Consider the following 144,179-nt stretch of genomic DNA (forward strand, 5'->3'; position numbering starts at 1 on the left):
CAGGCAACTGAACCAAATTATGTGTATCCATTGGACCCATGCGAAATGGAGAGCTATTTATGGGATGCTATTTTTTCGGGGGGACAGGTGCCCATTTTTTTTTATGATGAAAGTGGAATGTTGGTGAAGGGACATAGGTATGTGTGGGGAGGTAAGTCAGGTAGGTGAGGATGCATTTGCAAACAGACAAGAGAGACAAGACACCAGATGGGTGGTGTGTCACACATGACGGGGGTTAACACATTTGATGGAGATGGGGTTGTGGAACCCAAGTCCCATGTGCCTCCAAATGGCAGCAGCATGAATCACATCCCCATCCATGGGACCATTGACATTGCTCCTTCACTGCCCTGATGGTGGCTGTGCTGGAGGCTGGACAACAGGGCAATGCTGCCTCAACAGATCAGCCAGCATGCCCTCAGTCTGATGCAGGCATTGGTCATAGCCACGGTGGACTATCCTGCACACCAGGACTGGTAGCTCATCACAGGTGACCACTCTTCTTCTGCCACTGCTTCCAGAGGGGGACTGGGCCTCGTCCCCTGGGGCAGTACTACCCAGCACCACAAGTAGTGCAGGGGCAGCAGAGGGAACACAACTGGTCTAGGTCCCAAACGTGCTGGGACCTGATGCCACGGTCAGTTAAGGTATGGTAACAGCATGCAAGTGTGAAGTAAACCATATAGCCAACAAAACAGTTAGTTTAGCAAAATGTTGATATTGAATCATAATAAAACATAACAATAATCATCCACATTTTCCAAAATATAGTTAGTTTATCAAAATATGTTAATATTAAATCATAAAAAACATTACAATAATGAATAAATTAAGATAAGGGGTGGGGAGAGAGTGAAAAACATTTCATTAATGACATTGCAGATGATATTCTTTGACAACATTGGTCATACATACTTCTACAGGTGTGTACTGGCAGTTGTGATTGCATTGACTACAATTCTAATATAGCTGTTGTAGCACATACATACCACTCAAGCTGAGAGCATGAGACAATAAGGGCCAAGCACTAACAAATGCAGGTACAGAACTACTCAGAACAGTTTCACATAATGTGGAATTATATAACTACCAGGATGTTCTGTACATGGATTTGGTAATACATTGCATTCCAGGTATTACATTGTTGGGTAAACATGTGACAGACAGATTATTTAGTTCTAATTACATCACGAGAAATTGTGACACTTAAGAGACATGTCTGTGTACAGGAATTAAACTAGACATCCATCATGGCTTAGTTGGCAGGCATGGGAGTAGAACCCACTAGCTGTAACTTCAGGCGACATCTGCAAATAATTTAATAATTAACTGCAGCAGCATAGTATGGACAAGCAAGAGATACAGCCATACTGGGATTGCAAAGTTTTTATTTCTGAACCAAAAATGCTGATGCACATGTTCTTGCTATTGAGTGTAACATTCTGTGAGATCTAAACACAATATCTGCACATAATATGGGCTAACTCACCCATCACATGTTTGTGTTCTTGGGGAGAGATAAATTGTGAGAATTACATGACTGATACTGAAAATATAGTGTTACATAGCACTGGATTCGAACCCAGGACTGTGTGTGTGGCAAAATATATAGTTTACAAGGAATTTAACAGACTGAGCTACTGAGGCATAGAGGACTACAAGGTGACTGATGACTACGTGGAAACATAATATGAATTATGCAATATAGGTTACAGGGCTTTCCTGTACCATTCTTGTACTGTTACAGTGTTTTACTAGGTTGCAGTGCTAGTAAAATACATATGCATGGCATATCGCCATACTGCATATATTACTATAGCTTTATTTCACTTTCAGTAATACAGGTGAACACATATTATTGTTATTGGTTTGGAATATATGCGAAGTCCACAAACATAATATCTGGTTGTGGAGTGGGCTACCTCACCCATATACCTTTATTACCTATCTATGGAAGACAGAGCATTATGTGACTGCTATTGGCCTAGAAAAAGCCTTGAACAGTGCTATGAGTTAAGCAATACAGTTTGCAGGCATTACATTTGCATTCTACAGCTATTACAGTGTTGTAATTGACTGCAGCAACCTCACCTTACAGACTCAATGCATACAGCTCTACTGCAATGGTTATGACAAGACAATTCTGATGTTCACCACTCTCCTTGCTGTTATTGGTATTGTTTCTTGTTTTTATTGCACTACAGTTATTATTCATTTATTGCACTACAGCTCTAATTCCTATTTTATTGCACTGCAGCTCTAATTCCACCTTTATTGCACTACATGCTTTATTGTATTACTTTATTGCAGTTAACACGTTATTCTTGCTTGATTATTGCAGTACAGTTGGCATAATACAGCCATACTCACCACGCTCACAGTGCAACCTGGGTAGGTGCCCAGCCCAAGACTCGGCATTGCGAGCCCTCTCAGCTGAAGCTGTTGGGCGAGAAGCATACCATTATGCATGACAATTTTATAGACATTCAGATTACGTATTGGTAAAACAGAGGAAAAAGTACTTACATACTTGTGGGGCAATCCCTGCCCTCACTTCTTGAACCCAGGTGTCCAAGGTTCCCCTCTTTCATCTTTTTGGGTCATCATAGTGATGGCAACACTACTCCCTTGTGCAGGGGTACCAGTAACACTGATGAGTTCTCTGGCCAGCTAGTCCCAGGCCTCTGCCTTATACTCTGAGCCCTGGAAACCACCCTCCAGCAGCCTATCATGTTTTTTTACAAGGAGCCCAATCATAACCCTAGACTCCTGAATGCTCTACCTGGAAGCACACACCTTCTGCAACACCACCAGCCATATCAACAGATGATAGATTCCAATGGATTCTACAGAATTTCCACCTAGTGCGCTTTATATAGGCTGTTTTCCCACCCTTACACATCATTGAGTAACATTCAAAAAGCACTTTGTTGCTTAACAGTACACAAACCAGTCAAGCAGAGGTGAGCAGTGTGCAAATAAGCACAATTGTGGGTTTAGTGAAGCTGAGCACCGCGCAAACATTGACAGCCATTACCATGTTTATGTGCTGCTTACCAGTTTTGATCACAGTTGCACAGAGTGCAGTAGAGTTATTTTTTTTTAATTTTGTCCATAACATGTGCAAAAAAATACAGACAGCTTCTGATTTCCATGTATTTGAACCCTGGACCTACTACATATACATCTGTAACTACCCATTAAGCTACATGAATTATAAGAAATCTGGTATACCTTCACATATAACACTGAGCTACCTGTTAGCAGTGCTGAGCACCGCACCTCACCCTGTAAACACAGTTAAACACACCAATAAATAAATAATTAATTACACCCAGTTTCTATTTTTAGATGTCAAGAAGGTGTCTGCCATATCTCTATCAGCTCCACTTAGCTTAGCTGTGCCCCACACCATGCCGCTCAAACGCCAAATAAAAACAATACACATAAAATGTCATTATGCTTATTAATTACATCTGGCTGGCATTGCTGCGCTCAGTGCTGTGCCATGCAAACATGCATTTTAAAAAAAAACAGACAACACTGATTTAATATCCATGTTCCTCGGCTCTCCCTTGGCAGCGTGTCATAATTAATATGCATTTCGTGCTGCCACGGGGGAACCGTGGCTGTGTACACGGATATATTCCGTGTAGGCTCTACACAGTGCCTACACAGAGTTTATAAAATCCTGGGATAAGAGAAGTTTTATTTAATAAAAGATGCACTTTTTTGGACATTTTGGAAAGGATAAGATTTTGTTTGTGTGAAAAGGGTGACGATAATGATTAATTTAAATTAGTTTTGTATTATGGTAGACTGAGAAGTTATGTCACTGTACACGTATATTGTATATATTCAAAATATAAATATTTAAAATATTATAAATGTTGTAAATGTCATATAAATATTGAAATGTTTGTAAACTAGCATAAAGTTGCATAAATAGCATTGTGTGGATTATATAAATAAAAAAAAATCTCTTATTAATAGTTATCGTGGACTTTTTCACATCTGCCTGAGCTAACAGCTAATCAACCAGAATAGACTTCAGCTTAATGTCTAATCAGAAGGATGGCACACTCAGGAGTACAGCACCCTCCTTATGCTGCACTACAGTGCCAGCAATTTAAACATTAATCCAATCTTCTGGAATGGGAATAGAACCCACAACCTTCAGAGCTTCTAGCAGCAAAGGTGAATGTGCCACCTGTTGAACCTCTGACTGGTTGATAACATTACCTGTTGAACCTCTGACTGTTTGATAACATTACCTAGGTATGTATTGTTTTTAGGAGGTTGGAATACTTTAGAAAAAAATGTTACAGTTAAGCAGACAATTTCAAATCAGACATTTCAATAAATACAGTAATTATCAGCACACTAGTCATATTGAAACTGCAACATAATAATTTTTGTTAGACAACATCCTGTGAAATGGAAGACACACTACTAGAGTATGGAAATATCCTTGCAACTTCATACTTGTTTGTACTGAGCATGAATAAACTATAATGAATAACAAGGGTCCAGATGGAACCCTTATGAATAATTAATTATTGCTGTGCCTCTTGTAAAGTGCTGCCACCACTAGCAATCTGTCACTGCAGGAAATTCAGGTAGAGGCAGGGCCATCTGAAGAGATGCAAATGACTGAGTAAGAATGTTTTCACAAAAATGGCTGTAGTCAAAAATGACAGCTACAACAGTAGAACTTCAAATGGACGTACACACAGTCATTGTAAACAAAATGTTGCTGTTCATTGGGAATTCTAGCATACAGTGCTAAGCCATGCAACAGTTTAACATTTGAGAATTTCAATTTTTGTCATTCAGGTGTTTTGCCCAAAGCTGGTGATAAGCACTACTTAAAATGTTTATTTATAACAACCACTTTTAAATGTATGCCATCTGGCAGTCACTATTATTAATATATTCCATCTTGGTTCTTATCACAAGTATAATATTGTAGTTGCATGCTCTTACACAATGGAAAAATGATGGTCTCATTTTAATAATACTCTGTTCTGAAATTCACTGTAAGAAAAATATGATTTTTCCTGGGCGCATGTTGACTGTGCTATCATACCCATAGCTGGCCTTAGGGATAGGCCAACTAGGCGGCTGCCTAAGGGGCCACTCTAGGAGGGGCACTTTTCCAGTATTTATTTGGTGTAGGTAGACCAAGATGGGGGCATTGGGTGGTGTGGCAAGGGCGCCATGGAGCCCTTTTGCCTAGGGCACCAGTTGACCTAATGCCACTCCTGATCTTACCCCTGCTAACTATATCTGCTTTTTCTTAGGGAGGTAAGCAGTTTTGTGTTTGACAAGGTGGCAAGAACTATTAAGTCTGTCTACTTAAAGTTGTGTACTGTCAGGGATTTTATCCATCCCATGGTCATTTGCTTTTGTTTCTAAGCTCTTATAAATTTGCTGTACACGAGAAGAAGGGAAAATACCACATCCTGAGAAATGGTATATAATCCTCCAGATTTTCCATTTATAACATTGACATTCCTAAAATTGCAGGTGAGATCTTCAGGCATGTAATTGGTACCATCCCCATTTATATTTCCTTGTGTATAGGAACAACTAGCTCTCACAGCATCAGCAAAATGTTCTTAATTCCTTTTTTAATCCATGTATTCGTTTGGTTAATGTCAGCCGCAGTGGTGCAGTGGTAGCATTGTCACCTCACATCAAGAAGTTCTCCCGTTCAATTCTCTGCTGGAGCACCTTCTATGTAGAGTCTGCATGTCCTCCCGATGGTCGAGTGGTGTTTGAAAGAAGTTGGGCGTCGAGCTGGCACCTTGGCACCATAAAAATCTACTGCCAATCATTAGTGGACTGGAGTTCTGCTGTGGCAACCCCTAACCGGGAAAAGCCAAAAGAAGAGCAACATATTCTTGTGGTTAATGCCTTCAGATTTTTAGCATGTCACTTGATCTCCACATACTTTGTACTTTTTTTTCAGTTGACTGAAAAGAAACTAAACTGAAAACTACTTTTTTAGAAATATAATTTCTGATACTTTCACTTTTATTTTTATGTTCTTAATAACACCTTTGTTGAGAAGGTTTTATTGGTTTCAGTTTTTCAAGTAGGCATTTCAAAATCTACTAGTAATTTCTACAGTTCACTTGAAATTAAAATACATTACCAAACAAATTTGTGATAACAAACCTACTGATTTGGTCTCAATGACTATTTTCCTTTAATTGTGTCATTGATTGTTTTCATGTAATGCTTTTGTGATTGTTTTATCATATGGGGTGAGTCTAATGCATGCTCAGAAAGTGCATTATTGAAATGCTTGCTACTGCAACAGCCTATAGTACATGTTGCAATCATTAACACCTAATTTATATATATTTGTGTATATGTAAAATATAAATGCACTTATGTATGTGTGTGTATATATCTATCTATATACAGCCATACCATATATGGTAGTCATTCATCTGGTAGAAAAAACATTTGTGAGAATCACAAATGAATGATCATAAAAGAGTGAACAGACAAATGAGTGCCTGCAAATTTGTGAGAATCACTTTTGGTTAATTTCAAACATAATACAGTGAAGGTATATAATAATCAACAAGTAAAGAAATAGTTTACTGGAAAGGGGCTGGTTTTAAAAATATGGAAGCCTGCATTATAGCAAGTAATATGAATGTACAAGTGTTTGTGGGTTTGGGTTAGGTAAGGTGATAGAGTCAGTGTTGTGCCTGATTGGTGTTGTGTTGTGGATATTCTCTGTCATTTTATCTTGATTAGTGGTACTGTTAGGGAAAGAGTATTTAGTAAGATAATGTGCAGGGTTAAGGTTAGGAGTAGAGGTAGGGATAGGGTTAGAGTTAGTGTGAGCACAGCCGCCTTGCACCACCTTACTAATGTGTGCTAACACTAACCTTGCCCCTAACATTAACCTACACATTATGTTACTAAAAAACATTTCCCTAACAGTACCACTATTCAGGTGATGCCTAATTTGAATTTTGCAGCATCAAAAGCACACCCCTAAGAGTAGACTCAGAGGTGAGCTTTTTTTATTTATTTAACATTTGTTTACTGAGATAGTTCAATTGGTTGATAGCCCATTTTCAATAAAACAAATAGGACCACCACCAAGGTAAACCGTCTTTGGAGGGCAACTGTAAGTAGTAAAAATAAAAAAAAACTTCAAAGTAATGCAGACACGCGAAGTGTAAAAAAGTTTATTAAACTCACAATCACAATGCTTTCGGGTAAAAAACCCTTCTTCAGTGTGTACTCCATTCAACAGTTTTAGCATTTATATACTCAATAATAACCACCTGACACAACCAACAATTAATCAATCAGAACAGAACAGTTAACTATTTAAGGTATATTAAAACCAATACCCATGTATATCTTAGAAAATATACTCATATAACCTCACACTAGAAAATTCATAAAATCATACACATATAAAAAATTATTTGTATACACACACACACATATATATATATATATGTATACACATACATATATATGTGTGTGTGTGTGTGTTCAAATCATTTTTTATATGTGTATGATTTTATGAATTTTCTAGTGTCACTTTATAATCTCGAAATACTGAAATATCGAATTTCAGTATCTTGAGACTATAAAGTGGAAAGTACAGAACCATGAATCTACAAAAGAGTGAACCGACAACACCGAATACACCGCGGTTATAACAACATTGAACCGCCTAAAGTGCCACAACACAAAACCACACTTTATTTACTCACAAAAGGGAAGACATTGCAGGAAACCCAAATGAAGACAGTGCAGGAAACCCAACATGAAGAAAGTGCAGTATATCCCGTTCCGAAAGTAAGTCCAAGTGCAAAACATATCCACAGTACTGTAAAACACCTTCACAACATGCCCATAGTCCTGTATTATACTAACGGTCCTCAATATTCCAAACTCCCATGGCGACTGCTCCTCTCCACCAGCCCATAGTGGCAGCCGCATACATACATAGCAACAGAGTATTGCAGCGGTGTGCGAATGTGCACATTCCACTACATCTGTAAAAGCCTGGTAATCACCAGCAGGAAGTCCTTCATGGTGTATGTCTCTTGATGCTGCAGGACCTTCTTAAACTGACAGTGCCTCTTCAGGATCAGCCGGCATTTAGGGGAAGGGGGTGCACCACAACTCATCCAGACATGCAACTCCTCCACCCTGTCCTGTTCCCATGCCAACACATTCAAGAGCACCCTGAGGTCTGTTGCTCTGTGACCGAGTATGGATTTCAACTGCCTGTGCCAGGCTTCCACACTGTTTTGTGTCCGCTGCAGGAACAGCATGTTCAGCTCGTTGACATTCCAGCAGGAGACTGGGTACAGCGGAGGGCACCTACTGAATCTACTGGTACATATGCAGAACTTCCTCAGTTGCCATGTATGCACCAGTCACCAAAATACCTGAGTGGCTCCCTCCCTTCTGATAGGAAATCCTCCTTTAAGGCATGGAACACTGAGGGGACCTCTGTCTCGGACAGGAATGCCAGGGCTACAAGACATTTAACCTTGATCTGGAAGGCCATATCCATATTGTAGGTGTGTGCAAGCCCCAGTTGCTGGACCTTTCACCAGACATTCTGGCCAAAATGAAAAAGGCACCCTGTTGCCTGCAGATTGAGTGCAACACTACATTTGGCCACAATTTCAAAATCGCTCAGTATGTACCTTACATAGAGCTCAAACCCCTCGTCATCCAACAGCTGCAGGACACAGCTCCACATGTAGTTGTATGCTTTCAGCGATTTCTTGGACATCAAATTGTAGAGCAGCAGCACACTTTTGTGACAGCCACAGTGCTTCACCAAGCCATGGATGCTATAGAGCTGGCAACACAGAATACCCTTGTAGAAGAAAGTCCTGTCAACAAGCCATATTGTGGCACTGCTGAGGTCTAGCAGGTTTTGGTGAGTACTAAATACTATCACAGTAGTTTTAGTACTACTATCTGACATCAGTTTAGTAGTGAATACACCGGACTTGGTGGGGAAGTCAGCCATGTCCACATCCTGCAGTGCGAGTATACTCTCCAAGGCAGACTTCGTCTCTTGTCTGCGGACCCTGCCTACTTGCTGGACAAGTGCCTTCTGTGCAGGTAAGCTAGAGGTTACAGTGGACAATGTGGAGGCCAGTACATCATCCATGAGCACACAGGGGTTATCCCTGGACACTCTGGCCTTCACCTTTAGGTCTGCACACATTCTGTACCTCTCCACTTCTGCTGGGTCACCACTGTGGTCATGAGGAAATGGACTTGAGCAGCCGTTCACCATCAGGCACAAATACAGTAATAGCCCTGCCTTTGCATTTCTCAGTATGCTTCCCTTTGCAGCACCTGTAGGTCCTTTCATTCCTCACCTTCTCTTGGTTGAGCATGTAGACATCTAACAGTAACACCTTCCCTCCTTTCTGTGATGTGGAGGTCTTGTACATGGCCCCTAGTGTACCTGGAGCAATGATACCATTGTCCACCATGGCTGTGTCCCACACCGGGAAGTTTCCTCCCTGTTTACAGTTGTGTTTTGAATTTTCTGGTTTTCGGCTGCTGTTTGCATTTGCATTTTCAAAACTCGTGGTTTTCAGCTTGCGATGTTCTGGGCATGCCACTTTATAGCCTCAACATACTGAATTTCGACATTTCAATATTTCGAGGATATAAAGTGAATCCTACCTTTCAACATTAATTGTTTCTTTCTCATTATCGGTTTTATACCTGCCTGGTCAATGTTCTACATTTAACCTTAAAATCCAGTCTAGTTCATATAATTCCAAAATGTTATTCAGATCACCGCCCTTCGATTCTTAAATTTGATGTCTATCACACAAAACTTAAATTTATGTTATATTCTCTTGTCAGTAATATGTTTTGGTAAAGCATTACTAGGCACCTCTCTCCTAATTTCTGATTTGTGCTCAGTAATTCATATACATAGGTTCCTGGAGTTCATAAACTCAAATGCTATGGAACAACTTGTCACCATTCCCACAAGCGGTGAAAATATACTAGACCTAATCATCACAAACATGGGGACAAAATGCTCCACACCAGAAGTATATCCCTCATTGGTGAGATCAGACCATAAACTAATCTCACTGGAGATCCACATCCCGCCCCCACCCCCAACAAAAAAGACCACAGTGTAGAAATTCTCAAAAGCCAACTTCACACTTCTTAAGACTGGTGTGGTATCCTTCAAGGCCCCTGAGCCATTGGAAACCACAACCCACGCTGCTGAATCCCTTACAAATGCTTTCTACGAGCACCTCCAGGATTGCATGGATCAAGCAATCCCAAATAAAATCAAGACCCTTTCCACCAAAGGCAAGCGCCCGATCTGGTGGACCCCAGCCATAAACAAACTTTACAACAAGAGGAGAAAGCTACTACAAGAAAGAGCAAAATCCCTAAAAGGGAAGACATCTCTGATCAATACTAGTAAAAAACGACGATCACTCATAAAATCATCCAAGGCCAACTTTGAGAGAAAAATCACCAAGGACTCAAAAGACAATCATAAGGCCTTCTTTAGCTATGTTAGAAATCTGGGTGGAAACTCCCAGATATGCTCAGAGTTAGTCCAAAATGATACAAAAATCACTGAACCCACAGACATTGCAAACATACTGGCAGACAGGTTCAGTGAAAATTTCTCCCTCCCCCCCCAAAAGGAGAAATATCTATCCCAGCAGAGTGTAGCCTCCCAATCATCTCAAATGCCCAGGTGAGAGCTGCTCTCTCTAAAGCTAAAAACACAGCATCAATGGGACTGGATGGTGTCCCCGGCTGTGTGCTACATGAACTCAATGAGGAACTAAACCCACACATAAGGCTGCTGTTTAATCTTAGCCTTACCACAGGATATGTACCCAAAGAGTGGCGTACGGCAACTGTGGTCCCACTCCACAAAGGCGGTGCATCTACGGACCCTGGTAATTACCGCCCCATAAGCTTAACAAGCCTGGTCTGCAAAGCTATGGAGAGGATCATAATGGAACTCATAAATAAAGACATAGGGGACCTACAGACATTGGATCCTACCCAATTCGGCTTTGTCAAGGGCAGATCATGCCTCTTGAACTTGGTCAACTTTTTTGAAACAGTCACCAAGGCCATTGATGAGGGTAAGGCAGTTCACACAGCCTACCTTGACCTTGCAAAAGCTTTCAACACAATACCCCACTCGGGTATCATAGAAAAGCTCACCAGATTAAATGTAAACCCATATGTCACAAGATGGGTTGCAAACTCGCTTAAGGACAGAACCCACAGGGTTAGAGTTGCTGGTGCCATGTCAGACTCCAAGCCGGTCACAAGTGGTGTCCCACAGGGCTCAGTCCTGGGCCCCCTCTTGTTCGGCATCTACTTTTCAGAAGTGCAGGCAAACATAGGAGGATTGTGGCTGACAACGTTTGCAGATGACTGCAAACTGGGCGCCATAGTTGAAAATCCATCAGACACAGATATCCTTCAGAGAGGTTTCATAGAAATGGATAACTGGTGCCAGAGCCATGGCCTTAAGCTAAATGCCAAAAAATGTATAGTCATACCCTTTGGTAAAAACAAGGTAACCCCAAGTTACCACATAGGTGGCAATCCATTAAGCACAGAAGAGGTTATCAGGGACCTGGGGACCCAAGTTGACAGTAACCTTTCTTTTGACACTCACATTGCCAAAGTGGTTAGGAGGACCTTCTACATTGCCCACCTGATTATGAAGGGATTCACATCCAGATCAAGGGAGGTCATTGTTCCCCTGTACTCTTCACTTATCAGACCAATGATTGAGTACAATGCTCTATTCGGAATGTATCTTACCCAACACCTGCAGCAATTGGAAAGACCCCAAAAGTTCCTCACCAAAAGGATAAAGGGGCTCAAAAATATGCCATATGCTGCCCGACTGAAGAAACTCCAGCTCTATTCAGTCGCATACCGTCTGCTCAGAGGTGACCTGTGCCTGACATACAAGGCCATGTCCAACCCGGAATTAATGGACATGCTCCAACTCAAAAAATCCAAATCCACCAGAGCCACAAGAGCAAGAGACTTAAACCTCAACACGGATATAAATAGTATGTGCTGGAGGGACAGATTCATCACCCAGAGACTCCCTATGCTGTGGAACAGAATCCCGGTCCATGTGAGACAGAGCACCTTGCTGGCTCTGTTCAAGAGGAATCTTGACCAGTGGATGGGAGATTGTAGGTTTACCCCGGGGATCATCTCTGTATCACTGCTGGACAGAGGCACGGCAAACTAATGGGTATAGTATTCTTCAACCTAAGGGGTGGTGAAAGCCACACAACTCTGGCTAGGCTTATAAATGCCCTAGGTCAGATAGCCTAGTATGAACCTATGAACCTATGAACCTATAGGCATTGGCTTTAATATACTTTAAATAGTTAATTGTTCTGTTCTGACTGATTAATTGTTGGCTGTGTCAGATGACATTACTGATTATATAAATGTTAAAGTTGTTGAATGGAGTACACACTGTGACACTGAAGAAGGGTTTTTTACCTGAAAGCTCTATGATTGTGAGTTTAATAAACTTTTTTATGCTTCACGTGTCCATATTTCTTTGGAGGTTTTTTGTTTTTTGAATGCACATTTTCAGCAGAGACCCAGGGAGAACAGCTCCAAAGACAGTTAACAATACTAACATACAACAATTAGAAATAGATACATTTTGAAATGCAAACATTTAGGAACACAGATATCCAAAAATATTTAAGAATACTAGTTTGAACGCACCATAATGACTAATAGTTGCCCACAATATAAAAAATAACATTCAGTAGGATGAATAGGGAATAATAAAGCAAGATGGATATTTGTTGAAACTAGATGAGAAATATTAGCAAAAACTGTATGGAAAGTTATACATAAATACATACATAGATAAATAAATAAGTAAATAAATAAATAAATAAATAAATATTAGCTCACACAACAGTGGGCTAAGCCACACTCTCTGCAACCTCCTACAAAGTAATGCCAAGAGAGGAGATCACATGATCATTCAATCACTTCTTTCAGCAATGCAGAAATTTGGTCTTATGAATGTGTGACCAAATGAATTCTAAAATGGAAATGAAATGTATTTCAGGTTCTATCTACACTACTGAAATACAGACTGACTCCATCAGCCCTTTGTGGTTTGTAAATGGTAAGCAATTATCTACTATTTGACCAAAGGGGTCAATTGGATTAAATATGATACCTTTGAACTTTTCTCCCCCAGACCTCCACTGAAAAAGGGCACCTGTGCCCAGTCAGATTTTCCCAGTAAACAAATGCCAATAAATAAATAAATTGATTTCTCAGAAGCCCACACAAATGTCAAGGGTCCTTGGTTAACCAAATTTGCAAATTACTACAAGTTGGGAGCAGTCAATGAATCACTCAAAGACTTAGCGATCCTCCAGGAAGACTTATCCAAAACTAATGACTGGTGTCATTGTCACATACTAAAGCTAGATGCCCAGAAGTGCATTATTGTGTACCTCGGAAAACTGACTGCTGCTGGAAACTATCACATTGATGGTGAACTCAGATGGCTTAGTGGTTAAGGCCTTCGCCTCCCAAGCACAAGGTACAAGGTTCAATCCTTACCTCTGACCAATGCGTGTTTGGAGTTTGCATGTTCTCCTTGTGTCTCTGTGGGGTTTCTCCATGTCTAGAAAACATGCTGTTTCCATCTCAAACTCAACAATGAATGGAGCTGTGGGCAGCAGCACAGCGTCTACATGGTGCCATATAAGGGAAGAGTTGTACAGACCAACCACTTTGGGCATCTTCTGTGGTGAACAGTATCCTCAAGATAGGAGAACATGGGTCACAGACTGTGCTCTGTGGCAGAGCTAGCCACTCAACAGTGTAAATATGGCTCTAGGTGATTCGGTCATGTTTACTAATGTCGCCCAAAAATGGGCATGGGTAGTTACTGGTGATAAGTGGGTTAAGGACCTGGCCTACTCTTACCCCCATGCTAACAGTGGGAGGGGGATATGTGCCCCTATTGTCCAGTGTGTGCCTGCCATAAAGGCCAGCAGTCCTGGGTCAATAAGCTAGCCAGTGTCTAATTGCCCAGCCTGGGTTACCTGAGATGGCTCTGTTGAGCGAAAGATGGATGTAAAATGAACCAACCTGCCAAACATGAACTGATAATTGCTATGTTTAATGTAGGTTCAAGATGCAGCTGGGAAGGATGACATGATGATATTGACATCCTATGTGTATCTAGATGAGATGGAAGGGCAGTGCAGCAAAACCACTTGGCCTGGGATCCAGAGTTTACTACTCAGGTGGAGGACAGGCTAGAAACAGTGTAGGAAATGTTTCACACACGCTCCACCTTAATCAGACAGCAAAGCCGAAACTGAACAGCTATAGTAGTACTCCAAATAAACTCCAAATAAACTGCTCAATACGATGCTGAAACGTTTACAAACCACGGTTTAATTCACATGTAAGCTTTAAGTGTGCAGAATACTCGTACACTTTTCGTCAGGGCTCCTGCCCCAACTTCTTCAGAAAACAGCAGCTAACATTACAAAACGCTTTTATATATATGCATATATGTAACCCCTCCCACCATCATCAGCACAATTAATCAATTAATTACATTTTATATAAAATTGTTAAACTAAAAACAATGTTATAAAATAGTTTAATTAAGCATATACATAAAACAAGTGCAACTACAATCTCAATGTGAACCTTACATATTTTTAAAAACTGTTGTATGTGTTTACTTTTATTTTATTCTTATCTGTTCTATTTCATTTGATTTAATTTAAATTCAAGTTTAATTTCTGAGACACTATGTTGCCCAAGCCTATCCTACTAAACCTTGGCACTCATTATATTAAAATTAATGTAATAGTTAAAAGTTAAATGTACTAAAAATATTTAAAATTTTAAAATTATTAAAATTGTTTGTCAATTATGCTAACTTGTTCAATGATTTCAAATAGTGTAAATAAGTAAATGTAACATATATATGGAAATATATGTGTATATGTATGTAAAATTTGGACCCAAAAAAATATAGTCTTGTTAGATTACATTACTTTTTCAAATAGGTAAATGTGAACTATGTGAATATAAATAATTTTGTGAATAATTGGGCATATAATTATTACAAATATAAACTATATATGACAATTTTGCAAGTATGGATGTTAATATTGTGAATAGTTGAAAAATTAAAAGAATAGATTAATATTATATTCACTATGTTTTTTATATTCACATAGTTCACATTTACCTATTTTTATATTCACATAGTTCACATTTACCTATTTGATTGCTGTTCGTTTTTGTTTTACAAGAGTTTGTCAGTGTAGGAAATGTGGTAAGACAGGCTTCAGAAGGCAGTAAGGATATCATCAAAATTATTGACAGACTCATGGCAGTCAGACTCCAGTGTAATGATAGGGCAGTATTCATAATCTCAGCCTATGCCCCACAGCAGGGTTGTGATATTAAGGAAAAGAGTACATTCAGACAGCAGTTACCTACTAGATAAAGCAGGACAACATGAATTGCTGTTGATAGAATGAACATATTGGGACAGATAGAACAGGATATGAGGACTGCCTGGGTCCACATGTGTGGGGCAACAGGAATAAAGAAGGAGGAGCCATTCTAGACTTCTCTCTGGCAAATGGCTTGATAGTAGCCAACACATGGTTCAGAAAGAGAGAGAGAGTCACAAGATCGCATACAAGAGCAGACAACATGCAACTCAGGTAAACAACCTCCTGGTAAGGAAAAGGCACTGGGGCAGAATCCATGATTGCAAAGTCATCCCCAGTGAAACAGTCAGCCCACAGCATAAACCACTAGTTGCCACAATCAGCTGCAAGCAGTGGTCAGAGAAGGCTCTAAGGTCAACAGAGACCAGGCTGAAGACCTGGAAGTTTACTGGAGAGAAAGTACAACAGTTCAAGGAAATACTCAGGGCTCTAGCACCCCAAGAAGTGGAGGAAATAGGTGGAGTTAAAGAATGGCAGTGCCTAAACACATCATGTGTTAGAACTACATAATGTACATAGGGAAAGCTGGTGGTGGAATGCAGAAATCCAGAAAGTCATCAAAAGAAAAAAGGAGTGCAGGAAGAAGTGGGAGCCAGAAAAGACTGACCAGGCTAGGAAGGACTACTGGTTGGCTAACAAAGAAGCTAAGAAATAAGTTGCAATAGCAAAGAATAGTACATCCGAGGCACTGTGCCAACTTCTGGAAAGTGACTCAGTAAGGGCCACAAAGAAACTATATCAGGTTGCAAGGCAAAGGCAGAAAGATAAAGAATATAATCAGACACCCTTCATAAGGGATGCCAGCAACAACCTGCTCACCAACCCAGAGGACATCAAAGGCAGATGTAAGGAGTATTTCCAGCAGCTTCGGAATGAAGAAAACCACACAGAAGTTGTACTGCCCCAGAAACAGCCTAGGATGAGAGAAGAAGAGGAGCCCACCCTAGAAGAAGGAAGAACAGCACTAAGGAAGATGAAGTCAAGGAAAGCACCAGGCTCAGATGAGGTTACAGCAGATATGATAAAGATTCTGGGTGAGTTAGGGGAGAAATGGCTCCTGAGGGTACTAATAGCAGTGTGGAGAGAAAGGTGTATCCCAGATGACTGGAGAATAAACATATTCATGCCAGTTTCCAAGAACAAAGGGGACATCCACAACTGTGGGCAGTACAGAGGCACCAAACTTCTATCACATTGCGTGAAATTTCTGGAGAGGGTGATTAATAAACAGAAACACAGAATAGTAAAGTGTAAGATGGGAGATGAGCAGTTTGGATTCAGATCAGGATGCAGCACAACTGATCCAATGTTTCCACTGAGACAGATACTTGAGAAAAAGCTAGAGATGAGGAGAGAGTCCAACTGGGCATTCCTAGACTTGGAGAAAGCATATGACAAGGTCCTGAGAAAGCTGATCTGGGCAGTACTGTGGTGGTTTGAAGTCCCAGAAACATTGGTGGAATTAGTATAAGCTATGTGTAAGGACCTAATGACTCAAGTACGAACAGTGTTTGGCCTCACAGAGGGGTTCCCAGTGGGTGTGGGTGTACATCAGGGTTCAGCTATGAGCCCACTGCTGTTCATACTGGTGATGGACTACATTAGCAACTAAGTTGGAGGGGATGGATCAACAAAGCTGCTGTATGAAAATGATGTTGCAATACAGGCAGACTCTGAGCTAGAACTTCAGCAAAGGATAGGAGAATGGAATGCAAATCTGAAGGCACATGGGATGAAACTAAGCACAGATAAGATGGTGGTAATTGCAGTAAATTGGGGAAATCAGAAGAAGCTGAGAATAGAGATAGAATGGAAGATAGTTGAACAGGTAAACAGCTTCAAGTATTTGGGAGGAGTAGTTGAGGAGAAGGGCAGTCTGAATGAAGAGGTCAAAGATAGAATCGGAGGGGCTGCAGCCAACTAGCATAGAGTATCAGGGGGTAATCTATGACAGAAGAATGCCAAAGAAGCTTAAAAGTAAGGTGTACAAGATAGTGGTGCAACCAGTACTATGGTATGGTACAGAAACCTGGGCAGTAAAGGCAAAGCTGTTGAAAAAGCTGGAGGTGATGGAAATGAAGTGCCAAGAAAGGTGATAGGATGCACATTGTGGGACAGATGAAGAAATGAGGACATAAGAGCAGAAGCCAAAGTAGATCCAATTGCAGAAATGATCAAATTGAACAGATTACGGTGATCTGGGCACATGTGTAGAAAAGCAGAAGACAATCTGGTGAGAAATATTTGGGACAGACAGGAAGAAGGTAAGAGGAAGCAAGGATGTTCACAAAGAGGTGGATGGATTGTGTGAAAGAAGATCTGCAATATTCAGGCATGAGTGTTGAAGAAGGCAGGAGTGTGACACTGAATCGAGAGAGTTGGCGACAATTAACACGGTACCCTGACCCCATATCGAAAAATGGGAAAAAGTGGGCTGATGATGATGATGATAGTGAACCCCTAATAGTAGAACCAATAGTTAGGGACTTGGGAACTTGCATAGACAGTAACCTAACATTTGGCCAACACATGTCTACTATTGTAAAGAAGTCCTTTTTATATTGCACAGCTTATAAATAAGGGGATAACATCTAGGTTCAGAGAAGGTTTTAGTCTAACTTACATATTCTGTATTAGGTCCATGATTGAGCACAATAACCCCTTTGGTATGGATCTCTTCAGGCATTTGCAGCAACTGGAGTGACCACAATGGTTCCTTACAAAGAAAATACTACAAAATCAAGCGTGGAACGCTGTGGCTTGAAAATAAACTCAAAAGTTCAGCAATTCACCAAACAATAACCACTCGAACATAAAGTCTGATGAAGCCCTACTGGGGTGAAAGCGCTTACTGATTAAAGGACGTTCTGTTCATGATTGAGCTGGAGTATCTGTCCCTATACATTATTTTTATGTTCGAGTGGTTATTGTTTGGTGAATTGCTGAACTTTTGAGTTTATTTTCAAGCCACAGCGTTCCACGCTTGATTTTGTTTTACTTGACTTTACTATTGGAACGCTGCTCTTCCTGTGAGCATTTTACATTGTAAAGAAAATACTAGCCTAGGGCACATAACTTACATGAAGCACTGCAAAGTCCTGTGGCTATACTCGCTTTCATACAGACTACTAAGAATCAACCTATGCCTGGCTTACATGGCATCCTCTGATTCAGTCCTAACGGATCTACTGCACATACACAAGTCAAACAGTACTAGGAACACCTAGTCAAGGGACCCAAACCTCTTCTGCAACATCAATAGAATGGTGTGCAGGGACAGGTACATATCCCAGAGGGTGCCACTACTCTGGAACAGACTTTCCATCCATGTAAACAAAGCTCATCCATGTCCCTCTACAAAAGTAATTTACCCTTTGACTGACCACTACCCTCCTAATAAACATAGGCAATACCTAATTGTCCTACCCATAGTAGGATTCCACTTACACTGAAGGATAGTTAATCATCAATGGAACAACATAACACATGGCTTACTGATATCAGTGTCAGCAGTGCAACAGGTAGCACACTCCCCTTTGATGTAGAAGGCTGTGGATTCTATTTTCACACCAGGTAGATTGATAGCTGACACTGCAGTACAATCTAAGAGAGGGTGTTGCATTCCTGAGTGTGTCATACTTCTGGATGAGATGTCTCATTGAGGCCCCATCTGCTTGAGCTGGTAGTAGTTTAGGTGGCTGTAAAAGATCTCATGGCACCTATCAAAAAGAGTGCAGGAAGCTCCCTGATGCCTTGCCCAAACTTCTCCAGTAGTGTAAATACCACCTTGGGTTTCCCCTGAAAAAAGAGATTAAGCTTAGTGAGACTAACCTGGTCAACAAAGGATAAATTAATAAATAATTTCTCACCAGAGGTGATAGCCTAGTATCTTTCTATGAACATAGCTGTTTTGACTAACCTTCAACTTTTCATGAAAAAGAAAGGACAAATGGAGCTAATATCAAATAGACTGGGTCATCAATGGGGGGGGGGGTCTGTCAGTGACTAGTGAAAGTCAATAGGATCATGCTTACTCATATTATCAGTCCTGCCTAAAAACTGTAGAGGCTGTTACTTTAGAAGGACCATATCAGGTAGTTTATATTACTGAAATGTGTTTGTTTGTATTATTATGACTGTTAAAACTGCTTGCATTACCAACTGAATGAGTTGCAATCTTCATTATGACTGTTAAAACTGCTTGCATTACCAACCAAATGAGTTGCAATCTTCATTAAATAACAAGCACCCATACCTCTAAACTGTCCAGATTTTTTTGCAGAATGTCCAGATTTTTGCCACATATTTTTGGTCTGTTCCTCATAAAATCTGGGTTTTCTTGAAAATGTTATTTATTTATTTTATTTATTTTACACTTGTTAACCAGGAAAGTCCAACTGGACACAGGTTCATTTTCAGCTGAGGCCCGAAGAGAAAAAGCTCCAAGCGTACATTACTAGTGTAATTACAGTGAAAATTATTACAGTGAACTATCACAAAATTGAATTTTTTAACAATGTGCATAGACAGGTACAATTTCAACTGACATACACACAGGATGGGTTGCTAGTTAGTATCCGAGAAAGAAAACAGGGATTTTTTTTAACGAAGGAAAGTGTAACAAAAGGTGATAACATACATTATATCATCTTCATTTTAAATCTTTCCAAAGGAGAGAGATTTACAAAATTGTAAGCAGGGACTGACTTCATTAAATGATGACAGATGTTTGAGTTTCAGACTCCATACCCTTCAAAACTGCATGGCAACATGAAACCTTTTATTTTAGCAAGATTCTACATTTATAAGAGCAGTACTTCAAATTTGTCCCTAATTCTGGGCCACTGTCCCCCCATTTTTTTAGGCATTGTAAAAGGTTGAGAGATATGCAACACCTGTGAAACAAGCAAGGGGGAAGAGATATTTCTGTATATGTTAAATACTATGGGATATGCAAATTACCATACTATGGAGTAGAGAGTTGTAGCTGTATACATTGCAGCAGACATATCCAAATAAGGGAAGAGGAGACTGAGGACTGAGAAATGTACAAAAAAACTAAACTTTGTCAGTGTCACTTCTGTGTTGTTGAGCTTCATTAGCAGTTTCTAGTATTGTTTTGTACTTTCTAGTATTTTATGATCCTTGTATAAAAAGTTATTATGTTTATTTCAGCTCTTGCTCTATGAAACATAAATATTTGTACATGTTATGCAGAGGATTTTCTCAAGAATCAATTATATTTTGTCCAGACATGGCTGAAATAGTCATGCTGATGTGGCAAATGATTCATATCAAAACAACTGATGGTAACAGCAGCAGATGATGGAGTATTATCTGTACAAGTGAATCAGCAACAGTAGATGCTGGAGTACTGTCAGTATTAGTGAAGGCAACAACAACAGATGACTGAGTATTGTCAGTACAAGTGTAGGTAACAGCAACAGATCATGGAGTACTGCCAGTTCAAGTGAAGGTAACTGCAACAGATGGTGGAGTACAGTCAGTGGAAATGACAATAGCAGCAGCAGATGGTGGAGTACAGTCAGTGGAAATGACAATAGCAGCAGCAGATGGTGGAGTACTGTCAGTGGAAATGACAATAGCAGCAGCAGATGGTGGAGTACTGTCAGTGGAAATGACAACAGCAGCAGCAGATGGTGGAGTACTGTCAGTGGAAATGACAATATCAGCAGCAGATGGTGGAGTACTGTCAGTGGAAATGACAATAGCAGCAGCAGATGGTGCAGTACTGTTAGTAGAATTGATATCAGCAGCTGCTGCAGTGGTTGGACTACTGTTAGTATAAGTGAAGGCAGCAGTTACAGATGGTGGAATACTGTCAGAACAAGTGAAGACAGAAGCAGCAAATGGTGGAATACTGTCAGTACAAGTGAAAGCAACAGTAGCAGTTGAAAGAGTACTGTTTGATCAAGTGAAGGTAACAGCAGCAGATGGTGGAGTACCCTCATCACAAGAGAAGGTAGCAGCTGCAGATGATGGAGTGCTGTCAGTACAAGTGAAAATAACAGCAATAGAGGATGGAGTACTGTCAGTACAAGTGAAGACAGTGGCAGCAGATGGTGGAGTACTGTTAGTACAACTGATAACAGCAGCAACTGCAGCAGCAGTTGGAGTGCTGTCAGTGTAAGTGAAGGGAACAGTTACAGATGATGGAGTGTTGTCAGAACAAGTGAAGGTAACAGCAACCGATGATGGAGTGCTGCCAGTATAAGGGAAGGTAAGAGCAACAGATGATGGAGTGCTGTCAGTTAAAGGAATGACAGTAGTAGCAGATGATGGAGTACTGTTTTTACAAGTGAAGTCACCAGCAGCTGCAGTAGCAGATGGAGTACTGTTAGTACAAGGTGAAGGTAACAGCAACAGATGATGGAGGACTGTTGGTACAAGAGACGACAGTAGCAGCACATGGTGGATTACTGTTTTCACAAGTGATGACAAGAGCAGCTGCAGTTGCAGATGGAGTACTGTCAGTACAAGTGAAGGTAACAGCAACAGATGATGGAGCACTATCAGAACAAGTGAAGGCTGCAGACAGCAGCAGCAGATGGTGAAGTACAGGTACACCAAGTGAAGGCATAATAATATCTTCCATACCCTTAAAGGGTCTCTCCTCCCAAATTTCAGATTTCTATGGGTCTACAATCTAATCTTCTTCACCTACCTGTAGCCTCACTGCTCATCAACATTTTTTCTTCTGCTATAGTTACACTTAGCTGTTGCTTCCCCAAATCAACCACCTTTGGCAAGCCCAGGTTTTTCATGAAATTATCCAATAAAATCCTATCCTGTTACATTAGAGGTATACAGAAGGCAGAATGGGGAAGAATGTATATCCACAGTGCTCTTTCTCTTTCTGTAACATTTTTTGTTTCGTGTTGCTGGATACGTTCCGACCTTTTCAGAAAAAAATGAGAGTAAAGCTCTAACGTGCGCCATTATTATGAAAGATAAAGCATTAATAATTAAAATAATTTTACAAAGATCAGAACAGAAATATGAGAAAAATCAGGGACCTTCTGCAAATCTGCAATCAGTTGACATGCATGGTTATCATACTGCTGGTAACCATTCCATTCAACTTTTCAAAGTTTTGCAGTCTGTTTCTCTTTTTCTCATATTTTTGCTGCCTTCATAAAATATGTTACAGAATGCAAGAGCAAATATCAATGGAAAGTCTGACCACTCAATTAAACTTCAATCACCAGACTTGTTTGTATTGGTATATGCTCATTTTAGAAAGTGCACTTTGATTGGACTGACAAGTCAGCATGTACACTTTTGAATACTAATATCCCTTTAAAATTGAAAAGAGCGATTTATTAGTAATGAGATTACCATGGAACCAAAGTATAAAAAAAATCGTACATATGTAAATAAAACATAAAACAAATTTATACACAACTATATTAGGTATTAAATGAGTTGATATTTTACAAGCCACTGTGGCTGATAAAAGTGTGGCAGGCATAAATGTAGCTTCGGTGAAACTTTACTTCCATTTAAAATTATCCTATAAAAAATATGTATACATTTGAAATTTAATCTGCCTTTTAATCATGGCTCTCAAGGAACCTCATAGTTAAATTTTTGACAGTGCCTATAATGCTTTCTGTCACCATGCTTCTTTCACTAAAATAAAACTTATAAGATCATATAATTAAAGTAGATGTCTCATTCCAAAATTTGAAGTTTAAGGGAAACACTGTGTGATCTCAAAAACGTGTTTATGTAAAGCAATGTTGCGTTCCATGCTTTCAGTATATATAATATTTTAAAAATGAATGTCCTAAAGTATATTTTTGGCTAGTCAGTATAAAAACAATTGCAAAAGTCACACACAGCTATACAAATAACCTCTTTTGACACACTTTCAATATAAACCCTGTTAAAATTTGTTTTTAACCAGGTCATTCATCTAAAACGCAATTTGTTTCTATATCAATAAAATAAATTCTACAGTGCTGACATTTAAAAGTACCTGTTCTGTGACTGATTTCTCATCTAAAGGCCAAAAAGTTTATGCATATTTTCCTTGATGTTTTTCCACGTTTGTAAAGTAACTTTGGACGTTGACACATAACTTCCAAAACCTCTATGTTAGACAGCAGGGCTTTCCAATTATTTTTAATGATACATTCCATGTTACTGGTTGTATTATACATAGAAATAAACTCTGGAGGTACCACAACTTAACACCAAAGTCTTCATCACCCACAGCATCTTCTACATGTTGTAAAATTTTCAGAACTAGTCGCTGTTAAATACTTCAAATCTACTGCATTTAAACAACTCTCAGGGTACACATTTTCCTTAAAATACTGATGTAATTTATTCTAAGCCACAAGATAACTAGTTGTTTCAAAAGTGCTTAAAATATTCTTTAATAGCTGTTATCTGGAATACTTCTCTGTTGACGTAAAGGATTAGAGCTTCTATAATGAATAATAAATAATTAATACTTCTAACCACTGATTTCCTAAACAGCTTGGACTTCAACCTCATGTCCCTTTTATAAAAAGTGATACTCCAAAGACAGCATACTCCTTACAGTCACTGGAGCTTTAGTCACTGTGTGCTTTTAGCAGTTTAAAAGTATACAAGTAAAATGTCTCCATTCAGCATCCTTTCCTGTTACAGCACAAAAGGCATTGTTTACAAATTTAAGATTTTTGAAACAACTATTTAAAACACAAAATGTAATGTTCATTACAAGTTAAAAATAAAAAAACTGCATGCATATATAATGATGCAACAGGACAGCCCATAGCTATAGCTTTAGCTATAGTGTAAACAGTTAAGGCATATTCTGAGTCAGTAGAAAGTTCCAAAAACAGCAAATAGATCTCTACTTATGTATTTCAAACCCATCACTCTATTTCTCTCTCTCTCTTTCTCCTGAAACTGACATCACACATTTTTAACACTAACTTTATGAAGAGTGTTATTAAATAAACCCCAAAGTGTCAAAATAACCAGTTTATCATCTGGCTACATTTTTGAAACACAGAGTCTCATTAAAAATGTTACATCCTTTTATTAGACCAGTCATATAAATTATAGTTTTCATAATGTTGTCAAGATATTAGGAAACATCTGCAAGCATAGACTTTAGGTCTAAATAGAGTGGATGGCATACTTTACCATTTTTAGAATACCAGCAGTTCCATAGACTTATAACTGATAATATCAAGCTATGAGGAAGTACTTCATTTAAATGACCACCTAAGTAGAATTACTACATTAGATTGCAATATTGCAATATTGCAATCATCTAATAAGAAAAGAAAGAAACTTCACAATATTCATCATTAATTGCAACATCATAAATACCAAACGGATAACCATTTGAATGAGCCAGACTCAAGAGTGTTGAGGTCTGTAATGTGGAGACTGGATGGCTAAGAATGTAGATTTAAATACATCAAGCCCAAGACTGCAATTTCTTGGAAAATTCCCTTTTTTCCAAGGCATGGTGATTTCTGAGTTGATATATATAAGTTTGTGGGATATGGTGGGCTTGTACCACAAGCTTAAAGGAGAACAATGTTTGATATTTGCTGTTCTGCATTTCTGATCTTTTTTTTAACATGAACATTTCAGTAGGGAAACAACGAATCTATATAATACTGAATATTTAATGTTAAAGTTAAGATTGTGTCTGCTTGAAGAAATAATATATGTTTATAATTTTAATTCACATATTCCCTGTGCTTCTTGTCTCAAAAGACTGTGTCCTCATGTGACAAGGCTGTCTATTTGGAGTGGTATGTTAGTTAGGAGTTTGCTAAATATTTAGTGGGGGGACATGCTAGTTAGAGAATGTTTACTGTTGACCTCTGTCTTATCAGAGACATGGAAGACAGACCTGGGATAAAATTTCAAACTTTCATCCAATGGTCAGGGTTATGTTTGAATAGGGTTAGGGATAGACTCTACTTCACACGTATAGGAAACATTTTCAGAGCATGGGGATTCTTTCAGACACATAACTGTCTCACCAGCATGTTCTATTTATCCTACCAGCAAAGTTTAAATCCTTAAGTCTAGTGTTTCAGGTGCTGTTGTTCATTTTGTGGATGTGCAAAAGGTCTATCAGGGCTGGAAAATCCACAATATCAAACTTAAATCAATTGATCTAAAAAGATTTAAAGTAAAAATATAAAAGAAAAAAATACATTTTTTTCAGGGGTCAAGCCCCATGTCTTAGCAAGAGGTTCTCTGGTTCGATCCTTGGCTGGGGTGCCTTCTGTGCGGCGTCTGCATGTCCTCCCTATGGTTGCATGGGTTTTCTCCAGTTGCTCCGGTTTCCTCCCACATCCCAAAGACATGCTGTAGGTGGATTGGACACACTAAATTGGCCCTAGGTGTGTGTGTGTGTGCATGTGTGTGCCTTCTGTGGAAGGTTGGGCGCCGGGCTGGCAACTCGACACTGTAAAACTCCACTGCCAATCATGAGCAAACAGTGATCCACGGTGGCAACCCCTAACTGGGAAAAGCTGAAAAAAGATGAAGAAGAAAAGCTCTAAGATCACACAACAGTGGGAAAAGGACAAAGACCCGATCTCTGTTGTGGCATGACTTCCCCATTAAGTAATTCCAGGACTTTGCAGTCATATGACTATTTAATCACTTGTGCTGGCATTAAAAATGTGTGAAATATCTGAATATTCGACCAAAGGGCTGCTTCCCATATATGAATATGTGTATAGCTGCTGTTCATCTGCTTGTGGCTCATTTGCCCAAAGTTGAATGCTTGACTATTTATTCCAATGCAAGACAAAAGAAACACATATTTTGTCTGTAAATATACTTTCCCCGAGTTTGTGTGACATTGTGGTGGTATATAGATGTAGATAAAGATATAGGTAGATAGATAGATAAATAGATAAATAGATAGATAGATAGATAGATAGATAGACAGATAGATAGATGGATAGATAGATAGATAGATAGATAGATAGATAGATAGATAGATAGATATTAGATATAGTCCAGAATGTGTTTATACAAAGAAAATTACATGATATGAAGGGTAACTGTGTAAAGATAGGGGCCAAAATGAGGATTCATACCATCAGAGAAAGGTTTATAGATTTAATTGGAAGACTGGTATTCATCTGTTTTTATTAATTGATTTTCTCTTTTAAATAATGCTTCTCATATACTGATGAATATCACAAATGAATAGTCATACCTCTCAAACTCTTAGAGTAAGAAATCTAGAAAAAGCCATAAGTAATGGGGGATAAAGGCCTAAAAATAGGGACAATGTTTAAATATTGCTCTTACAAACTTAGTTGATAGAATAAGAGGCTTGTTGGCTGTTGGTGAAGCACCCACCAAGAGGAGAAAATGCTGAGAGAAGAAAGGAGCCACTTTTGAGATTTTAAGTATTTTTCCTCTGTTTATTTGCTAAGTTTTTCTGCATAGCCACCTATTTTGAGCATTTTCTGGCTTGTTAAACTTGATTTCTGCATTAGTAACTGTATTTAGAGCACAACCTAGAGCTGTTTACTGAATTTCCTGTTTGCACTTATTTTTAAAATCTTTTTTTCTCAAAACTTGCATTTTATCTGTCTTTGGCCTAGCACTCTTGTGTAGGGTCATTTACTGCACTGTTATAACTTGTTGATACTTGTGAACCTCTGCTATCTCTGAAAAAGCAAAAAAAAAAAATCTTGCTTTTTTCCCACTTTTCTGAGATTTAAAAAAGTTCAGTTACAGGCTTGCTGTTCTTGAACTGTTTGTAAGTTTATGTGAGGCCATTTTTTGCTTGGGCTAATGGGAAGTCTCTCTGTTGATCAGTGGCAGTGAAAAACATTGAGCAGCCTGCCTGCCCCTGTGGGAGTGGTTACTGACTTGAAACTGTAGTTTTATTGGCCATTTTGGGTCAATTCCCAAACTCCTTCATCTTCCTCTCTTAAAACCTGGTTGCCTCATGGTTTTGGCGTCTTTTCAGGCTTGTTGACTGTTGGTGAAGCACACACCAAGAGGAGAAAATGCTGAGAGAAGAAAGGAGCCACTTTTGAGATTTTAAGTATTTTTCCTCTGTTTATTTGCTAAGTTTTTCTGCATAGCCACCTATTTTTGAGCATTTTCTGGCTTGTTAAACTTGATTTCTGCATTAGTAACTGTATTTAGAGCACAACCTAGAGCTGTTTACTGAATTTCCTGTTTGCACTTATTTTTAAAATCGTTTTTTCTCAAAACTTGCATTTCATCTGTCTTTGGCCTAGCACTCTTGTGTGGGGTCATTTACTGCACTGTTATAACTTGTTGATACTTGTGAACCTCTGCTATCTCTGAAAAAAAAAAAAAAAAAAAATCTTGCTTTTTTCCCACTTTTCTGAGATTTAAAAAAGTTCAGTTACAGGCTTGCTGTTCTTGAACTGTTTGTAAGTTTCTGTGAGACCATTTTTTGCTTGGGCTAAAGGGAAGTCTCTCTGTTGATCAGTGGCAGTGAAAAACATTGAGCAGCCTGCCTGCCCCTGTGGGAGTGGTTACTGACTTGAAACTGTAGTTTTATTGGCCATTTTGGGTCAATTCCAAAACTCCTTCATCTTCCTCTCTTAAAACCCTCTTTTGCGTGGTTTTGCAGGTTTTTGTGCATAGCGCAACAGCAGGCAGCGCCGCCTAATTGGGTTTAAAGTATTCCTGGCTCCACAAAGTCTGCTCTTCACTTTTTCCCTTAGAACTGCTCTATCTCTCAATTTAAACACCATATTCTCATTCTAAGGCTCTTCACTGGTCCAATTAAGTAATCCTACAAGTTAGCACTATTAAACCATAAGCACTACTTACTCTTATACTCTCTATGATTACCCTGTCCTCTATTGGTCCATCTTAAATTCAGTTTCCCTATATTACTCTAGCATGTCCAAAGGTCAGTCAATGGTTTCCTCTCCAGTCCAGCTGGTGAATCTGGGAATTTTGAGGCAATGTTACAACTGTCTCATGTACACGGACAACCCTCTCCTCCTCCAAACAGGTTCAAATATATGTGAGAGATGCAACTATTTAGCCAAACTGGAGGCTGAGCTCTCTCATCTTAAAACTGGTGTAACCAGTCAGGAGGAGAAGGTAACAGCACACAACACAATTCCAGTATCACATAGTCCCACCACATCAGCGAACCAAACACATAAATACTCAAAAACATACTTGGAGGCTCTAAATAAAAATCTACCTAAGCAACAGAGACCTCCAAAGCAGACATCCAAGCAAACGCTACCTCAAAACAAAACACACACAACACATAACCCACAAAGTCAGTGTGCCAAACAGCCACAGCCCTTAAGGCTGAATAACACACCTGATACTCTTGTAATAGGTGACTATTGTCAGACACACTGATGTCCCGCTCACCAGGCTGAATAAAGAGAGGGTCACAGTGAGCTGCCTGTCGGGTGCTAGGATCCGCCACATAACGCAAGCACTCAGGTCACTCCAAAGCAAATACAAATATGACTCAGACATTGTATATGCTGGTGTGAATGACCTGAGACGTACCTCCCTGGACTACATGAAAAGAGACATAGAGGATCTCTCTGATCATGTAGCCCAGGCTGGTATGACCCTGACCTAGAACAGCATCTTATCCTCACATAGAATGATGCCACAGTCCAAAGACAAAATGATCGATTTTAACAATTGGCTAAAATTTTGGTGTTATTCAAGGGGGATCCAGTGTCTGTCAGCCTTGGATGACATGCTCGACAAGCCACGTTGCTTCACTAGGGATGGCTTGCACCTGTCACCACTGGGCTTTCGGATATTGGCAAAGGCTCTTGCCACCCCCATAGTGCCTTTTTTAGGCAAGGCTCAAAAGTCAAACCCACCCCCATAGACAGCACAAGGAACAAGAAACTAAAGGTAATGCTGCTAAATGCCAGAAGTCTTAACCTCAAGATGCACACACTCAAAGCTCTCCTCAGTATGGAGAACATCGATATCTGTGCAGTGACAGAAACCTGGTTCAAGGCTCCAGAGAGCACCCCAGCACTACCAGGCTATACCTCATATCATGCTTTTTGGCCCCAAAACCCAGACCAAACCACAAAAGGAGGGGGAGTTTCCATATTTATCAAGGATATCCACACCTCCAGGTTAGTGGCATTGCACGAAGTATCGGAGACCATCCATGTGCAACTAACAGTGGGCAAGACTGCTTTTCAGTTTATAGCATCCTACAGACCACCCTCTCAAAGTCAAGAATCCCACTCGGCTTTCCTGAAAACATTGGAAAACATGAAGATCTCTCCAAACACCATTATATTGGGTGACTTCAACTACCCAAACATTGACTGGGAGCACTACTCAAGCCCCAGCACCTTAGCCCAAAGGTTCCTGGAAATTATAAACTCAAATGCTATGGAACAACTAATCACCACTCCCACAAGAGGGGACAACATACTAGACCTGATCATTACCAACATGGGGACTCTATGCTCCACACCAGAAGTATATCCCTCATTGGTAAGATCAGACCATAAATTAATTTCACTGGATGTCCACATCCCGACCCCACCCCCAGCCCAGAAAACCACAGTGAAAAACTTATCAAAAGCAAACTTCTCACTTCTCAAAACCGAAGTGGAATCCTTCAAGGCCCCAGGGCCAGTGGAAACTACGGCCCAAACTGCAGAATCCTATATAAACGCATTCTACGGACATCTCCAGGAATGCATGGATCATGCTATCCCAAACAAAACCAAGACCCAATCATCCAAAGGCAGGGGTCCAGTCTGGTGGACCCCTGCCATAAATAAACTGTACAACAGAAGGAGGAAGCTACTACATGATAGAGCAAAATCCCTAATAGGGAAGGCATCTCTGATCAGTACTAGCAAAAATTACGATCCTCATAAAATTCTCCAAGGCCAGCTTCGAGAGAAAAATTGCACAGGACACCAAAGACAATCATAAGGCTTTTTTCAGTTATGTTAGAAACCTGGGATGCAACTCCCAGACTTGTTCTGAGTTGATTCTAAATGACAAAAGATATACTGAACCCACAGACATCGCCAATATCCTGGCAGACAGGTTCAGTGCAAACTTCTCCACCCCCTCCCTCCCAAAAGAGCAAGTATCTATCCCAGCAGAGGGCTGCCTCCCAAACATCTCTGATGCTCAGGTGAAGGCTGTCCTCTCCAAAGCAAAAAACACTGCTTCCATGGGACCAGATGGCGTCCCATGTTGCGTCCTACATGAACTCCAAGAGGAACTAATCCCTCAAATAAAACAGCTATACAATCTCAGCCTCACTACAGGTTATGTGCCCACAGAATGGTGTATAGCAACAGTGGTCCCACTCCACAAAGGTGGAGCCTCTATGGACCCTGGAAACTATCGTCCCATAAGCCTGACTAGCTTAGTCTGCAAGGCTATGGAGAGGATCATCATGGAGCTCATAAACAAAGGCATTGGGGACCTACAGACACTAGATCCTACCCAGTTCGGCTTTGTCAAGGGTAGATCCTGCCTTTTGAACCTGGTTGACTTATTCAAAACAGTCTCCAAAGCCATAGATGAAGGGAAAGTAGTCCACACAGCCTATCTGGACCTTGCAAAGGCATTTGACACAATTCCCCACTCGGGCATCATAGATAAGCTATCCAGCATAAATATAAACCCCTATGTCACAAGATGGGTTGTAAATTGGCTCAAAGACAGAACCCACAGAGTGAGAGTTTCCAGAGCCATGTCAGACTCGAAACCGGTCACAAGTGGCGTCCCACAGGGTTCTGTCCTGGGACCACTCTTGTTCGGTATATACTTTTCCGAGGTACAGGCAAACATGGGAGGACTATGGCTCACCAAGTTCGCAGATTACTGCAAACTGGGTGCCATAATCAACTCTCCAGCTGACACAAACATCCTTCAAAAAGGTCTCACAGAGACAGATAACTGGTGCCAGCACCATGGTTTAAAGCTAAATGCCAAAATATGTATAGTCATACCCTTTGGCAAAAACAATGTGCTCACAAATTACCACATAGGCGGTAACCCATTAAGTACAGAGAAAGTTATTAGGGACTTGGGGACCCAAGTTGATAGCAATCTCTCCTTTGAAAACCACATTGCCAAAGTGGTTAGAAAGACCTTCTACATAGCCCACCTCATCACGAAGGGTTTCACATCTAGATCAAGAGATGTAATTGTGCCCCTTTATTCATCCCTCATCAGGCCCATCATAGAATACAATGCCCCTTTTGGGATGTACCTTACCCGACACCTGCAGCAATTAGAAAGACCCCAAAAGTATCTCACCAAGAGGATCAAGGGTCTCAAACAGATGCCATATGCTGCTCGGTTAAAAAAACTCCAGGTCTACTCAGTTGCATACCGCCTACTTCGAGGTGATCTATGCCTGACATACAAAGCTATGTCAAATCCAGAATTAATGGACATGCTCCACCTCAGTAAATTGAAATGCCTTAGAGCCACATGCTCGAGGGACTTGAACCTCAGCAGAGAAATAAATAGAACTTGCTGGAGGGACAGGTTCATAACCCAGAGGCTCCCTTCGCTCTGGAATAAAATTCCAGTTCATGTGAGGCAGAGCACCTCACTGAATCGCTTCAAGAAGAATCTCGATAGGTGGATGGGGGGTTGTAGGTTTGTCCCAGGGATTACTCTCGTGTCACTATTAGACAGAGGCACAGTAAACTAAACCTTAAAAAGGGCACAGTATACTCAAATCAAGGGGTGGCGTAAGCCATACAGAATCGGGCTAGGCTTATAATTGCCCCAGGGCAGATAGCCTAGTATGAACCTATGAACCTATGAACAGGTTTTACATTAGCATTAGTTTTCTGAAGGGCATGAAACCTGAAACTCAAATGTCTTTCATAATTTTCTGACATCAATCCTCAATGATTTTCCAATGATTTGCAAGAAAACAAAAATTTTATAAGGAGCAGACAAATAATACACAGCAAAATTTTAGCGATTCTGTGAAAATCTGGATAGTTGAGAGGTATGCCATTGGGGAGGTAGGACAGTTTCTTTTTTCTCCCACTTTTATGCAAGCTAAGAGTTAGTACATTTAGTGATATGGAGGTGTGAGGGATACAGGGTTTGCTTAATCCCCACAAAAATGTTGTTTTCCCCATTGGTATGGCTTATGAATGTGTTTGAATGAGTACCAATGAAAAAACAAAACTGATGTTCAAAGATATACCTATTTATTCAGAAGTATACAGTTACTGAACTAAATCACCATGGTATGAGTGACAAGGTTGATAAGCAATTGCTAGAAACAGCTATAAATTAAAATCAATATTTATAATGATTTCTTCTATAATATCCACAGACAAACTGAGGATGGAGCCTAGATGGCCAACTGAGAGCAGTGAATTTTGAGAGCTCCACAAACTAGTATAATAATATAGGACAATTTTATTATTTTGAAGTTTAAAACATCAGAAATCTATAGATAAACTACTAAACTACATAAATATCAATTTTGGTGGAGATATACAAAAATGTTCCTGTCAAGTAACTTGGAGATATATTGAGTCAGTGAATATGAACAACTCAAGGAATTCTCATCCAGATGTTGCTTGGAAAAAAATAACTGCAGTTGATATCTACCTTACAGGAACTATCTTTGAAGATGGGTGGCTTTAATAATGACTTGGAAAACCTCAAATTAAATTCTCAAAAACAGATTGATACTCATAAGGAACTATTACAGCAACACCATACAAAGATAAATATAGAGACTTCTCTAAATGACATTGAAGGGAGACTCAAAGAGGAAGAATTCCTAAAAGAATTTATGCTTAAACAGAATACATGGCTGCTTAACAAAATATATGATGCAGAAAACAGGGAAAGGAGAAACAACATAAGGATCTTTGGTCTGCCTGAAAACACTGAAGGAGAAGACATTATTTCATTCTTAACAAACTGGAATCTTGAAATTTTTAGACTTGAAAGAGCAACTTTCATTTGGAATTGAAAGGGTGCATTGAGCACTGAGGAAACCTGCTTTTAACTCAACAAGTACTCCACCTAGATCCATAGTTATAAAATTTCTTTAATTTCTGGACAAGGAACTAATATTAAAATCTGCTTGGAGAAAATCACCCTTAAAATAAAATCAATGCCTGATAAGGTTTGACAATGATTATTTTTCCAGAATACTAGAACAAATGAAAAAAGTCTGGCCAATAATAAAACTGTTGAAACAAAACAACATTAAAGTACATCTGATCTTTTCAGCCAAGATAAAAATACTTTTTGCCACTGAGATGAGAACCTTTAATGACTTAGAAGAATCTACTATATTCATCAAAAACAACAGCATAGTGTCTATCCCAGAAGAAATGGAATGGATGGCCCCTACTCTTAATAGAATAAAAGAAACAAATCCTTGGACTAATGCTAGAAGAAGAAACAAAAAAACTGATTCCAAGATAGTTGTGCCAAAAAAAAAAAAATAACACTTACAACTACATCTCTCAACAAATCAACTGATATGGTACATCACTTGTCATCTGTTTTTATTAAAAAAAGGAGGGTTTCTTAAACAACTGAAAAACAGTAATGATTTATTCAGAATGTTCAAAGAGTCCAATAATTCCTCACAAACAAAGATAGGTCAAGACGGGTTACTATTTACATTATATATAAGCCAAAACAAAGCAACATATAATATAATCATAGACATTTCTATTCCCCTACTTGAACTTAATAAATACTTATATTGTTCATTTTTCATTGATTTTTACTTATAAAAATTTAAGTAATTAATTAACTAATTCAACAAAGTACCCTCCATCAGAGTTCAAACTCAAATGTAACAAATTAATATCATATATAACTAGCAGTAACAGTAGAGTGTTTTGAAAAAAAATGCTGTCATGAAGACTAATGCCTTTTTCAGTTAAAGTATGATTAAGAAATGTCACATATATCCTGGTTAAATAATAGTAGCATACGCTTAGTACAAATCTCATTATTATTCTGTCTAAATATAGTTAATATAAATTATGGCAGGTATGACAGCTATGAGTGCTGTTTGATCAATCCTGATATGGTGTGGGTGGATGCAGCTGTATCTGGCAGCTAGTACAAATGTCATTATTCTGTCTAAACATAGTTAATATCAATTATGGCAGGTATCATAGCTTTGAGTGCAGTTTGATTAAGCCAGACATGGTGTGTGTGGATAAGCTGTGTCTGGCAGCTTTTGTATGTTGCCATTTTCAGATACAGGAAGCTGTGCATTGTGGCTTGTGATCGAGGTTTTCCAATGCTTGTGTATTAGGAAGAGACATTTGGTGTTTTAGCTTGGATCCAGGGGAACGGGGTGGATAAAACTGCGATTTGGGATATTTTGGCAGAGAATAGTTTGTTTATACATCTGCTGAGTGAGAGGTGGAAAGGCTGGAAGAATGTGTTATCTCTTGTTATGACGGCTTGTTGGGAGTTTTTTTTTTTTTTTATCTGTTTACTCTCCATTCTTTTCCTGGCTACTGCCTCACTGAATGGAAGGGAATTTAGGCTTGAAGTTGCAGTGAAGTGAAGCTTTGCTTCAGGTGCATCAGGAGCCTCTGGTATGCAGTACACAGACACACTAACAGAAACAGATGCTCCCAGGTTGCTATGGTAATGGAGACAGACAGAGTGACAATAATGCTTAACGGCTCTGAAGATTCTCCAAGATGATTCTTGGCAATGAAGTTTTTGGTTTAAAAAATATATATAATAAAATGGTTGTTTTAAACCACATGTACACATATTTATGGTCTTCCAACACTTCATTTAGTTCATTAAGTTGATTCTTGATAAAAATAAATAAAAAAATAATAAGCGCAATTCTATATTTAAAATGTTTTTTGGTCCAAACACATTAAGGACTTACATAAGAATGGAAGTCTGAGTTATTGTGAAAGACTAAGAGCACTTGGTCTGGTGCAGTACCCTTTGCAGTGGTCTGGGAGGTAAGCTTGCTCGGACGTGTTGGGCATATGGGGTTAGCTGATTCTAGGGATGTTTGGTGTTGCTGGGAAGTGCTAGAGAGTCATCAGATTTCCTTTGTGGAAATATCTGTGGGAATGGAAGGTGTATTGAGTGGTTAACTGGCAGAGTGGCCACTGCATGGAACAGGCTGGTAAAATGGAACACGACAAATATTGGTTTGGATATTTTAAGAACAACCTGGAAACACACCACATGAACTAGTGAATGATATTCTGGGAAAATTAGATGGGCATTGTTGCCCATGCTTTAAGTACTGATATGTGTGTATGTAAGGATGGAAATATAACAAATAAGAAACTAGAAGGGTCACATAATGTAAAGTCTATGGACTCTATAAACATGCTTGGTAGGAGCTAATAATAAGAATAAGCAATGCAGCTTGTGGTATCTGAAATAACTAAGCAACAGCCAAAACAACACACACACACACACACACACACACACACACACACACACACACACACACACACACAAACACAATAGTTATGTAATGTATGATTTTAGTAAATCTAGACATAAAATATATAATTGTTATATAAGATGAAGCAGTCTGCTGAATTTAGATATTAAAGACAAGGTTTAATAACATGGGCTTGTGTATAATAACACTATTGTCTTAACTTGTCATAAATGACATACACTACATTGAACATCAAGGGGAAGCATGCTGATTTTCTTATGTAAGTAAATATGCATAACAGGTCATGTAATTGCTTTAAATTCAGTTGTAGTTTTTGTAACCCATCTTGACCATATATAATACTTACGTGGTTACCAAGGTAACTAATGTTTTATACATGACATCAAACTGACAAAGTTGTTCAAGAGAAACAATAGAAGCCTGGACTTGAAATGTCACAGAATGTAGCAATCATATTATGAACAAATAGTATTAAATGGACAATAGACAGTTTAATAACATGGGCTTGTGTATAATAGCACTACTGTTTTAACTTGTCATAAATGACATACACTATTTTGAACATCAAGGGGAAGCATGGTGATTTTTTCATATAAGTAAATGTACATAACAAGTCATATAATTGCTTTAACTTGAAGTGTGGTTTTGTAACCCATCTTGACCATACATAACACTTAAGCTTTTACCAAGTTAACTAATGTTTTATATATGACATCAAACTGACAAAGTTGTTCAAGGGAAACAAGAGAAGCCTGAACTAGGAATATAACAGAACTAACAGTCACATTCTGAACAAATAGTATTAAATTGGCAATAATCGCTCAATTTAAACTTTGCTAATTATACAAAACAGAATGTTGCCATTTAAATCTAAAAACTTTCAGTATATGCCATATAATGGCAATTTATGAATATGGGACCTGTAATCATTAATCACAATAAGTGAATTTGTTGTTTTTAACCTATAATTTCACTCATTTTATAATAAGAAATGACAGATATGAACATCCTTTTGTGTAGGAAATGGGGTGAAGAGGGATGCACTGATAATTAAAATGCACTAACTTTCATCAATGTTCACATAAAACAAACTTGATTCTTTAAGTAAGTTAGCAACAAAATGTGATTACTTAAATGCTGGCAAACAATGAAATATAACTTCTGATATACACAGAAAAATACATTGTATTATAAACATTAGGTATAAATATCATCACCATCTATTTGTATTAAGTAATATGCTTTGAAAGACATCATCAATGGGAGTGAATATGTTAAATAACTGTGTGGTATAATCTTTTACTGAGGTTTTATATAGGATTCATCCTACTTTACTATGATTGAATTGCTTCTCATTTATCTTTTATATAAATATTAATTGCTTATACAATAAGTAGACATTTATTATAATTCTGAATAATCTACAATAGTACTATATCAGTTCAAAATAATATAAATATTGCTTATTCCTCTTACAAATATTCTCCATATGATAATTCAATTTATGGAGCTTAGATATTCTGGAATTTCAAGGTACGAGTGATAATCGGATGGACTTAGGTTTATCTATCAGATTAGGGATGATTTTCATTCCACAGCTAGTGCGGATCTTAGTTTTGTTAACATTTATTAATATAAATTTGTTATTTCACAAAAACATTTTTAGTATGCCTGACCAAAACATTACTTTATTGGTAAGCACTCAAAGTATAAAACTGATAATTTCCTTTAAAAGAGCAAACATATAGGGCCAGATTCAGGAAGCCTCCGTGTAAGAGTTATAACTCTTACACGGAGGCTGCAGTTAAACGGTGTGATGTCAGCATGTCATGCATATGCATGAGGTGCATGAGGCATGCTGAATCACACTAGTAACTCTTACACGGTCCGTGTAAGAGAGTAGAGGGCGTGTCTTAGGCTAAGCCCTGCAAGCAGACACGCCCCCGGAAGACTAGAATGGCTGAAAGTAAACAACCACGAGAGAGGCCATGGAAATGTGAATAAACACACTACACAACACATGCCCCGACAGACCATCAGTGTATAAAGTGAAGAGATGTTTTAAAATTAAATTAAAACCTGTTTTATTTTTTTTAAACCCCGTAAATGTTTGCTACTGTGTGCGCTCGTGTGCGCGGGTGTGCTACTAGCGCAATTGCAGTTAGCAGTCAGTGGAAAAGGATATAAAAACTAAATATGCAAAGTAAGCCAAGAAGTAATAGCTTAGCGGTAGAGTTGCTGGCCTAAGAGTAGGCAGGCAGGGTTCGAGCCCCCACAGCAGCCTTTTTTTTGTAAATAAGCACTAAAAAGCCCCCTGACAGTATTGTACAAATGTAAAAGTATTCTCTTTTGTAAAATGGAATGAAATGGAGCATATATTTTGAAGTAACACAATAATAAAAACAGTCAGAAATGTACTTATAGCTAAGCTGCTGTGAGACAGACTGCCCGTAGCTGAGTAGTGTTTAAAAAGCTGCAAACTGTGTGCCCGTTGCTAAGCACCGGTTTAACAGGCTGAAACTGTTTTCAACTTGCTGTGCTAAGCTGAACATGTGTGTCACTAGCCAATTAAGGTTTATTCCAGCGCACACCGTTTGCGCGGCGCTCCCACAAGCTAACTGCCAGTGCGCATGCGCAAACGAGCGCAGACCTGCTTTTAAGTGCTTAAAAGTGCTTTTGGCATGTTTGATTGACAGGTCTCAACTCATTTCTGTCAGGAAAATCAAAAATCAGTTGTCAGATTCGAAACCAGGATACCATGCACTAGAGTCAAGGTACTAAACCACTAAGCCATGACAGCAATACCTAGAAATGCAGAAATAGCATATACATGGGATAAAATCCAGAATGGAGCATGATAAAGCATTTTCAGTGAAGTAGATACAATTCCAAAATGGCCAATCAGAGAAATGTGTGGGAAAAGCGGCATATATAAGCCCCATAGGCGGGAATACACAGCAGAAACGATTGTAGAACAGACCTGCAGTCAGAATGAGTGGAGTAGGTGAGGGACGTTGCTTTCGAGCACAGTGTTGGGGCGTTGTGGAGTCCAGATACATGGTCTGGCTCCTTGTCCATCATCACGAGGCCCAACTCATGCAGGGCCAGGTCTCATGGGGAGCGTATAGGGCAGAGGCATGGGACCAGTTGGCTCATGATCTGACCAGTGCTACTGGCATTCCACGCACTGGTGAGCAGGTCCGTCACCACCATGCGGACCTGAAGCGACGCAAGCAAGACCAGTTGACCGAATGGATCCAGGAGGCCTGGGATATGCCCAACGCCCCACTACTGAGTAAGTTACATTTTGCTTATGTATGTAAGGATTTCAACTGGCTGATACCATGGAGATGTGTAGTCCAATATTACTTCTTTCATATTACAGCTGCAGGTGTCCACTCTGCGAACCGCGAGATGTATGCCCATAGGCTGGTGCGGCTGCGCCACCATGCAGGTTAGTAACCCCACCCATTACTTGTAAATAAATATTATACTGTAGCATGTATCAGAACACTGCAGTGTACTGATTAAAAGTAATATAATGTGCAAGCAAGAATTGAAAGTCTGCAGGTATGGCTGCAACAAGTTCATCAGTATGCAAGTGTAACTGGAAATATAACTGATAGAATTAAACAGTGCTGTAATACAGATGTCCCACCATTAATTAAATATAGTGTAACCTGCAGTAGTCTCAAGAGTACAGCTTCAGAATCTGAGGTAGTCATATGTGAGATATATCCCTGTTGAAATGCTGAATCATGACAGAAGTGAGGCTGTTGGAAAGTGTTTGAATCACCACCAGTCTAACATGTGAGCAAAGCCTAGAAGTACCAACCTGAACTGTGAAGTTGCAGGATGTGTGAGAGTGACAGAAAGGGTCATGTATGAATAAATAAAGTAGTAATAACCCCTGAATATAGTAGCCCCAGTCTGTATCTACAGAACTAAATGCATGTGGGAAGTACATCTTAATATCCCAAACTGATTTCAGTGTGTCAGAATCTGGAATGTCTAGGCCAAATTCTGTATATGGTGATCACAGTAAACAATTTGCAGATAGAATGAATGATTATCTGACAGACTAAATAGCCATAGTTGTCCCCTGTATTGTCATCAAAGTGTAGCAGGATGATGTATCTGATCAGATTCAAAATAAGAAGGATAGTGATGTATTTGTAACAGGTGTAGCATGACAGTCAAATAAAAATTATTTTGAAACATCAGCCTCAACTTAATTGTGTACCTATTACAAATGTAAATCAATGTGTAACATATGAATGTCTCATCACTTTCTATCTCCACCCAACCCTATAATTCCATATAACAACACCCACTAAATAATGGTATGTGAACATTTCATTAATCATGGACATTTGTCCGTTTCAAAACTATATGCATGTCTGTTTGTGCATGTGCCCTGTTCATACCTGCAAATCTGATGGCCTGTTGCCATTAATCAACCCTGCATGTTGTTTGACTGTGTATTTCTGTTCAAATAATGCATGTGATATTGATATGCTCCTTGTTCAATGGTGTTAATATCTGGGTGTTTGTTTGATGGGAATACCAATGCATGCTGTTACAACTAATCTGAATGGAATAAAATGCCACTAACCCAAACTAACATAACTACTCACAAACCTAGAACGCTTGTGAAGGCAGGTCCCAGCGGACCCACCTCTCCCACCTCAGCTGGTGACTGCACCTGGCACTAGTGCCCAGGCCAGACCCCCCTCCGGTGGCCCTATGCCACCTTCGGGTGGAAGCGCTGCAGGGGATGGGGCCCGTCCCCCCTCTGCAAGTGTGGCCGGAGGGGTTCGTCCACTCACCCTCCAAGGTGTCCGGTCTGTGGTGCGAAGGGAGATCCAAGACTCTGTTCTTGGGCCCCTACGCCAGCTCGAGGCTCGTGTGGCACAGCTAATGGCCCTGGCCGTTGCCCCGCCTACACAGCCCCCGGCGCAGCCCCGTCCTGGGCTGTGAAGGAACAGTGACAACTGCCTATGGGTGGGGATATCAGTTCCACTGTTGCCATCTGTGGGCTCATGCATCTCGGATATCCCAACCTCCATCCCGTCAATTGTGTAACCCCCACGTGTGTCATACACGCCCCTGTATGCGTCTTGTCTGTCTTGTCTGTTAACCTACCCAACCTACCTCCCCAGCTATACCGACTTCCTTCACCTGACATACCACTCTCACCTGAAAAAAAAAAAGGGCACTCTGTACCCACAAAAATTACGCCCATACATAGCTGTCCATGTCACACACATGTCTGCTTGACATTGAAACAGTTAATTACAATTGGCTCTACAACAAATATTAATGTTGCCCTGACACCTCTCAGGGTGAAAGCTTTCCAATGTCTCACCAAAATACATGGAAATGCACAGCTGTTGCTGCCAAAGACATGGGCATCTATGGGCCTTACCTACATCCCTCCTGCAAATCCCACGCTTGTTTCCCTACTGTCTTACCCTCTTTGTGACCCCTTTTCACCACTTTCCTGTCACCCCTTTTTCTTTTCTTTCAAAGAAATTAGCTGGTGTGTGCTTAGCGGAGCTCACCGCCAGTGCGCATCGTGAGCTCAGCAAACGAGCGCAGACCTGGTTTAAAGTGCTTAAAAGTGCCTTTATGGCACTTTGATTGACAGGTCCTGTACTCAGTTCTAAAGTTTGCAAAGAAAAATAAATTCCCACTGTCAGTCTCGAACCTAGGTAACATTAGTCTGTATGACCTACCACTAAGCCATGCTTGCCTTACAAGAACACAGTGCTAAAATAAATATAACATGTAATAGTAAAAATCAGTATAAAAGCAATATAGGAGATGTACTATCTGAAGCATGTCAGGCAGAGTTTTAATGGCCAAATTACTGGATTCCCATACTAGGTCAGTGTTAACAGAAACAGCCCTGCTACTTGTTAGCTTGTACATATTAAAGGGTAATGTACATATATGAAGGTACGTATATCTACACATACAGATATATAAATATATATAAATACATATGAAATATAGTTGTAGGTGTCAGTATCCATACACACTCACTACAGGAAACAGTGAACATAAATGCAGCAACCTGAATCTGCAACACAGCCTGACCCCTGTGTGACCTACTTACCCTTCTAACTGCTTAAAGGTGGCCTCAGCACTTTGAGTGACAGGCCCTGTACTCAGTTTGAAAGCTTGCAAATAAAAATAAATTCCCACTGTCAGTCTCGAACCCAGGACCTTGGTAACATTAGTCTATATGACCTACCAGTAAGCCATGCCTGCCTTACAAGAACACAGTGCTAAAATAAATATAACATGTAATAGTAGGAATCAGTATAAAGGCAATATAGGAGGTGTACTATCCAAAGCATGTCAGGTAGAGTTTCAATGGCCAAATTACTGGATTCCCATACTAGGTCAGTGTTAACAGAAACAGCCCTGCTACTTGTTAGCTTGTACATAATAAAGTAAGGTAATGTACATATATGAAGGTATGTATATCTACACATACAGATATATAAATATATATTAATACATATGAAATATAGTTGTAGGTGTCAGTATCCATACACACTCACTACAGGAAACAGTGAAGATAAATGCAGCAACCAGAATCTGCAACACAGCCTGGCTCCTGTGAGACCTACTAACCCCTTTAACTGCTTAAAGGTGCCTCGAGCACTTTGATTGATAGGCCCTATACTCAAGTCAAAAGCAGAATATAAGCATACTAGTAGGCCCTACCCCAAGACCATTGTAACACTAGTCTGTATGACCTACCACTAAGCCATGACTCTCATACAGGAATATAGTGCTAAATAAGTGGAACATGTAATAGTAGGAATGAAGATAAAGGCAATATAGTATGACTACTAACTAAAGCATGTCAGGCAGACTTTTATAGTCCCAATTACTGGATTTTCCCATACTAGTGTAGTGTTAACAGAAACAGCCCTGCTAATTGTTAGCTTGTACCCAATAATGTCAGCTAATGTACATATATGAAAGTATGTATATGTACACAGATATATATATATATTTATATAGCAATACATATGACATATAGTTGTAGGTGTCAGTATGCATACACACTCACTACAGGTAACAGGCAAGAGAAATGCAGCAACCTGAATCTACAACACAGCATGAAGCATGGGAGATGTACTAACCTTCACACTCACAGAACACTGTCAACAGCATACCAGCATGGTCCACGCCCTACAATCTGAAAGGGCAACGCCTATCTCACATACCCTTTTATAGCAGTGTCCTGAAATCACAGTGAGACATGCAATCAGTACACACCTGGCTGCATGTAATTAGCAAATGCTGCCTTACAATTGGTGCAGAGGCCATCACATGGACCTATGCAGATACCTACAAAAGCACTGAGTACCCACACTACACTCATGCACTACATTCATTGCACAAAACCGACAGAGAAAGAGAGAGAGAGACAGAGAGAGAACAAAACAGAAATAAAGACAGCCAGCAGCAAAACCAGCAGCAGCAGCAGCAGCAGCAAACAGCAAGCAGCACCAGTGACACAGCAACAGCTGCCACAAACACAGGTAATGCAAAGTAGCACGTTAATACTGCGTTTACTGTGGCACCTCCAAATGTATCATAGTTCACTATCTATAGGTATGTGCACGAGATAGGTTGTGTGTACATAGTCCTGAAATATAAACATATGTAATATTGCTGTACATGTTACCCATACTTAACACTTCCATAGCTTAGAACACAAGGCCAGTTGTGCATATGATGCAGTAGTTCCCAGGGTCAGTAGAGGTTCCTCCTCATTGGTGTGGGACCACTGTGTATGTATGGCACTGTTCAGGTACATATCCTGTAGTATGGCCAGGGATTAATATCAGTCTGTCATGTGGTGCTATGTCCTCCAGGGGTGAATGTAGCACACATCCAGGGATACCATTTCGTAACAGTGATGCTATGTGTTCTGCAATGATGAAGGTGGCTCTCACCTGGACATGTGAGAGGATAGGGAGGTGACAGTCATCTGGGATAACTAATACCACATTTGTAGGAGAATGGGGGGGGGGGTACCTGCACCTAAACTGTCTGCAGCAAAGTTGCCAATATCTGTGCATGTGGTGAATGTGAAGCATCTTAACACTGCTGACCACAGATGCCTTGCTGTCATGTGAATCTGCCCTGTGCTGCAGTAGCCTCCTACTATTGTTATACAATATGCCTGTATCTGTACTCCACTGGACAGGATTAATAAGTGGTGTGCAGTTGTTCTGGGTTAGATATGTGTGCACAGTACATGCAGTATGTGGGATGTCTGTGGTAAGCATATGCAAAGGTGCTGGCGGTGTGTGTTGTGGGTTCCACTGGCCCAATGGGCTGCATGGATAGCATCACTGTCATAACTACTGAATAACTGTGTAATTAAATGCATACATAGCAAGGTAGTGTACTGTGCTTGTGGTGTTGTTCGGATATGTAAATCCAGGCTGAGTAATGTGTGCACATCACAGGGTTGGGTTGGATGGCAACACACATCCAGTATGTAGGGATGAACACCCAGAATGTGTCAGCCGTGTCGCCTGTGCAGATGTACCCGGCCATTACCTTTGCATCCCCACAACACACACACATGCAACATATGGCAGAAGTACTATAGCAGTACACACATGTTCATAGGTTCATACTAGGCTATTTGCCCTAGGGCATTGGTAAGCCTAGTATAATGTGTTTGTCTTTCACCACCCAATTACAAGTTATGCTGCTATGCCCTTGTCCGATGTTAGTATACTGTGCCTCTGTCTAACAGTGACATAGAAGTGATACCTGGGGTACAACTATGATCTACATCCAGTCATCCAGATTCCTATGGAAGAGAGTCAATGAGGGACTCTGCCTAACCTGTAGTATGAGCTCATTACAGAGTGAAGGGAGCCTCTCGGTTAGGAATATGCCCCCTCCAGCATGTCCATGGATGTCAGTGCTGAGGTCCAGCTCTCCTGAGCATGTGGCTGTATGGGACTCTGATTGCCTGAGGTGCAGCATGTTCATTACTGCTGGGTAGGACATGGCTGTATATGGCAGGCCTCTGAACAGGCAATAAGCCACTGAGTCCAGCTGGATTTACTTTACCTGGGCAGCATATGACATCTGTGTGAGCCATTGCATCCCCTTGATGAGGTACTGTTGTCCTGTACCAGTTGCTGTGGGTGTCTGGTTTGGTACATCCCAAAAGGTGCATTGTACGCAATTATAGGCTTGATGATGGATGGGTAAAGAGGCACAATGACCTCCCCTGCCATACATGTGAATCCCTCATGATTAGCTGGGCTATATAACATGTCTTTCAATCCACATTGGCCATGTGGTTGACAAATGACAGACCGCTACCATGTTTCTTCCCCAGGTCCCCAACTACGTCTCCTGTACTCAATGGCCTAACACCTATGTTGTACTGTGCCACCAATGTGGAGGCGTGGGAATCTGCATTGAATACTGATACTCCCCCTCCTTTGTTCAAGTGTTGGGGCCGACAAGAATGGTAACAGCTATAACCTGGTAGTACTGGTGTGCTCCTGTGAAACCTGAAACAGGTTCATGTTACTGCACAGATATCGATGTCCAGCATGTCAAGTAGGGTTTTGAGTGCGTGCATCCTTAGGTCTAGACTTCTGGTGTTGAGTAGCATCACTCTTACTTCCTCATCCTTTGTGATACAAATGGATGTGGGTTTGCCTTATGAGCCTTGCCTAATACAGGCACTATGGGTGTATCAAGAGGCTCCACATTCCAATAGGACAGGGGTGACAGGTGCAAGCTGTCCCTAGCAAAGCATACCACCCCAAGATGGCAGGCATTGGCACACCTGTGAATGACACCAGTATGTCAGTCAATTGTTGGAAGGGATCATCGTGCCTTGATATTGTGGCATGGTTCTAGGTGAGGGTAGGATGCTACTCAAGGTCAGGGTCAAACTGTCTTGGGCTACGTGCTCAGAGAGCTCTGTACTGTCTCATGTCATGTAGTCCAGGGAGGAATGTGTCAGGCCATTCACACCAGCATGGACATTGACTGTGTCATACCTGTACTTGCCTTGGGGTTACCTGAGTGTTTGTGTTATGTGGCAGGTCATAGTGGCCGACAGGCTGTACACCGTAACCCTCACCTCGTTAAGCCTGGTGAATGTGATGTTAGTGTGCCTGATGATAGAGGCACCTAGTACAGGTGTATGAGGTGTGTTGTTTACTGTTAATGGCTGTGAGTGTTCAGCACATTGGCTTTGTGTGATATGTGTTGCACATGTTCGTTTCCATGGTAGTGGTTGCATGGATGTCTGCTTAGGAGGTCTCTGCTGCATAGGCATAGCTGTGGTCCAAGCCTACAAGTATGTTCATGTGTGATCATGTGTTAGGTCGCTGTTGTGGTAGGTCTATGTGAGACTGGAAGTGTAGTGTGTGGTCTCCTTGGCCACCTGACTGGTTATGGCGGTATTGAGTAGACAGAGCCTAGCCTCCAGTTTGGTATATGGTTGCATCACTCACATGAGTTTGAATTTGTTGTTAGGAGGAGGGGGTTGTCTGTGTACATGCATCTGTTCCAACATTGTCTCTGGAGTACCACACTCACCAGCTGGACTGGGGAGGGAACTGACAACTGACCTCTGGACATGCTAGAATACTATTCTGAATTCTGTAATAATTAATGATTGAAAACAAGGTCCAGTGGGGAGTGAGGGTGTACTGACATTACCTACAACTGCTGACTGATATAAAAGCGTCAGTGAGCAAGTGCCAGGTAACCTAAGTGCAATGTGTCACAATTAAGTAAATGCAACAATGAGAAGCAGTCACTTGCTGTCATGTGTAACATGGAAATACGTACAGTAAGCAATGCAGATATCAGTAGTGAGTCACAGACGTGTTGACAAGCTGTGTACTATGTGGAAGTAGCATACCAGTGAAATAACAAGCTAACAAATAACAAGCATATAAACAAAGGTAGATCCAGGAGGCCTGGATGTAGTGGTTGCTACAGCAAACAAGGTGTAGCAATGTCAGTAAGATACAGCTCAGATATGCAGGCACTATAAACCTGAAACCAGATGTCCCCAGCTATGAATGGCAGAGTACAGCCTATTGTCACACATGAGTGCAGACCACAAACCTTGTTAATGTTAAATAACTGGCCTGAAGGCCAACTGCCCATACCAGAACTGATACACTTGTACACTGGGCCCTCAATCAGCAGTTCCCAACTTCAATGGATGAAAGATATGTGTCCTGCCACCACAGTGCTTGCCACCAACCTCCCTAATGTAAAACAACCAGGCCAAGTGCTTAGTACAAATGACATAGAATGATAGCTACACTGTAATCAAGTTTTAACCAAGCAGTAATAAGTAGAAGTTAATACTCCCTGTATAGAATGTGTACCATGTATTGTTGAGATACTATGCTGATAACCTGTTTGTGTACCTTTCCAGCTTGACATGGCTCCAAAAAGGAACCCATCATATTCTGCTGCAGAGGATGACGTGATTCACCAGAGCCTGGTGCGTGACTATGCCATCCTGTTCTCACGCACCACCCAGAATCAGCAGGAGAGGTCTGCACTGTGGCAAAACCTTGTTAGCAGGATAAATGATGTTGGCATGCATGATAGGACATATGAGCAGGTGAGACATCACTGCAGTGATTTGATAAGAAATGTCCGCCAGCGTGCTGCAGATATCCGCAGGCAACAGGTTGCCACAGGTGGGGGGGGGTGGCCACACCCCCCTCACCAGACAGGAGGGGCTACTGCTAAGTGTTGTGGATCCAGCCCCAGAACAACAACAGCAACACTCATGCATCATGATGGAGGTTGGATCCACACAGCAGCAAGACACCGGGCGTGCAGGTAAGATGCCATATTCATTTATTGTTATTACTTTTACATTTGTTGACCCAGATAGTCTAGCTGGATATATGTCCATTTTCAGTGGAGGCCTGTGGAGAAAAGCTCCACACATAACGTAATAAAGGCAGACAGACAAGTTGTTAATACAGACAGCCAACATGATAGAATTGTACACCAGCCTGTTAACTAAATCAACATACATGTAAGGAACTCAAACAGTTTAGAGTCATACACAATGTACCGTTGGTTTAAAAGCAATCCTACCTAAAGCATAACGGTTATGCAATAAGGCAAAAGCCAGATACATAATAGTTAGGGCTCAGAAGGGTAGAGAAGTAGAAGGAGTATGAAAGATACAATGATATGGAAGAGGCAGGAGTCAAGAAGGGAAGTGAGGAAAAGAAGGAAGACAGTCAAGAGGATGTGGGAGGGATAGGAGAAGTAGGTCAGAGCATAGAAGGACATCAAGGTGAAAGAAACAGGGTAGAAGCTAGTTTCAATGCACAATGAGGGTTAAAGGTAAAGAGAGGGTAGGGAGAGGGACGTTAGCCTGTACTCCAAGAAGAACAAAGCCAGTGGTTTTGGAAGTACAGTTTGAGGTGTCGTTTGAAGAGAGGTAAGGGTGAGATTCGAGTTAACCCCTGGTATGTACATATGACTGTTCTGTACACTGTTACTTCATGCACGCATAAGGTGTGCATGTGGTATGTATCTGTCATCATGATATATATACAGACATTATGTGCAGCTGATGTGTATAAGGGAACTAGTGTACTACTGTACTGTATCATGTGCAAAACAAATGGCACACATGTGCCCACTGACATTACTCTCTTCACACTTCCAGGTCCCTCCCATCTAGCAACAAGGCAGGCCATACATGCTGGTGAGTCTTTTTAACATTATCTGTAAAGCAATTTATAAAACTAGGAATAGTAGTGTAACTCTGTAGTAGACTTGCTGGTGACTGTGTTCACAATACCGTAATACAGTTGTAGTAGATTGAGTAGTGTAACACGGTACTGATGTGTGTGTTTACTGTGGGGTGTGCATGTGTGCAAGCGTGCCTGTGCCCAAGTGTGCATGTGTGTTAGTGTCCATGAGTGCATGTCTCCATTTCTGAATGTGTGCATTAGTATTGAAATGCATCTCTGTCAAATATGTATGGAGACTGTAATCTGTGTTCCATGTTTTCCTCCTGTAGGTTCTGGTGCTGCTCTGGTGACCTGCAGCAGGGAACCTGAATCTTGTGTCCCAGGTACTGATGATGATGAAATGTCTGTAATGGTGCAGGAAGGTGTGTCTGGGTCCACCATTGGTCAGCCAATTGACAGTACACAGCTTTCAACCCCGTCAATGCGCACAGTCATCCTGCCGTTACATCCTTTGTCACCATTGTCCCTAGGTGATGGACAGTCTGCAGTGGGCATAGATCAGGGTAATGTGGTACCTGTGGTACATGCATCCCCACAAGGCAGCCATGAGCAGGGGCCTCCAATGGTACCACGCAGTCGCCCATGGGTTCTCGTGGGGGCATCCGTGGCCATACTGCCTCTGGCCGACGTGCCCAAGGAGGTATGTCAACCTCCACTATGTTTCGAACTGTCATGCAGGCACAGGCACGTATGGAAAGGTACATCAGACAGGGTCTGAGGGAGCTGAGAGCATGTCGCACAGCCATGACAGATGGCATGCGTGACGTTGCGAATGCTATCCGCAACTTCACAGATGTCGTTGACAGACGTTGTGGGGGCATAGAACAGCTGCTCCACAACCAGATGTCCATGGGCCAGGGCGATGGTGTGCGTTTGCGACGTCGACGTGGCCATATGCCAGCAACAGCACCAGCTGGCAGTGGCGCCAGACGACAACAGGCCCACTCGCGCACCTCAAGTGCCAGCACCAGCCCCAGCAATGCTGGGTCTGTGCTGTCATCAAGACGCCCCAGGAGACCACGTGCACGTGGCTCTGGACAGTCCCAACAGGGAACTGTGTCCAGTCAACACACCCCTGCTTCCGATGACAGTACCCAGTCTGGGTTAGTACCGGATACGGCCCGTAGCACCCTGCCAGGCACAGGTACCGTGTCCGTGCCCACAGACACTGATCTGGATGACCTGACAGGTGCAGTCTGTGGCTGTCCACAAAACCCTGTACATGGCAGCCATTATGTGGGACTGTGTGCGTGCTTACACACATGCAGAAACCTAACACCTAAGGCAAACACTTACACACACACACTGCACCAACACCGCTCCACCCTGTACTGCTGCCCCTCACAAACACACATACACACACATGTCAATTGGTGTTACCAGTGGCTGGCTTGGGCATACCTAACCCACACCCTGTGCATATGATGACACTGTGCCACCTCCTGCATACTACAACATCAGTGCAGGTAAAGGTAAACATGTTGCTGATGCACAGGGTGACTACATAGATGTGTATAAGTAGTAACATGTTGGTAACTGTTCACTGTTCCAGTATAATTGTGTGTATATCCCAGCAGTCCTGCTGCAGCAACTGTATGACTGTCCTCAATTGTTATATGCACCCATACTACTTACCAAAGTGTACCAGCTGCACACCATCACATGCTAACATTGACTATGGCAATGCGCATCTTGTGCTGTTACATAGATTCAGCTATATGTAACTGTTCTGTCACACATGCATTTATACACACCCTGCTACCCACACACATGCACACGCTCACCTGCCATTCCCATTATTTATCACCCTACATGAGTAGCTGTTGATACATGACAGGTACACATTTGAGAAGTGCACTATGTTGTTTACTACTGGCGTCCCCTTCTCTACCTGTACTCACAGGGTGCAGGCAACCTCATCGGTTGAAAGATGTAATGTGCATCAGGTACTGTAGTACCCTGATTGCCACATCAGACATGTTTCCCATATGGAAATGCACACACAGACACATCCCACATCCACACACTTGCCACATTCAGGCTTCAGAGCTCTATCTAGGTATATTTGGGTACATGTGCGTGTTACAGTAGCGTGTAACACTATACTGAGTACTGGCAGTTGTCTGTTGTCATGTTGTCTGTATAGAATAAAAGAATTGTTTCATTATCCTACTCCGTTTTGTGGACATTACTTGAAGAAGTGTTACCTTACATGTGTTATTGGTACCACCACCTTCTCTTTTGTAGTTTTGTTTGTATAGGGTGCTATCAACATCACTGCTTGTGAAGGGTAATGACCACCCTGCAGTGCATAGCCCCATGTGGCAAAAGCCACATCCCACCCCATCATTGTGCACACACACTAACCCCACCAACAGTAAAACACATACTTTCCATTTGCAAGATTCAAACCCATCCCTAACTGTGTTATGACAGTAGAAACAGACACATTAGCAGAGTGTGCTATTTGCAGTAGCTGGAGAAATCCTTACTAACGCTGTACTTAGAGGGTGCTGACATCATCTGTGTGTAGGAGGAGGGATGTGCACCCTGTAGTGTGTTCTCCCAGTTGTCAAAAGGCAGTTAACCCTCCCAGCATAGTGCACACACATAAACCCCAATCATACTAACACACATACATTCCTTTTGCAGAATTCAAAGCCCTACCTAACTATGTTATGACACTGGAAAAAGACGCATTAGCAGAGCGCGCTATGCGAATTACTGGAGGACTTTACTACAGGTAATATAGTTATACAGTCCTGACATCATCAGTGTTTCAAAAGGGGAATCTGCATCCTGTACTGTACTGTCACAGTTGCTAATAGGGACATTTACAACACACACATCGATGTGTTTGAGGTTTGCATATGTGGGGGATCCAGTACTCCAGTGTGATGAGTATATGGTTTGATTGCAACAATGAGGGATATACTCCTAGTGGTGAGCAGTTTGTACTCATGGTTGTGATGATCAGGTCTAGTATATCTGCCCCTCTTGTGGGAAGGTTGGTTACCTGTTCCATAGCCAAAGAATGTCTGATCTATGGGAACCCTAGAGCTTGGGTATTGTGGCTTGTGTAATGTTCACAGTCTATGTTTGGGTAGCTGACGTCACCCAGTATGCTGGTGTTTGCAGAGTAATCTAAACTGTCCTGTGTCAGCATGAAGGCTGTGTGGGAGTCCTGAGTTTGAGAGGGTGCTGTAAGAGCTGCTCTGTGTCTCTTGCCATGTGGTCCAGGGAGGTACATCTCAGGTTGTTTGCACCAGCATGGAAAATGTCTGCCTCATAGCTGTACTTGCTGTGAAGTGACCTGTGTGCCTGTGTTATGTGGCACATGCTATCACCTGACAAGTAGCTAACTGTGACCCTCACCTTGCTCTGTCTGGAGGGCGGCACGTCTGTCAACAGCTCATGTCAAGCAAGTTCACACCCCTCATAAATGATGTGGAAACTTTCAAAGGCCCAAGGCCTGTTGACAATATGGACCAGACTGCAGATACCTGTATAAAGGCATTCTATGGACACATTCAGGAATGCATGGATCATGAAGCCACATATGAAAGCATGACCCAATTCTCCAAAGGCAGATGTCCTGGGTGCCGGACACCAGCCATAAACACACTATACAATAGAAGGATGACGCCACTACATGATCCAACAACCTCCCAAAATGTGAAGGCACCACTGATGAGTATTGGAAGACAACTACAGGCACCCATATGATTGTCTAAGGCCATCTTTGAGAGAGGGTTCCACAAGCCACTGAGGATAATCACAAGGCTGCCTGTAGTTATGTTAGTAACTTGGGTGTTACTACCCAGATATGCTCAGAGGTAATCCAAGATGTCACACAAAATACAAAACATTCAGACATTGCCATCATCCTAGTGGGCAGGTTCAATGCTGCCTTCTCCCCCCACCACACCAAAAGGGCAAATATGTCTCGCGGCACAGTGCTGCCCCCCCCTGACATCACAGATGCTCAGGTAAGAGATGCCCTTCCCAAAGCAATAAACACTGCATCAATGGGACCAGACAGTGTCCCAGGCTGTGTCCTACATGAACCATGAGAAGAGCTACACCCAGACATAACACCACTGTTCAATCCCAGCCTTAATACATGATATGTGGCCAGAGAGTAGCATACAGCAACAGTGGTCCCTCAACATTCAGGTGGTGCCTTCACGGATCCTGGACACTACTCGACCCATATGTCTGACTAGCTTTGTCTGCAAAGCTATGGCAAGGATCATCATGAACCTCACATATCTAGATATTGTGGACCTACAGACATGTCACCATACACAGTTTGGCTTTGTCAATGGCAGATCCTGCCTCACCAACCAGTTTGATTTCTTTGAAACAGTCACCAAGCCCACTGTCAAGGGGAAGGAGGTCTACACAGCCTACCTGAACCTTGCATAAGCCTTGGATACAATACCCCAGTCGTGCATTCTAGGGAAGCTCACCAGTGTAAATATTAACCCCTATGTCACTATGGGTATTGCACAGTGGCTCAAGGGCAGAACACACATGGTAGAATTGCTGGAGCCATGTCAGCCTCCAACCTGGTACAAGCGGTGTCCCACAAGGCACAGCCCTGGGAGCTGTCATCTTCATTATATATTTATCATAGGTACAGGCCAACATGGAAGTACTGTGGCTCAGCAAGTCGCAGGTGACTGCAAACCGGACACCATAATCAACTCACCAGCTAACACACGCACCCTCCAAAAGGGACTCTTGCAAACACACGACTTGTGCCACAGCCATGGCCTAAACATGAATGACAGAAAGCGTATAGTCATCCCCTTTGTCAAACACAGAGTGACCACAACGTACCACATATGTGTTAATCCATTAAGTGCAGACGAAGGAATTATGGACCTTGGGGTACACAGGTTGATAGCATTCTACCATTTGACAACAACATGGACAAAGTGGTTAGGTAAGCATGTTATATGGGCCACATCATCATGGGATCCACATGTAGATCAGGGGTGGACATTGTGCCCCTTTACTCATCCCTCATCATGCCCATAATTGACTATGATGAACCTGTCGGCATGCACCTTACCAGACACCTGCAGCAACTGGAGATACCACATATGTACCTCGACAAGGGGATCAAAGGGCTCAAACAGATGCCACATACTGACTGGTTGAAGTAACAGCAGCTCTACTCAGTGACATACTGCCTCTTCATAGGCAATCTGTGCCTGACATAGAAGGCCAGGTCATACCCTCAGTTAATGGCCATGCTGCATCTCAGAATATCCAGATCCCACCAGGATACACGCTGGAAATACTTGAACCTCAGGAGTGATATACACAGAACATGCTGGAGGGGCACATTCATGACTCAGAGGCTCCCTTCATTCCTGAATATTATCCCAATAGAGGTTAGGCAGACTGACTCAGTGACTATCTTCAAGAGTGATATTAATGACAGGATGTGACATTGTAGGGTTACCCTGGGTATCACTTATGTGTCACTGTGAGACAGAGGCACAGTATACTAACCTTGGAAAAGGGCATAGCAAGACAGATTCACAATGCATGTTGAAAGGCACACACATTCTGGCTAGGTGGATACATGCCCTGGGCAGACATCCCTGTACGAACCTATGGACCTATGTATCTTTATCACCATTGTCCCTATGTGCTGTTAATCACCAATGTAATCTCAATACTATGGAAGCATGTGCAAAGGTGAGTTGTCAGTCACCTCTATGGTACAGTTGTGGAATATGTGTGGCATGTAGTAATGTCACAGCTGCCACATGTACACAGTCAACCCTATCCCCTACCCATGGATGCACATCACATGTATGAGATGGAAACACATGGCCAAACTGTGGACTAAGCACTCTGAACCCAGTACTGGCATAACCTGTCTGGTGGCATGAAATACTACAGTGACAGCAATACCAATCTGATGTGGACCTACACAGACAGCAATACAAGCATGGAAACACAACAGGTCAGTTGTGAAGCCTAAGGATAGCATCCTGCATGACTGGCAGACATCTCTGCAGCTGGCACACAGGCATACATTAGGCCTGCACACAGCAGCACGCATAATACATAGCACACAAATCCTGTGTGTCAAACAAGCACAGTCTGTACAGCTATACAACACTACTGCCGCAGTTGTGTTAGGTACTTTTATTGTCCAGTACAGTGAGACAATGCTCACCAGGCTGGAAAAGGTGTAGGTCACAGTGATATGCTCATGGGGCACTATGATTCACCACATAACACAAACATACAAGTCAGTCAGATGCATGGACACATATGACTCAGTCATTGTCCATGCCACCACAGCTGATGTGGGATGTCCCTCACTGGGATACATGATAGGGAACATGGAAGGGATCACTGAGCAAGTGACACAGGCTGGTAGACCCCTGACCTTGGTTGGCATCAGACCCTCACCAGGGATTCTGACAAATTACTGAATGCTAATAACTTAGTGTAGCTACAACACCCTAGCTGAATGGTTCTTAGCATGCAGTCACTGCATTGCTATGGAATACTGTCTTACCACTCCCACAACAGGTGAAAACATGCAGCTCCTGTACATCAACAACATGTAGACTATATGCCCCAGACCAGGTGTGCATCCCTCACTACTAGGCTGATAGCATCTACATCTCACACTGTATATACACATCCCACATGCTGCACCTGCACAGAAGACCACGGTCATAATGTTACTGTGCAAATACCATGTATTCACATGTGGCAGGCATCACACATGGTAACTATTGAAGGTCACAGGTACATATGTGTATTTGGTACACACATACATCATGTGTGCATTGCCATAACTGGTTTAATCAATGTCATGCATTATTGTGAGTGACAACCCACACACATGGGCATTCTGTGTGTGCAAAACACATGTGGCATGTCTGTAATCAAAAGCCATACATAATTGTGATATCAATTAGAAAGGGGTATGTGCATCCTGTGGTGTGTTTTCCCAGTTGCCAAAAGGGATGTTACTTTCATACACACTTAACCCCCTTCACACACACTTGCCACCTGCTGGATTCAAACCCCTATCTAACTAGGTTATGACATTAGAGACGGACGCATTGGCAGAGCACGCTATTCACATTATTTGGAGGTTTTCTTTCCCCTGATATACTTATAGGGTGCTGACATCATCAGAGTTTAGAAAGTGGAAGGATCATCCTGTGGTGTGTTTTCCCAGTTGCCAAAACAGATGTTACTTTCATACACACTTACCCCCCTTCACACACACTTGCCACCTGCTGGATTCAAACCCCTACCTAACTAGATTATGACACTACAGACGGACGCATTAGCGGAGCGCGCTATTCGCATTACTTGGAGGTTTCCTTTCCCCTGATATACTTATAGGGTGCTGACATCATCAGAGTTTAGAAAGTGGAAGGATCATCCTGTGGTGTGTTTTCCCAGTTGCCAAAAGGGATGTTTCTTTCATACACACTTACACCCCTTCACACACACTTGCCACCTGCTGGATTCAAACCCCTACCTAACTATGTTATGACACTAGAGACAAAGGCATTAACAGAGCACGCTATTCGGATTATTGAGAGATTCCTTTTCTCCGATATACTTATAGGGTGCTTACATGATCAGTGTCTAGAAAGGGGAATGAGCATCCTCTGGTGTGTTTTCACAGTTGCTAGGAGTAACATTTGGACCAAGTGTGTGAGCATGCCCAGTTCAGCCTTCCCATGGCATGTTGTGTGAAAGATGTCTCATTTATCTAAGTGTGTGAGCATGCCCAGTGTGGGCTTTACATATGTTGAACTCTGCAGCCCATCACATTTGTGGATGAGTGTGACCTTCAACAAATACCTCCGGTTTATGGTTGTGTGTTCTGTGCCATGTTGTGTAGTTACTGTCCGAATGCTTTTGTGTGAACAAAACAGGGAGTATACTGTGCCTGCAGGTTTTGCATGGGATACTTTGCACACAATTGTCAACATCCATTCATACTGACCTAACACTGTAGCACTGTATAGTGTAGTGTTTCAGTACTTTCACTGTGGTGGTCAGTATCCTGGGCTTTAGTCCTATCACCACTTTACATTTCCATAGTGTGCACAACAGCCTGGTTAGGGTCCAGTTGTACACATCTGCACAAAGGCAGTGCCTCTACAGACCCTGGGAATTACTGCCCCATAAGCTTAACAAGTGTAGTCTGCAACTCTATGGAGAGGATCATAATTGAGCTCATAAACAAAGATATAGGGGACATGCAGACATTGTACCCATCCCATTTTGGCTTGGTCAGGGGCAGATCATGCCTTTTGTACTAGGTTGACATCTTCAAATTGGTCACTTAGGCCATTGTTGGGGAAAGGCAGTCCATACAGCCTACCTTGGCCTTGCAAACACTTTCAACACAATACCCCACTCAGGTATTGTGGAAAACCCTAACAACTGCAATGTAAACCCATATGTCACAAGATGGGTTGCAAACTGGCTTAAGGACGGGACCCACAGGGTTAGAGTTGCTGGCACTATGTTAGACTCCAGGCTGGTCACAGGTGGTGTCACACAGGGCTCAGTCCTTGGCCCCCATTGTTTGTCATGTACTTCCCAGAAGTACAGGCCAACATAGGAGGACTTTGGCTGACAATGTTTGCAGATGACTGCACACTGGGCACCATGGTGGACAGTGTATCACACACGGATATCCTTCAGAAGGGACTCACAGTAACTGATAGCTGGTGCCAGGGCCATGGCCTGAAGTCAAAGTGCACAACATGTGTAGACATACCCTTCAGGAGAAGCAAGGTGACCCCAAGCTACCATATAGGTGGCAATCCTCTAAGCACAGAGGAGGTTATCATGGACCTGGGGACCCAGGTTGACAGTCACCGTTCTTCTGAGACTCACATTGCTAAAGTGGCTAGAAAGACCTTCTACATTGCCCACCTGATCAGGATGGGATTCACATCCAGATCTAGTGGGCCATTGTTCCCCTGTACTCTTCACTTATCAGACCGGTGATCGAGTCGAATGCCCTATTCTGGCTGTATGTCACCCAACATCTGCAACAATTGCAGACACCCTGAATGTCCCCCACCTAAAGGATCAAGGAACCCCAACAGCTGTCATATGCTGCCAGATTGATGACACTCCCACTCTATTCACTCACATACCGTCTGCTTAGAGGTGACATGTGCCTGACATGCGAGGCCATGTCCAAACAGGGATTAATGGACATGCTCCACCTCAGAATCGGCAGATCCACCTGAACCACTAGTGCCGGTGACTTACACCTTAGCAGGGATGTATGTTGGACATGTTGGAGGGATGCAGTTATCACCCAGAGACTGCCTATGCTGTGTAATACAATCCCGGTCCATGTGAGGCAGAGCACCTTGCTGGCTGTGTTCAAGAGGTATCTTGACCTGTGGATGGAAGGTCACACGTTTAACCCGGGGATCGTCACGGTGTCACTGTTGGAGAGAGGCATGACACAATAATGGGCACAGTACTGTTTCCATATAAGGAGTGGTGTATGCCAATGAACTCTGTGCTAGGCTTATACCTGCCTTAGGGAAGATAGCCTAGTATAAACCTATGTACCTATGAACCTATCTGACCATGTTGCATTATGTTCAGATGTGAACTACTTACAACAGCCTCATCCAACATCAGTAGTGTATTCCACAACATGGGTGTACATTGGCGAACACTACTGATGTGCCCTAGGCCATTTCTAATGCTAGTCGGAGAGTGTGTTTGTCCATCAACACATTGTAGGTGAAGTTTGCCATGACATATGTCTTGTTTAGTATACTGTGCCTCTGTCTACCTGTGACATAACATTGATACCCAGGGTAAACCTCCCATCTCCCATCCACTCATTAGGATTCCTGTTGAGGGGACTCAACGAGTGTCTCTACGGACAACCTGTACTGGTAGTTTACTCTTGTGCGGGCATGGCTTCTGTGTTTTGGATAATGCAGTACAGCCTGTCCTATATATGTCAGTGCTGGGGTTCAGGTCCCGCATGTGCATAGCTCCCTGCCATTCGGATTGTACAAGGTGCAGCATGTGCATTGATTCCAGCTTGGACATGGCTTTCTACATCAGGCACAGCTTGCATCTGGGTGGACAGCATGGCAGTGTGTGGAGCTGCACTCTGTTTAATCAGAGTACACATTACATGTGTTCCAGCTCTGTCATACTCCTGATGAGGTACTGTTGTGGACTTTACAGGTGCTGGATGTGTCTGCATGAGGTACACCCCACAGGGGCTGTTGTGGTAATTTCTAATGCTGATGAAAGATAACTGCAGAACCACATTGGCCTCCCCTTAGCTAGATGTCAGACAGCATGGACCATGCAATCACAAATAAAAACAGGACCCTCTACACAAAGGGAAAGTGTCCAGTCTGGTGGACCCCAGCCATAAACAAACTGTATGACAGATGAGGGTTACTAATGCAAGACAGAGCTACATCTCCAAAAGGGAAGACAGCTGTGATCAGCACTAGTAGAAAGCTACATTATCTCATAAAGACATGCAAGGTCAACTTGGGGACATAAATCACCAAAGACAATGAAGGTAACCACACTGATTTCTTCAGTTATGTCAGACACCTGGTTGTGAACCCTCGGATATGCTCAGAGTTGGTACACAACAACATATATTCCAGTGACCTGACAGATATTGGCAACATTCGTGGACAGCTTCAGTGCGATTTACCCCTCCCTCACCCCAAAAGAAGATAGTTATCACTGCTGTATGTAACCTCACTGTCATCTTGGATGTCCATGTGAGAGCCACACTCAGCAAAGACAAGTACACAGCATCCATGGGACCTGCTGGTATCTCCAGTTGCATGCTATGTGAACTCCAGAAGGGGCTGGACCCGTATATACAACTGCTATTTAACCTTAGTCTTGCTACAGGATATGTACCTGAACACTGGCATACGGCAACAGTGGTCCCACTCCACAAAGGAGATGCCTCCACAGACCATGGCAACTACCACCACACAAGCTTAACCAGCCTTGTCTGCAAAGATATGGATAGAGTCATTATGGAGCTCTTACACAGACACATTACTGACCTACGGACCCTTGTTCCCACCTAGTTCAGCTTTGTACAGTGCAGATCCTGCCTTTTGCACCTAGTTGACTACTATGAAACTGTCAGTAGGGCCATCGATGAGGGCTACAGTCCACACAGCCTACCTGCACTTGGCTAAGGCCTGTGACACAATACCACACTCAGGCATCATAGCCAAGCTCAACAGCTGACATATAACAGCATATGTCGCAGGATAGGTTGCAAAATGGCTAAGAAACAGAACCCATAAAGTCAACATTGCAGGTGCCTTGTCAGATTCGAAGCCAGTCACAGGTGGTGCCCCACAAGGATGTGTCCTGGGACCCCTCTTAATTGGTATTTACTTTTCAGATGTGAAAGCAAACATAGGGGGGTTGTGGCTGACAAAGTTTGCAGATGACTGCAACCTAGGCACCATAGTGAATACATCAGCCGGCACACAAATACTACAGAATGCCGTCACAAAGGCGGATAGCTGGTGCCAGACGCATGGCCTGAAACTGAATGCAACTGATGTGTATTTATCCCCTTTGGGAGGAACAAAGTACCCACAGATCAATACATAGACAGCAACCCACTGAGCACAGACAGCAAATCAGACACCTGGGGACACATGTAGATAGTGACATCTCTTTTGACACCCCTGTTGCCAAAGTGGTTAGGAAGACTTTCTATCTTGTCCACCTTATCATGGAGGGTTTTCCATCAAGATCATAGGAGGTCATTGTTCCACTATCCTTATCCCTTATCAGGCCCATGATTGAATACAAAGCCCCATATGGTATGCACCTCGCCCAGCAATTGCAACAGCTGGAGACACCCCAAAAGTACCTACCATGAAGATCAGGGTTCTTCAACACATGTCATATGCTTCCAGAATAGAGGAAATCCAGCTTTGTTCAGTGTCATACCGCATACGTACAGGTGACCTATGCCTGACATACAAGACCATGTCCAATCAGGATTTGGTGGACATGCTCCACTGCAAGCAATCCAAATCCACCAGAGCCATGAGAGCTGAGGATTTGAACCTCAGCACATACATGTATAGGACATGCTGGAGGGACAGAGTCATAACTCAGAGGCATCTCACACTCTAGCAGAGTATCCCAGTCCATGTTTGACAGAGTCCCTCACTGACTCTCTTCAGGAGACATCTGGACAACTGCATATGAGACGGAGGCACAGACTAAACAGAGGCACAGTCATGTTATTCAATTACGTAACGGGGTCATACTGTGTCACTACTAAGTCAGAGGCACAATCTTCAGAATCTATTCTGTACACTTATTACCAGTATAAGGGGTGGCAATAGCCACATCACTATGGCTAGGCTTATACATGCACTAGGGCAGATAGCATAGTAGTAGACTATGACACTATGAAACACCGTGTATGTGTAGCTATTGTCAATCAAACAGTATGATGTGGTTTGGGGGGCTTGATATCTCTCTGTATTCCAACATTGTTTTGTCTATTCCTTCTAGCATGTCTAGAGATCAGTTGCTAGTGTCCTCTCCTGCTCAGCTGGTGAACCTGGGAATATTGAGGCAATGTTACACTTGCCTCATGTACACTGACAACCCTCTCCTTCTGCCATAAAACACACATACATGTGAGAGATGCAACTATATAGCCAAAGTGGAGGCTGAGCTCTCACAACATAGGACTAGCAAGACCAGAGAGAAGGTGAAGGTAACCACACACACATCACAAATCCAGTCTCACATGGCACTATCACAACTTAAGATCATACACATAGACACACAGAGACACTCTCAGAGGCTCTGATCAGAATTCTACCAGAATGGCAGTGGCCACCACAGCAGACACTCACACAACTGCCTCCACAGGGCACAGCACATGCAACACATTGACCACAGAGTCGGTGTGCCAAACAGTCACAGCCCTTAAGGCCAAACACAATGCCAGACACACTTGTCATAGGTGACTCCATAGTCAGACACACTGACGTCCCGCTCACCAGATCGGGTACGGAGGAGGTCACAGTAAGCTGCCTATTGGGCATTGGAATCCATCACATAATGCAAGCACTCAGGTCACTCAACTGCAAGTACAGGTCTGACCCAGTCATTATCCATGCTGGTGTGAACGACCTGGGATGTACCTCCCTGGACTACATGGAAAGAGACATAGAGGATCCCTCTGATTATGTAGGCCAGGCAGGTATGACCCTGACCTTCAGCAGTATCCTACCTTTACCACGTATGATGCCACATAAACAGAGACAAGATGATCAGCTGTAATATTTTGCTTAGACTATGGTGTCATTCAAAGGGGGGCCAATGTCTGTCTGCCTGGGATGACATGCTGGACAGGCCACGGTGATTTGCAAGGGATGGCTTGCACCTGTCACCCCTGGGCTTCCGGATTTCGGATGATGCTCTTGCCACCCCCATTGTGCCTTTTTTATGCAAGATTCAGATTCTACACCTACCACCCTAGAACACAGTAAAGGAAAGACACTAAGGGTACTGCTGCTCAATGCCAGAGGTCTCAACCTCAAGCTGCACACACTCTATGCCCTTCTCAGTATGTAGCACATTGATGTCTGTGCTGTGCCTGAAACCTGGTTCACAGCTTCTGACAGCACCCCGGCACTATCGGGTGTTACCTCATATCATGCATTCCGGCACCAGCATCCGGACAACACCAAGAAGGATGGTGGGTGACCATATTCATCAAGGACACCCTCACCTCATTGTTGGTGGCAACACACAATGCATTGGAGACCATCCAGATGCCAGTGACCGTAGGCAAGACTGCTCTGCAGTTTGTAGCATGTTACATGCCACCCTCTCAAACTCAGGTACCTCACACAGCTATCCTGCAAACACTGAAGGGGATAAATGTATCTCCAAACACCATCCTACTGGGTGATTCCAACTATCCACATATAGACTGGGATCACTAATCATGCCACAACACAGTTCATACACTGAAATGCCATGGAGCAACTGGTCCCAATCCCCTCAAGTGGAGGCAACATACTAGAACTCATCATCATGAACATGGGGTCACACTGTTCAACACCAGAAGTATACCCATCATTGGTGAGATCAGATCATGGACTACTCTCAGTGGGAGTCCACATCCCACCCACACCCCAGATGGAAAAACAAACAGTGCAGACATTCTCATATGCCGACTTCACATTTCTAAGGACTGGTGTGGTCTCTTTCAAGGCCCCCAAGCCAGCGGACACCATTACCCAAGCCACTGTATCACTTCGAAATGCCTTCTACCAGCACCTCCAGGACTGCATGGATCAGGCAATCCCAAACAAAACAAAGACTCTTTGTACCACAGGCAAGCATCCGGTCTGGTGGACCCTAGCCATAAACAAGCTCTACAACACAAGGAAGGAGCTACTACAAGATAGAGCGTAATCCGTAGGAGGGAAGACACCCCTGCTCATTGTGAGTAAAACACTGGGTTCCCCCATACAATCATCCGAGGTAAGTTTTGAGAGTAAACCCACTCAGGACTCAAGGGACAATCATGAGGCCTTTTTTGCCTATGTTTGAAACCTGGGAGGGAACTCCCAGATATGCTCAGAATTAGTTCGGAATGATGTAGATATCACTGCACCTACAGACATTGCCAACATACTGGCTGACAGGTTCATTGCAGATCCCCCCCCCCCTCCAACTGGAGGGGTATCTACACCAGAGGATTGTAGCCCCCCAAACATCTCCAATGCTGGGGTGGGAACTGCTCTATCCAAGGCAGAAAACACTTTATCCATGGGACCAGATGGTGTCCCCAGTTGTGTGCTCCATGAACTCAATGAGTAATTACACCCGCAGTTAGGGCAGCTGTTTAATCTTAGCCTCACCTCAGGATATGTGCCCAAGGAGTGGCATATGGCAATGGTGGACCCACTTCACAAAGGAGGTGCCTCCACCAACCCCGGAAACTACCATCCCATCAGCTTGACAAGCCTGTTCTGCTAAGCTATGGAGAGGATCATAATGGGAATTATAAATGAAGACATAGGGGACTTGCAGACATTGGATCCAATCCAGTTTGGCTTTGTCAAGGGCAGATCATGCCTTTTAAACTTGGTTGACTTTTTCTAAACAGTCACCCAGGCCATTGATGTGGGCAAGGCAGTCCACACAGCCTACCTTGACCTGGCAAAGGCTTTCAACACAATACCCCACTCAGGTATCATTGAAAACATCACCAGCTTAATTGTGAACCCATACATCACAGCATGGGTTGCAAACTAGCTAAGTGATGGAACACACAGGGTCAAAGTTGCTGGTGCCATGTCACACTCCAGAGCTGTCACAAGTGGTGTCCCACAGGGCTCAGTCCTGGGCCCACATTTGTTCAGCATCTACTTTTCAGAAGTACGAGCAGACACAGGAGGATTATGGCTGACAAAGTTTGAAGATGACTGCAAACTGGGAAGCATAGTTGGAAACCCATCTGACACAGACATCCTTCAGAAGGGTCTCATAGACACGGATAACTGGTGCTACAGCCATGGCCTTACATTAAACACTAAACAATGCATAGCCATACCCTTCAGGAAGAACAAGGTTACCACTACTTCCCATGTAGGTGGCAATCCTCTAAACACAGAGGAGGTTATCAGGGACCTGGGCACCCAGGTTGACAGTAACCTTTTGTTTGACACTCACATTGCCAGGGTAGTTTGGAAGGCCTTCTACATTGGCCACCTCATCATGCAGGGATTCACATCTAGATCAAGGGAGGTCATTGTTCCCCTGTACGCATCACTCATCAGACCAATGATTGCATACAATGCCCCATTCAGAATGTATCTGACCCAACACCTGTGGCAATTGGATGGGCCCACAAATTCCTCAACAGGAGGTGAAAGTGTCTCAAACATATTTCTTATGCTGCCCGACTGACGGAATTCCAGCTGTATTCAGTCACTTACCGTCTGCTCAGAGGTGACCTGTGCCTGACATACAAGGCTATGTCCAACCCAGAATTATTGAACATGCTTCACCTCAAGACCTCTACATCCATCAGAACTACAAGGGCAGGAGACCTAAACCTCAACACAGATATTAATAGGATGTGCTGGAGGGACAGATTCATCACCCAGAGAGTCCCTATGCTGTGGAACAACATCCTGGTACATGTGAGGCTGAGCACCTCACTGGCTTTGTTCAAGTGAGATCTTGACCAATGGATGGGAGATTGCAGGTATACCCCAGGGCTAACCTCAGTATCACTGCTTGACAGAGGCACAGCAAAATAATGGGCATATTATCCATCAACTTGAAGGGGTGGCAGAAGCCACAAAACTCTGGGCTAGGCTTATTAATGCCCTAGGGCAGATAGCCTAGTATGAACCTATGAACCTATGAACATAGGCCTGGGGCAGTTCCTGCTATTAGGACAGTGGTCTGCAGCAAGCTATATAGTAGTAGTCATTTTAGCCATTGGTTTTGACCATGGCTATTCCATGTTGCTTCTTGTTGTGGTACAAACATGGGTGTGTGGTTATCCATGCTATTTATTGCTAGTCACCCTCATTTTGTATCTTGTTCCATGTTTTTGCACATGTACATGACTGTATGATGTGTGACCTGGTAGTGTCAGGGTGCTGATGTGGGCTTTGACCCTGTTTTCTATTACAGCACTGATATCTACATTCTCTATACTGTGTGTGTTTACACTGAACACATCTTCATGTTTATACTTCTGGCATTGGGTAGCATTACATCTAGGTTCCTATCCATTGTGGTACCCATGAGGTGGGTTTGTGTTTTGTGGTTTATGATTCTTGAGGGTGGATGTTAGTTGGGGTCCTCAGGTGTGCATATGGTACATGATATTACATTACATAACACATGGCATTCATGCCTCAGGTGGTGCTGCAGGGCCACCTCTGTCGGATACACATACTACACTCCCTGTACATGTTTGGAAGCAGGTTGTGTCATGTTAGGCATCCCTGTTACTGTATGAGTGAGTCAGAGCGGGTATCAGTCCCAGTGTTCCTACTGACCAAGTGTATGTGCTATCGTTGCCTCTTTGCCAAGGCCAGGGCATACTGGGCACGCCTCCTTCTGCCTACTGGGACAAAGTCAGGGGGTTCCTCCTCCGAGTCACCCCTGCCTGTGGTGGCCTTGGCAATGGTGGGGATGTTTGGCCCAGCCCTGTGCTGGTCCTGCTGCAGCTGTTTCCGCAGGATCATATTATGTAGCATAGCACATATCATGATCATTTGGGTACATGTAGTTGGTGTGTGCTGCAAGGCTCCACCAGATGTGTCCAGACACCGGAACCGTGACTTGAGCAGCCCAAACACACGCTCTATGATATTACGTGCTTGTGCGTGTGCCTCATTATGGCGTTCCTGTTCAGGTGTGTGTGCATTTCTGATGGGTGTCATCAGCCACGGCTCAAGTGCATAACCTGCATCCCCCACTAGGTGTCCGTGTGGGAAGTCCCCATCGGCAAATGATTGGTACAGCTGCGTCAGATGCCAGATATGGGAATCGTGGTAGCTCCCAGGGCAGCCAGCACACACATTCATTATTATGCCCTGGGCATCACACACGACCTGGCAGTTGATGGAGGGTATCCCTTGCGGTTAATGTAGGCTCTACCCGCTCTCCTGCTGGTGCTTTGATGCGTATGCGTGCAGTCTATAGCACCCAGTACCTCAGGGTATTCCGCTATTTGCTGGAAGAGACGCATATTGCTGGCCAATACCTCACAGGCATTGGGGAAATATACATGATCACCGACATGTGCTGACATGGCATCCAGGAACTGGTGTAGTACCCTGGAGGCTGATGCCTGTGATATCCCCATCATATCGCCAGTTGGTCTCTGGAAGGTACCTGTTGCTAGTATTCTTAGGCCAACACATACCTTGGTTTCCACTGGGATGGGTTCCCCTCTGTTGGTTCTGTGTGTGAGGCGTGGCCTGCACAGCTCAACAATCTGCTGCAGGAGCTCTCTGTCCACTCTATAGCGCTCTACTATCTCCAGCTCATGTAACCCATGGTAGGTGACCCTGGGCCTGTATACTCTTCTCCTTCTCCTCACTCTGGGTTGTCTGTCAGCATCTGCATTGTCACCACCCACAGCAATTCGCCTATGCCTGATTATAATAGCTATGGCAGCCCCTAGCATTTCTGCTCTGAGTTCAGCTTTTTTCAGTTTTCAATTCTGATAGCTTAGTTTCTGGCAGTATCTGTTGTGAGAAACAGCCTGCACTGCTCTTTGCAGTGTTTTAAGTGCTGGGTTGGGCTTCTAGTCTGCCTGTGTAATTGCCTGCTTCTTATTGTTTCCACCAATTAACTCCAGTAGTATCTTCTGGCAGTTTCCCTGGATTTTAGTTGTTTCCTGTTTCCTTTCTGTTTCCTGAGGGGAGCAATGTGCACACCAGCTTAAACACGCTCACAGTCACTTAAGCACGCACACATCCCTACACGGTGTTACACGCACGCACACATCCTTACACGGTGTGAACTAGGCTGATTCATGCTAAAACACGCGCACACTGCCTTACACGCGTGCACGCCCGCGCAAACTGTTGTAAACAGTTTGCAACACGCTCCCACATGTTGAACCTGCCTTACACATGCGCACACACGCATGCACGTATTTCAAGAAACTTTGAGTGTAGGGATAGCGTATACCCTCAATTTCTTCACTTTCCTAGTGTTCTGTTGGGACACACCTCCCTCCCTGATGTCTGTCTGTCATCTGTTACCTTACATTGCCCTCCAATCTGGTACATTTATTGCTATCATTCCCCATGATGTCACCTACCTCTTACTCTGTTCCTCCCCTTCTCTAACTCTTACACTACTCAGACAGTGCTCATTACCTATGTGACAGTGTGATTCAGTATTGTAACCCTCATTTACATAGGATTGCCTAGTAATGACTAGTTACATGTCTTACACGGAGCTTCCCCCCCTTGACAACCAGTAAGCGGAGGCCATATTGTTTTTAGTCTGCAAGTCCCTCCATTGACATTCAATGTAATACATAAATCCCACAATTGTGGGTTTATAAGCTTCGGTTTTCAGTTTTAGGTAGCACACCCCGTTTGCGGGTGCGCTGCAGTTAAACCAAAATCCGTGAAAAAAAGTTATATAACTTATTTTTGCAACAGTTTTCATGCCAATGGCCACATATTTGGCCATTGGCATGCTTAATAACATATGCACCTTTATTTGGAGCTGACATAGCTCCGTTTTAATTGCAGAAATGTACTCAGTTGTCAGCTGAGTACATTTCTGCAAACACGTCCGTTACACGGACTGGTTTCTTGATGGATCGCTCAGATACCTCATTTGCATATCTTTGAGCTGCAAATGAGGTATTGAGCATTTCCACGCCCAGTCCATGTAAGAGATGTGTTAGCTGTCTCTTACACGGAGATTTGGGCTGTTCCTGAATCAGGAGGCTTACACGGAGGCTTACACTACTCTTGAACTCCGTGTAAGCCTTCCTGAATCTGGCCCATACTTTATAGTTATCAGAATAAAACAAAAACTACATAGTCTAAATTATCTAAGATGTATTTAACTTTATTATCTTTAAATATCAATGACTTAAACAATCCTAGCAAGAGATCAAATCTACTGAAATATTTAAAACTGAACAAAGCACACATTGTCTTCCTTCAAGAAACTCATTTCAAAACAAATGACAATTACAAATGGAATCCTAAGGAATATATGATATTGGCACAATCCAAAGACAAAAGGAGTACCAATTTTATGAAAAACTAATGTTATTAACCCAGAAATCATTTATCAGTATGAAGTAAAAGAAGGCCTTATGGCATTAGTAATAGTTAAATATAATAACAGAATATGGACCCTAACCAATCTAGACTGCTTCCCAGGCATTGGAACAGGAACTGTTAAAAAACACTTGGATTTAATTTCCAATAATTATAAAGGCAACTTAATAATAGGAGGAGATTTTAACTGTATATTTGATATTTTTGAAACTACAAATAAAAGACCATTGCATACATCTGCTGTATCAGAAGCTAAAACCAAGTGGGTAGAATAATTTCATCTTGTCGATACTTTCAAATTTAAAGAAGATAAATCTTTGTTGTTTTCCTATCAAGATCACAGATTTGGTACCCAAACAAGAATAGATAAAATATTTGCTGCCGATGACTTACACTCTAAAATCATTAATTTCTCAATTACTCCCTGCCCCTTTTCAGACCACAATTCATTGATACTAAAACTTTAAAATGGGTACAAACCATTAATCTTTAACTCCAGAATTCCAGCATATATAACTAAAATTAAAGAGCTCAAACCCTGGATATTATCTGAATTACAATTCTTCTTAGATATTAATTACACCACAAAGATAAAACAATGAGATGGAACTCATTGAAATCTTACATATATGTTAAAACCCTAACTTGATATAAAAATCAGAGAATGGGATTCTGAATTATCAGATCTACAATCCAAACTTTTGTTAGTAAAAGCTGAAAAAAATCATTTGGTTGTGAATTTCTCCTGTCCGAGCAGTGGTTCTTTTGGATTACAGCTTTCGATTTATTATTTGGTTGAGTTACTTTTCGTAGCATTGTGTGTTCTGTTTATGTATATATGTATGTGGGTCTAGGACACATGCTCGACTAGCATATGTCCAAATCACACAACATCGAATACACATACAAGAATGCACTTAATGTCGAAAAGCACTTTCGTGTATATGTAGTTCAAAAAAAAATCTACGTTTCTGCAGGGGGGGCTTCACCCCCCTGCACCCCCACACACTCCCTACTTTATTATTCTCACTCCGAGATCACACTTCAGTGTGGAAAAGGGAATTTTCTCTTACCCGCACTGTAGTCCGATCTATGAAACAAGCACACATACACGGAAGCACTTGTCGATGTTAAGCGCTTTCGTGTATGTGTGTGTTCTATGTTTTGTGATTCAGACAAATGCTAGTTGAGCATGTGCCCGGATTCCATGTATGTATGTCTGTATGTATGTATGTATGTATGCATGTATTTATTTATTTATTTTTAGCCAGAAAGTGAGACTGTGACCCTTTTCAGTTGCAGCCCATGGAGAAAAGTTCTATATTTAACACCACTGCATTGTGAATGCAAATGAGCATAAACAATATGGTGGCATGACTCAGAAATGCATAAATGTTCTGAGATTAGTCATGGCCACCAGTGAATTTGTGCACTGAGATTTCTTGGTGAACAGGGAAAGATACTGCTCTGCAATGCTAGATGTAGCAGTCGCTATAGCTGAGTAGTGTATTTTAGAGGCTTCTCTCACAGCTAATGTCCATAATGATGTACACAATCATCCTTTGCATCACAGAACTAGCTGAGGTGCTTGAAATCCCATCCTCAATGACAGAGACATAACTGACCAATATCATGCAGATATAGACATCATGCAAGAGCTGGTAGACACTTTCTGTCCTAACACCGAATATCTTGTGATGCACAAAATACTGATTCCTGTGGACACTAAGGTATGTGCAGCCCTCACTACAGAGGTCTTCAAATGATCATCAGGGGACATAATGAGTGCATACCAAGCATCTACCTCATGAATCCTACACCACCTCCAAGAAATGGTGCTGCAGCATATGGATGAGCATATGTGGTTCCCAAGGACCATGGGAGAGATCAATGACACTATTTGGTAATTCTATGCAATAGCACATTTTCCAGAGTTTCTATGGCCATATATTGCACCCACATTGCTATCAAGGCTCCAAGTGCTTCACATGGGCAATGGTGCAACAGAAGGAAAAGTTTCCGCTCCTTCAGTTATTAGTTGGTCTGCATCACACAGGGTATCATATATAATTTGCCTTGCCAACATCCAGGTAGTTTCCACAATTCTCAAATCTGGCACACATTCTTCTTATACCAGTGACTTGTCCAGGGTATCCTCCTACTGGGAAATCTTATCAGTGATTTTTGGTAAACCCTGAAGCCATGGCTCATGACACTGATACAAAATTCATACAACATGGGTGAGATGGCATACAGATTAGCACTGTCACAGATCCAAACCACTGCTGAGCCTGTGTTCAACCTAAAGAAAGTCAACTTCCACTGTCTACATTCCACTTGTTGCATGAGTCATAGTAGCAAGATAGTCACTGCCTGTGCAATGTTGTACAATATGATTGTATATAGAGAGCTAGAGCAAAGGATTGCCATCAGTGGACCAAAGGAGGTGCCAGCTAAGGAACCTGTGGAAAAAACAGCTCCAGGGAAGACCATGTCAGGCCAAGACAGGTGAAGTATGCTGAAGCAATGACAAATAGAGAGAGTCTGATCAACATCTGCAGGCCAAGCTATACAGAAAAAAAATTAAAAACTGATGCATGTGATATTACACTCTGGCTATGCTCTGCAGTAAATTGAATAGTCACACTGCGTATTAGACATCACCTATCAGTACAGCACATGTATTACGAGGGGCACAACACTCATCATATGCAGAAGTGTAGTTGGAAACAGTGACAAGAAGCAGAAATGGGCAAGACTGGGTAAAGAGTATTGAGGATGTAGATAGGAGTCTGTCATATGGCCATGGGACCGGGGGTAGCTAGGTATACTGTGAAGGGAAGGAGTGGTGCTTCCTGTGTCCACAGCATCTGCTGTGTTTTTGGAATGTGTGCCATGGGCACATATCCTGTGGATGAGGTTGTGCAGTGTCCATTTGTGTCTGGCAGGAGTTGTGGAATCTCCAGTAGAAAGGATGCTGACCATAGATATCTCCAGCTGTGAGTACATTCTCTCTGAGGAATGGCTCTAGCACTACTGCCCACTGACAGGAATAACTGCAAACCATGCAACTGTGACTAACTGTCCACTGCCTGTGCCTGACCAATATGTACTCCACATCTTTGCAAGTGCTACATTGTCTGTCACCAATCACTACCAATGTTTGACAGTGGGGAGGAGGTAGCAATATGTGGACATGACCTGCCTAACATTTGAGGATTACCCACAGTGGAGGCAGATGACTAATGACTGCAGGAATGAAATCAACTCCAGAGCATACAGACGGTGGATGCACCTAGGTCTCTATCCAAAACATTATTGATGTGGACCATGTACTGAAAGTCCTCCTGTGCCTCTTTATTTAGGCCTTTTAATACATCAGTGATCTATATCATGGTGTTGCTAGAAACTGTCTGCATCTGGATGACTTCCCTGCACATCTCTTGTAAAATACCCATTGGGGAAACCATCTCAGACAATGAACAGGAAATGTGGCATTGATGGCCACCAGCTTGTCTCTCCCATGTATGCTGTACCCATATTTCATGGATGTGTCATTGCCCATTGTAGGTGAATAGACAGGGGATGATTGTGCCTCCTGAGTAGGTGTGCTGGGCATGACTTATCTCTCTACAGATTATAAAGAAGCAGGAGTGAGCGCCATGCAAAGAAGATGTATGTTACTGGATGTCAGTGGTAGTTTGCCCTCCAGAGTCACTGTTGCCATCACAAACACTGAGCTGTCTAACTGTTCCACTTCAAGGATGCCATCACGGTCTGTGTTTGATGCAGCACTGATATCAGGGGGAAGACCCCATAACCGCAACATCTGTGAAAGAAAGATAAACACCCTTGTGTGATATTAGTAATAAGTGAAATCCTACTGCCCAGCGATACTAAATTACTGATAACTAAAACACAAAAATTGTAAACACATGTATTTTGAGTGGTATGCTATCACAGCTGCATCCCAGACGCATTTGCACATGAAAGATGACATTGCTGAGCATTGATGAGCTTATGAAGTATGCATGCCTCAAACTGTATTCCTGATTTAAAGTAATACCAGACTGCTGCATCACCAACAGGGATGCGAGAAGATTCATCCAGCTGAGGTCCCATATTCAGGCCCCTGCTAGGTTTCAAAGTCTATTTAGTCTCTCCAGATAGGGACACCAGGAACTCCACTCATGCATTCTGAGTTGTCTGCTCTTGTGGACACTTGCCTTTGGCCATCCTCTCCCATATAATGAAATGTAATGCACCTTCTGACAGGCATGCAAGATCATATCAATGACCCTTTGCCAGACCAGATAGATTGCCCAGTTTTTATCATTAACTGTATTTATGTCCATCACCAACTCATGCCAGTTGTGGTCATAGAAGGGATGGTCATTTGTACCTGCCTCTAGCGAATGCTGTTCCTGCTATTGGAAGGTTTGTAATAGCACATCAGTCTCTTTCTGGGAAAACTAGGTACTTTCTTTCTCTTAACATCATGCCACAGTCTCTAAACATGGGCATAGAGCTATGACCAGTAAGAGGACATATCACATATGGATATTGCCAATATCCTGGCAGATCGATTCAGTGCCAACTTCACCCCCCTCTCACCCCTTAAATGGCCCATCTCAATACAGGAAGATTGCCAAATTCCAGTAATAACGGCCACACAGGTATAAAACGCACTCTCTAAAGCCAAGAATACAGCATCCATGGGACCAGATGACATCCCGGGCTGTGTACTACATGAACTACAATATGAACTGGCACCTCACCTAAGTGTCATGTTTAATCATAGCCTCACCTCAGGTTTCGTGCCCACTGAGTGGCGCAGAGCGACAGTTATCCCAATCCACAAGGGGGGATCCACCTTGGATCCCGGAAACTACTGTCCCATCAGTCGGACAAGCCTTATCTGCAAGGCCATGGAGCGTATTATCATGGAACTTATAAACAAAGACATTGGCAAACTTCAAACACTGGACTCCACCCAGTTTGGGTTTGTGAAGAGCCGATCTTGTCTCCTGAACCTGATTGACTTCTTTGAATCAGTCTCCAGAGCCATGGACAAGGGTAAGGTGGTCCACACAGCCTATCTAGACCTTGCCAAGGCCTTTGACACCATCCCCCACTCTGGAATCATAGATCAACTTACTAAGTTGGGCATTAATCCCTATGTCACCCAATGGGTTGCTAAATGGCTTACTGATAGAACCCACACTGTAAAAGTAGCCGACTCCAAATCCAGCTCCAGACAAGTGACAAGTGGAGTACCTCAGGGTTCAGTCCTGGGGCTGCTCTTGTTTGGCATCTACTTCTCTGAAGTACAGGTCAACACTAAGGGACTCTGGCTAACAAAGTTTGCAGATGACTGCAAACTGGAGCCATTATTGAATCCCAAATGATGTGGATACTCTACAAAAGGGCCTTACAGAAACAGATGCTTGGTGCCAGAGCCATGGGCTCAAGCTCAATGCCAAGAAATCTATTGTTATCCCCTTTGGGAAAAAACATGTATCCATGAATTACCATATAGGTGGCAGTACACTAAACCCAGAAAGTGTGATAAGAGACTTAGGGACAAAGGTGGACAGTGGTCTCACCTTCGATAACCACATCACCACAACAGTCAGGAAATCCTTCTATGTGGCACACCTCATCATGAAGGGCTTTTCATCCAGAAAAAAGGAGGTCATTGTCCCACTGTACTCATCCCTCATTAGACCCATTATAGAATACAACGCCCCATTTGGTATGTACAGCTCAAGACATCTGCAACAACTGGAAAGGCCTCAGAAATACCTCACTAAAAGAATCACAGGCCTAAAGCAGATGCCCTATGCTGACCACCTTAAAAACTCCAGCTATACTCTGTCGCATATCGTCTACTCAGAGGCGATCTCTGCTTAACATACAAGGCCATGTCAAACCCAGAGCTGTTGGACATGCTACACTTAAAGAAATTCCAATCCCTCAGAGCTACATGCTCCAGGGATCTAAACCTTGTCATCACAATAAACAAAACATGCTGGAGGGATAGGTTCCTGACCCAGAGACTCCCCAGACTCTGGAATAGATTGCCCATACATGTCAAGCAGAGTGCCTCTTTGGACCTCTTCAAGAGGAACCTCGACAATTGGATGGGAGAAAGGAAATTCACCCCAGGGATCACATCAGTCGCCCTGCTAGACAGGGGTCCAGGAAAGTAAATAATGTGGGAAGAAATAGCCAGGGAATTGTTATGGCTAGGCTTGTATAGGCCCTAGGGCTGATAGCCTAGTACCAACCTATGAACCTATGAACCTATGAACACATGCTGTGTTGTTCATAGGTTCATAGGTAAGTACAAGATTTGCTGACCTTGCAGGCCATTTTAAGCTTAGCTAATTTACCATTTCGTACTTGACTTAACCTCTCTTGATAAATCTGTGCTAAACTGGTCTTGCCCATCCTATGGTTGATAAGTACTGAGAATAACTGGGATGCTAACACAGATAATTTGACGGGACTTATATGTGAGATAAAGGATTTAGGAGCTGCCCCCATCCATTAGTATTACAGGGGACAGTCCTGGGGTAAATTATCCATTAACCAACTATAAATCCAAGTTGTGCTTGAATATTGACAGGGAGGAGCTTTGTTTTATGTGGTAGGGTATCTGTTCTAGAGCAGTGGTGTCCTTTGCAAGATACACCTGTCCCGCCAAATCATTCTGTTGATGTTGCAGAAGAGATTTAAATCCCTAGACAGAGCATTCCTGATGCCATTTGACTTGCTGTTGTGCAGTTGGTCCATCAGTATTGTGTCAGGATGCCAGGTATGCCAGATGCATGTCACCTCTTAGCAGTCTGTAGAAAACAGAGTATTGAGACAAGGCTTTGAATCACTCCAGGTAGGACATACTGTTTAGGCCTTGTATTCTTTTATTAGGTATTTATGTGGATGCTTCATTTGTTGCATGTGTCTGCACAGATGCATGACAAAAAAGGCATTATACTCAATGAATGGCCTAATAATGGCCAAATAAAGGGGGGCAATGACATCTCCAGATCTAGACACAGTCTCTTCATTTATAAGCTGTATAATACAGAAGGACTTTTTTATGACAGTGGATACGTGTTGGTCAAAAGTTATGTCACTGTCAACATAAGTTCTCAAATGCTGAACAACTGGGTTAACTCTTAGGGACATATTGTTAATGTCATAATTCCCCAGGATAAGCAACTCCCCAAATGATAAATATAATGTATTTTTTGGCACTTAGTTTCAGTCCATGATTTTGGCAACATATACTTTTTTGAGAAAATCATCCTGCAGGATGACTAAGTCATTTGGGGATTTCATGACTTCTCCTAGCTTGCAGTCATCTGAAAACTTAGTCAGTCATAGTCCTTTGGTGTTGGCTTTTACTTCAGAGAAGTAGATGCCAAACCAAAGAGTTTCCAGCGCTGAACCTTGGGGGGACTTCACTTGTGACTGGTTTCTTTGTGGAGATAGCTTCCCCTATTTTGATCTTCTGCATCCTATCTGTGTGCCAACTGGAAAGCCAATGGGTGATGGAGGAGTTTATTCCCAGTTTATTTAGCTTTTCTGCTATATCTCAATAGGAGAATGTGGCAAAAGCTTTGGCCAGATTGAGGTATATGCTGTGTTCCATTTTACCTTCATCCATTTTTTTACAACCAATTAAACTATACACCAAGTGGGAATGGCAAATCTTTACTGAATGATCAAAAAACCTCTCAACAGAGAAATGCCACCAATAATGTGTAATGGGCACCCACATAAAACCACCATATCATGCTATGGTAGGTGCAAAAGATGAAAAACTGACACTGGAATGTGCTCTAAAGTTCATTATTTATACCAAACAGTTAATCTTTTTCATCCTGATCTTATCCAGAACTTCATCAGAACTAAAACTGAGCCACTTCCCTAAAATATATATACTCGAACACACAATTATCTATATGATGTTGAATTAACCTCCTAGTGTTTCTTAAAGATACATTCATACATATTTAAAAATCTGTGTCAAATGACATATAGAGTAAACTAATATGCATGATATATTGTTCTTCATTTACATCTAGGACTACCTGCCAGATCAATTCCCTTTACTCTATTATATCTCCCCATTGGCCTCCTCTAGGATCATTTTTTAGAAGTGAAGGGATGAGAAGACAAGAATGAAGAAGAAGATAAAAGCTATTACTACTAGTAATGTATACAATGATGTTCTTTTATTAACCACAGTTAGGATGATGTTATTTGGGAATTAAGTCATTTTAAAGTTTTTAATTATAGCAATATTGTGCTAAATAGTATACACTTTTATCTTTTTAAAAAGGGGTTATCATCTGTTTCATCAACTACCTTTAATTATACTCAAACTATAGTGGATTTTAAGCTATTTTTAAGAAAAAATAATTTTAAGGTGATATTTGATATGGAAATTAATACAACAGAACATAAAGTCAAAAAGAAAAGTATTTTAAATCCTCCCTTACATGTTATTTGGACATGAAGAAGCTTTAGTACATCATCCTGTGGATAATCTTGAGACACCTCCACCTTTTTTTCCTTTTCTGTGCAGTAATTGATCTAAGTCATACCTGTCAACTGTAAAGATTTTCACAGACTGTTCACATTTTTGCCACATATTTTTGGTGTGCCCCTCAAAAAAGTTTTTTTTTTCTTTTCTGGCAATTCAGTAAGGATTACAATCACTAAATAATAACATACATTTGAGGTTTGAAACTTGATATACTTCATAAAATACATGTTAATGCAAAACCTGTTGTTCTAGTAACTTTCTAAGTTTATAGGAACAAAAATTAAAATATGTCCCTCATTAAAGGCCTCAGTCTCCCCATTACTTTTTGGCTTTGCCCAGATTTCTTGCACTCAGAGAATGAGAGGTATGACCTAAATGTGTGGAAGGCATTATAGCCCTGCACAACTGGAGTGCTCTCTGCTGTTTTAAACCTTGTCTCAGTGACTATATAGATGTCTACATTCTCCAGGGTGAGAAGGGTTTGTAGAGAGTGGAGTTTCTTGTTTACACTCCTAGCATTAATATATAACATCTTTAAACTTTCATTTGATTGCTTTCTTATGTTAGTATGTTTATCAGGTTAACATTGCTTAAAAAGGCAATGGGGTAAGACCAACATCTTTGCAAATAATCAAAACCCCAAGAGGGTATAGATGCAGGCCATCCCTGGTGAAGCAATGTGGTCTGTTAATCATTCTTCCAGGCTGACAAATACTAGAACCCCTTTGAATGACACCAACAACTATGCCAATTATTGAAGTCAATTATTGTTTGCTCATATTGTGGTATCATCATCCTTGAGAAGGTAGAATGCTGCTTAATACTGTGCTCATACCTGCCCTGGACATAGTCTGAGATGTCTATTATGCTCTCTTGATTTAGTCCAGGGAGGAACATCTCAAGTCACTGACACCCACATGTACTATGAGAGAATCATCCTGGTACCTGTTGTTCAAGAACTTGAGTGTGTGTGTGTGTGTGTGTGTGTGTGTGTGTGTGTGTGTGTGTGTGTGTGTGTGTGTGTGTGTGTGTGTGTGTGCTTGCGCTGATAGATCCTGCCACCAGACGAGCAACAAGCTGTCACTCTTTCCTTACTCATCCCGGCAATAGGTGCAGCTGTATGTCTTACAATGGAATAACATATAACTAGAACATTTGGTTGGTCAGATGCCACCTTACAGGTTCAGCTTCCCTGGCTTTGGCACTCCTAATCCTTGTGACGTGGGAGGCTTAACATGCTGAGTGTGTTCTGTGACTGTGTTACATTTTTGAGGTCTTTGAGGTTTAGGCAAGTTAATGTTTAAAACCTCAGTATATAATGGATCATTTGTATTGTGATGGCTTTGGTGAGGTGTGGTGTGGGGTGTACTGACTATTCTGGTATCTGAGTTTACTGAGTGTAAGATTTTTTTTCTGCCAAGGACATTACATATATGTACATTTCTCACACACTGTGCAAGGTTGCTTGAGTAATAGATGACTGTCAGACAGCATGAGACAGTTACTACACTGTCTCTAGATACTCATCTTTAATCAGAGTGGATGTAGAAGTTTTGGGGAAGTGCTGTTCCATGGCTTCAACAAGAAAGGAATTACTGGGGGGAGCTGGGGTGATCTGTTAGGAGTTCAGTTTGTTTAGGATAATGTTTCAGGGGACTTGTTACTGATCATTTCAAACAGAATACAAATTGGGGGAGTAGGCTGTATAGAGAAACTTAATGTTCTAAATTCCTGCATTTATACAGTGTAGTGTCGTCAGCCATGCCATAATATGATGGGCAGTGTCGTCATATATATAACACAGAAAAAAAAAGCTATAAAAAGCTCAACTGAGCACACTAACTAATAACAAGGAACTTGAAGTTAGCCACTTAAGGAATAAATGCCCACAAATAGCATGTAAACCTTCTTATGCCACCAGAAAGAACCAGTAATTATAGCAAAAACTCACTAATTAGGGACTAAAATGTTGCAACGATTACCAGAACGCTCAGTATTAAGCAACTTTTTTCAAAGACCTTTTAGCCTGGGTAATAGCTTAAGGGGAGACACTTTTTGAAATGATACTTACGTGCTTATTGCCAACAGCCAATAAATAGGGAGAGGGAGAGAATTATGTTGTTACATTTTCAGAACATAGCTACAACAGAGTGGGATGGAGGGGAAACTATTAAACCTTTATCTCTGAGATGACTGTCTCCATATGCTGACTGTACCATCATTAGATGCATCTCCTACTATACTCTGTTATCCCAGGACATGTCCAAACAACATCCAAGCAGGACAGTATGGTGACATATTGTGTTGTGGCATGTGCACCGCCAGCAGCTTATGCATATCTGTAGCCAGTAAAGCATGGCTTTCATGTGGTCCACATATTGACACCAGCCCACTATCTTGTAACCTGTGTTCTGGTCCCACCTCACATTGTCCACTATGTTCCATATGCAAGTGAAGACCTCTCTATCGATACTGCATAATAGTGGTCTTACTGCACTTCACACAGTCCCATGGCTGCAAACTAGATGGGCGACTGCTTTCCACACCTCAGTACCAATCTCAGGTATCCAGCATTGCAAGTCACCCACCTCTCCTCACATTCTTGTCTGTAGGTGACTATGGAGCTCAACAAAACCAAGATTACACATGTACGGCAGAAGTGCAGGGCCAAAAAAACAAAAGGCAAAACCAAAAAAATGGCCAGCACTCAAGCAGTGGATAATGATTTTAATAAATAAAAGTGAATACCAAAATGCATCAAATAGATTTAGGCAAACCATTTTGGCTCAAGATGAAGGCATGAGACAAACCCAGTTTGCCTATATCTATTGAATGCATGCTTGTACTCACTTTTATTTATTAAAATCATTATCCACTGCTTACTGCAGTGGTGGTGCTGCCGTAGCATTGTCGCCTCACAGTAAGACGTTGTCCCGTTCGATTCTCAGCTAGAGCATCTTCTGTGTGGAGACATGCGTGAATGGGTGTACCTTCGTTGAAGGTTGTGCATCAGAGCTGGCAATTCAGCACGTAAAAATCTACTGCCAATCATTAGCGGGCCAGAGTTCCGCTGTGGCGACTCCTAACTGGGAAAAGCCTAAAGACGCAACAACAACAACATTATCCACTGCTTGAGTGCTGGCCATTTTTTTTATTTTGATTACGGAGCTCCCACTTATAAAAAGTATTTTTATACAATCCAGTTTCCATATCTGCATATGGCTTGCGTCCATTTACCCCAATAAATGTTACACCCTTCTGTTATCTGAAAAGCACTGTGAAAATGCACTGCAGAAATGCCATCACACTCCTTTCTTTGTCCCCACCAGCTTTCAACAAGTATATGCGGAACAACCTCCCTCCAACAACAGTAAAAGAATACTGCTGCCAACCACACACTTTTCCCACAAGTCTTTCATGTACCTTTACCAAAGCAGGTGTAGACTGGCCGTTCTTCTCTTGAGTGACACCTCTAATATTTATTACTATTCAGTTGCTTTTCATTAAAATTTATAGTGCAATGAGCATTGCAAAGGCTGCAGTTATTTTTATCATGCACATTTGAAGCTCATAGTATGGCAATTATGCTAATGAGACAATTTCAGGTAAATGTCTCTGAATCTCACTTTTAAAACAATACCTGCCATACTTGAGCTGTGCAGTGGTGGTTACATCTGAACAGCACACACTCATAAATGACTACAAAAGGCAGTGCTCATGTCTGGACTGGTATGCGACACCTTTGACACCTTGAATTTATTAATTAGCCTGATGGCCTATAGGGGGAGCTGTAGTGTAACCATGTAGATGTATGGGGTACATACATTATGTCAGTATTTCTTCACCCTCACTCAAGTACCACTGAGGAACACCACTCATTATCAGGACACTAAGCTGTGCTCATAGTGGGAGTGTGATGAGCATGTGAATACATAGATTACATACATGATATAGGGCTTATTAGGTAACATAACAACCATGACTCAAGGTCAGTCATTCCATGAAACTGGGGGACTTTCTGGTTAAACATGCTGAGCATCCAAGTGCTCTGGATTATGCAGAACGCTCTGCATTTAATGACAAGCGAAGCCACTGTTCTGCTGTTCAGCATTGAACAGCTGTGGCTTCGCTACATGAATTCTGATTGGTTTGTATACCGCAATTACTGCCAATCGGCATTGCGGTATACAAACCAATACATAACTGTGCTGCCCTTCCACATTACACAGCATTGGCTGTGCTCCGGAGTTTTTGATTGGCTTGTAGATCGCATTTACAGCCAATTGCGAATGTGGTCTATGAGCCAATCAAGTAAATTTCTCAGGGGGATGGGAGCCAATGAGAGCTCCCCAATACAGGCCAATCGCATTCCAGCATGCCTTTTCATGCCAAAATAATGGTTTGAAAAGGCTTCCAGAAATCAGCGATTTTACTTTTTGCAAGTTGCTTGCAGCAACAACTTGGAAGGAAGAACTCTGAAGACCGGGAACTTTGGCATCGGGGAAAAGGAAGGAGCGGCTGTGGTGAAGACTTCGGGACTTGGAAGCCAGCCAGCTAGGAGAGGAGTTAGTGAGCTGAATGGACTTGAGGTTCAGGGACCATGCTTGCTGCTGCTTTGGTGGAGTGAGACCGGTCAGAAGGCTGATGTTTATTTTGCTGCCTGCTGGATCATCATTTGTGCAGTGGATTGTATTAAGCTGCTGGTGCTGTTTACATAGGTAGAGGTAAGTGACTGTTTTAGCTGCAATGATTAAGGTTAATGTTAATGGTTAAGGTTAATGATTAGGCAAGTATTTCCCTGTCCTTAAAACTGGTATGCTAGCACAGATCCTGTTATTGTAGCAATTTTCTAAATTTATGAGCAATATTTAGTATATCTGGGCTGCTTGTCCCCCTAGTACATCTGATATTGTTAATTAAGCAACTTTCTGAGTTTTAGAAGAGGAATATTTAAATTGTCACTGTGTTTGTGCTGCTTGTCCCACTAGTGCATCTGCAAATGTAATTGCCATTTTTTAGAGAAACTGTATGCCAAATTAGGTCCTGTTCTAACAACTTTGCAAGTTTATAACAGCAATATTTAAAGTGTCTGTGTGCCATTTTATAGAAACCGTATGCCAAGTCAGGTCCTTGTTATTCTAGCAACTTTCTGCAATTATAAGAGCAATATTTAAAGTGTCTCTGTTTGTGCAGCTTGTCCCCTTCGGACATCTTTGAAAATAATTGGTATTTTTTTTTTGCATTAACTGTATGCCAAGTCAGGTCCTATTATTCTAGCAACTTTCTAAGTTTATAAGAACAATATTTAGTGTCTGTGCTTGTCCCCTAGTACATTTCTGAAAGTAAAAGCCAATTTTTTGAAGAAACTGTATGCTAAGAGTTTATGAGAGCATCATTTCTAAGTTTATCAGAGCAATATTTAAAGTGTCTCTGTTTTTGTGCTGCTTGTCCCCCTGGTACGTTGGGCAGGGCTTTGTCCAGATTTCTTGCACTAAGAGGTTGAGAGGTATGTCAGAATGGATGTCAGAAGTGAGTTATTTATAGTAATGAGATGCTTTAAAGTATTTGGTTTTGTTTTCTAGTAGAACTTGAGTGTAACTTGATTGTGCATTCTTTGGTCATAACTGTTCTAAGGTATGATGTCTTAAATAGCACATTCTTGTAAAAGTACAGAGGGCCCTCATTTTAAAGTACAGAGGGCCCTGGTTTTAAGTACCCTTTTTAGGCACCTTTGCCAGGCCCAGAACTGGCAGTAGGACAGGGGTAGAACACATCTAAAGTGGTGTATGTAAAATGAAGACAGTATTGGTGTGTCTGTGCGCTGTGTGTGTGTGTGTGTGTATGTGTATGTGTGTGTGTGTGTGTGTGTGTGTGTGTGTGTGTGTGTATTGCAAGTTCATTTGTTAAGTACCATGCTCCATGGCAATAAGTCTACATCTGACATATGACAGGATGCTATTTAACTTGGTCTAACTAAAATTATTTTTGTGACTTGTAATGTCTGTGTAGGAAATGTAGTAAATTTGATTTTTATTTTTGTAAAATGCTGTTTCATTTACTTATGGTGTGGCTATTGTATTGCAGATAAAGGTTTTGGATCTGAGACATGTCTTATTGAAGTTTAAAGCTGTTCTATCATACTCCATGGCGAAGGCACTTTTCGCGCAGTGTGAAAATAGGGTGTTCCACATTTTGACCATTTATCACACAGTTAGGGTCTGTTCCACATTGACCTCTTAAGAGGTTGAGACCTATGTAAACATGTTTAGTAGGTTTTCCAATAAAACTACACTGAAGCATATAATTCATCTTCAGTAAGATTCGGTGCTTGGCTCTATGTAATCCAATCAATTATTGTAACAAATTTACTAGAGCACTGTCTAAATTAGTCTATCTCAAAATAAGAAAGTAAGTTAAATAACTATAAGTAAATTTATGATTAAGTCCAGAAGTAGGCAAACAGAAACTCACCAGGATAGAGATTATGGTTCCATTAATTGATAGAACCTGTGGGATTCTCCCTAGCGAACTCCCTATCTAGTTCAACCTCACTGTGCACTATCACTCTCACTGCATAGTTAATCAGCTCTGGACTGTATTGTGTTACTTTCACTCCACTATTTTGCCTTTACTCAACAGCATAAATATATTTTTTTCCTGAATTCAATCTAGAGTTTTCCAGATTTAAGGTGGAAAAAAAACAAAACAAAAAAAAAACAAAAAGAATCTTTGAGTTTTTACCCATTCTGGCCAAGATTCAGGTGCTGTTAATGACTTACATGTATCTACTGCCAACTTCTTTAAGTGCTGGGAATATTTGGTTGATGAATCTATTAAGAATAACTTCATAACCATGTTTTGACCAATCTTGAGTCATCACTATAAGAGCTAAACCCACATTGCTATAAGAATGATGTGGTACCCGTAGGTTTCTTATAGGTGTTCATAAGTGTTCATAGGTGTGTACTAGGCTAATGGTCCTGGAGCCTTTACAAGCCTAACCCATAGAAGTATCCTGGCATCATGCCACCCGACGTTAGTTCCCAGTGCCTCTATCAAATAGAGCCACTGGAGTGATCCCCGGAGTGAACTTTCTACTTCCAATCCACTCATCAAGATTTCTCTTGAAAAGGGTCAGTGAGGTGCTCTGCTTGACATGTATGAGAAGTCTATTCCAGAGCATGGGCAGTCTCTAGGTTATGAACCTGTCCATCCAGCATGTTCTGTTGATTGTGGTAATGAGGTTGAGGTCTCTGGAGTGTGTGGTGTGGAGGGATTGGGATTTCTTTAGATGTAGCATTTCTAACAGAGCTGGGTCAGACATGGCTTTGTAAGTCAAGAAGAGACTGGCTCTACGTAGATGACATGAGACAGAGAATAGCTGGAGTTTTTTGAGTCTGTCTGTGTAGGAGATGTGTTTAAGGCCTAGGATCCTCTTCACGATGTACTTATGTGGCCTTTCCAGCTGTTGCATGTGTCTAGTGAGGTACATGCTAAGTGGGGCGTTATACTCAATGATTGGCCTAATGAGGGAAGAGTCAAGAGAAATGATGACCTCTTTCTTCCTGGATACAAAACCCTTGGTAATGAGATGTGCCACATAAAAGAACTTTCTGACCACAGTGGCAATGTAGTGGTTGAATGAAAAGTTCCTGTCAACCTGTGTCCCCAGATCTCTTATAACATCTTCAGTATTTAGTAGGTTCCCATTGATGTGGCAATTAATGGGAACTGAGTTTTTTCCCAAAGGGCAGGGAGATCATACAAGCCTGACACTGCCATAATAAAACCAGTAGACACTGTTGGGTAGTGGCATCATGGAAAAAAAAAACATTACTGTCTGAACTTACAGCCCAGATATTTACAAACAGTGAAACTTAACCTGGGAGGGATAACCATTCATCCTATTTTTCAAAATCTATAACCAAGCAATCTTGAAAATCAAGGTCCCAAAAGCATAATATCAAAAGACCAGAATGATAAAGACCGCAGTAATAAACTCTTTGACTTACCCACCCAGTACCTTGAAGAGCCCATGTCTGCACTCATTCCTGGGTATACACCCCTGCAGCACCCACATTACACTCATTCTTGGGTGTACACCCTTACAGCCCCCACATTAGTACTCATTCCTGGGTCTACACCCCTGCAGCAACCACAGTAGCAATCATTCCTTGGTCAACACCCCTGCAGCACCCATAGCAATACTCATTCCGGGGTCTACACCAATACATCACCCACATTAATACTCATGTCTGGGTCTACACCCATGCAGCACCCAAATCAGAACTCATTCCTGGGTCTACACCCCTGCAGCAACCATGTCAGCACTCATTCCTGAATCTACACCCCTGCAGCACCCACATTAGCCTTATTCCTGGATCAACATCCCTGTAGCACCCACATTAGCATTCATTCCTGGGTCTAAACCCCAGCAGCACACACGTTATCCCTCATTTCCAGGTATACAGCCTTGCAACACCCACTTTAGCACTCATTCCTGGATCTACAGCTCTGCAGCAACCACATTATCACTCATTCCTTGGTCTACACCCCTGCAGCACCCACATTAGCACTCATTCCTGGGTCTATACCCCTGCAGCAGCCATGCCAACACTCACTCATGGGTCTACACCCCTGCATCACCCACATTAACACTAATTTCTGAGTCTATACCCATGCAGCACCCACGTTTGCACTCATTCCTAACTGTATATCCCCTGCAACACCTAAGTTAGTACTCATTCCTGGGTCTACATCTCTGCACTACCCATGTTACCACTCATTCCTGGGTCTACACCCCTGCAGCACCCAAATTAGCATTCATTACTGGGTCTACACCCCTTCAGCACCCATATCCACACTTATTCCTGGGTCTATACCCTTGCAGCATCCACATTAGCACTCATTCCTAGGTCTACACCTCTGCACTGCCCATGCTAGCACTCATTCCTGGGTCTACACCCCTGCAGCACCCAAGTCAGCACTCATTCCTTAGCTCACACTTACAAGGCAAATTCATTATTTGAGTTTTTTAGAAACTGTGATCTTCAGAATTTTTCTTTTAATGTTACAATTTCAAGATTTTGTGCTTTGAGATTGTGAGGTCCAAGATTGTGATAATAAACCATCTATCTCTGCCTCTAACACAAGTATTGTCAGCTGTATGCACAAGTTACCCTAGACAGATCTAAAACTCAAATCTCCTAATCCTAAAAGTAGCCATACAGTAGTAGATGCATAATAGTAGCCAGCAAGTGGAGTGGAGGGAAAAAGTGGGAGATAGTCTGTCTTCATTATATATCTGAAAGTAGAACAGTATAAAATGTACTCTTTGATGTTCGTTTCCCTTATAGCTATACAATAATACACCCCTCATATTTGATTCTGATATATATATATATATATATATATATATATATATATATATATAGATAAAGCGACTCATAGCTGTACATATATAGCAAACATGTATCTCCCGTGGCAGATAGTATATTCTCTAGTGTGCCACTTAAGTAAGAGATTGAAAATTCCCCTACATTATAATAAGATAACTATCAGTACCTGCTAAGCAGGAAGCTTGTATGTGCATACGTTCACATCACTCCTACAGCAACACTCATTCAGAAATATGTTTTGAACATACAACAAACTGTCCTACTACTCTAGACTGTACTGCAGAGGCAATTACAGTTCCATATTGCATTTACAGAAGCCATTTCTACCACTCTTCAGGTAAGTGAAAGCTTTTCTTCTCCATCCACTAATGTTGTCAGCATGGCAGCAGTTATGGACTTCCTGGACAGAAGAGAACATCTCTACTAAATGTTTTAAATTCTCTCCATACTTATGGTTAAGAGTTAAACAATTTCCACAACATAAGTCTAGTTTAGTGCAAAACTCCATGGTATGGTCATAGATGTCAAAGTTTACAATGCCAAGGATGAACATTCAAAAGCTTCATTGTTTGGAGAACTGTCACTATCATTTTTCCTGCTTTCTACCTCTGTCATGTGACCAAAATCTGAGCCAAAATTAAAGGTAAATAACAGTCTTCAATCCTAGCTTGTCTATTGTCTTGCATAATCATCAGTCTACATGGTTTATCCATCTGTCAAAATATATAAATGAATGACAGACACTTGCCAATGATGGCCACTATTTGCCTTTGGTACATTTTGAGCTTTTGAATTAGGAGATAATGCACTCATTCTGTTTCTATAGTATTTTTGGATATATCAGAGAAATGGTCTTGGACCCATTTTTGCAAAAATACAATGCAATTGTTATCACTTCTTAATAATATATCACACAGTATAAGACTGTACTACAGTGATTCTCTAATCATTACCAATCTCAAGGGGTAGCTAGCTGTAGTGCCACAGATGAACGAAGCCTTGATTGTGACCTTGGTAGCCCATGTTTAACAACTGGGGAATATGGTGAAGCTGACATGAAAGCGTAGTGAAATGAAAGGGCTGATTCCTGCTCCCCTCTCATTGAGAGGAGGAGGAGGACATTCTAGGGTGGTGGGCCATTGCTTATTGTTGAATTTGTTGAGACCAGACAGAATAGGAGCTCAGATTTTAAGGAGGCATTTGAGTAGAACCAGGATGGGGAAGCAATACTGAAGAGATGAGCAGTCCCTTTGCAGTGCACTATAGCACACTCATATGCAATTCGTGGAAGGGGAGAAAAGGGATAGGTTGCTCCTCTGAACCTCTCTACCACTTAATTCTTGTCACTGGGGAACGAATGGGCTAGTAAACATGTCTGAGCATAAATAAATGGTCATTGGACTCTCATCTAACCCTCAGATACCTTGCTCTTACCCTTGATGGAACCAGTGGGTCAAGTGAATTAAGGCAGAGAAACCAACAGCCAGGTGCAGTGGAAAAATATTTTGCTGAAACAGAAAGTTCATTTGAACCTTTCATGTTCCATACCACTAATATTCAAGCACCAATTATATAGCCAGAGTGGCATGTTCCAAGAATACATTTAAGGTGGTAGGTTCCAAGTTTGGATAGTAGTTGATAAGCAACATTCTACATCCAAGATGGTATGTTCTATGTCTGACAGTTTATTACTAAGTGCTGACAGCATAATTAAATAATCTAGGTGAAAATAGTCACTATTAGTGTGGCAATAAGTCCAGTTTTCTAAAATTAAATCCAAAATTATCTATACTCATACTGCAATAATTTCACACACCACAAACACAACAGCAAGAAAGCTGACCACAAAAGGTTGACATGTGCAGAAGGTCAACAGTTGTGTTAGAATGACAGTCCCTGGGCAGGGGGAATTCCTTTTCCCCAAAGATTCTGCAGTCTCAGAGAAAGTATATATATAAATAGTAAAGGGTATAGGTGGTGAAGGGGCTTACCCCCTGCAAAAAATGATGTTATTTTGTTTTTTGTTGGTTCCATGTTCCAGGTTTTACTCACGGATGTGCAGTTAATTGTCAATATTTCAGTTGCTGACCTTTTGCGATCAACGTTCTTGCTGTCAGCATTATGGGAGGTTGACAGCATACAGCAATATATATATATATATATATATATATATATATATATATATATATATATATATATATCTGTGTGTATATATGGTTCCACTTCATATCATTGAATTACCATTTCATCAAATTGCAAATCATCGAGACCAAATTGTCGAAAACTCATTTCATCGAATCTCAAATCATTGAAAACTATAAAGCAACTACAAATAATATCCAAGTCACTGTTTACTATGTTTATGCAGGGGGGGCAAGCCCCCCTGCACCCCCCATGTGGGGGGCTCTGCCCCCCCACACCCCCCATAATGAAATATACCAACTCCAAGGTTGCACTACAGTGGGGTTAGGAAATAACCTCTTTCCCCCACTGTAGTGCAACCTTGGAGTTGGTATATTTATTTACAGGGGGTGTGGGGGGGTGGAGCCCCCCACATGGGGGTACAGCTGCCCCCCCTGCATAAACATAGTAAAAACTTTGTGGAATGTTATTTGTAGTTGCTTTATAGTTTTCGATGATTTGAGATTCGATGATATGAGTTTTCAATGAAATGAGTTTTTGACGATTTGGTCTCGATAATTTGCAATTCGATGAAATGGTAATTCGATGATATGAAGTGGAACCATATATATATATATATATATATATATATATATATATATATATATATATATATATATATATATATATATATATATAGATATACATATATATACACACATATATATATCTCTATATATATATATATCTATATATATATATATATATATATATATATATATATATATATATATATATATATATATATATATATATATATATATATATATATATATATATATATATATATATATATATGCATGATGTATGTATAAATACATACCCACATGTATTTATCTTAATGATTAGATTATATATTATTGGCACAGGATCCCTTTGAGAGACAACATAAGTGACTTTCCAATAAAAGATGGACATTGTTAACTAGAGCTAGCTCTTCCCCTGTTGCTCTGTCCACCACAGGTCAAGCTACTGAATGAATTGTGACTTTCCACTCATAGTAACTGACCTAGCTTATTAGTTTCTGTGCTGTTTGATAAATGAATGATTTGTGTTGTTGTGTCCCTAGTTTTTGGAAAGGAAAGCAGGACTGAAAAATATATATATGCTTGAGGGATTTCCTGATGCAGAAGTCTGAAATGCAGTGAGTATAACATACAGAACAAGTGAGACAAATTCTGGAAAAAAGCATACCACACAAATAGTGAAACAGCTAATTCTTGAGATAATAGTGTGTGACAGTGTGGGGATATTTTTGAAGGGAAGACATGCACATTGATATGATAAAATGTGTGTACCACATATGTCGTCTTTTAACAAATTGAATTGTCCCTACAACATAGAGAAACCTCCAAGAAAATATTACAGGCAAATGTAATAAAATGATTAAATCTTAATTTCATTATTAAAAAAAGCAACCTCACCAAGCAATATAATATCTGTTTATCCATGTAGCTAGCTAGCTAGCTATGTATGCACGCACGCACACACACACACACACACATACACACACACACACACACACACACACACACACACACACACACACACACATACAAAAATGATATATGTTGTATTTGTTTGGTTTGACTATTTTTTTCTGTGATGTGAAACAAGTCATACAATTTTATAAAATCTTCAGTAAGTTGATGAAGAGCGGCACTTAATGTGTTCTTTATATTACGCACATAGCAAATAAAAAAATACACATTAGCCTGTCTGACTTTGCATTTTGTCTATTAAAGTGTAAATATTAATGACAGTAACAGCGTTGCTATTTGACAACGGATAAAGGTCAGTATGCCTGCCCATATCCTTGTCCATTGTTTTCTGTTGAATCCAAGCAACAAATATCGATCCCTAAAACTAAGACACTCGTGGATATACACATTACAGGTATTTCTACACACCCAAGGACTGCAAGGCATTCACACCTCATGCTTGTGCCTCACAACATCTGTAGTAATTGGATAATATCTGTACATGGCATACCCACACCCACTTGCGCATTAATACGGTCATCCATCCATCTACATCCCTTTTTTCCAGTTTGTGCACATGGTAAAACCATGAGTACAAAGGTCACACAGACAAACCAATCAGTAAAAACTACAAGAAAAATCAAGCAAAGATTGAGTTTCCACAGTGTGATTAAACCTCTTGTATTAGAGGCACATGGGATATATGCAAATGACCTCTTGAGGACAGCAGGTGTTTCAGCTATATGGCAGTTCTGAATGCCAATAACTTTTTTTTCTTTTTAAGTCTATTATGGACAAATTCAGGCCAATAATGGCGTTTGGCTTTATTGGCCTGAATTTGTCCATAGCACACTTACAAAAGAAAAAAAGTCATGGGCATTCAGAACTGCTAGATTGCTGAAACACATGATATCTTTAAGGGGTCATTTGCATATATTCCATGTGCTTTAAGGAATCACACAGTTGAAACTTCAGCTTGGCTAGCTTTTTCTTGTAGCTTTTATTAATTCTTACACATGGGGTTGGGGAGTGATTTTACCAGTGACATCTAGAGTCAAGGTTTACACCACCGGGCAGCTAGCCAATCACAGTGCTTCTTCCACACTACAAACTCGCATGCACACAACTTCTATTGCCAATTTAGAGTATCCATTTCACTTACTGCATGTCGTGGAATGTAGTAGGAAACTGATGTGAATACAGGGAGGACATGCAGACACCACACAGAAAGCACCTCAGCTGAGAATCAAGCCAAGAAACCTCTTGTGCTAAGCAGCAACACTATCTGCTGTGCCACTGGCCACCATCTTGTGTATTAATACATTATCAACCCTCTTTTTCAATTTTTTTCTACATAAGGTTTGAGTGTCCCAGTAACTGTCATCACTATCACGACTCAGTGCCACTTTTCTATCTTCTTTGATAATCACACCTGACAGTCGTAGGACTTCTTACATTCAATAATAAATAATAAAGAAGTTATCAGGGAGTTTTTACGTACCAAGCCAGCACTGGGTCATGTGTCTAAAACTTCTCCTTTAATGGTTTAATTCCAGTCAGTTTATATTTAATCTTAATCATTTTTCCAGACCATCTCAGAAAAATGCCACATTGGCAGAAAGTAAGAGCTGTAGCTGATAGGAGTTCTGAAGTCAGGCTCTTCAAATCCAACAGACACTATTTTTCAGTAATGTGCAAGTGGTTTGGAGTCAGAGATCACACTATTTGAAATAATGACTTGCAGCGTTCTTTGAGTGAATAGACATCATTAATGTCCATTGAAGGATTATGCGATCTACAAAATAAATAGCATATGCATTATATTGTTTATTTTCATCTAAGTCAGATGAACTGACACGGGGTTATCTGAATAAAACAGCTATTCAAATGCTTTGCATAGATACTTATTTAAATGATTTTGTTTGCTTTATTCACTAATGTTTAAAGCATTGCAAAGCAAATTTCTACAGTAATGCTATTGATCCAGGGGAATGGTAATTTACGCACTGCAGATAACACAATAAATATCTTCACTGAAAGCTAATTACAGTTTCATCTTGGGTTTTAACTAGCTTGTCAATGCTGAGACATATCCTAAGCAGAGGTTAATTCCTTCTTCAGCATTTTGTTTTTATCTCTTTCCCCTTGTACATAAGAACAAGAGAGAAAGTAAAGTAAAATATTCTCAAAAACTGTAGAGCATCCTTTTTTATTGCAATAATATAAACTATGTGTTTTAATACTTCATGGAATTTTTGTTTCTGGGGACAGGAAAATGACTCCTCATTTAAAATCTTTCCTTATTGTTTATTAAAGTGAAGAGAAACATTATTATAGCTACACAGTTAGATGTGTCTTTCCATTTGCGTTAGCATCTGCCACTGCAACTGTTGTAAAAAAAAATCTAAGGTTCTAACTTTAGAAACGAGACAGAGAAAAGACATAAGAGAAATCTTTAAATATCTTAAAAGAAGGAAAAAATCAAGGAGCGGTAGAGAAAGGAAAAGCTGAATGAGCTTTAAGTTCCTTAACAGGATTATCACCTGTTTTGATTTTGCAGGGTAGTCCTGATTTGGGCAACTGTGTCCTATGAAAAAAAAATCCATTAATGATATACAGAATAAGGGAAAAAGCTACCAATATACAGCATATGTTTCTTGTTTTAATAATTGATTGAAAATGAATATTCTATAATGATTCTTGGTATGATTTATTCTGCAAAATCTCATGCTTCAGTAAGAAATGCCGCAACTGATACATTTTAAAAACTGACAGCCCTAGTTTTAAAATCCCACTGAAACTATGTTGTATTTAGCATATCCAGAGGACTTCAGCTTCTGAAAACAATGATTTATAATTTATGCATTCTGAGAAAGGATTTCCATAATACTATTCATTTTTAAGCACCTCAAATATTTTATAGCATAAAAAACAAAGTTATACATCAAAAAGAAGAAAGACAGATGGTCAGAGAAGATGGGTTTGAATCCTACCACTGACAATAAATTAAATAGAGAAGAATGGTGGCAGAGAAATGGGGATTTAAATCTCACCGCTGCCAACTAATAGAAATAGACAGCAGAATATGGTCTCTAAAGTCAAACCGTTGGTGCCAAACATATTAAAGATTACAAAAGAACACACAAAATAAAATGCACGAAGACAATTTTGAATTACAGCGTGACTTGATCATGCAGGAAATACACACTGTAGGCCTAGGTAAGGTACTCCATCATCCACAAACACTAGTATGTTCCACACTGAGTAGAGTTTTTAGTTGATCTCCTCAGACACCTTTCTCACCACTCACTTTCTCTAAAATTCTCAGTGCCTTTCAGTGCTTACTCGCCAACAGTAACTCTGTTTTAAATAAACTCTTGCATTCACATGCATGCGCATTCATTTCCATGGAAGTCTAGTAAAGTTCTTTAACACTACTGCCTTTCCTCCTGGCTTATTTTAGTAGGTTGCCACCGTCCCAGAATACTAGCCTGTGGACCTCCCCCATTACTGGTTCACCCTTGCTAATATGCCAAGTAATTATAACCACACATGACACTGTGTGCAGAAGTCAGGCCAATGGAAGTGGATGTTAGCAGCTTTACACTGTTTAGCAATGAACATCCTCATCATTTCATAAACCCACAGATAGATGACCTGACAAAAACGCTTTGAAAGTGAATAAAAAAATTTTAATTAAAAAATAAGGAGTTAAGCAGTATTTATTTATTTACCAGGAAAGTCTGACTGGGATAGAGTCCATTTTCAGTGGAGAAATGCTCCATATGTATATCTTTGGAATGCAGGAGGAAATCAGAACACCCAGAAGGAAATCTAGACAAATGCAGGGAGGTCATGCAGATTCTGCACTGAAGGCAGCACGGCCCAGAATCAAACTGAAGAACCTCTTGCTGTGAGATGACAATGCTAACAACTGCACTACTGTTCTACCCCGGTTAATTCTTAAGTATACATAGAGATAATGTATGGAAACAGAAACAGAAAATAAAACTTTTAAAACAAATAGATTCCTAGTGAAAGAAAATATATAATTGGAGAGAGTCCCCCCTCCAACTAATTTCTAAAGTACAAGAATGACTGGATATTAAGAAAAACATATCTTTTTTTTCTTTTAAGAGAGACACAAGTGCAAAACAAATTAACAAGTCACAAGCTCCAATTAGTATTAATGTTAATTTAGTTTTTTTTTTTTTTTTTACTGGGGTAGTACACTGATCACACCAGAACATTTGCAGGCACAGGCCAGGTGAAGAAATTCACAAAAGATAAAATAGTTTAAATTCACAAAAAGAGTAATCACAGACAATTTCTAAATATTGTTAGCAAAGTAGATAAAACATAGGTGAATACATTTTAGTATTAAATATAAGAAGGAAGCAGCAGGTGAGAACAGAGTTTCAAAGCTGGAGTGATGCAGGTGAGGAGGAAGTTAGGTTATGTGTCCAGTGGAAAAGCACTTACAGTCAGATTTTTGATGAAGGCGTGTTTTGATTTGATCTCTGGACATGGAGAAAGAGGCGACTTCCTTTAGATGTGGGGGGAGGGATTTCCAGAGTTTGGGTGCAAGAATGGAGATGGGATGGTCAGTAGAGTGCAGTTTTCTTTTGGGTGTCTGGAGTGAAGCAGTTAATTAGGAGAGGTTTCAGAGGTTGTAGAAAGTGCCTAGTTGAAATAGTCTGAAAAGATCCAAGACTTGGAGACTTGGAGAACTGTGGAACTATGAGTAACTAGCTTTTCAGAAAAAAGGTAAGATAATTACATTCTGTTTAAGTATTTCAGATGCACCTGTGTGGTAATACTGTTTTGTACCTTTCTGCTCTGTTCCATCTGTTTGCATTTTTAAGCTTGTTCTGGAACCTCAGTCTTGTACTTCATTTAGCAGTTGTGAGAAGATTGTGTTTCTGTTTTAGTCTGCACTTCTATTTCCACAAGCTGAATTACTTATAAAAGCTATCTGTTTATAGTTTAAACCATGCCAGCCTAAAGTCTTGTAGTTTAATTCACATTAGTAGCAGAAATGTGCACTCCTGCCATACTTTGAGCCTTAGTCATTTATTATTGCATTTTTCCACAAACAGTATTACTGGTGAATTTCTGCATAGTCTGGTTCCTTAAACTGTAGTAGAAAGTCAATAGTGAGAGATTTGTCTCTGATCCAGTTTGGGCTGTCAATGCTTTTATATTCTGCTTGTCATTTACCAACTTAAAGTTGCATTCTGTGTCTTCCCTATCCCCAACAAGCACATTTAGTTAACGTTTCTGAATGAGCTCCAGTATTGCCTTATCTAATTGCATGCCTCTCTAGCTAGGCTGCTTGTTCTTCCTAATTCTCCCACTCTTTCGCTGTTATTGTTTTATAATAAGGCTGTGTCCGTGGTCTCCATCATTTATGATAATCTGATTTCCAAAATCCCTCCCTTCTGCCTTTAATCCTTTAATTGCTGATGACTATTGTATAATCTATTTATGTACTCTTCCTACCCATTGTTTTCCAGAGTGCCCACCCAGCTAACCAGTACTGCTCTTGAGTAAACCTCCTTCACTACATTTTATTTCCTGTTCATTTTCCAGGGGTTTAGCAAATGTTGAAGTCCTAGCCTGCATTCCAGAAGTGTTTTACTTATAACCAGAGTCAGCCAGGCAACAAATCGCACTAAAGTTATTTTCAGTGATTGCTACTGTTGCCTCCTTTTATATGTGTATTTCACTGATTTTTATTAAAAAAAATCGCCCTTCCTTTCACTGTTACTGCCATAGGATTGTATTGAAATTGCCTTCAGCGAGGGATTTCCAGATAGTTGTTTTATGTTGTTTGTGGTAGCATTGCACTTGTAGGTCTCTTCTACTGTGTTTTTACATTAGGACAGGGTTCATTCATCTTGTGGCAGGAGGAGTTTGCCTGGTATGTCTGATTTGGAAAATAGACCAAAGGACGCATAATGTAGTCATTTTATGGCCAGAGGACTCATTAGTTAGTTTTCTGTTATTTATTTATTTATTTATTTTGCTGCTATAAATTCTGCACTTTTGTGTGGGTCAGCAGTGCATAGTACAGTAGTATACACCTAAAAAGAACAGTTCATTAAACTATACCTGTAAAACATCAAAATAGTGCAAATATATTGTGCACCAACAAGCTTAAAACAGCCAAATGAGAGTCAACTGGCAATACATATGGATTTAGTTGAATTCAGTATTGTGTAAACATTAAAGTTAGTAGAATTTAGTACTGTTTGTAGAATCTGTTCCAATAAAGCACCCTAAATAGCCCTCCAACCCCAATACACCACACTTGTATCTCACAAATCAAAGGATTTGGCAGTATGGATATGCAAGTTTCTAACTTCTCTGCAGCAAGCTTGGTGGATATGGACATATTGAGACATTATAGCCATTGTTTCATGTTTACTGACAACCACTTAATCCTTAAAGAAGCAGACATAGTATGCAAGAGGTTTGCTTGCACAATAAGTCTGGAGGCTAAATGCTTACATACAAGTGCACATCAGGTTGTTAGAACCATGCACACAACACCCACCTCACATCGTATACAGCACACACATAGGTTAAAGTGTGCTGAGGCACTTAAAAGCAATCTTCTTAATCAAAGATCACCTAGATCTCCCATTACACCTCAGCAATACCTAACACCACACATATTGTCACTCAGTGGAACCCCAAACATTAAACCCCTCAGGTAAACAAACACAATTCCCAGGACTCTTGTCATAAGGGACCTAATTATAAGATACACTGATGCTCCTCTAACCAAGCTGAATACGGAGAAGATGACTGTTAGTTGCTTATCTGGAGCCACAGTCTGCCAAATTATGCACACACGTCATTATGCCACAGATACCAATATGATTCCATCACAGTTCATGCAGGTGTAAATGACCTGAAATGTATTTCACTGGACTATATGAAGAGAGACATTTCAGACTATGGGTCTCAGGCTGGTACGAGCTTAGCATTGAGTAGCATATTACCATCACAGATGATGATGCCACAGTATGAGAAAAAAAAAAGATTGATTTCAACAACTGTCTGTCTTTCTGGTGTCATTCAAAGGGGATCCGATATTTATCAGCTTGGGAGGACATGGTTAACAGACCACATTGGTTTGCCAAGGATGGTCTGCACCTGTCCCCTCTAGGCTTTTGAATACTTGCTAAAACGTTATCCACCTCCATCATGCTGTTTTTAGGCAATGACAAACTGACAAATCTATATACATAGCAAAATCAACTCAGATGATCCTGAAGGTGTTGCTGTTCAGTGCCAGAAGCCTAATCAATAAACTGCGCTCCCTTGAAGCTCTCCTCACACTCTAGAATATAAACATCTGTGTAGTTACCAAGGCATGTTTTAAAGTGGCAGAGAGTACCCCATCGGTGCAAGGTTTCATTGCCTCACATTTAGATCAGTCGCTGCACAGACAAGGACTAAAGGAGGTGTCTCAATATCCATCAGTAACAAGCATACCGCTAGGGTGGTCAACCAGGATGACGCGCTGGGATTCCTTCATTAACTATTACATAGCCAGCTATAGGTCACTCTCCATGTCCCAAGAAGCTCACATTCCATACTTGGACCCACTGGAGACACTTACCATTCACCCTAACACCTTATTCATGGGAGACTTTAATTACCCGTCTACAGACTGGGAATCCTACACAGTCTCAAATCTGCAAGCGCAGAGATTCCTGGACTTTATAAATACAAACACACTTGATCATCATCATCATCAGCCTCCTTTTTTTCATTTTCTACAAGGGGTTGGGGTATTGTGTTAACTGTCACCATATCTCTCGATTCAATGCCACACTCCTGCCTTCTACAGTACTCATGCCTGACTGTCGTACACCTTCTTTCACACAATCCATACACCTCTTTGCTGGATTTCCTTGTTTCCTCTTACCTTCTTTATGTCTGTCTCCAATCTTTTTCACAAGATTGTCTTCTGCTTTTCTGCATGTGTCCGAATCACCATAATCTATTCACTTTGATCTTTTCTGCAATTGGACCTACTTTGCCTTCTGCTGTTATGTCCTCATTTTTGAACCCTGGTGCACACCCACTCTCACTGGGAACCCCTCTTTGAGACCGAACACTGTTCCTACTTGAGTCATGGGTCCTTGTTCATAGCTTGCATTGATTCTACAATTTTTTTCTGGGACTTAGAACCACCACAGTATTGCCCAAATTAGGTTTATTGGGACCTTGTCATATGCTTTTGCCAAGTCTATGAATGCTACATTGGACTCTTCCTTCATCTTAGCTTTTTCTCAAATGTCAATCTTACTGCAAACATTGGGTCAGCTGTGCTGCATCCTGATCTGAATCTCAACTGCTCATCTCCAGTCTTACATTCTACTACTCTGCCTATCCATTTATCAATCACCCTCTCCAGAACTTTCATGCAATGTGACAGGAGTCTGATACTTCTGTACTGCCCACAGTTGTGAATGTCCCGTTTTTCCTTGTACACTGGCATGAATATGCTTATTCTCCAGTCATCTCAGATGCACCTTTCTCTCCACACTGCTATGAGTACCCAAAGGAGCCATTTCAACCCTGTCTCACACAGCATTTTTATCATTTCTGCTGTGACCTTATGTGAGCCTGCTGCTTTCCCTGACTTCATTTTCCTTAGTATTATTCTTACTTCTTCTAGGGTGGGCTCCTCCTCTTCTCTCATCATAGGCTGTTTCTGGGGCAGTAAAGCTTCTATGGGGTTTCTTCATTCAGAAGCTGCTGGAAATACTCCTTCCATCTGCCTTTGATGTCTTGTGGACTGGTGAGCCAGTTGTTTATGGCATCCATTATGAAGGGTGTCTGACTATCTTCTTTATCTTTCTGTCTTTGCCTTGCAACTAGATATACTGCAGTTTTTTAGTGCCACCTTGCTGAGTCACTTTCCAGAAACTGGTACAGTGCTGCCAATGCCCTTTTCTTTGCTATTGCAACTCCTTTCTTAGCTTCTTTGTTAGCCAACCAGTAATACTTCCTGCTTGGTCTGTCTTTTCTAGCTCCCACTTTTCCCTGCACTCTTTCTTTCTTTTGATCACTTCCTGTCCACCACTCGCTTTCCTTATCTACTTTTTGTTTTGAGGCGCTGCCATTCTTCTTCAACTCCACCTATTTCCTCCTCTTTTGGGGGTGCTAGAGCCCTGAGAAATTCCTTGAACTGTTGCACTCTCTCTCCAGTCAACTTCCAGGTCTTCAGCCTGGTCTCTGTTGACCTTAGAGCCTTCTCTGACAATTGCTTGCAGCTGGTTATGGCAACTACTGGTTTATTCTGTAGACCAACTGTTTCAATGGGGATGACTTTGCAGTCTTTGATTTTACCCCAGTATCCTTTCTCTACTTGGAGGAAGTCAACCTGAGTTGCATGCTGGTCACTCTTATATGTGATCTTATGACTGTCTCTCCTTCTGAACCATGTGTTGGCTACTATCAAGTCATTTGCCAGACAGAAGTCTAGAATGGCCTCTCCTTCTTTATTCCTGTTGCCCCACCCATGTGGACCCAGGCAGTCCTCATATCCTGTTATGTCTGTCCCGATATGTGCATTCAAGTCACCAGTTATCAACACCAATTTATGTTGTCCTACTTTATTTAGTAGGTCCTGCAACTATTGTCTGAATGCACTCTTTTCCTCATGATCACGACCCTGCTGTTGGGCATAGGCTCAGATTATGAATACTGCCCTAACATTATACTGGAGTTTGATTGCCATGAGTCTGTCACCAATTCTGGTAATATCCCTCACTGCCTTCTGAAGCCCCTCTCTCATCACAGTTCCCACACAATTTCTAATCTGTCCTCCTCTTGAGTAGTAGACTCTGGATCCCAAGCCAAGTGGCTTTACTGCACTGCTCTTCCACCTTATCTCTTGGATATATGGGATGTCCAGCCTCCTCCATATCATCATGTTACTCCCTTCCAAACTGCATCCTGTCAATGAACCTACATTAAGTGTAGCAATTCTCAGTTTGTGTTTAACAGGTTGATTGGTTTATGTCCAGCTTTCACTCAACAGAGCTATCCCAGGTATCCCAGGCTGAGTAACTAGACAATGGCTGGCCAGTAGCTTATTGATCCAAGGCTGCTGAGTTTTATGGAAGGCACACACTGGCCAACAGGGGCTCATACACCCCTCCCACTGTTAGTATGGGTCCCTTGCATAGGTCGGAGAAGGCCAGGTCCTCAACCCACTTATCACTGGTAACTACCCATGCCCATTTTTTGGCAACATTAGTCAACATGACCAAATCACCTAGAGCCATATTTTACATTGTTGATTGGCAAGCCCTGCCATGGCTTGCAGTCTGTCATCTGTGTTCTCATATCCTGAGGATACTAAGCACCACAGTAGATAGTCAGAGCAGTTGGTCTCTACAAATCTTCCCCCTATAGGGCACCATGTAGAGTCTGTGCTGCTGCCCACAGCTCCATTCTTTGGTGAGTGTTTGAGATGGAAACACTCAGCTTGTTTTTCAGAGATGGGAGGAACCCCACAGAGACATAGGGAGAACATGCAAACTCCAAACAGGCATTGGCCAGAGGTCATGATCGAACCTTGTATCTTGTGCATGGGAGGCAAAGACCTTAACCATTACACCAATGCACACCCTTGATCAAATAGTGAATATGCCCACTAAGACTGCAAAATACTGGACCTCGTGCTTACACATATGGGAGAATTTTGCACCGCCACCCCGATGTCTCATCCTCCCTGGTAAGGCCCACAAATAAAGCTGTCTCATTTGAAATCAAAATCAACTCTATAATCCCATTAAAACCAGTAACAATTAGGAACTATTCCAAGGCAAATTACCTTTTGTTAAGTGATAGATTGTCAAAATCCATTGCCCCTCCAAACCTAGCGAACATAACAGTCTATGCTGAATTGCTCTCAAAAACTCTGTACAACCATGTCAATGGCTGCATAGAGGCATCAGTTCCTACCAGAAGTAAGTCCAGGACTTGCCCTAGAAACAAACCACCCTAGCAGCATCCCAAATTAAACACAATATACAACAGAATGAAAAAATATGGCAAAAATCAGGAAAGTAATTCCCATAAAGATATAACCTCAAAGTAAATAGGCAACTAAGAGGTCTAATTAGGTCAAACAAAGCCACCTTGAGGTTAAGATTGCCTCCCAGATGAAAGATAGCCATCAAGCCTTCTACAGCTATGTTAGAAACCTCAAGGGCATCACACAGACATGTGCTGAGCTGGCGATTATTGGTGCCACATTCACTTAGCCTGCTGATATAGTGAATCTGTTAGCAGACAAATTCAGTCCCAACTTTACCCCTTCTCACCACAATTATCCCCTCAAACATAACCTCTCCAACTATAACTAGGGAACATGTACTGGCTACACTCACTAAAGTCAAGAACACGGCCTCAGTGGGCCAAGATAACATCCCAGGTTGCATCCTTAATAGTCTAAAATATGACTTAATAGGACCCCTGGTGTCATTATTTAACTATAGTCTTAGAACAGGTTTTGTGCCATGTGAATGGAGGACTGCAACATTCACCCCCATTCATAAGGGAGGATTTTCAAAAGATCCTGGAAACTACAGACTCATTAGTCTGACTAGTCTTATTTGCAAACCATGGATAGAGTATTATGGAAATTATTAACAAGAAAATAGAAAACCTCCAGACACTGGCTCCATCCAGGTTTGGCTTTGTCAAGGGAAAGTCGTGCTTACTGAATCTGATGGACTTGTTTGAAAAGGTCACTAAGGCAATGGATAAGGGGAAAATGGTACATAACACCTACCTAGATCTGGCTAAAGCATTTGATACAATACCCCCACTCAAGCATTGTCAAAAAACTTACAGAGATAGGTATAAACCCCTTTATAACACACTGGATAGAAAGCTGGCTCACTGATAAGACCCAGGAGGTTAGAATCTGTGAGGCCACCTCCACATAGAGGCCAGTCACCAGTGGAGTCCCCCAGGGGTTTGTGCTGGACCCACACCCTTTGGCTTCTACTTCTCAGATGACAAAGCTAATATCAAAGGCCTTTGGCTGACCAAGTTGGTAGATAATTGCAAGCTGGAAGCAGTCAATGAATGACCCTGAGATGAGAACACCCTTCTGTAAGGTCTAACACAGACAAATGCATGGTGTCAAAGCCATGACTCAACATCAAAAATGCACTATAGTACCTTTGGAGAAGTCTACCACCCCAGATAACTGCATGGTCAATAAATCACCCTTAAAAGTTGATTCACTAGTCAGGTATCTGGATGTTCCTAAGGTAGTAATCAAATCCTATGTTGCTCACCTTATAAGCAAGGCATGCATCTAGGTCTAGATAGGTCATCATCTCACTGTACTTGGCCCTTATCAGACCCATCATAGAATACAATGCATCCTTTGGTATGTACCTGACCAGACACATGCCACAACTGGAACGTTCACAAAGGTTCCTTACAAAAAGAATACAGGGAGTAAACACAATGTCCTACAATGATTGTATCAAAGCTTTGTCTCTTTACTCAGCATCATGCAGATGTCTGAGAGGTGATCTTTGCCTGGCATGCAGGGAATCCCTGTACCCTGTTTTGACGAACCTTTTGCATATCCACAAAACAAACAGCATCAGAACTAGTAAATTAAAATACTTAAATTTTGTTTGTGACATAAATAAGACATGTTGGAGAAACAGATATGTTTCACAGAGAATTCCCATTCTCTGGAACAGGTTCCCAGTCCATATGAAGCAGACATATTTCCTATTCTTATTTAAGCACAACTTGGACCAATGGATGGGTAATTGGAAATTCACCCCTGGTCTGGCTCCTCTGTCTCTGATGGTAGAAGCAGTAACTAAATCACCACCTATATAAATTAAATTTGTGGGTCACATTTAGGTTGCATGACTTGGCTTATAAGGGCCCTAGTGTTTATTAACCTAGTATATGCCTATGAACCTATGAAGAGTCCTTAGGAATATTTCAACTTTGCACAAGACTGGTAGCCATTTGGCTTTGGAGAGGGTGAAGCAGCAAGCAGGGGCATTTCTGAGCAGAGGATTGGAAATGAATTGGCATATTTTGCTTTCAAAAGACAGTAGCATGGATGAGTTTTTTTTTAGAAGCCATGGCTATGAGGGGGAGCCCCTGTTCAAGTTGAGCAAGGAGAACTCCTTTGCCTATTGCAACTCTAGCTGGTCTTGAGAGAAAGGGAGATATATTCCAGGATCAGAATGAAAAATCTGATATTTTTCTGGTGTTGTCAGTGTTGCTTTGTAATTTAAGTGACTGGTCTAGGCATAAAGCTAACTATGTAAAGGCCATGGTAGTTTATAACAGGGAATCTTTAAGACCTGCAATGCCGAAATTTTTAGGAGTTTCTTTTTTTCAGCTTTTGTGATGTTCCAAATATCATACTGTTTGTTTTAGAGAGGATTAGGAGTATCTAGTTATTGTTAAGCCAATAATTAAATGAGTGGATGTGGACTGAAGCTGGGTTTGAATAACTGAATATGAGGGACTGGATCAAAGAATAACTATGTCATCTGCATAAACAGTAATAGGAAAGTTAGGGAGCTCAGAATGTAGTTTGCTAATAAAGACTGAAATCAACAGTGGGGTGAGTGTGGATCATTTTTAAATATTTCAGTAGATCTGATCTCTTGCTAGGATTGTTTAAGCCATTGGTATTTAAAGATAATAAAGTTAAATCCATCTTAGGTTATTGTTATTTTAGACTATGTATTTTTTGTTTTATTGTGACTATTAAACATTTTCCTCTGATAACTATAAAGTATATGTTTGAGCTTTTAAAGGAAATTATCAGTTTTATACTGTGTGTGTTTACCAATAAAGTAATGTTTTGGTCAGGCATACTAAAAATGTTTTTGTGAAATAACAAATTTAAATTAATAAATGTGAACTAAACTAAGATCCGCACTAGCCATGGAATGAAAATCATTCCTAATTTGTTGGATAAACCTAAATCCATCAGATTATCATTCATACCTTGACAATCTAGAACATCTGAGCTCCATAAATTGAATTATCATATGGAGAATATTTGTAATAGGGATAGGCAATATTTTTATTATTTTGAACAGATATAGTACTATTGTAGATTAGACAGAATTCTAATAAAATATAAATGTCTACTTATTGTATAAGCAATTAATATTTACATGAAAGATAGATGGCAAACTATTCAATCATAGTAAAGTAGGATGTATCATATATAAAACCTCAGTAAAATATTATAGCACACAGTGATTTAACATATTCACCCTTATTGATGAAGTCTTTCAAAACATATTACTTATTATAAAGAGATGGTAATAATATTTATACCTAATGTTTATAATACAATGGGCCGGATTCACAAAGGCTTGCACAGAGTCTAAGAGTAGTGTAAGACTCCATGCAGCCTTCGCGATCCAGGAACAGCCCAAAGTCTGTGTAAGAGACAAGCTAAAACGGCTCTTACACGGAGTGGGCGTGGATAAGCTAATCACCTCACTTGCAGCCGAATAGCATGCAAATGAGGATGATTAGTGATCCAGGAAGCCCAGAACAGCCCGTGTAAGAGCCGTTTTAGCTGCAGAAATGTACTCAGTTGACAACTGAGTATGTTTCTGCAAAAACCACAATGGAGCCATGTCAGCTCCAAATAAAGGGTGCATATGTGTCAGGCAGCATGCCAATGGCCAAATATGTGGCCATTGGCAAAGTAACCTGATGCAAATATATTAAAAATATATATTTTTTTTCGGCGATTGCCTATGTTTAAACCCAGCGCAGCCCCGCGCAAACGGGCTGCGCTGTATAAAACATAAAAATGAAGGTTTTAAACCTACAAATGTAGGTTTTATGCAACACATGGAATGTCAATGCAAGGACCAGCAGACCAAAACCAACATGGCCACCGTGTAGTGGTTGCTAAGGGGGGAAGCTGAGTCTAAAACATGTAACTAAGCATTAGTAGGCAATCTGATGCAAATGAATGTAAGGATACTGAATTCCACTGTCACAGAGCAAATGAGCACAGTCTGAGTAGTGTAAGAGTTACAGAAGGGGGAGGAACAGAGTAGGAGATAGGTGACATCACAGGGGGGAATGGTAGAAAGAAATGCAGTTCATTGGAGGTCAGAGTTACATGACAGATGTCAAACAGATATCATGGAAAGAAGTTTGCCACTAACTAAGCATGAGAAAGTCAAGAAATGGAAGGTGTACACTGTTGCCTACACCAAAGTTTCTTGCTGGATGTGTATGCACACGTGTGCACGCCATGAAGCACGAGTAAGGCAGTGTGCGCACGTGTAAGACAGACTGAGCATGTGGGAGCGTGTTGGGAGATGTTTAACACTATTTGCGTGGGCGTGCACGCGTTTTAATCCGAATAAGCAGATTCTGAACTGTGCAAGTATGTGTGCGCGCATGTAAGCCACTGTGAGCATGTTTCTGCTGGTTTACACACAGCTCCACCCTGAGGAAACAGAAAGGAAAAAGGAAGCAACAGATTTAGTAGGAAGCTAGCAGGGAATACTGCTGGAGCTAGCAGGTGAAAACAATTAGATGCAGGCAATTACACAGGCAGAATAGTAGCCCAGCCCAGCACTTAAAACTCTGCAAACAGCAGTGCAGGATGTTTCTCTCAAGAGACACTGCAAGACAGGAGTTAAGTTATCAGAAGTGAAAACTGAATAAGCTGAACTCAGAGCAGAAATGTTAGGGGCTGCCATAGCTGTCATAATGAGACATAGGCGACTTGCTGAGGGTGGTGACAATGCAGATGGTGCCAGACAACCCACAGTGAGGAGACGGAGAAGAGTGTACAGGCCCAGAGTCACCTACCACGGGTTACATGAGCTGGAGATAGTAGAGCGCTATAGAGTGGACAGAGATCTCCTGCAGCAAATAGTGGAGCTGTGCAGGCCACGCCTCACACACAGAACCAACAGAGGGGAACCCATCCCAGTGGAAACCAAGGTATGTGTTGGCCTAAGAATACTAGCAACAGGTACCTTCCAGAGACCAACTGGTGATATGATGGGGATATCACAGGCATCAGCCTCCAGGGTACTGCACCAGTTCCTGGATGCAATGTCAGCACATGACGGTGATCATGTATATTTCCCCAATGCCCGTGAGGTATTGGCCAGCAATATGCGCCTCTTCCAGCAAATAGCGGAATACCCTGAGGTCGTGGGTGCAATAGACTGCACACACATACGCATCAAAGCACCAGCTGGTGAGCGGGGTAGGGCATACATCAACCGCAAGGGCTTCCCCTCCATCAACTGCCAGGTCGTGTGTGATGCCGAGGGCATAATAATGAATGTGTGTGCTGGCTGTCCTGGGAGCTACCATGATTCCCACATCTGGCATTTGACGCAGCTGTAACAGACATTTGCCAATGGGGACATCCCGCATGGACACCTAGTGGGGGATGCAAGTTATGCACTAGAGCCGTGGCTGATGACACCCATCAGAAACGCACACACACCTGAACAGGAACGCCATAATGAGGCACACGCCCAAACACGTAATGTAATAGTGCGTGTGTTTGGGCTGCTCAAGTCACGGTTCCGGTGTCTGGACACATCTGGTGGAGCCTTGCAGTACACACCAACTACATGTACCCAAATTGTCATGGTATGTGCTATGCTACATAATATGATCTTGCGAAAACAGCTGCAGCAGGACCAGCATAGGGCCGGGCCAAACAGCCCCCCACCATTGCCAAGGCCATCACAGGCAGAGCGTGACTCGGAGGAGGAACAACCTGAGCCTGCCCCAGTAGGCAGAAGGAGGCGTGCCCAGTATGCCCTGGCCTTGGCAAAGAGGCAATGCATAGCACATACACTGGCTCAGTAGGAACCCTGGGAATGATACCCCTCTCTGACTCACTCATATAGTAACAGGGATGCCTAACATGACACAACCTGCTCTCAAACATGTACAGGAAGTGTAATATGCGCATCCGACAGGGGCAGCCCTGCAGCACCACCTGAGGCATGAATGCTATGTGTTAAGTAATGTAACACCATGTACTATATGCACACCTGAGGACCCTGACTAACAACCTACCCTCACCAAGCATCATGCCACAACATGACAATGAGATGATCAAGTGCAATAATTGACGGAAGTATCGCAGTTAGTCAAAGGGATCCAATGTGTGCCAGTCTGGGATGACATGCTGAGCATGACATGATGCACCACCTGCTAGGACTGGCATGCACCTATCAGTGCAGGCCGTATGGATACTGGCAAAGGCTGTTGTTACCCACAGTGTGCCCTGAATAGGTAAGGCTCAAAACACAAACCTATCTCCATAGGTATCAGAAGGGATAAGAATAAGATAAGGGATAAGTTGAAACAGCAAGATGCATGCAGTCTAAACTCACCCAGTATGGAGAATGGTGATATCTGCGCTGTAACAGAAAACTGAGCCAAGGCTCATAACAGCACCCTAACACTACCAGGTTACACCTCATATTGTGCTGTACAGCCTCAAAACATGGAACAAGCTACAAAAGGAGGGTGACTAGCAAGAATTGTCAAGGATAACCACACCCCATGTTGGTACCACAACAAAAAGCAGCATGGACTAGCCATGGTCAAGTAACAGTGGCTAAAACTGCCCCCCAGTTTATAGCCTGCTACAGACTACTGTCCCAACACCAGGAACTGCACCTGGCCTATGCTGGAATACATGAATATATCAAGTCCTCCAAACCACATTATATTGGGTGACTGAAAATACCCAGACATAGACTGGGAGCATTATACTATCTCCAACAGTGTAGGACAAAAGTTCATAGAATCCATAAACCAAAAGGCCCAGGAACAACGTACCACTCCCATAAGAGGGGTAATCATACTGGATGTGATAATCAGCAACATGGGTACTGGATGGCAAGACGAGAAGTGTATTGCTCACTTGTAAAACCAGACCATAGAGTAATCACACTGGATATACAAATCCTGACCACAGTCCCTGGCAAGAAAACCACAGTGGAAAACATGTGTAAAGCAATATTTGCACTCCTCCAAACTGATGTGGAATCCATTAAAGGTCCTGTGCAGGTGCAAAATATGGGCCACACCTCAGAACCTGTAATACAGCCATTCCATGAATACTGCCAGGAATGCTTGGATTATGCAATCCTAAATTAAAACAAGACACAATGCCATACACGCAGGAATCTGGCATGGTGAACACCAGTCATAACCAAACCATGCAAGAGAATGAGGAAGCTACTACATGATAGAGCAAACATAAACAATGAAGTAATCACTGATCAGTAGTATGGCAATAAAATCTGTCCACACATACAATCCACTAAGGCCAGCCACAACAAGTTGAATCTGTGAATCCTGAGGCAATGTTACACCTGCCCCAAGTACACAGACAACCCCCAACTCCACCCAAGAAATACAAATATATGTGAGAGATGCAACCAGCTATCCAAACTGGAGTCTGAGCTCCCTCAACTCAGTACTCCCAAAACTAGTCAGGAGGAGAAGGTAACCACACACACCACAAGCACAGTCCCACATAGACCTATCACAACTGCAAACCAAACACATAAACACAGAAAAACATTCCCGGAGGCACAAATTACAAACACAGCACACCAACAGAGGCCTCTAAAGCAGACACCCAATCAAACGACCTCCAAACATAGCACATGCAACACATAGTACACAAAGCTGGTGTGCCAAACAGTCACAGGCCAGAAGGAGAAACAACATGCCTGATATAGTTGTAATAGGTGACTCCATAGTCAGACACACTGCTGTCCCGCACACCAGACTGAACAAGGGAAAGGGTACAGTAAGCTGCCTGTAGGCTGCCACAATACGCCACATAACAGAAGTATGCAGGTCACTCCAAAGCAAGTAGAAATATGATGCAGTCATAGTCCATGCTGGTGTGAATGACCTGAGATGTACCTCCCTAGACTACATGAAAAGAGACATAGATGAGCTCTCTGATTATGTATTCCAGGCCGGTATGACACTCACCGTTTGCAGCATCCTACCCTTACCAAGAATAATGCCACAGTACAAACACGGAATGATCAGTCATAGCAAACTTACTGGTGTCATTCCAAGGGGATCCAATGTCTGTCTGCTTGGGATGTCATGCTTGACAAGCCACGCAGCTGTTCTTGGGATGGCTTGCACCTGTTACCCCTGGGCGTCTGAATATTGGATAAGGCCTTTGCCACCTCCATAGAGCCTTTTGTAGGCAAGGCTGAAAAGACTGACCCACCACCCTAGAAAACATAAGTGGAAAGAAACATAAGGGTAATGCTGACCAATGCCAGATGTGTAAACCCCAATATGCATGCTCCCAAGGCCATCCCCAGTATGGAGAACATTGATGTCTGTGCAGTGACAGAAACCTGCTGCAAGCCTCCTGACAGCACACCAGCACTACCAGGTTATACCACGTATCATGTGTCATGGCCCCAAAACCTGGAACAAAACATAAAAGGAGGGTGAGTATCCATATTCAGCACAGACACCCATACGTCCAGGTAACTGACAATGCACAAGGCATTGCAGTCCACCCATGTGCAACTAACTGTAGGCAAGGCTGCTGTACAGTCTGTAGCATGCTACAGACCACACTCTCACACACAGGAACCCCACGCAGCCATCCTGAAGACACTGGACGGTATGAATGTCCCACAAATACCAAACAAGATACCCCAAATTACCACATAGGTGGTAAACCATTGTGTATGGAAGGAGTAACCAGGGATCTAGGGACACAAGTGGACAGTAACCTGTTATGTGACACCCACATTGCCAATGTGGCTAGGAAGACTGTCTACATTTGACACCGTATCAGGAAAGGATTCACATCTACGTCAACAGAGGTCATTGTGCCCCTATACAGTTCTCTAATCACACCCATAATCTAATACAATGCCTCATATGGGATGTACCTTACCTGACACCTGCAGCAGTTAGAAAGACCTCAAAGGTACCTCACCAAGAGGATAAAGGGTCTCAAATATATGTCATATGCTGCCTGGCTGTAGTCACCCCAGCTGAATGCAGTCACATACTGCCTACACAGAGGCATTGCATGCCTGTTGTAGAAGGCCATGCCCAACACAGGAGTAATGGACATGCTCCACCCCAGAAAACTCAAATCCATCGCAGCTGTGAGAGTGAGAGATGTCAACCTCAACAAATAATGAAATAGGATGTGCTGGTGGGACAGATACATAATCCAGAGGCTCCCCACACCCTGGACCAGAATCCCACTCCATGTTAGGCAGAGCCCCTCACTGACACTCTTCAACAGGAATCTTGCCAAATGGATGGATGATTGTAGAGTTACACTGGGGGTCTTCACTGTGTCATGTCCAGACAGAGGCACAGCAAAGCAAATCATAAATGGCCATAATATTCACATAGCAAGGGGTGGCAAAAGCCACACACACTCTGGCTAGGCTAACAAATGCCCTAGGGTGGATAGCCTAGTATGAACCTATGAACCTATGAAGTAACAAATTGTACGGGACACTAAGGATAATCCCAAGGCTTTCACAACTGATGGTAGGAACCATGTTGGGAATTCACAGATATGCTCTGAATCACACAAATATCACAAACACACACACATATTGCTAACATACATCCTGACAGGTGCAGTGCAAACCCCCCCCCCCAGAATGCAAAATATCTATCCCAGCAGACTGCTGGCCCCCTGACATTGCAGATGCTGAGGTAACAGCCAACATCTACAAAGCAAAACACACAGCAGCAATGGTATGAGATGGTGTCCTGGGCTTAGTGCAACATGGACTCCAAGATGAATGGAATGCCAAACCACACTACTGCTCAATGTCAGCCTTACCACAGAATATGTACCCAAAGAGCAGTGTACAACAACAGTGGTCCTTCTCAACAAAAGTGTTGCCTGGATGGATACTGAAAACTACTACCCCAGAATCCTGAGAAGCTCGGTCTGCAGAGCTATGGAAAGGATCAGCATGTACCACAGACATAAAGATATTGGGTACCTACTGACACCGGACCCTACCCAGTGTGGCTTTCTTAAGTGCAGATCCTGCCCCTAAACATGTTTGACTCAATTGAAACAGTCATTAAGGTCATTGATGAGGGCAATGTGGTCCACACAGCGTAGCTGGACCTTGCAAAGGCTTCTATACAATACCCTACGTGTTCATTATAGATAAGCTCACCAGCTTAAATATAAACCCCTATGTCAGTAGCGGGGTTGCAAACCAGACCAAGGACAGAACAGACATGGTCAGACATGCTGCAGCCATGTCAGACTACAAACCAGATATAACTGGCATCCCAAAAGGCTTGGTCCTGGGATCTCCCTCGTCTGGTATATATGTCCCATAGGTACAGGCAAACATGGAAGGACTGTGTCCGAACATGTTTGCAGAGGACTACAAACTGCTCACCACATATGATCCACCAGCTGACACAAGCATCCCACAAAAGGGCCACATAGAAACAGACAACTGGTGCCATAGCCATGTCAGCAAGCTAATTGCAGAAACATGTATAGTCAACCCCCGTGGATATACAGTAAGTGCCCACCAATTACCACATAGGTGTTAACCCATTATGTAGTTAACATGTAATGAGAGACCTGGGGACACAAGGTGATAGATATCCTGCAGTGGACAAACATGTGCTGTAGTGTTTACAGAAACATACCATATACCCACCTAATCATGAAGGTTGTCAGATCTAAATAAGGGGAGGTCATTGTGGCTCTGCAGTCATCCTTCATCAGTGGTACGATTGACTACAATAGCCCCTGTGGGATGTACCTCAGCAGACATCTCCATCAACCGTAAAGTCCCCAACAGTACCTCACCAGGAGTATCAAAGAGCTTGCACAGATGCCATGTGTTGCTTGTGTTGCTGGTATCAATAAACATGCTGCACCTTGTACAATCTGAATGGCAGTGAGCTATGCACATGAGAGACCTGAACCCCAGCACTGACTTACATAGGACAAGCTGTACTGCATGATCCATAACACAGAAGCCACCCCACCCATGAGTGAACCCCAGTACAGGCTACCCATAGAGTCACTTATCAATCTTCCTCAATAGGAATCTTGATGAGTGGATGGGAGATGGTAGCTTTATCCTGGGTATCACTGTCATGTCACAGGTAGACAGAGGCACAGTATACTAACCATGACATATGTCATGGCAAACTCCACTTACAATGTGTGTTGAAGGACAAACACACTGTCCAACTAGCATTAGACATGGACTAGGGCACATCGCTAGTGTTTGCAAATGTACACCTATGCTGTGGAATACACTACCAATGTTGGACAAGCCTGGTTTAAGTAATTCATATCTGAACAGAATGCAACATGGTCAGATGTACACAACTGGCCCCTAACCAGGCTGTTGTGCTCACTATCGAAGTGTAAAGCAGTGATAGCACTAAAGCCCAGGATACTGTCCACCACAGTCAAAGTACTACCAGTACACTATACAGTACTACAGTGTTAGGTCAGTGTGAAAGGATGTTGACAACTGTATGCAAAGTATCCCATGCAAACACTGCAGGCACAGTATAATCCTGTTGTGTTCACACACAAAGCAGTTGTACAGTAACTACACAACATGACACACAACACACAACCATAAACGGGTGATATTTGTTGAAGTTCACACTCATCCACAAATGTGGTGGGCTGCATAGTCCAACATATGGAATGCTCACACTGGGCATGCTCACACACTTTGATAAATGAGACATATGTCAGACAACATGCCATGGGAAGGCTGAACTGGGCATGCTCACACACTTAGGCCAAATCTCAGTTTAGCAGTTGGACACACATATCTGGTATTTTATGTGTTATTCCAGGAACCAACCACATTACAGCAGTCTGCCCAGTGCACACAGTTAAATGACTACAGAGACATACGTGATGTAGTGGATCCCTCCCATATGCAAACATCTTCCACAGATGCACAAGTTGTTCATACAAACAGGGAATGCTATGGCAATAAAGATGTGCAAACAGTCTACCAGCAACAAATAATGTGCAGTTGACAATTAAACATATGGGTGTAGAGGTCAACACTAGGCTGTTTGCCCTAGGGAATGACAGCTAAGCCAGAGTGTGCTTGGTGTCTGCCTCCCCACAGGATGCACATTCCCCTTTCTAAACAGGAGCAGGAGAAGAAAAACCTCCCAGTAATGTGAATAGTGTGCTCTGCTAATGCATCCTTCACAAGTGTCATAACAAAGTTAAGTAGGGGTTTGAATCCTGCAAATGCTCAGTGTGAGTGGTGTTGGTGTGTGTTTAAGTCTGTGGGAGAGAAATGTCCCTTTTGGCAACTAGGAGAACAGACTACAGGATGCACATTCACCTTTCTAAACACTGATGATGTCAGCACTCTATAAGTATAGCAGTTGAAGGAAAAACTCCCAGTAATGCGAATAGCGCGCTCTGCTAATGCGTCCATCTCAAGTGTCATAACATAATTAAGTAGGGGTTTGAAGCTTCTAAAGAGCAAGTGTGTGTGCTTGTCTCAGGGGGGTTAGTGTGTGTGGAGTTGCGTGTGAGAGAAATGTCCCTTTTGGCAATTAGGAGAACAGACTACAGGATGCCCATTTCCCTTTCTAAACACTGATGATGTCAGCACCCTATAAGTACAGCAAGAGAAGAAAAACCTCCTAATAATGCGAATAGCACACTCTGCTAATGTGTCCGTCTCGAGTGTCATAACATAATCAGATAGGGGTTTGAATCCTACAAATGGCAAGTGTGTGTTTTTGGCTGAGGGGGGCTAGTGTGTGTGAGGACAATGTCCCTTTTGGCAACTAGGTGAACAGACTACAGGATGCACATTTCCCTTTCTAAACACTGATGATGTCAGCACCCTATAAGTACAGCAAGAGAAAGCAAACCTCCCAGTAATGCAAATAGCACACTCTGCTAATGTGTCTGTCTTGAGTGTCATAACATAGTCAGATAGGGGTTTGAATCCTGCAAGTTTGAGTTTTTGGCTGAGGGGGGCTAGTGTGCTTGAGGACAATGTCCCTTTTGGCAACTAGGTGAACAGACTACAGGATGCACATTCCCCTTTCTAAACACTGTTCAGCTGAAGGCCATGGCTCTGGCACAAGTTGTCTGTTTCTATGATGCCCCTTTGGAAGATGCTTGTGTCGGCTGGAGAGTCGATTATGGTGGCCAGTTTGCAGTCATCTGCATATTTGGTCAGCCACAGTCCATCCGTGTTGGCCTTTACCTCCAATAAATATATACCAAACAAGAGAGGTCCCAGGACTGAGCCTTGTGGGACACAACTCGTAACTGGTTTGGAGCCTGGCATGGCTCCAGCAATTCTAACCATGTGGGTTCTGACCTTGCACCACTGTGCAATCCATCTAGTGACATAGGGGCTTATATTTAAGCTGGTGAGCTTCTCTAGAATGCCCAAGTGGAGTATTGTTGTGAAGGCTTTTGCAAGGTCCAGGTAGGCTGTGTGAACCACCTTCCCCTCAATGGCCTTGGTGACTGTTTCAAAGAAATCAACCAGGTTAAACCTGGTAGTGCTGGTGTGCTCTCAGTAGCCCTGAACCAGGCATCTGTTACTGCACAGATATCGATGTTCTCCATGCCAAGGAGTGTTTTGGGTGCATGCATCTGGAGGTTTAGACTTCTGGCGTTGGGTAGCATTACTCTTAGTTTCTTATCCCTTGTGATACCTATGAAGGTGGGTTTGTCATTTGAGCCTTGCCTAACATAGGCACTATGGGGGTAGCAAGAGCCTTTGCCAATATCTGAAAGCCCAGGGGTGACAGGTGCAGGCTGTCCCTAGCGAAGCAGGTAGTTCAACAGAAGATGAATATGTGAAGGTGCAGTGCTTGTGATTAGTTAGCAGTAGCATATATGACTGCTCACGTGGACACATGCCAGGTAAGTCATATGCACTGTGTCACAGGCAATGTACATGTGAACAGGACAAACAGTGACATCCTGTCAAGTGGGACATGGACATACATATAGTAAGCTATGCAGATGGCACTAGGACTCCACAGAATCTCTATAACTATGCATTGCAGGTGTGATTAGTATTCCATGGTAATTGCAAGCAAACATGCATGCAAACAAAGCTACAGTAAACAGAGCTGCATGTAGTCCATTGTGCAACAAACAAGCTGTACCAGTTCCAGTAGGTAACACTGCAAATATGCAGGCACTATGCACATGTACATGGACATACACGGGTCAGATGGCTAGGGTCCAGTCTCAGTGCACACAAGTGTACAGACCATGTACTGTCAGGATGTACAATAACTGGATGGAAACCCATGTGCTCATACCTGCAGTAATACACATGTCAAATAACAGACACTGAGCCTTCCATACTTAGTAGGATGTATGCTACCTGGCCTGCCACCACAGTATCCCTGACATATATGGGGACTCTCCCTCCTGTGACAGTTAATTATGTGTGTTGGGGCTGTCTAGCATGGTATGAGATGTGAGCATGCAGTGCTAGGGTGCTCCTGTGTGTCCTGTACCAGTCGTGTAGTACTGCACACATATCAACATCCTCAAACATCTGCATTGCAGAGTCCAGTGTGGGCAACATGCCACTTGCAATTTACATGCCCATCATTGTGTATTACTACATTCATTACCTTATCCCCTGTGCTACCTATGTATGTAGCCTTCTGTTGACATCATTACCACCAGTATGCCAACATGTGCAGATGATACACTATGGTACTTACCATGGGTGTAGACAACAGGACATGACAATCACACACTTACTGCATCAGGCATGCTGTGATATACCCACAATTAATTCAGCACACAGTACTGTTAACATGATACTATTACTACACATCTATGTGGTCACCCTGTGCATCAGAAACATGTTAACCTGTACCTGCACAGTTGTTACAGATTGCAGGAGGTGGAACAGTTTCATCATATGCACAGGGTGTGAACTTGGTATGCCTGAGTCAGCCACCGATACCACCAATTGACATGTATGTGTATGTGTGTTGGTGAGGGACAGCAGTAGAAGGTGGGGCAATGTTGATGCAGTGTGTGCATGTATACGGTAGCCCTAGGTGTTGTCAATTCGCATGTGTGTATGGATGCAGACAGTTCCACCTCATGGCTGCCATATACTGGTGTTTGTGGACAGCCACAGACTGTACCTGCCAGGTCATACAGATCAGTGTTTCTGGCCACGGACACAGTACCTGTGCCTTGCAGGGGTGCTACGGACCATATCCGGTACCAACCCAGACTGGGTACTGTCATCAGAAGCAGGTGTTCATTGACTGGACACAGATCCCTGTCGGGCCTGGCCAGAGCCACGTGCACGTGGTCTCCTGGGGTGGTCTGATGACAGCACAGACCCAGCATTGCTGGGGCTGCTGCTGGCACTACGGGGGCGGCCGCGGCCCTGCTGTCACCCGTGATGACTGCCAGCTGCTGCTGTTGCTGGCATACAGCCACGTCGATGCCTCAACCACCCACCATTGCCCTGGCTCATGGACATGTAGTTGTGGAACTGGTCTAATATGTCCCCACAACGTCTGTCTATGACATCGGTGAAATCACAGATGGCAGCCGCAATGTCACGCATACTGTCAGTCATGGCTGTGCGACATGCTGTCAGCTCCCTCAGACCCGGTCTGGTGTACCATTCCATACGTGACTGTGCCTGCATGACAGCCCGAAACATAGCTGAGGTTGTAAGACCTCTGTGGGCACGTCTGACAGGGGCAGTACGCCCACGGATGCTCCCACGAGAACCCCTGGACATCTGTCTGTGTGGTACCATCTCTAGGCCATGCCCATGGCTGCTGTGTGGGGAGGCATGTGCCACAGATACCACATGACCCTGGTCAATGCCCACTGTATGCTGTCCATCACCTAGGGACATTGGTGACAAAGGGTGTATTGGCAGGATAACTGTGCGCATTGATGGAGTCGACAGCTGTGTACTGTCAATCGGCTGACCAGAGGCGGACCCTGGCATACTTTTCTGTGCCATTACACAGATGTCATCATTATCAGTACCCACGGCACCTGATTCAGGTTCCCTGCTACATGACACCAGAGCAGCAACAGAACCTGTGGGAGGGAAACAGGAAACACAGTTTACAATGTCTACACATTACCAGTGATGCACACATACACACGTGCACACATGCACAGGTGCACAGGTGCACACATGCACACATGCACGGGTGCACACATGCGCACATGCACACATGCACACATGCACACATGCACACAGGTGCACACATGCACACATGCACACATGCACACATGCACAGGTGCACAGGTGCACACATGCACACATGCACACATGCGCACATGTGCACATGCGCACATGCACACATGCGCACATGCACACATGCGCGCATGCGCACAGGTGCACATGCACATGCACACATACACACATGCACAGATGCACACATGCACACGTGCACAGGTGCACAGGTGCACACATGCACACATGCACAGGTGCACAGGTGCACACATGCACACATGCACACATGTACACATGTGCACATGCGCACATGCACACATGCACACATGCACACAGTTTCACACAATTTTACAGTACTCAGTATGCATGATATCAACACACAGACACAGACACACCTACATGCATACAAAGAGCACTACTAAGTGAGCCAAATAGTACTATTACTATCAACACTATTACAGGAATTGTTAATACACACTCACCAGCATGGATAGGCTGCATTGCTGTTATACCAGAGGGTCCTGCAGATGTGAAGAAACTAATGTCAGTGGGCACAACTGTGCCATTGTTACTGAGTATGATACAGGTCAGTAGTACAACAGTCGCCTTTCACAGGTCAGCTTCTAATATTGAGGATATCACACTTGCACATTAAATACTATGATGACAGCTACAAACCAAGGACACACCTCACACATGCATTAACTACCAGTGTACACAACAGTCAACTATACATATGGCATATTACCTGCACATTCACTGTCTTGCTGCTGCGTGGCTCCAGCCTCCATCATAATGCATGTCTGCTGCTGTTGTTGTTGCTGGCGGACTGGAGCCACTACACTCATGAGTAGTCCCTCCAGTCTGGTGAGTGGGGGATGTGTAGCCACCCCACCACCTGTGGTGACCTGTTGCCTGTGGATATCCAATGCACGCTGACGGACATGTCTGATTAAATCACTGCAGTGATGTTGTACCTGCTCATATGTCCTATTATGCGTGCCTATGTCATTTACCCGACGGACAAGGTCTTGCCACAGTGCAGTCCTCTCCTGCTGATTCTGGCTGGTGCGGGAAAAGAGAATTGCATAATCCCGCACCACGCTCTGGTGTATCTCCTCATCCTCAGCTGTGGAGTAGGTGGGATTCCGCGGGTGGGCTATGTACCTGAGAAAGAAAATAACCTGGTATCAGCAATATATGTCAGCAGAATTTGGCACACATACTACACATGATACTCGACTGTTATGATACAACATATCTCACATATGTAGCATCTGTCTGTCTATTGGTGGATACACATGTAGATGGCCAGGTATCAGTGCTCAGTCAGCAACTGTGCAACAGTACCTGGCACACTCCATACGACATACTACCAAACCCCAGCAGTCAGAACACTGATTCAGGTCAAGAGCACCTCCTCACTCTGGGGTTTGTATCTAGGTACTGTATGGCTTACATCATCAACTACTGTGAGCTGACCACACACTGATTGCCCTGGATATACATATCCCACCTCCATTACCAGCACAAACGACTATAGTGCATAACATTACAGATACAAACTTTACACTTTGTAACAGTGACATGGTATCCTTTCAGCCCACTGAGCCAGTGGCAGATACAACCCACAATGCTGACCCCTATACAATTGCTTTCTACAGACATCTCTGAGAATGCATGGATCATGCAATCCCATATATGACCAAGACACTCTCCACAAAGGGACAGCATCCTGTCTGGTGGACCCCAGTCATAGACAGATTGTATTACAGAAGATGGAAGCTACTACAAGACAGAGCATAATTCCATAAAGGGAGGGCATGTCTGAGCAGCACTAGTAAGGATCTATTTTCCATCATACAAAATCCATGGGCAACTTTGAGAGGGAAATCAAGAGGGACACTACAGATAACCAGAAGGCCTTCTTCAGTTATGTTAGCAACCTGGTCAGGATCCATCCTCTATGCCCATAGTTAGTACACAACAACATATATTTCACTGACACCACAGATATCGACAACATTGTGGAAGACAGGTTCAGTGCAGGTGTCACCCCGCCCTCCCCCAAAATAAGACATAGTTATCCCAGCTGACTGTAACCTCCCTGTCATCACAGATGTCCAGGTGAGAGCCACCCTCAGGACAGCAGAATACACAACATGAATGGGACCTGATGGTATCCCCAGTTGCATGCTACATAAACTCTGACAGGAGCTAAACACACATATAGAAGTGCTATGTAACACTAGCCTGACTACAGGATATGTACCTGTACACTGGCGCACAGCAGCAGTGGTTCCACTCCACGAAGGTGGCACCTCAACATACCAATACAATACAACACAATACATTACATTACAATACAATAATATATAAAATGCTATTGCCCCTGGGACTACAGCAGTGTACTGTTCTGCTACCCTGACCATTGTGACACATGTGGTGTGATGGTACCTGCTGCTGTCACACAGTTACACAGGGTGACTCATATGGCATATTACCTATCTGACTAACATTCAGCAGGGGTATGTGTGACATGTACCATGGGAGTCTTGCTTCTTAACACTGTGTGGTTTATTGCAGGGTATGTCTTATCTGTGGGTAGGAACTTTTACCTCCACATGTGGACTCTATTGCATTGGCACGGACGACACACAGCAGACATGTAGGTTGTGGATGGTGTGAGGTGTTACTATGGTTGTTGGACATCTGTCATGGGTGTGACTTACATATGTAAATCCGGGAGTGGTAACCTCTATGTGGGTAGCATATGTGTACTCTGTGGTGTTGTCAGTCACTGTGCATTGGTAATGTGTTTGAGTGCATTGTGACAGTGTTGTACATGTCACTGTGTCCTTCTCCATATCTGTAGCTGTCATGTGAGGTCCATACCATGGCATCCATTATGTGGTGTGGAGGGGTACACCGACCTACATGTCCATAGCTGACACACCATGTCCACTGACACATACCATGTTCAGGTATTCCAGGGATAGTGTGCCACTGTGAATATCATTGGGGCCACTATTGTACACATTTATGACCCTGTTCACCCCTGACACATGCAGTGGTGGGCAGCTAATCACATATCTGGTGGTTACTGGTGTAGGTGATCTGGAATGTGGTATGGTACTCCGGTTTTGACACTGGTGTTCACTCCATGCCTTTGTCACCAGGCACCTGTTGCAATACATCTGTACACATGTGCCTCACTCAGAATTTATATACATCTCTCTCTCTCTCTATATATATATATATATATATACATTATATATATATATATATATATATATATATATATATATATATATATATATATATATATATATATATATAGATATATCTATATGTATATATATATATATATATATATATATATATATATATATATATATATATATATATACATATATATATTGATGTACATATATTGCTATAGATGTGGAGGGGGGACACAGAGGGGTGTGAGTGACAGAGTGGGTGGAACAGGCTGTGTTGCAGGTCGTCATATACAGTCATACCTGTAGATAGTCAGATCAGTCTGTCTATGTATATGTATCTACATATATCTATATCTGTATGTGTGAATTACATAGATATGTTTGTACAATATTCTATCTACATCTGTCTATGTATTCCTACATCTCTCTCTCTATGTATGTATACATATATGCATATCATATATATATATATATATATATATATATATATATATACACATACATATGTTGACCTACATACGTATCCATATGTTAGACAGGTATATCAACATATTTGTCTACCATACTGTATACACACACTAACATACTGCTAAACATACATAACTGTGAAACCTACTTTGTACATGGCACTACAACCTACAATCAACCAACATTGATACGTACACATAGATGCTTTCACATACAAATGTATGTACAGCCTTCACTGATAGTTGCTGTATGTCCCCTGCCCTTTACACATCTTCATATACATATGGCTACAGACCAATGACACATATGGAGGGTTCACAGTATGTAGACCTTTATAGTATTACTTTACATTACCTGTGTTTGTCACAGCTGCTTGTGCTGCTGTCTGGTTCTCTGTCCTGCTGCTCCACTTCCCAGTTGTCAGCTTTCAGGTAGCTGTTGCTGAACAATTTGTTTGTGTCTGCTTAATTGCAGTTTTCTCTGTCTCTGTCTCTCTCTCTCTCTCTCTCTCTCTCTCTGTCTCTCACATCCTTCTCAGGGTGCAATGAAAGTATTGCATGTGTGGACTGGGAGTACAGCATACTTTTGTAGGTATTTGCATATGCCCATGTGATGGCCTCTGCACCAATTGTTAGCCAGCATTTGCTAATTGCATGCAGCCAGTTATGTACTGATTGCAGTTCTCACTGTGATTTCAGAACAGTGCTATAAAAAGGTATGTGAGACAGGCGTAGCCCTTTCAGATTTTAAGGGCAGGGACCATGCTGTTATGCTGTGGATGATGTTCTGTGAGTGTAAAGGTTGGTATCTCTCTCATATTTCCAGGTGTGTTGTAGATTAACATTCCTCCATTCATTTCTCCAGTTTCCTGTACTAACTGTGTATGTACACTGACACCTACAACTACTACTACTGTTAATGTGTGTGTGTGCTTTCCTTTCACTTTTGCTTGCACTTTGTTGCTAAGGCTTCAATAGTTGCCCTTTACAGTCACTACGTGTATGCCTGCTAGGTGTCTTGACTGTAGTGTGCTGCTGTAGCTTTCTTATTTTCCATGTACATTCACACCTTGGAATGCTTGCTATATCTGCTAGGGTGTTACAGCATGCAGTGTGGTCTGGCCATGGTGTGGGCCTTGACATCTATTAGGGTATTTGAGTATGCTGCTGAGCAGGCCCCAGAGACTTTCAGGTTCATCTGTTATGTGCCTCATGGAATGGTACATATCAGTGGGGTACACCCATTAGAATGTCTGGTATGCTGCAGTTGTGACTGTGGGTTAGCATGAGCATATGTATTACTACACTTTTTCTGCCATGCAAGTGATGAATACTTTCAGGACTCCATAGTTACCATTGCATGTGTTACACCTTTCTGCCTACTGTTTGTACATATCACATGGGGTCTGTGGGGCATCCCTGTAAGTCATTCACTGTTGCTATGTCTAGGCTCTTAACTATTCAAATATGGTGGTGTCAGACCCGTCATGTGTACAGATATTTGCAGGTTGTCCACATTTCTGCCTCATATTTTGGTCAATATCTCATGCACACCTTTTTCTGGCAAGTCACTCTGGGCTCAAGTCAGAATATGGTGACAAACATTCAAGTTTCAGACTGCATACCCTTCCAAACATCCCACAAAGTGCAGACCCTGTTACTCTCTGAACTGTCTGCGTTTGTTGTAACATTATTTGTAATGTGTCCCTGGTTTTAGGCCTTTGCTCCACATATTTTATTACTTGGTCCAGATGTGTTCCTGTAAGAGGTTGTGGGGTATGGGCAGTGCTTATCCTGCTGTGAGTATGTGTGTGGCTTGCAAGGTGCTATAGTGACATTATTACCTACTAGCTTCCAACTAGCATGGCTGTTTCTGTTCACACACTACTATTATGGAAATCCACTAGTTTTGATAGTAATTCTAAATGGTATGCTTTGTGTACTACACATCTATATTCCCTTTACATTAATTCCTACTATTACATGATATATTTATTTTAGCACAATGTTCTTATATAAGAGTCATGGCTTAGTGGTAAGTCATGCAGATGACTGTTTCGAAAGTCCTGGGTTCGGGACTCACAGTGAGATTTTATTTTGCTTTTGAACTGAGTACAGGACCTATCAATCAAAGTGACTAAGGCACTTTTAAGCAGTTGTAACCGGGTTAGCGCTGGTTTGCATGGAGCTCACGCATGCGCACTGGCGGTTAGCTCCACGCACACAAGCGCACACCTGCTTACAACCACTTAAACGTGCTTACTCTTGCGCACACCCGCGCTATTTTCTTTGAAAGAAAAGAAAATGGGGAGACAGGAAAGTGGTGAAAAAGGGGTCACAAAGAGGGTAAGACAGTAGGGAAACAAGCTTGGGATGTGCAGGAGGGATGTAGGTAAGGCCCATAGCTGCCCATTTCTTCATCAGCAACAGCTGTGCATATGTATGTAATTTGGTGTGACATTTGAAACCTTCCACCCCTGAGAGAGGTGTCAGGACAACAATAATACTTGTTGTACAGCCAATTGTAATTGATAGGTTCCATGTCCAGTAGATATGTGTGCGGAATGGGCAGCTATGTATGGGGCGTCATTTTTTTGTGGGTACAGAGTGCCCTTTTTTTTTTTTTTTTTCAGGTGAGAGTGGTACGTCAGGTGAAGGAAGTCGGTACAGCTGGGGAGGTAGGTTGGGTAGGTAAACAGACAAGACAAACAAGACGCATACAGGGGCGGTGTATGACACGTGTGGCTGGGTTACGCAATTGATGGGGACGAAGGTTTGGATATCCAGAGACCATGAGCCCACAGATGGCAACAGTGGAACTGATATCCCCACCCATAGGCAGTTGCCACTGTTCCTTCACTGCCCTACCCATGCCTCAACCTGGCATAGGGGCTCGAGAACAGAGTCCCAAATCTCCCAACGCACCACAGTCCGGATGCTACGGAGGGTGAGTGGTGGTCCTCCTCCGGCCACACTTGCAGAGGGGGGGTGAGCCCCATCCCCTGCAGCGCTTCCACCCACAGGTGGCACAGGGCCACCGGAGGAGGGTCCGGACTCGGCACTAGTGCCAGGTGCACTCGCCAGCTGAAGTGGGAGAGGTGGGTCCGCTGGAACCCGCCTTCCCTGTCGTACTATGTTTTGCATTATGTCATAACAGTTTGGGTTAGTGACATATAATACTATTCACAATTATTTGCAACAGCATGCATTAGTATTCCCATTAACCAAACACCCAGATATTCACACCATTGAACAGCGTGCATAACACATGCATAATTTGAACAGAAATACACAGTCCAACAACATGCAGGGTTAATTGATGGCAACAGGCCATCAGGTGTGGATATATGAACAGGGCAAATGCATCAACAGACATGCAAATATATATGACCCAACAGGACAAACATCCAGGGGTGTTAATTGTGATTGCACATACCATTTTCACGTGGAATGGGTTATATGTGGTTATAGGGTGGGGTGAAGAAAGTAATATTAACACCTTCGAATAACAATACATATGCTGTACATTTCTAATAGTTACAGTTATATACACACTACTGTTCTAACTACAGTTTCCTATATGATAACTATTTCAACTTGGTGATAGGACTGTTACTGCAACATCAATATACATTTTATGGTTCTTCATACACATTCATATCTAGCTTTGTTCAGCTACATCATCCTGCTACATTTGCTTTATATAGCTGTAGACAAGTGTGGATGTTTGGTATATCAGACAATCATCCTATCTGCATATTGCAGACTGAGAGCAACATATCCAGATTTTGGGATACACATTCCAGATGCAGAAACACTTTGAACAGACTTTGCTGTTTGGTTTTGAATCTCACATGCATTTCATTCTGTTTTGACTGCAGTATACTTTATTCAGGGGTTATTACTACTGTATTGTTGGATTCATGACACTTTCTCATACTCTCTCACTTGCTTTCATTTTACTATTCAGGATGGTACTTCTAGGCTTTATTGACATGTTTTACCAGTAGTTATTACAATCCTTTCCAGCAGTCTCACTTCTGTCATGTTTCAGTATTTCCACAGGGATATATTTCACACGTGATTTCATCATCTTCTGCAGCTATACTTTTCAGCCTGCTGCAGGTTGTGTACTATTTTCTTACAGGCAGGGCATTTTTATTTCAGAATATATGTTGGACAGTTTCATGTTTAGGTTAAACTTACAGGCTGAAACACACTTTTGTAATCAAGCAATACTTGCATACACTTTCACACTGTTACTTGCAAATTCTATTCCTTACTGACTACACAGAACTCTTTTGCTGACTGTCATACTTTTATATTTCTTTACAGTTACTGGTAGTGGATTACTGACCTGCCTGGTGGCGCAACCGCACCAGCCTATCACCATAGGCTCTGCGGTTCGCAGAACGGACACCTGCAGCTGTAATATAAATGAAGTAATATTGGAATACACATCTCCATAATATCAGCTAGTTTAATTTCTTACATACATAATTAAATGTTACTTACTCAGTAGTGGGGCGTTGGGTGTTTGCCGGGCCTCCTGGATCCAAAGGTTCAGTTGGTCCTGCTTGTGTCTCTTCAGGTCCGCATGGTGGTGACGGACCTGTTCACCAGTCCTTGGAATCCCTGTGGCACTGGTGAGATCATGAGCCAACTGGTCCCACGCCTCAGCCCTCTATGCTCCCCAGAGGACCTGGCCCTGCATGACTTGGGCCTCATGATGATGGACTAGGAGCCAGACCATGTACCTGGACTCCTCAACACCCCACTTCTGCGCTCAAAAGTGACTACCCTCTCCTACTCCTGTCATTCTGCCTGCAGGTCAGTTCTACAATCGTTTATGCTGTGTATTCCTGCCTATGGGGCTTATAGAGTCCGTTTTTCCCCCACATATCTGTGATTGGCCATTTTGGAATTGTATCAACTTCAGTAAACCTGCATTGTCATGCTCTAGTTTGTATTCATTCCTATATATTAGCTATTATTGCTTTTACAGGTACTGCTGTCATGGCTTAGTGGTTCTGTACCTTGACTATGGTGTATAGTATCCTGGGTTCGAACCTGGCCACTGTTTTTTATTTTTCATGACTGTCTAGACATGCTGAGGGGTGTGTCTGTGTAAAGGCAGTTTTGATACGGCTTGCTCAACGTTGCCTGTCGGTTGCTTGTTTGCGCGGTGTGCAGCTCTGCGCAAACGGGGTACGCTGGTTTAAGCCTCCTTTGGCTATCAGCACACATATTACGCTCAGCTCAGTTAGGGGCACATAGCTTTAGCGTGTTAAACCACTGCTCAGCTACGGGCACTCATTTTGCACCAGTTAAACCACTGCTCACCTACAGGCAGATGCACTCACCCTGTTAAACTGTAGCTCAGCTATGGGCACATCTGGCATTTTTTATTGTTTTGTTACCTCACATTTCTTTAATATAAATGGGCTAGTTCATTACATTTTACATAAAATGTGATTTTATGTGTACATATTTGTCAGGGAATTGTTTCCTGCTTATTTTGAAAAAAAAATGGTGTTGTGGGGGCTTGAACCATGAATGCCTGGGTTTGAGTGTTTGTCTCCTGAGAGAAAAAGCCTCTTTGACACAGAATGTATTTGACTGTGTGAGTTATTTCTATGCCGGATTTAGGTGTTGTTTTGCTAGAAGTGAAGGACTGTCATGACAGCTTTTGGATTTTGAAGTGCTTGGAAATATAACTTGTTTATTTCCAAGAAATGTTGCAGGTTGCAGTTCTGCATACATTATCAGTTCTATGTTGAAGATTATTGTACAGGGTTCATATTTTCATTTTGTCTTAGTAGGTTTTAGATGAAAGCTGTGAATATCATTTGCATACACAAATCTGCATGGGCACTTCTCCTAGTACAGGAGTGAACAGTCAGTGGAACCAAGGTGTAAGAGCAGTTTACTTTCCATTGTTTCAGAAATGACTCTACCATAGGAGTATTTTTTGGGGCTGACTGACATGATGGGACAGACATGTGTCGCTGATAGTGTACCCAAGATGGTAATGCAGTAATCTAAAATTAATATAAAATGAAGATGAAAAAAAGCATTTTTATAAAGCAGTATTATTAACTTGATAAATCTATGAAAACGGACAAGTGGATGAAGCTGGTATACATCAACAACAGAGCTGCAAGTTATCTAAGTCAAAATAGCAGTGATTATCTTTGATGACAAAGAAGTCAAAATGGTGTTTAGCATGGTGAGAAAGCTTGATGGATACTGAACTCCCAGCCACTGCTTTCACAAAATATGATGCAGTTTTTTTTTTTGGGATGCCTTAAGGAAATGAAAATATTTTGCATGGTTTGATGGCTTACAGTGCTACAAAAAAGGGGGGATATAGACTGATGCTGTATGCAAATAAAGATGTTTACCTAATGTGATGTAAAATACTATCCAGTTGAGCATTTTATTGTCCTGAGTGCTGGCTGTGTTGTATGTCATAATGCAGATTCACCAGCATAGTGGTGGCACGGTGCCAAGGCCTCTTCTTTGTCCTGTGTCCTGGTCTGTTATTTATTAGAGTATTTTAATTTTTAATCATTACAAATATGGTATTAACAGCATACATTATCATTGACTCAGGTTTCAGACAGGGTTATGAAATAGTTTTTTTTTTTGCTTTTTATGTATCCAGCTTTCAAGTGTCTTCTTGAATAAACTGGAAACAAGTGAAATGAGATGAGAATGAATATCTAAACTTGTGATGAACAGATGTTAAAAATATCCAAATTCTGTCTTCAAGAACACTGCTGATACATAACAGTCTGTAAAAATGTTGGAATGCTGGATAATAATAACAGTGCTGATAAATATATCCAAAGGTTCTGCACATATATTTTGGTTCTCCGGAATAATATCAAGTGAAACAGTCTTTTCTACAGAATAATGCTGGATATTTGACTTGACTTGTATACATGTATAAGAGGGTAGACCTAATGTAAAGTAAGAAAAGGGGAGCAAAAGGCCTCAGATAAAGTAAGAAAAGGAAAAAGAAAGCATATTAGGAAAACAGAAGATGGTAATGCATGGTAATACAAGATCTCTTTTTCTAGCAACTTTCTTGGTTTATGAGAGTAATATTTAGAATGTGTCCCTGTTTTGGGGATTTGTTAAACCATTATTTTTTGCTTTGTTCAGATTTTTGGTGTTAGGTATTTGAGAGCTATGGACTGATGCCGGAGGGCAGTATAGACAGGAAAAAAGCTCAAAATGCTGACAAAGGTTGGGAGGGTGGCCTAATGATTAAGGTGCTTGCTTTATAAGCACAAGGTGCAGGGTTTGAGTCTCACAAGAGATAATTGGCTAGGATTAAAATGCCTCACAAGGGCAATTAGCCTAATACTAACCTATGCACCTTAATTAATAATTACATGCTGAATGTTACCTATGATATTCTTGGCAATATTGCACTTTATTTAAAAAAATTCACAGACAATTACTTGACCATCTAAGACAAAATAACTTACTAGCCAACTGTCAGCATGGTTTTAGACCTTCACATAGCACTACTACTGCCGTTCTTTCCTTCACAGATTGCATCAACAAAAACCGCAATATAAACAAACTCTCTTCAGCCCTATTTATTGACTTGTCTAAAGCTTTTGACATGGTAAATCACCAAATTCTCATCATAATACTGAAATCCCTGTCACTTGATACATCCTCCATAAAATGGTTCCAGTCCTACCTTGATAAAAGACAACAGGCCGTACTTTGGCGCAAGTCTCTCTCTACTCACCTGCCCGTCAACCTGGGTGTCCCTCAAGGGTCCATTCTTGGACCGCTACTTTTTTCCATATTCATCAATGACCTTCACCTTGCCATCCCCCAAGCTACATGCATACAATAAGCGGATGACTCTACACTGATATGCTCAGCCCCCTCCTCTCCGGAACTTCTCTATCTTACCCAACAAGTATTTAACACAGTTGAGCAATGGTTCACACATAGATGCCTTCTCCTAAACCCCAAAAAGACTAAACTCCTCCTTTTCTCTCCTACTAAGAAGTCCCCCCAATGGATTTCTCAGTTAACTCTACCAATAAAACTATTATATCCCCTGAACCAACCACCAAACTATTAGGTGTCACCATTGACAATAATCTGAACTTTGACATCCATATTAACAACACTATAAAAACTGTCAACAAAAAGCTAGGTTCTCTCTATAGTATAAAATCCTTTCTCCTACCTTCAGCTCGAACCACAATAGCACACACTCATCTAATATCTTCTCTTCTTTATGCCTCACCTATTTTTACTAACCTATCTAAAAATAATCTTAGCAAATTGGAAATGTTCTACAATAACATTGCAAGATTTGCAACAGGCAACCCATTTAGAACCCATCACTGCCTTAATTTAAAGCAGCTAGGATGGCTCGAACTTCAAAATCTAATTAAATTCCATCAACTAACTATAGCCCACAACACTCTTTACAAACCTTCCAAAACGCCTATTCTTTCCACACTAATCACTCCCTATAAAAACCTGGAATCCTTAAGGTCTTCTCAGAAACTTCTAGTACATACTACTAAAACAAAAAACAAGGCTGGTGACTCCCTTTTTTCTAGTATAGTTGGAAAAGCCTGGAATCTCCTGCCAAATGAACTCTCCGCACTTCCCTCACTATCCTGTATCAAAAACAAATTGAAAGTGTTCCTCAAAACTCACTAGATATGCCCATGCTCCAAACCTGAGTAGTCTATATGTGTCTCTAAATACTTTTCTCTTCCTACCCCATCTACTCACATACAGCAACTCCTCCGTATTAAACTATTTTACTAACTATCTCTAGTATTGGGAGGGTGGCCTAATGGTTAAGGAGTTTGCCTTATAAACACAGAGCACATGGTTTGAGTCTCACAGGGGGTAATTGGTTAGGCTTGCAAGAGCAGTTAACCTAGCACTGAACTATACCTTGATTGAATTAGCATTCCTTTGTTATGCCTGTATTCTGCACTGTAAATATTACTGTGATAACTTGTAATAGGTACTGTTAATAGGTTTTATTTGTCTCATGTTTCGTTAGTTGTTATTGTGTTACTTTCATTGTCCTACCTAGGAGCTTATCTCCCCGGGCCTCTACTGAAAATGGACATGTATCCAGTTAGACTAGCCCGGTCAACAAATGTAAAATAAAATAAAAATAAATAAATAAAAATAATTACTATACCAGGTGGTGTGAGTGTGACTGCACTGTCTTCACCTTTCTATCTTCAGAAGTGACATGCACCTTGCACTACTAAGCTAGTTAGCTCTAGATAGGTAACCAAGATGCTATTTCACACAGCTGCATTGTCTTGTTTACAAAACGTAGGATCACAGGAGGAGGTTACTAGGCTAATGACCCTAGGGCCTTTACAAGCCTAGCCAAGTTTTACCCGTATTTCCATGATCACCACCTATCTCTCCTGACCAGTAGGGATATAGGTGCAACTCCTGGGGTGCATTTATGGTTTGTGCATGCATCAACATTTTATTGAAGGGGCCGCTTGGGTGAATGCTTCATTTTCGTGATTCCACATACTAGGATATGTTACTGAAGTGTCATTTAGGGAAATATTTCATGTTGGTGCTTGTGCATACATTAACATTTTACTGAAGGGGTTAGTTGGGTGAGTGTCTCACTTTGGTGCATGTACACACAGCAAAATGTTACTGAAGGGGTTGCTTGGGTGAATTATTCATTCTGGTGATTGTACATACTAGGAAATGTTACTTAAGGATCATTTGGGGACATGTTTCATTTTGGTGCTTGTGCATACATCAATATTTTACTGAAGGGTGTGCTTGGGTGAATGTTTCATTTTGGTGCATGTGCATACCAGGAAATGTTACTGAAGTCATTTAGGGAAATATTTCATTCTGGTGCTTGTGCAGACATCAACATTTTATTGAAGGAGTTGCTTGGGTGAATGCTTCATTTTGGTGATTGCACATAGGATCATAGGTTCATAGGTTGGTATTAGGCTATTGGCCCTAGGAACTATCAAGCCTAGCCATAACAATTCCCTGGCTATTTCTTCCCACAGTATTTACTTCAATGGAACCCTGTCTAGCAGGGTGACTGACGTGATCCCCAGGGTGTATTTCCTATCTCCCATCCAATCATCAAGGTTCCTTTTGAAGAGGTCCAAAGAGGCGCTCAGCTTGACATGTACAGGCAGTCTATTCCAGAGTATGGGGAGTCTCTGGGTCAGGAATCTATCCCTCCAGCATGTTTTATTCATTGTGATGACAAGGTTTAGATCCCTGGAGCGTGTGCCTCTGAGGGATTGGGATTTCTTTTAAGTGTAGCATGTCCAACAGCTCTGGGTTTGACATGGCCTTGTATGTTAAGCAGAGATCGCCTCTGAGTAGACGATATGCAACAGAGTATAGGTGGAGTTTTTTTAGATGGTCAGCATAGGGCATCTTCTTTAGGCCTGTGATTCTTTTAGTGAGGTATTTCTGCAGCCTTTCCAGTTGTTGCAGATATCTTGAGAGGTACATACAAAATGGGGTGTTGTATTCTATAATGGGTCTAATGAGAGATGAGTACAGTGGGACAATGACCTCCATTTTTCTGGATGAAAAGCCCTTAGTGATGAGGTGTGCCACATAGAAGGATTTCCTGACTGTTGTGGTGATCTGGTTATCGAAGGTGGGACCACTGTCCACTTGTGTCCCTAAGTCTCTTATCACACTTTCGGTCTTTAGTGTACTGCCACCTATGTAGTAATTCACAGGTACATGTTTTTTCCCAAAGGAGATAACTATACATTTCTTGGCATTGAGCTTCAGCCCATGTATTGGCACCAAGCATCTGTTTCTGTAAGGCTCTTTTGTAGAATATCCACATCATTTGGGTATTCAGTAATGACTCCCAGTTTGAAGTCATCTGCGAACTTTGTTAGCCAGAGTCCCTTAGTGTTGGCCTGTACTTCAGAGAAGTAGATGCCAAACAAGAGCAGTCTCAGGACTGAACCCTGAGGTACTCCACTTGTCACTTGTTTGGAGCTGGATTTAGAGTTGGCTACTTTTACAGTGTGGGTTCTGTCAGTAAGCCAGTTGGCAACCCATCGAGCGATGTAGGGATTAATGTCCAGCTTAGTAAGTTTATCTATGATTCCAGAGTAGGGGTGGTGTTGTCGAAGGCCTTGGCGAGGCCCATATAGGCTGTGTGGACCACCTTACCCTTGTCCATGGCTCTGGAGACTGATTCAAAGAAGTCAATCAAGTTCAGGAGGCAAGATCGGCACTTCACGAACCCAAACTGCATGGGGTCCAGTGTTTGAAGGCTGTTTCCCTTTGGTGCATGTGTACTAGGAAATGTTACTGAAGGGTTGTTTGGGGAAATGCTTCATTTTGGTAATTGTGCATACCTCAACATTGTACTGAAGGGGTTGCTTGGGTGAATGTTTCCTTTTGGTGCATGTTTACACCTGAACATACTAATGAAGATGTTGCTTGGAGAAATAATTCATTGTGTATCAGGGAAGTGCTTGTGCGTACACGGTCAGACTGCTGAAGTGACTGTTGGGCAAAATAGTTTATTGTGTCATTTTGCTGCTTGTGAATGCACAACACAAATAATTGAAGGGGTTACTGGGGAAAATTATTCTTTAGTGTGTCAGGGAAAAGCTTTGGTAAAATTGGACAATCCATTTGGCCATTTTATTTAATGTATATCTGGCTAGTGCACTGATCACAATGGAACATTTGCAGGCACAGCCCAGGTGAATAGGATCTCATAAGACATGTTCATAAGACATGAATAAAACATATTTTCAGATATGAGTATATGATAAAAAAATATATATTTACAAACACAAAAGTATGCTACAACATTTAGGTCAAAAGACAGTACTGAGAATGTAGTCAAAACATGTTTGGGTGGAATGAAAGGATTAGTGAGATATATTATACTGGAGCATTTCTCCCGAGGCCTCCACTGAAAATTGGCTTAATTCCAAGTCTGACTTTCCCTGTAAACAAATCTTCATCTTCTTCTTCTTTTGGCTGCTCCTGTTAGGGGTCACCACAGCAGATCAACTGTTTCCATTTCTTCCTGTCCTCTGTATCTTGCTCTGTCACACCAACCACCTGCATGTCCTCTTATCACTACATCCATAAACCTTATCTTACATCTCCCTCTTTTCCTGTTACCTGGCAGCTTCATCCTTAGCATCTTTTTCCCAATATACTCTGCATCCCTCCTCAGCACATGTCCAAACCAACTTAATCTTGCCTCTCTGGCTTTGTCTCCAAACCTTCCAACCTGAGCTGACCCTGTAATATACTTATTCCTAATCCTGTCAATCCTCGTCACACTCAGTGCAAATCTTAACATCTTCAACTCTGCCACGTCAAGCTCTGACTCCTGGCTTTTTGTCAATGCCATTGTCTCCAACCCATATAACATAGCTGGTCTCACTACCCTCTTGTAGACCTTCCCTTTCACTCTTACTGGTACTCGTCTGTCGAAAATCACTCCAGACACTCTTCTCCACCCACTCCTTCCTGCCTGTACTCTCTTCTTCAGCTCTCTTTCACACTCACCATTACTCTGAACTGTTGATCCCAAGTACTTAAACTCATCCACCTTCGCCACCTCTACTCCCTGCATCCTCACCATTCCTCTAGTCTCCCTCTCATTCACACACATATATTCTGTCTTAGTCCTGCTGACCTTCATTCCTCTTCTCTCTAGAGTATATCTCCACCTCTCCAGGGTCTCCTCCACCTGTTCCCTACTCTCACTACAGATTACAATGTCGCCTGCAAACATCATAGTCCACGGGGACTCCTGTCTGATCTTGTCTGTCAACCTGTCCATCACCATTGCAAATAAAAAAGGGCTCAGAGCTGAACCTTGATGCAATCCCACCTCCACCTTAAACGCATCCATCACTCCCACCGCAGACCTCACCACTGTCACACTACCCTCGTACATATCCTGTACCACTCTTACATACTTCTCTGACACTCCCGACTTCCTCATACAATACCACAACTCCTCTCTAGGAACCCTGTCATATGCTTTCTCTAAGTAAACAAATGTTAAATAAAAATAAATAAATAAAATTATATTGTTGATTTTTGGCATTGCTCGACCAGATATTTTGGACAATATTTCTGCCCTTTTCACTTCTGTGTCTTATTCTAACCAGAGGGATGGTTAGGTGAGATAAAATGAATTACTACTTTTGTAGTAATTCTTACATGGATCAACCAGATAATTTAGATATTTCTGACTTTATTTCGATTTCTGATTCTACTCAGCAGTTGGTTGAGTGAGATAAATGTTATTATTTGCACACTAGTACCAGCATGGAGCAACCATATATTTTGAGCAATATTCCTGGCTCTGGTCAGTCATGTGTGGAATTTAGGTGGGAGGAAGGGCTCAGTAATATACAAGTGTTATACTATTTTTACTTAATTACTCTGGTCTTCTCCTAACAGATGCTAATGAGTACATAGGTTCATAGGTTCATGGATAGGTACTAGGCTAGCTGCCTGAAGGCATTTATAAGCCTAGCCGGAACGTGTTGGCTTTTGCCGCCCCCTTAGTTTAGTTCCCTGTGCCTCTGTCCAGCAGAGCCATTGAAGTCACCCCTGGGGTAAACTTTCTGTTTCCCATCCACTTGTCAAGGTTTCTCTTGGAGGGTTAGCGAGGAGCTCTGCCTAATGTAGATTGGAATCTTGTTCCAGAGCATGGGAAGTCTCTGGGACAGGAATCTATCCCTCCAGCACATCCTATTTATCATTGTGATGAGGTTTAGATCCCTGGAGAGTGTGGCTCTAGGGGACATGGTTTTCTTTAGGTGGAGCATGTCTATCAATTCTGGGTTGGACATGGCCTTGTATGTCAGGCAGAGATCACCTCTGAGTAGGCGGTATGCAACTGAGTACAGCTGGAGTTTCTTCAGTCGAGCTGCATAGGGCATCTGCTTGAGGCCAGTGATCCTCTTGGTGAGGTACTTCTGTAGTCTTTCCAGTTGTTGCAGGTGCCTTGTAAGGTACATACCAAATGGGGCATTGTACTCTATGATGGGTCTGATGAGTGATGCATAGAGGGGCCCAATTACCTCTTTCAATCTGGATGCAAACCCTTTTGTGATTACGTGGGCCACATCGAAGTATTTTCTAACCACTTTGGCAATGTGATTATCAAAGGAGAGGTTACTTTCTACTTCAGTCCCCAGATCCCTTATTACATCTTCTATATTTAGGGGGCTACCACCTATGTGGTAGCTTGTGGGTACTTTGTTTTTTCCAAAGGGGATGACTATGCACTTTTTGGCATTTAGCTTGAGGCCATGATTTGGACACCAGGTATCTGTCTCAGTGAGACCCTTTTGGAGGATGTCTGTGTCAGCCAGAGAGTCAATGATAGCCCTAGTTTGCAGTTGTCTGCAAACTTGTTCAGCCATAGTCCTCCTGTGCTGGCCTGTACCTCTGAGAAGTATATGCTGAACAGGAGGGGTCCTAGGACTGAGCCCTCGGGAATGCCACTTGTAACCTGTTTAGAGTCAGACCTAGCTCCCGCAACTCTTACCATGTGGGTTCTGTCCATGAGCCAGTTGGCAACCCATCTCATGACGTAGGGGTTTATGTTCAGGCTGGTGAGCTTGTCTATAATACCTGAGTGGGGAATGGTGTTGAAGGCCTTTGCAAGGTCTAGGTAGGCTGTGTGGACCACCTTTCCCTCGTCTGTAGCCTTGGAAACTGTCTCAAAGAAATCCACCAGGTTTAGGAGGCATTATCTGCCCTTAACAAAGCTGAACTGGGTAGGGTTCAGTGTTTCGAGGTTTCCAATGTTTCTGTTAATGAGATCCATGATGATGCACTCCAAAGCTTTGCAGACCAAGCTAGTCAGGCTTATAGGGCGATAGTTCACGGGGTCCATTGTGGCTCCATCTTTGTGGAGTGGAATAACCATTGCTGTGCGCCATTCTGTGGGCACATAGCCTGTGGAGAGGCTGAGTTTAAACAGTGTGTTTAGGTGAGGAGTTAGTTCATCTTTGAGCTCGTGCAGGACGCAGCTTGGCACACCGTCCAGTCCCATTGATGCTCTGTTTTTGGCTTTGGAGAGGGCTGTTTTAACCTGAGTCTCTGTGATTTCAGGGGCAATACATTCTTCTGGTATAGTCATGGGCCCTTTTGGGGGTGAGAGGGGGTTGAAGTTTGCACTGAACCTGTCTGCCAGGATGTTGGCTATATCGGTCAGTTCAGTGTATTTTGTGCCATTTTGCACTAACTCCGAGCAGATCTGAGAATTGCCACTTAGATTCTTGACATAGCTAAAGAATGCCTTGTGGTTATCTTTGGAGTCCATAGCAATTTTTCTTTCGAAGCTAGCCTTGGATAATTTTATGAGGGAACATAGTTTTTTGCTGATACTAATCAGGGATGTCGTCCCTTCTTGGGATTTTACTTTTTTCTGTACTAGTTTCCTCCTTCTGTTGTATAGCTTGTTTATGGCAGGGTTCTACCAGACTGGTTTCTTTTTCTTGGAGGAGTGAGTCTTGGTTTTGTTTGGGATAGCACAATCCATGCATTCTTGTAATTGCCCATAGGGTGCATTAGTAAAGGATTTTGCAGCTTGGACAGCATTATCCTTTAGCATGGGGGCTTTGAAACTTCCCACCTCGGTCTTAAGTAAAGTGAAGTTTGCTTTTGAAAAGTTTTTCACAGTGGTTTCTTTGACCAGGGATGATGGCGGAATGTGGATATCCAGAGTGATTAGTTTATGATCAGATCTAACCAGTGAGGGGTTGACCTCCAGTGTAGACCACTGATCCCCCATGTTGGTGATGACCAGGTCCAATATGTTTTCACCTCTGGTGGGGGTGTTGACCAGTTGATCCAGAGCATTTGAGTTTATAAATTCTAGGAAATGTTGGGCAAGGGAGTTTGTACTTTAGTAGTTCTCCCAGTTAATGTTTGGGTAATTGAAATCACCCAATATCAGGGTGTTTGGTAGGACCATTATGTTTCCCAGTGTTTCCAGGAATGCAGAGTGAGGGTCCTGGGACATGGTGGGTGATCTGTAGCAAGCTATAATTTGAATAGCAGTTTTGCTGAGTATTAGTTGCACGTGGATGATCTCTGAAGCATCGTGCTGTGCCACTAACCTGGAGGTGTGGGTATCCTTGATGAATATGCATACTCCCCTGCCTTTTGTATTTTGGTCCGGGTTTTGTGGCCAAAATGTATGGTATGAGTTGTAGCCTGGTAGTGCTGGGTTGCTCTCTGGAGCCTTAAACCAGGTTTCTGTTACTGCACATATATCGATTTTCTCCATACTGAGGAGTGCCTCAAGTGAGTGCATTTTGAGGTTTAGACTTCTGGCATTGAGTAGCATTACCTTCAGTTTTTTGTTACGTGTGCTATTTACAGTAGTGGGTTTGTCTTTTGAGCCTTGCCTAAAAAAGGCACTATGGGGGTGGCAAGAGCCTTGGCCAGTATTCAAAAGCCTAAGTGTGACAGGTTCTTTATCAAAGCAGCATGACTTGTCGAGCATGTCATCCCAGGCTGACAGACACTAAATCCCCTATGAATGACACCAGAAGCTTAGCCAATTGTTGAAATTGATAATTTTTTCTCTATACCGTGGTATCATTCTTGGTGAAGGCAGGATGCTACTCAGGGTCAGGGTCACACCGGCCTGGGTTACGTGATCAGAGAGTTCCTCCATGTCTCTTTTCATGTAGCCCAGGGAAGTACGGCTCAGGTCATTCACACCAACATGGACAATGACAGAGTCATATTTGTACTTGTTCTGGAGTGACCTCAGTGCTTGTGTTATGTGGCAGATCCTGGCACCTGACAGGCAGCTAACAGTAACCTTCTCCTTGTTCAGCCTAGTGAGTGGGACGTCAGTGTGCCTGACTATAGAGTCACCTATTACTAGTGTGTTGGGTATGTTATTTTGTTTTAAGGGCTGTGATTGTGTGGTTTTGTGAAGTATGTGTTTCATGGTTTGTGTTGGGGTGGAGGTTGCTTGGATGTCTGCTTTGGAGGTCTCTGTTGCTTTTGCAGATTTTTATTTAGAGCCTCTGAGTATGTTTTCATGTATTTATGTGTGTTTTTTGATGGTGCTGGTTTCATAGGGTCTATATTAGATCAGTGAACACTTAAACAAGTGAACACTGATTGATCGACCTTATTTTAGCAAAAGTTAGAAATATCGAAGCAACAGAAACTCAATTTTTTTCCTAGGGAATGAATTTGGTTGTCCGTTTCTGTTACTTCAGTATTTTCAATGCTGTGGTGGAAAGTTACAGGTCGGATTCAGGTAAGTGTGCAATTGTGTGGATGTGAGTGTTAGGGTGGGTTAGGTGACTTAGGGTTAGGGCTCGGGTTAGGTATGTGTGCGATTGTGTGGACATGAGGGTTAGGGCGGATTTAGGTAAGTTAGGGTTAGGGAGCAGGTGAGGTGAGTGTGCGATAGTGATGGACCTTAGGGTTAGGGTTTGGGTTAAGGTAATTGGATAGTTAGTGGTGTGTGCATAGTTTAGTGTAGGGTTAGGTGTCAGATTTTAGGTGTATTTGTGTGGATTTCTGTTTGTTTGGTGTGCTTGTGTTGTGTGTATGTGTTTTGGATCAACGATTTTTTTCCCTAGGAAAAAAAAATCACTGATCTGATAGTTCGAGATTGTAAGTTTCACTTACATAAGGTTGATCAATCAGCGTTCGCTTTTTTAAGCATTCGCTGATCTAATATCGACCTATTTCATAGGTCTATGTGAGACTGGTGGTGTGATGCAAGTAATTCCCTTCTCCTCTTGACTGCCTGGTCCAGTCTTGGGTTGAGAGAGCTTAGCCTCCAGTTTGACTGTATAATTGCATCTCTCGCATGTATTAGTGTTTGGTGGAAGGAGGAGAGGGTTGTCTGTGTACATGAGACAATTGTAACATTGCCTCAAAATGCCCAGATTCACCAGTTGGACCAGAGAGTACACCTGAAACTGCCCTTTGGACATGCCTGGATAGGTACAGTGAACTGTTTTACTGATTGGCTGGTAAGGTCGAATAGAGAGCCTTGTCCTTCTCTACAGTATAGGGGGGTCTAGTGCTAAGGTTTATTAGTGCTTGCTATGAGTTTTGAGCAAGGGCCAGTATGAAAAGTGAATGGTTTGAGTGCTTAAGTCGAAAGTGTGTCTAGCTCCAAGGGAAAAATTGAAGAGTACACTTTGTGGAGCCTGGAATTGTTATACCCTAGTTAACTGGCTCTGCCTGGAGTGCAAAACCTTGCAAATGTGGGTTTTATAGCAGGGAAATGAAAGAGATAGAAATTAGCCCAAATTGGTCAATAAACTACTAATTTCTAGGCTGAAACCACTCCTAAAGGGACAGATAGGCTGCTCAAGGCTCCCTCTCTCACAGTGAACAGAGAAACTTCCTTTTATCCAAGTAAGGTATGGGCAAACAAAGAAACTTGTAACACAGCCCTGAATTCAGCACTAACCTGAAAACTGGACTATACTAGCTTAGAAAGGTGGGAAAACAAGTATTTTTTTCTTTTTTCATAGAATAAAGCAGATACAATCAAAAAGCACTTTAAATGCACAGAAATGGCTATCACACTTGAGTGTGTAGCCTACAACAGTTAAACAGGTAATTTAAACACAAAACCAACTGGTTAAAGTGCAGGCAGTAAAATATGTACAATATGTAGCTGAAACAAGCGTTTTAAATCACAGAAACTCTAGAAACTCGGTGTTTTAGGGGGAATTAGCTAAAGGCAGCAAGAAAATGCAGAAAAATGATACTTAATCACTCCAAAGTCTCTCTTTTGTCTCTCTGCTGCTGTAGAAAACTGCAGGGCACCAGGCAGGAGCTTGCAACTGTTAATATAACAAATGCCTACTTAACATGCTATGTGCAGCAATTATCACTTGTGTCTGAGCATGCAGAACCTTACATTAATGAAATGCAGGTCATTATCACGTTTTAACAAGTGCAGTTACAGTATAACAATGAGTCATTCTCACCTGTCAGGTAAAACTCTCAGCAGCTGCCACTGTTATTCATAAAAGTAGAAGTCATTATCACATTGATGAATGCACAAGCCAAATTTGGGTTTCTGTCTATGTGGAGTCATTTCAAGCCCTATCCCACCAGTGTCTTTCTGTAATTTTTACAATTTTTTTGTATTTTAAAATACACATTAATATACCTTATCATTTTTTCACTTATTCGGTCGGGGGGGGGGTGAGCCCCACTGGGGCTTTCACTTCCGGCTCCAAGCACCCGGATGTCCGGGCGCAACCCGCTCCAGGGACAGTGTCAGGTGGGGAGTTTGACTGGAATAGTACACCTGTCAATGAGTAATGCAGGTGCCCTAAGGTGAGCTCAGGGAGAGACCTCCTGTGGAGCAGAAGGGCAAAAGCTCACCTGATCTTGATTTTCAGTATGAATACATACTGTGAAAGTGGGGTCTCATAATCCTTCTGGCTTTTTGGGTTTTAAGCAAGAGGTGTCAGAAAGGTTACCACAGTGATAATTGGCTTGTAGCGGCCAGGTGTTCATAGTGACTGCTTTTTGATCCTTCAGTGTTAGCTCTTCCTATAATTGTGAAGCAGAATTCACCAAGTGTTGGATTGTTCACCCACTAATAAGGCATGTGAACTAGGATTAGACAGATGGTAGCTTCACATCATTGGTTCCTCAGACAAGCACATACACCAAATGTCAGAATCTGCATTTCCTCTCATACTGAGCAGGATTACTATCGTAACAACACATCATCAGTAGGGTAAAACTAACCTGTCTCATGACAGTCTAATTTACATCCAAAATAATATTAAAAAAACACCAAAAACTAGGTCTGCTGTACAGACAAAATCACTATCTAACTGCTTCTACCAGACATACTCTAGTCTTCTCCTACAAGCTCCCCCCTCTAATATATGGTGCACCTCTACTTACTCATCTACAACTTAGCCTAAACAACAAACTGGAAGCCTGCTATAACAAAGTCTGTAAATTTGCTACAGAGTCCACATACTCTACCCATCACTGCCATTCCCTCCACTCCCTAAACTGACTTGAGCTTCCTAATTTCCTGAAATCCATACAACTCACCACTGCTCACAAACTCATATTCGAACCCTCCATCTGCCCCTCTTATCTATCTTAAACCCTTTACCTCCCCAGTCGTACTCTTGGATCTGAAAACCAAAACCTCCTTAAAATCTATAAACCCCTTTGCCCGCCTGGCCAATTACTTCTATCACACTCCTTAGCTAAACTATGGAATTCATTCCACCCCTCCCTCCGCTGTACACACAGCCACTGTAATTTCAAATCTCTCCTCCATTCTTACCTTACCTCAAACTGGGACTCTTCCTGCTCCCTTCCCACCTAAATTAAATTGTTGTCTTTTCAAACTTTCCTACAGTCTCATCTACTATCTCCTCTATTCACTAACATTTATTTATTTATTTATTTATTTACATTTGATAAATGGGTAGTGTCCGACTGGGCCAGAAGCCCATTTTCAGGAGAGACCCAGGGAGAAAAGCTCCAAGGAAGATTACATAATTATATATTTGCACATATGACAATTACAATAGGAGTTCAAATGCAAGTTCCTTGACATTTAATGGGATTCAGTAATCCTCTGTGTAAGACTAAACAAGTCTTACATGGAAACAGCAGCGTAAGAGTATGACATCAGTGCACCATGCATATTCATGAGTGCGCACTGAGTCAACTCTAAGGCTAACATGGAGTGTGCACGAGTGCAGGGGGCATGACAGACTGCCAAGCAGTCCAAATATCCATGCCACTGCAAGTGCCTAAATCTGTAAATGTCACCAGATATGAGCGAGTCCGCTCAAATGTGTATATCCCCAACACTACACTCCCCCACATTCAAAACCCCTGTACAAATGAAATAAAAGGTAAAACAATTTTTTTTTATTATTCCTGATATAGCTGCCCATATTTGCGTGTGTGTGTGCGGGTGTGCCCATTGCTTAGCTACAGTAAGCAGTTGAGACATTGAAGAGGATAATAAACCACTTATATGCAAATTAAGCCAAATAGCAATAGCATAGTGGTAGAGCCTTCATACAAAGAGAAGGCATTTCCGGTTCGAGTCCCTTCACTCCCCTTTCTATTTTCTGTAGGAAATCTGTGCATAAAAATAATTCCTGACATTTACCTTTTAAATTTTATTAAAATGCATTGCAATGGCCTATGTAGTAGTGAACGATATTTGAAATATATATAAGAAGGTGAAACGGTCATACATATTAATGAATGCATAAGTAACCTATCTTAAGCAATGAGAAGCACTGCTAATCAATGTTTACCAGTATTAAGCACATTTAAGAATAATTGCCCATAGCTAAGCACTACTTAACTAACGCAATGGCTTTGTGCGGAGCTGCACATTGTGCCCACTAGTGCAAACAAGATATGTTTGCACGAAGCTGCGCACCGTGCTAACTAGTGCAATGTCGAGCAACATCAGGCAATATAGAGCAACATTGGGCAAAGTTGAGCAAAGTCGGATAAACACAGCCACACTTCCTACTATACAGTTAGATTAATTATTTGTTGAAATTTTATTACTATTAATACGTTTTTGTATTTTGTAATGCTAAATAACAACTTATTTAAAGGTTTCAACACAACTACATGGATCTTGCATTAATAAGTTGATTTGACTCATGCATTCTCTGCTGTTTATATGCTTTTAGAGTTTAGATGTTTGCCACCATTTACGGCTCTTGGGGCTTTAAATGTTTAAACCCCTTTTTTAAAACTGTATTAACGGAGTTAATTGCATGATGTAGGTTGATTATTGAGCTTTTTTAATGGTTATGTTGTCAGTGGCTCTGTTTCTGAAGAAGTCAGCTCATATGTGCTGCTGAAAAACTTAAAAAATAAACTTTCTCCTTTGACTGTCTTCCGTCGTTCACGGCTTTTTTGTTTTCTTTGTTTGGTTTCATTTTAATTTTACAGCCACACCTCCTAGCCAGTCAGGCCAGTAGTAAAATAAAAAGCAATGACAGGCCTCGAACCCGTGATACTGTGCACCATAATCACAGTACTGAGCCACTAAGCCACGACAGCTTTGGCTGTTCATGCACTGTCAACATACATATACATATTAATCAAAGTTTACTCAGTGCTAAGCAGGTGTGCACTCAGCTGAGAATTTTCAAAACCGGCCAATCACAAATAAGTGCAGGAAATGAGGCATATTTAAGCTCCATAGGTGGGAATAATTGCCATAACTGGTTGTAACTCCCATCTGCAGTCAGAATGGCTGGTGCTGGAGAGGGCTCTCATTTTCGAGTGCAACGGTGTGGCATTGAGGAGTCAAAAGTGATGGTTTGGTTCCTCGTCCATCATCATGATGTAAGAATCCTGCAGGGCCAGTTTCAAGGCACTGAGTACAAAGCAGAAGCCTAGAACCATCTAGCACATGATCTCACCAGTGCCACAGGCATCCCTCAGACTGGTGAGCAGGTCAGACACCACTACGCTGACTTGAAGAGACGCAAGCAGGACCAACTGAACCAATGGATATAGGAGGCCTGTGGGAATGAAAATGCCCCACTACTGAGTAGATAGCCATGGAATGGAGTATGTAAGAATTGTTATTGTAGTCTATATTATGGACAGATATGTCTCAATATCCCTTCATTTACATCACAGCTGCAGGTGTCCATGCTGCGAATCAGCAAGCCTATGCAGATAGGCTGCTAAGGCTGCGCCACCAGGCAGGTTAGTAATTATTCTACATGTATTGTTATATAAAATAAGTGAGAGAGCCTGAAAAAAAG

Source organism: Protopterus annectens, chromosome 4.part0, assembly GCF_019279795.1.
Source record: "Protopterus annectens isolate FY-2018-M chromosome 4.part0, PAN1.0, whole genome shotgun sequence".
NCBI lineage: Eukaryota > Metazoa > Chordata > Ceratodontiformes > Protopteridae > Protopterus > Protopterus annectens.